This window comes from Macrotis lagotis, chromosome 3, assembly GCF_037893015.1.
Source record: "Macrotis lagotis isolate mMagLag1 chromosome 3, bilby.v1.9.chrom.fasta, whole genome shotgun sequence".
Lineage (NCBI taxonomy): Eukaryota > Metazoa > Chordata > Mammalia > Peramelemorphia > Peramelidae > Macrotis > Macrotis lagotis.
The window spans coordinates 167,920,031-168,064,209 of record NC_133660.1 but is presented as its reverse complement, the minus strand read 5'-3'; the positions used below and the strand labels follow the sequence as shown (position 1 = coordinate 168,064,209).

The following is a 144,179-nucleotide window of genomic DNA, read 5'->3' as shown; positions in this document are numbered from 1 at the left end:
TAAAGTCACTATTACTAAAATAAATACAAATTGAGTCAACTCTGAGGTTTTCCTCCAATCTTCCAATTGACAAAGATAATTTAAAAATAGAACACCAAAACTGGAGAAACTCTAGGGAAACAATCTACTATTGATGCAGTTGTGTGTTGTACTCAACTGTTGTGAGTGTTAAATTGGAATTATTAGGAAAATGGACAAAAAGATCTATTTCTTTTGACATTCCCCTACTGGCAATATGCCCTGAGGAAATCAAGAGACAAAGCTTCAAAATATATACATATATTATTAAATTCATAACATCACCCATTGCAAAGAGCTAAAAAGAATATTGAAGGCTATTTGATTAATGAATGACTGAAAAAAATGTGACACAGGAATGTACAAGAATATCATTAATCAGTAAAAGGAAATTACAGATCTATCTGAAGAATTCTAGAAGCTTGGGAAGATTTTTATGAACTGATACAGACTGAAGTACCATCTCAAAAGAAAACTTAAAAGCATACACAATGAGTATATGCAAATGCAATAATTGTGCAAAAAAAGTTGAAAATTGAATAAATTAAAACCAGTCATGGTTCCAAAGAGCAGATAATGTAATATATTCTCCTTCTTATAGTAGAGAATAAGAGAATATAAGGGCAGAATACTGTACATATTGTCAGTTATAGACTCTGTTTCAGATGGTTTTCCTTTTCTTCTTTGATAAAAGGGAAGGTTCAGTATAGAATAAGTAATAACTGTTTTTTTTTCCTTTCTCCCCAGGAATGATTGGGACGCAAAAGCAAAAACATCAAAAAATAAATTGTAAAAATAAAATGAAACAAAAAACCTATCAAAGTAAAGTTGCAAAAATATCTGTGATAATCTCATATTTATTATTCTATTCAATTCAAATTGGTGGTCATGTAGTATGCATATTTATCCTTCAAAACATGTAAATATTAATATCTGGTTTTGAGTTATCCTAAACAATTTTTTGCCTTCAGGTAAGGTTGATCCAGAATTTTGAAGTTAGATGCATATTTATATATTTGTGCAAATCTATTTACAAAACAAAATTTTAAACAATTAGAATGTAAGGTCCTTGTTAGTAACTGAAACATATTATTGTAAACATAAAACTTTATTATATGTGGAGCAGGCTAGACGAATGCAATATAAATGATTCCAAGTTTGTTGGAAATATCCAAAGCAGTTGGTTTTGGTCACATTACATCAGACAGCTTCTTTACAATCTGTTTGATCTTTTTGTCTTTTTGACTCAACCTTGCTTCCTCAGTCATCATGGAAAACTTGATCATCTGTGAACAATGTTTTTCTTTCTAAGGGTACCTTTCTAAGGGTATTGAGAATATTTTTGAAACTGAAGCATTTTAGTACCTGGAAAAATGGGAGACATTCAGTTTTCTTTTTTGTGGGTATATTCTTTTCTTCTTGTTCTTCAATGCCTTTGACTTGACTTCTGTCTTGGAAGGGAGGGGTATAAGATGGAATTTTATGTCTTCAGTGATATAGTGGAGGAGAGATCATTATTTGCTTTTTCTTTCTGAGTGTGGAGCACAGCATCAAACATAGTAAGAGTTTCCATCACTCCCAATTTAATTGTTGGTTTTACTATGTGCTATATAAATTAATGCCACCATCTTTTTGACAGACTGGAGAACAATTGCTTATGATGCATAAGATAGATCAGAGGAAAAAAAGGATACCAAACCAACAGACAAAAACAAAATGAAAGTCATATAACTCCTGGAATTTGCAACTTCCTACATGACTTGAATTTCATTGACAATCCTGAATGATCTCTCAATTCTATCCAAGTTCAAAGCACACAGATTATCACAAAAAGTATGTTACCATCCAAATGTAAATTGTAAGCTATCCTTATCTTTTTAGGAAGAACATACTGAAGAGAAAAGTAATTTCCCAAACCTGTTAAAACATAATATTACTGCACATCATTTCCTACTTAGTTTAGTATATAAATAGAAAATCAGAATGGAAAGCAGGAAAAACAATCTTAGGTTAGGCTCAGTTCAGTGTGAAGTGTTTTACAAAACATCAAAAACTCATCTGTTGCACTCTCTTGAGAAAAGAGCTTACAGTTTTCAAGAATGGAAGAAGAAAAAAGAGAAAGGGCTGATATCTGAAAGATAAAAGAATTAAATTAAAGATGAATTATAAATATAGAGCGAATATGAGAATTTAAATGTACTATTTGGTGCCAAGATGGTACTAAATATTTCTATTCATATTAAAAGCAGTTTGGTGCTCTGACAGTTTTGTCCTCAAGGTAAAAAATATTATAACTAAGTATAATTTTTATGTGAACAGTGAAGGATAAATAGGGGAAATTATTCATATAAATATAATTTAACATTACCCAAGGAAAATAAATTTAATATTAGGATAGCTTAATCAGCAAAAAGAAACATTCTTGGAGTAGGAAGAAAAATCAGCATCCATTTAATTCTTCCATACCTTAACAAAATTTCCATCTACAACATGCCTAATGTTGGGTCATACAACCTTTACTTCAAGAACTCTAGTAAAAGGGAACTCACTTCCTAAGGTGTCCAATTCCAGTTTGAACAATTCTAATTATTAGAAATATTCTAGATACACCAAGAGATTAAGATACTAATAATACTTTACATGAATTTCTGGTAAATTTCTTCTTACTAGATGTGGTCCAATGTTCTATCTTCTCAAGATGTTTTGTGGATACTAGTTCTTATCGAACATATTAAATACCCTCCCCAGGTATTGTGCTATCTTCAAATTTATAAACATATCATTTATGACATTATTCACACTACCATTAATTTTAAATAGCACAGGACCAAAAACAGCATGGGGAATTTCATTAGAGATCCCCTAACTTGATATTAAACTAAGGATGACTACTTTGAAGGTGTGAAAAGGTACTTACAGGTACAAATCTACTTTGTATGGTTCTCTAGTCCATATATTTTATCTTTACCATAAGGAAAATTTGGGTAATGCCAAATTCTTTAAGAGAAATCTAGACGAATTATATGTAAAGTATGTCACTAATCTAACACTACAAAATATTTTTTTAAAGGAAACAAGGTTAGTCTAGCATGACTAGCTTTAGAAGTCAAGTAGGAAATATATTTCATGTGCAACAGCTCGGAAAATGTCAATGAAGGTGTAAGAAAGAATGGTAAATTTGGGAAAACGCAAGTAGCAAATATTCCTGGAAAGTGTGAGGTCTTTCAGTGGATTAATGACAAATAAGCCTAACAGGTCAGCTTATGAAAAGTTTTAGATGTCAACTTGAAAAATTCTCTCTCTTCTTACTAAATACCTACAGAACAAATTTATTTCTAGAGGATAGCATTTAGACTTAAAAATTTTTTAAAAATCCATCTTTTACTCCCAAAAGTAAGCCAACCTAACAGGTGCCAAAGTAATAGAAATCACTGATGGGCTCAAGAGAATTAAAATAAATGGTGTTGTCAAATCATTTTTAAATTGTTATCATGAAGATGGGACTTTTAAAACAAAAGTAGCTAACTAAAGGGGCAGGATAAAAACACAATGGTAATGCTGAACCTTAGGTAAAACAGAGTACACTAGCCAGGCAATCAGTCAGGAAAGGCTGCTTTCTCACCAAGAGTTAAAGTAGGGCTGTTACTCCAGACAGATGTGGTTTTTCTCCTTCTTTATCACTTATCTTTGGAGAGTGCCTGATAACTCATCTAGTCACTGGAAAGTTGGGATTTTCATCCTTGAAAAGAGCAACACCACCATTCAAAGTGAATACCTTACTAGATGCATGGCTTACTCTACTCTTTTCTTTATAAACACACACACATATATGTATATATATATATATATATATATATATATAGAGAGAGAGAGAGAGAGAGAGAGAGAGAGAGAGATTTTATTTTATGTTTTCTTCCATCCTTCCTACTTCTGTGACTATATACATATATATATATACATATATATGTGTATATATGTATATACATATATATATATGTATATACATATATATATATATATATATATATATATATATATATATATATATATACATAATACATGATAGATTTTAGTGATTCCATTCAGGAAAAATACTTTTATTCATGATAAAAGTATGGGTCTCTGGATTCTATGAAGTTGGATTAGAGATAACTATTTTCTTGGGAAATGAGTATGATTTGATGAATTTAGAAAAAACATATAATAATGATTTTTAAGAATACAGGTTCTGGAGTAAGATATTGCTTCTGACACTACTTATGTGATCTTGGGAAAGTCATTTTATCCTTCCTGGGTCTCTGTTCCCAAATCTATAAAATGGGTGGTTTGAGATTCCTTCCACTTTTAACTCTTGGATACTAAGTGTACAGTATTATGATCACTAAATTGGCTTGAATTAGAATCTGGGCAACTACTGAGGGGTAGAGGGCATTTTCTATTACTTGCATCAAGCCAACTTACTGTTTGCCCGTAAGTAAAGCTGCCATTATCTCAAATTGGGCTGCCACCTTGTGGCCTCTGCACAAATTACATAAATTGTACATAAATGGCAGCTTGAATAGCTATTCCCTTGGCTGGCCCTGTTGAGGTGAGAGGGGCGTCCTCTGGTCCACATACATGCTTTTCTACCTCCACTGTCCATGTAAGTGTAAGGGCTTCCTCAGAAGAAAACAACCAGTATCCTTACTTATAACATGAAGTAGAACATAGACATGAAGATTCAGAACCAAAAACACTGGATTCATTTCTCTCACATCCAATAAATAAAAGTGATTTCCACAGGTAAAGACTTTGTCAAGGTTGGTTATATGATTGGAGAAAATAGAAGGTGAGGCTACCTATTCTCAACCCACGCATCTGCCATTTTATGAAAAACTAAGCTTCTAATTTAAAGAATCTAGAATTTTTCTCTGTATGGAGTATATGATTCCAATCTTGCTGGGGGATTCCATTGTTTGGTTTTGGTCTGATTATTTTTTTATCCCTACCATCACCCCCCTTCCCCAGGAATGTAACCCTGAGTTTATATAATAACTCATAGACAAACTGAAAGGAAATTTCCTAGGCTAATGCAATTAATTTCTAAATACAGCATCCCAAAAGTCTTAATATAATTTTAAGCTTTAATAGTTTTAATTTCTAACAACATAAACTGTATTTATATACTTGTATATAAAACAAGGAAAAGATTTTATTTTATGTTTTCTTCCATCCTTCCTACTTTTGTTACCATTTGTCTCAGTTTCAAGGAGTTAATCTGTGAATCAATATAAAGAGATTATGGAAGAATTACTTTGTAACAAAAATGTAGTATAGCTCCTCATTTTTCTTCTACTAGCAAGCCCTAGGATATTTTCTGATATTCTTTTATTGCCCACCTTCATCCCCACCCTAGGCTCCTCTCTGAGATGGGACTCTTGTCCATTCAGTTTTATCGATGGCAGTGGACAGAGGCTTTGTCTCTGTTTGCTTGTTTCCTTTCTTCCTTGCAGTAATCCCTGAATCAGTTTACCTTCTTTTAAGTATTCATAAGATCATTTTTCCTGTACTAAACAATATCAAAATTTATGAGGGGATTAAAAATAATAAAACAGGAAAAAACATTTAAGGCTTATATAGGTATTAAGTTAATTCTTATCCTAAATACAAAGAACTAAGTCCATAATCTTTCTTTGGACTAAGTCAAGCATTGAGAAAGAATTTTCTCTAATGATTTTCTACAGCAGTTAAACTGCTCTCAGGGCCAATAGATGTAATACTGGGTAGTACCCAGTTCTCTAGGTATAAATAATTGTTGACTTAAATTTCCTAGTTCTTTAGCCTTCTCTTCTACAGAATGAATTCATCTAAATATTTCCTATTCTTATCACACTTAAATGTTCTTCTTTTTCCCTGAAACCTCTTTAAGTTGGAATGACACATGGAAGACACATTATCCTAAAAAGTACTTGTTCTCCCCTCTTTCCTCAAAGGTGAAGATCTGATGAGAAAATTCAGTCTCATTCTGGCTCTTGCCTAGAGTACTTGAGACCGCTTCACTGAGAGCAGATGGTAGGAAGAATAAATAGAAAAGGAAGAGAGAACTATATCCAGAGGATGGGAGCTGGGACAGAGAGACTGTAGACTCTCAGCTAAAAGTAAGAGTTTAGCAGAATTAGCAACTAGTTAACAAAAAACTAGCAAGAAAATGCACATTTTGAAGTTGATTGGTTTTCTCAAGTTTAAAGTGGACAGAAGACACAAATGTTATATTATATATATGTAAATACATATATGTGTATACATACCTATCTACATATAATATATATTTGTATACTTATATAATTTATATAGTTATATACTTTTACAATATATATTTATATACTTATACAATATACATACATGCATACATACAAAATATATTTATATACTTATAAAAATACAAATTTGACATAGAAGAAGAGCATTAAATTTGAATCTGGGAAACCTGATTCTAAATGTGGATACTGTATGAAGCATCAATGCATTTTTCTTCCCTGGACCTCTGTTTTCTCACCTATAAAATGAAGGAACTAGACTAAGTAATCTCTAATTTTCCTTAAAACACAAAAATGAAAAGCAAAGGAAGGGGAGGAAGCATTTCATTATTTGTAGTATTATTATGACAACAAAAATATTTAGTATGTAAGGAAATAGCCCTACCTTTGCTAGGACTTTTGCCTTTTACATACACACACACACACACACACACACACACACACACACACACACACATATACATATATCTATCTATCTATCTATATATATATACATATATATGTACATAAAATGATCATATTTTCTGTACCAATCACAAAAATACATGGTCTGACAATGGGTAATCCTTATGCAAAGTGTCATTAAAGATATACAATATCTTCATTTTTTGAAATCTAAACTCCCATAGAAAATCTAAGATGAATGGTCAGGAAGTATCCAAATCTCTTTTATATATTCTATTCTAATCAATAAATAAGCATTTATTCAGCACTTAAGTATTAGGCACTATGCTCCTATTATTTTCCTTTGACTAAAGATTACATATATATGGAAAACTTCTTCCATATTGCCTGTGCCCTCACATATTTCCAAGGGTCTTCGTTATTATCATTAGAAGTAAAAGGGGCTTTAGAAGTCGTCTAGTCTTATTTGTCCATTTTAATGATGAGGAAACTGAATCTCAAAAAAGTTGTGCATTTCCACCATTTGGGACTTTTTATACTAGGCAATTGAAATGATACTAAACAGAGGGTAGAGCCACTTACTAGCCCAAATTCATTCACTTGGAAAAGTGATTCAGGTGCCACCTGTGGATAAATGCTCAGATTCCACTGATAGCCCCTGCAGTACCTCTCATCTGGAGTCTTTAGTGCATAGTTCAGTTCTCTAGGTTGACTGATTGTTCCTTGTGAGTCTTTCTTTCATAATCTTCCTTTCTTTGATTTGAATTGGAAAAACCTGAAAAACAATTAGCAGCTGAATCTGATAGTCTTCTTTTTCACTGTCCACCCAATAAGTGTTATTTCTAACTTCCCTCCTTTTGGATTTTTTGTAATTGACAATGCCCTAGTATAAACCAAAATGGATCACTTAATTGACTGTACCAATTATCAGTGGTACAAAGGACCCCCATACTGACACTCATTGCAATAATTAATTGCTTTAAAAATAGGTACTTTGAAAATCATTTAAGTGTGTAAAGAACTATTCTGAGGCAAAAACATCCTACCCATAAGGCTGGATAGAGCAAGATCCAGGCTGACATAACACAAAACCTAGATGTAGTGTAGAATATGCTAGGAAAGCAAGTCACTCCTGTGAATTATGTGAAAATGCTTGCAACATGAGCAAGATGGTGTCATTCAAATTGACTAGATAGAGCAAGTGTTAGGTTGGGTTGACCTGAATCAGCCTCCCAGAAATCATCTTACTGAAGGGAGTAGACAATTGATTACTGCAGGCTCAAGGTGGGCTGGCATCCTTCCCAAGTCACAGAGTGGCAAAAAAGCACTTTAAATCAGAAGCCAAAAGTAAACACAATTTGTTGCATACCCTCAAAATGGATATTCCTCATCTGGTGGATACTCTTAGGTACAGAGGACTGCCAAAAAAAAGAATTAGGACATATTTCTAAGGGTCCATGGCCTTCCTTCCTCCCCCTAGCTCCTGATCCTAACATGTCAAAGTCAAAGAGAATTTTCTTTAGGTGGGTCTTCTCTGCTTGGATGAAAGAGGAAGTTCTAAGTGAATGATCATTACATAATTAAGATACATAATTCCCCAGTAAAGTAAAACAATGACTGTGAACAACAAAAATTTTATTACATAAAAGGAACTTCATTCACATTGTACATACATCAACCCTAGAAGAGGCAAAGATTCTCACCAAATGCCAGGCCCTAGAGAGATGGATTCCTTGCTCCCTGAGGTTTAAGCCTCCTCATTTTGCTCCTGCCACATCTCAAAGACAAAAGAGATTGCAGGATGACAGGGATTGATTTCTTTTCCTGAACTCTAGCTCTCTGTGGTCTATATGACACTTTAAACTGTTTCAATTGATATATAAATCTGATAAAATATCTTGAGTCATAAACCATTTTAATGGGTCTATCTGAGCCCAAGCTATAAATTTAACTTTAGACTTTGGTAAACTTTAGAATAAAGGTCTCAAGAGAAATTCTGACATGGATGCTGTCTTTCATTACAGTATAACTTCTTAATTACCATTCTACTTTAAAAAATATTTTAATGCCTCGAGTTGATATATAACTAATGCAAATTAGCTAAGGTCAAAGGGCTAGACATTGGGTAGGGTTATATAAAACTGAAAGGAATGATGGGATAGAAGATGAAGTATAGTTTCAGAGTCAGGAGAATCTGGCTTCATGTCCTGCCTCTGTTACACACTGACTCTGTAACCATAGATCAATCACTTAACCTCTCAGTATCTCAGAAAAGTCTTTAAAAATTATAAATTAGAGGTGAGTTGCCTGATCTGAATCTGGCATTCATTTTCAGAGAGAGTTTCTATAGGCCAACATAGTCAGCTATCTAAAGACTTCCTCTTTCCTCTCACTAATAGAAGTTATCCTTAGAACAACTGATATGATGATGCAAAAAGCAAAATTTCAGAGCTTGAAAGGAAATTGAAGATTATTTGGACTTATTAGAAATTTCAAATGAAGCATTTTATAAAAAGAATAGATAAAAAGTATACCTGTATTGGGAGGGGATGAGGTAAACATTAAGAAAATGTACTCATTGGGCATTTAGGTGGCACAATGGATAGAGCACTGGCCCTGGAGGCAGGAGGACCCGAGTTCAAATCTAGCCTCAAGCTCTTAATAATTACCTAGTTTTGTGACCTGAGGCAAGTCATTTAACCCCACCAATTCCAAAAATAAAAATCATATATATATGTATGTATATATATACATATATATACATATATATATATATATATATATATATATATATATATATATATACTCATATGAGAAAATTCAGGCACTGGATTAGGTAAGCATGATGGAAAACATTTGGATGAAAATTAATAACAGAAACATAGAGATACAGGGATATTGAAATACACTACAGTTTTGTATGAAGTGACAAAAACAGATCAGGTACAGGAGAATAATGTATACATTATTATTGTAAAGACAAACAACTTTGAATGACCCCATAACAGAGATGCGATGGATTCAAAATGTAGAATGAGACATACAATATTGGTTTAGGCCAATGCAGAAATTTGTGTAACTATTTTACTATAGTTTACTATAGAAACTATTTTATAATAGTTCCTTTCCTTTTATTTTAATGTGAGGAGAAAAATCAGTGCTTATTTATTGGGGTCAAGGAGTTCAAAAATCCCAGATAGAAAGAAAGAAGAAATAAATGAGGAGCTTGGGAAACTTCACAAGTCAATGTGATGGCATCCTATAAGAATGATAGAAGATAGATTATCCAGATATTTATTGAAGTTTCCTCTCTAATTAAAACAGAATAGCTTTAAAATGCCAATATTACTTTAATGCTTAATTTTACCCTGTAAAATATGGAAGAACCAAATCAGAGAACCACCAACAAGGAAGAGATAGTTGCTAGTGTAGAAATAAGAGAAATCTTGGAGTGATGTACCCATTTCAACCTACTGAATTTTATAGTAGTAGAAGAGATTTCAAAGGATTCAGAGAAAGGAAAGAGGATTCTATGTCCCAAAATTCTAAAAGTAAAATAAACTTAGGAGGGATGGAAAAATCATAAGAAAAAATTTGCTTGCCAGCAAATTGAGAGGACTTTAGAATAAAGGTCTCAAGAGGAATTCTGACATGGATGCTGTCTTTCATTACAGTATAACTTCTTAATTACCATTCTACTTTAAAAAATATTTTAATGCCTTGGGTTGATATATAACTAATGCAAATTAGCTAAGGTCAAAGGACTAGACATTGGGTAGGCTTATATAAAACTGAATTTAGAAATGTGGGGGGGGGTTGATGAAATACTATTCTAAGATATGCTCAGGAAAAACCTGGAAAAACATACATGAACTGACCAAAGTAAATTTAAGGTACTGTGTATAAAGTAACAACAATACTGTAAGATGATCAGTTTTGAATAACTTAGCTTTTCTCAGCAATGCAATGATCCAAGATAACTCTGTAAGACTTATAATGAAAAATGCTATCCATCCCTGGGAAAGAAGAACTGATTGTATCTGAATATAAGCTGAAGTAAACTTTTTTTACTTTTATTTTTCTTGAGGTTTTTTCCTTTTTCTGCAAGTGGGAGGGGGGTGTCAATGTTTTTTTTCACAACATGATTATTCTGGAAATGCTTTTCATTACTATACATTGCACTATATCAAATAACTTACCTTCTCAATGAGAGGGAAAGGGTGAAGAGGGAAGAAAGGAGAGAATTTAGAACTAAGAATTTTAAAAACAAACATAAAAATTCTTTTTTACATGTAACTGGGGGAAAATAAATACTTGAAAAAAGAAGAAAGAAATTCTGAAGATACAGAGAGGTAATACAAAAAGGAAGAGGAACTATTCTATACAATAACTAATGTCTACATAAGAAATTTTTTGCAATTTATTAAATTTATTGTAAATGTTTTTTAAAAGAAAGTATAAAAGATGGAAAGAAAGGCATTTAGTAGATTATAAATTCTAAAATATATTGCAATCCTATAAGAATAGTATTGTGAACACTAACACTTAATATCAGCTGGGGTGACTGAGGTAAAGTAGGAACAAAAAGAGGTGTGATTATTTTTAATGAGAAAAGAGAATGATTACATAGGAGAATGGGTGACTTCTAGTGGTGAATAGAATAACACTAACAAGGAATAGAGAGTAGACATAGCTGATCAACTCCAATTTTCTTTGATTTCTCTATGAAAGATAGAGACCTTTTGACTGTGGAAAGAGATGCAATGGCCAAAAAAGAGGATAAGATTAGATAATTTTGCTACTCATGAGTTCCAGACACCAGGTCCAGACGAACCACATCACTGAAAACTGAAAGAATTGCCAGTGAACTTTGAAAGACCATGGAGAATATTAGCAATCTCACAGATAAATATTCCAATTCTTAGAAAAGGGAAGAAAATATAGCTACCTTTTATAGACCAAATCAATGAGTTTTTAACTTATATTTTTTGAAAATATTCTAAAATATATTGGACATCTGAAAAAGAAAATGATAATCACAAAGATATCATTACTTAATCAAAATATTTTGGAGTCTCTCTCTGCTTCCCTGAACTTGGCATAACAACAATCTTTTATGATATAAATAATCTCACCTTCTAGCAGAGTGTATTGTTCTGAACAGCACCAGGTGTTCACTAAGGGATTTATGATTTTCATAATAGGGAGCTCCCCTATTTCCCAGTGAACTTAGAGCAATACATCACACAACTTGGCATGCTCATCATCCCTGTTTCTTATAACTGCTAAGTGAACCAAATCAGGTACTATACTTCTTATCCTACCACACTTTCTTTGGATTTGCACCCCACTGTAAGACAATCAACTTGGAGGTTGTAAAGGCGGGATCTAAGTACACCTGCACTGTCCACACATGGGTTTGCAGTGGGAATCATTACTCAAAATCAAATATATATATTATATATATATATATATATATAATATATATATTATATATATATATATAATATGTGTGTATATATACACACATATTATATAGCACTGTCTTTACCCCAACAGGTTAGGCCCTCCTTCTCATTTACCCAAACAGGTTAAGCCCTGCTTCTACTTGAAAGCATCATTTTTCCTTGCTTTGAAATTAGATTTCTGTGTGTGTGTGTGTGTGTGTGTGTGTGTGTGTGTGTGTGTGTGTACTAATTCTCCTGTTTCTAACCTGCTTTGTGTGGCTCCAGTCATTCACAGGTTAGAGAGGCCTGTTCCACTCTGGTTTCCAATAGGTCATGCTAGATCAAGAAAATAATCGTCATAATTATCATGATTTTAGCAAAAATAAATGCATCCTATACCAAACTTTCTTTTTTAAATTAATAATTGAACTGATAGATTAAAAGAATAATTTAGACATTATTTACCTGTTTAATTGTTTTCACTTGTACTTGACCCTCTGTGACCCCATTTGGGTATTTCTTGGCAAAGCTATTAAGTTGGCTTGCCATTTCTTCACCAGCCTTTTTTTATGGATGAGGAAACTGATACAACAGAGTTAAGTAACTTGCTCAGGTTCACACAGCTAATAAGTTAGTAAGTGTCTGAAGTCATATTTGAACTTAGTATAATGAATATTTCTAACTCCAGATCCAACACTATTCACTGTGCTACCACCTCTGCTCTAATATTTATCTAGACTTCAATAAAACATTTGATAAAATTCATTGTGCTTCTCTTGTAGAAAACAAACATAGATGTGAGCAAGGTATATTGAAAACTGCTTGATGTGTCATACTCAAAAGCAAAGTCATTAATGGTTCCTTCTTTTAAAAACTTTGTTTAAGGGCAATGGGGTTAAGCAGCTTGTCCAAGGTCACACAACTAGGCAATTGTTAAGTGTCTGAGTCTGGATTTGATCTCAAGTCCTCTTGACTCCAGGTCTGGTGCTCTATTCACTGCATTACCTGGCTGCTCCCATGAATGGTTCTTTATCCAGTTTTGAAAGGAGACTCCAGTGAAGTTCTCTCAGTATTTGTATTAGTCCAGTGTCCTAATATACTGATGAAAGACCAATGTAAGAATAAAGAAAGCCATGCTAATTAAATTTATATTAACACAAATCTGGAAAGACAACTAACAATGAATGAAAACATGGACAGACTTGAACACGGGATCAGTTGTTGAGATCAAATGCAATATGGATCAATGCAAATTTGTATGCACAGGTTCAAAACATCACTTTTACAATTACAAAATCTGGGAGGAATGTTTGGGGAATAATTTATCTTAGAAAATTATCTGGGGTATTTAAGGATGTTCAAATTCACTATAAGTTGTATGGTGATCTTAGGTTTCATTATTAAACAAGTAAAGTTTTTGCAAATTACTTGCAAAGATAGTTTTCAACATTCATCATTTTTCAAGCTTTTGTGTTTCACATTTTTCTGCCACTCATCCTCCCCAAGGAAGAGAATAATCTGATATAGAGTGTATGTATACTATCATTTTAACATATTTCCTAGTCATGTTATGAAAGAAGAATTTAGGACTAAGGGGAAAAAACATGAGAAAGAAAAAATAAAAGAAATTTTTAAAAGTGAGCATTTAGATGCATAGTTATTTTTCCCCCTCTAGAAGTAGATGGCATTTTCTAAAATAGGTTTCTCAGAACTGTTTTTAATCACTTACCTGCTGAGAGAAGCTATGTCCACCATAGTTGATTATCTTACAATGATACTGTTAATGTGTTCAGTGTTTTACTGGTTCTGCTAACTTCACTCAACATCAGCTCTTGCAAATCTTTCCAGACTTTTCTGAAGTCCAGCTGCTCATGATTTCTTTCAGAACAAGAATATTCATATACCATAACTTGTTCAGTCATTTCCCAATTAATGGTCATTCCCTCAATTTCAAATTCTTTGCCACTACAAAAAAAGAGCTATTTAAATATTTTTTGCAAATGTGGGTGTTTTCCCCTTTTTATAATCTCTTTGGGATATAGACTGGTTATTGCTAGATTAAAGGGTTTGTATAGTTTTATTGTCCTTTGAGCACAGTTGCAAATTGCTCTCCAGAATGGTTGTATTTGTTCACAACCCCACCAATATTAATGTCTCAGTTTTCCCACATCTTGTCCTACATTGACCATTTTACCTTATTTGTCATCTTAGCCAATCTAGTAAGTGTGAGATGGTACCTCAGAGTTGTTTTAATTTGCATTTTTCTAACCAATAATGATTTTGATTATATATATGATTATATTTAGTTTTAATTTCTTCATCTAAAAACTGCCTTCGTATTTTTTGACCATTTATCAATTGAGGAATGACTTGTATTGGGGAATGACTCAGGTCTTTATATATTTTAGAAATAAATTCTTTATCAGAAACACTAACTATGAAAATTATTTCCCATCTTTCTGTAGTCCATCTAATCATGGTTGCATTGGTTTTATTTTTGCAAAAACTTTTTTTGATGCAATCACAATCATCCATTTTGTATTTTAAAATGTTCTCTATCTCTTTTTGGTCACAAACTACTCTCCTCTCCATAGATCTGACAGACTATTCCTTGTTCTCTTAATTGGTTTATTAACTTTTATGTATAAATCCTATACCCCTGCTGACCTAATCTTGATTTGGCATGTGAGATGTTGGTCTATGCCTAGTTTCTACCATACTATTTTCTTTTTTTTTAGATTTATAAATATTTATTGAGCACCAATTTATACCTAGATGAACATGTACCAGGCATGCAAATACAATTAATGAAATAATCCCTACACAAAAGGAATAAGGAGTAAGGGGCAGCAAGGAGGTGCAGTGGATAGAGGACCAGCCCTGAAGTATCGAGGACTTGAGTTCAAATCTGATCTCAGACACTTAATTATCTAGCTGTGTAACTTTGGGCAAGTCACTTAACTCCATTGCCTTGCCAGAAAAAAAAAGGAAGGGGGGGGAGTAAGGAGGATTTTATTTTAGAGATGGTAGAAAACAAGGCTAATTTTCCCTTAAAATAAAAAAGGAGGGGAAAAAATTAAAAAAGGATATGGAATTTTCTAGGCAGAGGAAGAGGTAGAAGACTAGAGTTGGGGCTTGTTTAAAACTGGGGAGAAAGGATGTCATGCCTGATGAAGGTTAACCCCAGAGAAGCAATAGCAATGTCAAAGTCAAGAGGGGGAAACTGGCCCCCCAACTGAAGCTGCCTGGGGCAGAGCCATAAGCATAGAATTTAGCCACAGCTTCATTGGGGTTTCCCTGGGCTGGATCAAACCACAACTGGATACATTTGCCACTGCCCTGGCCAAAAGAGCTTGCACTAAAAGACTGACTCCAAACGTTTTCACATAGGGAGGCTGGTGTTGGGAAGTAAAATGTAAAAGGATGGCAGGCAGCCTTAACTGGGCACTCGTTAATCCCTGAAGTCCAATTCCAGCCTTTGTGCCAATTTTCTTTGCAGGTATAGGAGGTTCGGCAGTCCTCCCAACCACTGGTTACAGTCCTCCTTGCACAGGGGAACATTCAAGATCCGTTCCTTTGGCCAGCTTGAGGACACCAGCTGAATCCAGGGTCCTAGGTTGGGGGAGCATTCATAGAGACACGTGTCCTGGATAAAGTGCCTTCTGCAGGCTGGGGTCATCACCCCACTGTGGTTAAAGTTGAAGTTGTACAGGTAAGAGGTTTCTTCATGGGCAGCAAGGCTTGTGTTTACTGCGCAGCAGGCTCTTTTCTTCCATGGGCTACACTGGTTATGAAGCTGGTCTTCAGCGCTAGGCTCAAACTTGTGGTGCTTAGCATGCATGCATACATTGAGCAGATCATGACCCTTCCTGCAGTCCATATGCCATAGCTATGAGGCCCAGGAATAGCAATCTCCATCCTGGTTGAATCATGATCTCTGTATCAGAGAAGGATGGAACACACACACAAAAAAATCTACCATACTATTTTCTAGTTTTTCCAGTAGTTTTTGTCAAATAAAACATTCTTATCCTAGAAATTAATGTCTTTGGGTTTGTCAAATAAGAGATTGCAGTAAATCATTTACTACTGTTTCTTTTGTACCTTATCTAATCCACTGATCTGCTTTTGTATTTCCTAGTCAGTACTAGACAGTTTTAATGATTGCCACTTTATAATATAGTTTTAGATCTGGTATGGCTGGGCCACCTTCCTTTGCATTTTAATTTCCTTGATATTCCTGAACTTTTGTTCTTCCAGATGATTTTTGTTACTATTTTTTCTAGTTCTGTAAAATATTTTTGGTAGTTTGATTGGAATGGCACTGAATAAGTAATTTAACTTAGGTATAATTATCCTTTTTATTATATTAATTCAGCCTACACAGGAGCACTTGATATTTTTCCAATTGTTTAGATCTGATTTTGTGTGAAAAGTGTTTTATAATTGTGTTCATACAGTTTCTGAGCTTTCCTTAGGAAGTAATTTCCCAAGTATTTTTGTTTTCTAGTTATTTTATTTCATTTTATTTTTTAGTTGTTTTTTTTTTTTTTGCAAGGCAATGGGGTTAAGTGTCTTGCCCAAGGCCACACAGCTAGGTAATTATTAAGTATCTGAGGTCAGATTTGAAATCAGGTCCTCCTGACTCCAGGGCTGGTGCTCTATCCACTGCATCATCTAGTCTCCCCTCTACAATTATTTTAAATGAAGTTTCTCTTTCTGTCTCTTGCTTTGGGCTTTCTTGGTAAGATTCTGATAATTTATGTGGATATATTTTATATTCCTACTTTCCTAGAACTGTTAACTGTTACAAGTAATTTTCTAGTTTTCTTCTATCATATCAACTGCAAAGAATGAGATTTTTGTTTCTTCTCTTAGACTTCATTAAGATATATATAACCCACAAAAAAGGGAAATAGCCTGGGTATATAGTAACCTTGTCATATCACTTTTGGAATATTGTGGTTTTGATGAATACATTTTAAGAATAATATGAATAAAAATAAATGAGAGATTATTCAGATTACTGTAATCAGGATGGTACAGGGTTCCTTAATCAAGCCTCTTAGACCCACACAAGAGTCACAGCAGAGGAAAAAGTCAAGGAACCAGGCAAAAGGCTGAGGATTGAAACTTTGACCTTTCCCTTCACAAGTTCTTCCCAGTAATTCAGATGGTTTTCAGTAGATACATCTAGAGAACTACAGAGGTCCCTGATGGAGGAAGATCTCATTAGATAGGGAAGGAGAGTCATCCTCTGATTGTGTTTTTTGGATAAAATAGAGACTTTTTTTGTATCCAATGCTACCCTATCTTGAATGCTTACTTGAGAACACTTTTGGTGTGGAGATTTAGGTAGCAAATTCTGATGTTTCTGAAGGAGATCTTGCATGGGGCACAAGTCCCAGAAATTTTTATAAGCTACTGAGATTGAACTGAATATTTTGTAAACTCAGAGCTTTGGGGCTAAGTCATTCTCTTTATAAAATCAGTGCTAGTTGGAATCATCCTTTGGGAAAAAGAGATGTTTAATGTTATCTGAATTGGAAAAAATAATCAATTGAACCTTGTAAAATATTGATTCCATTTCCTTGATTGTAAATTGTAGAGTGGAAGTAGACTAAATAAAATAACTTCTAAGAATCCATTGCAACTCTAACATTCTAGGGTACTAGATAGATAATTTATGAGTTTGAAAAGCAGAGTTTTAATTAACCATAGTTCATCTGGGACAAATTCCACTTAGGTTCAGGCGATCCAGGTAGTTTAGGGGACAATCCTATTGCAGACATGATGATATTGGGAGGGCCTGGGTCCTCTCCTGGAAAGCCAATCCTTCACTCTTGCAGGGAGAGGAGCACCTTGGAAAAACAGGTAGAGTCAGCTCTGCTATGCAATGCTGGAAAAAAACAGAGATGAAATATAAAAACAGTAGGTGTTCAAAGGAAGCAGACCCTCATGGCAGTATCAGCTGAGGCAAAGCTCACTTTACCTTGTACTGGTTACAGATCTAATTAAAAGTCAAATCCTTTCATTTGAGGGTTGTTCAGGACAGTCTATGTTTTTTGCTGACCATAAGATACCTCCAAAATGAGGGGGCATGATAAATACTATTGACAATGTTGCTTGTACAGATCAAAATGTGACTAGAATACGAAATAAAATGTTGATGAGGGCCTTTTTATGGAAAAGAAGTTGATTTTTGTGACTATAGTAAGCAGTGAGATCACACCAGGAAATTGCAGGCATGCTATTCAAATGCAGTGAAAAGGAAATAGGCCTTAGAAGGGAGCTTAGGTTTCTTTTGTTTCAGTTCTGTGCTTCAGACATCCTAAGTACTCATTTATTCCCTTGCCCTTTCACCCTATCCAGTTAAAATTATTCTTAGCTACTGCCAGGGCATCCTTCCCCATGAGGCAAGAAGGAACAACTATAATCAAGTGTAGCCATATTTATCCAAAATTGTTAAAGAACCACCCATTTAACACACCAGCATCCATAGAAAAGAAATCACCTTGATGCTTTGTACAAGCCAAGGGCTTCTTTACTTTGTTTCCATCACACAATAGTCCTTGATCTTAAAATTAAAAAGTAGGAGTTTTCTGAATTGAAGATTCCATCTAACTAGAGTGGTAATTATCTGTGCAATTAGTTTCATCAATTGCCTGAAGAGTTGAAGTCATAGAATTTTGGAACTGGAAGAGACATTAGAGGTCATTCGATCCACTCCTACAAGAAAGAAGTCCCTCTACAATATCCCTGACAAGTGGTCTTTCAGTTCAGTATGAGTAACTCCCCTCCCACCTGGTGACACACATGCCATTTCCATAAGAAACAGACCATTCCATGGGTTAGGGAAGTCTCTTGTTTATTGAAACCAAATCTGCCTCCCACTAACTTCTACCTTTATGAAGGGTTGTTTTTCTGGGGCAGGGGGAGAAGAAGAGAAGAAAAAGAAAAAAAAAAGGAAAGGAAAGGAAGAGATGGGAGAGAAAGAAGGAGAAGAGAGAACAGAAGGAAGGAAGGAAGGAAGGAAGGAAGGAAGGAAGGAAGGAAGGAAGGAAGGACAAGAGGAACAAAGGAAAAAAAGGAATGATTCAAGGGAGGAAGAGAGGAAGCAAAGGAGGGAGGAAAGAAAAAGGAAAGGGAAGGGGAGAGAGAGAGGGGGAAGGAAGAAGAAAGAAATGAAAAAAAAGCATCTATTAAGCAACTATTATATGTTGTACTTTAAATATATAGCTGGAGAGACAAAGGATATCTCATTCAATTCAATCATTTTACTAAAGAAAAATGAAGTCCTAAGAAGGTTAAATGACCTGATCAAGACCATACAGGTAGTACACTAACAAGGGTGAGATTTAAAACAGATTTTCTAGTTTCCAAAAACTAAAATTTTCCTAATCTGCTAAAGGGGGGGGGTCCTAGTTTTGCCCTCAGGCAAAATAAACCTAATTCCTCTACTACTTCTTCTAACTAAATAGTTATTTATATACTTAAAGATATATACCTCCTAAATTATTTCTTTTTAACCTGAGAACACTCATTCTTTCAGTCAGTTTTCTTATGACCTGTTTTTATCAACACTCACCTTACTAAATACCCTTCTCTGAATTCACTGTAAGTGTAAGATCAGTTACTTTACTTTAATATCTTGTTGAAGTCATAATTTCATGAGTATTACCATTCCAAACAGTAATGTACAGTCCAGTACTAACCCCCCACTCCACCCTACACACATGTTTTTGTTTGTTTATTTTCATCTTGTACAACTATTGATCATGCTTTTAATGGAATCATGGTTTTAGGCTGGAGAGACCCTTGGACCATTCACTCCAACTTGATCATTATTTCTACTTTATTTTATTTTATTTTTTTATCAAATGAAGGAAACTTGGCAAGCAGTAATTTGCCTAAGATTATATAAGTAGTTAAATGTCAGAGCAAGGATTCAAACTCAGGTTCTCTGACTCTTAAGTACAATAAAACTTTCCATTGTACCATGAAATATTCTATAGAAAATTTATACAAAGTACTGAAAGCTTTCCTCTGGTTCTTTTATTATTAATGATACCAATGGTCAAAAGTTAATTACAAGGGAGAAAAAATTAAAATGTTTTATTAATGTCATTCTTTGTTACTGATATTTTTAATATGAAATGACAGCTCTCAGATCAGCTTGTGGCATGTATGATCATTCTCTCCATCTTCCAATGCATTACCATTATGTTTATTTCCATAACTTACTGTGACTATTATAGATCCAAGGTTTTCTGAGTTGGAGGAAGTTACCATTTCAAAGAACTGATGCCAAAACAGAAGCACAAATGCATACGTTTACAAAAGAAAAGCCTTTTTTGAATAATGGCATTTCTTGGCTCCCTGCCATTTTTCTTACATAGCAAGTGCCTTCCTTTGTCTAAGGAAAGAGGCAGTACACTTAATGGTACCCTTCCATCCCTCTTTAGACTGCCATCTCAATGTGATATAGTGGAAAAAATAGGAGATCTCAAATCAAGAGACCTGAGTTCTCATGCTAGCTTTGCTGCCAACTAGATAGATATATGACCTTGGGCAAGTTTTTCAACTCTGGAAAACACATGTTTCTCATTAAAAAGAGACATTTGAAGGGAGATCATTTCTAGCTGAAATTTTAAAATGTTATCTTCAAGGGTATGTTAGAGCCAGCTCATGCTAACTCACAAGAGTAGATTGTTAAATTTTCAGGATGAGCATTTATACTTCAAAAATCAGCTAATTCTATAAATCAGGGTTGATCTATTGCTTTATTGATTGTTTGGACTTAAGAAGGTTTTAGAGAAAATGTTAATACTGAAAATTAAATTTTAAAATAGGTCTTGTCTTTTTTGGAAAAAAAGTTGTTAAACATTTACAGCACAACTCTGGTATCTCTCTCCTTCAGTACCTATTATCATTCAAGAAGCTTGTCAGAAAGTTAAATTTAAATGTGAATCAGTAATATAAAGAGGAAAGAACAGAATATTTAGTTCTGTTCTGTTTCAAAATCTTGGTTTTATCATTATTAATCATATGATCATGGGTAAGTAACTTTATCTACCTAGAATTTAGTTTTGTTATCTGGAGGAGGACAGCATTGGGCAGATGATATCTGACTCTAAAAGCCACTTTAAATATATGATTCTTTCCTTGCTGGATTCTCTCTTGAGCTTATCATATCCTAAACTGTGGTACCCAGCTAAAGTTATTATTCCAAATGTGGTCTGACTAGAGCAGAGTATAGTCATACCCAATTTTAACCACCCTGGGATCTTTGTCTCTTGCTGCAGATCAAGATCTATTAACTATTTTTATTTTATTTTTTGACTACCACATCACTCTGCTAATTCATATTGAGCTTTCAGTCCACAGAGATCAATAAATAACTTTCAGACCAAGTATCTGCCCATGCTTTCCCTTATCTTGTATTTATGAAATCCTTTTTTAAACTGAAGTCTAAAATCTAAGCTCCAGTTAAAGTTTCTGAAATTGACTTTAAAGGGGAAAGAGGAAAAGAACATGTAGGCACTGTGCATCTGAAGTGCAGGAAGGAAGAAGAGTTGGGAAAGATAAAAATATTAAATAATAAGTATTTTTTGGAAAGAATCTGCATTGTTCGTCTTTTCTCCCTAATCCCTAACACAGATATATAGTAGAATAAGCACTTAATATTTATTGAATTCAACTCAATTTCTGTATATTTAAATACATGTAGATATGTGTGTGTGTGTGTGTATATATATATATATATATGCATAATTAGACCAGAGGCAATTTTAAGAATCATATTTAGTAAATGCAAAATTAATTCAAATTAATTTTAATTATTGTATATGTTTTGACTTATTTCTTAAAACTGCTTTTGTTGTTGTTCAGTCATTTCAGTTGTGCCTGACTCTGTAATTCAATTTGGGGTTTTCTTTGCAAAAACACTAGAATGGTTTTTCACTTCCTTCTCCAGCTCATTTTTTGGGGTTTTTTTTTTTTAGGTTTTTTGCAAGGCAAATGGGATTAAGTGGCTTGCCCAAGGCCACACAGCTAGGTAATTATTAAATGTCTGAGACCTGATTTGAACCCAGGTACTCCTGATTCCGGGGCCTGTGCTTTATCCACTGCACCACCTAGCCGCCCCCAGCTCATTTTTAAAGATAAGGAAACTGAGGAAAATAGGGCTAAATGATTTGTTGAGGGTCACACAGATAGTAAATGTCTGAGGCCAGATTTGAACTGAGGAAACTATTTTCCTCACTCCAGACCTAGCACTCTATTCACTGTACTACTTGGTTGCCTTTTAAAACTTCTAGAAAGTTAATAATAAACCTAGAACTATGCATACTTATATACTTATTTTCTATTTACATATGCATATATCTTCATTTACCTGTGATTTTTTTTACACAATTATAAAGTAATTTTCTTGAGGGTAAGAATTATTCATTTTTCTAATGGTTTCCTTGTTGCCTAGCATACAATAGGCATTTAGAATGCCATTGACTAACTGAAAAGTACAGACAACTTTCTCTGTGACTTTTAAAATATTTCAACCATCAAAGTAAGTAAAAATTTTTCTTCCCTTGAGGGATCATTTCCCGGTTTATTTTGCAATACCAATGCACGAAGAACAATGAAATCTAGCACAAGGTTCTATAATGGGAGTCAACCTCGACAAGCCAAATGCATAGTTTCAGGCAATTGAATATTATACTTTCTGCCAGTGGCAGGCAGTGGGCAACCTTTGCTCACATTAATGCAGTTCAGGCAATGTGAGCAGACAGAATTGAAAGAGAAGGAGAATGTGCTCTATCATCTGTAGGAGGATTTCAATTTTCTCTTTCAAGTACAGTTGAATGCATTTTCTTTGCAACTCAAAGACAGAAGATCTTGATTACTGTTGCAAGAATAATCTCAGCCTTTGTGTGTAGAAGATAGAGAAAATAAATAGTCTTTCAGGATGATGTGTCAGCTTGTGAACATATAAAACAAGATATATTTTTGTAGGAAAGAGATTAAGGTGAAAATACTGGACCTATTAAAATGGCAATGAAGTTATTATAGAGACTGCAGACACATTCTTTCAATAAGACTTTGTCCATCCTGAAACAGGCACACTAGGGAGTGCTGTGGGAGAAAGGTGAGGGAGGGTATTATCTAGACACACTGGTCTCCCTCCCAGTTAGTTGATGACATATTTTGCCATGAACACTATATCTATTATGAGAGTGTGCTCTTTCACATTTTAGAGGGCTGAAGGAAATCTTTACTAATACTATAGTATTAATTCTAAAAAGATGAAATTATCATCAGTTGGGCTGGAGCTTTTCCTGGAGATTCAGGAGATTGGTAGCTGAGTAACTTCTTTATAACAGAACAATGCCAGTCTTCCTTCTCTCTCCCTCTTCTTTCCTACTACTACTATTTCCAATACTCAAACCACATGTCCAGAACAGAAAAGGAACTGGACATGTTATGGTATCAAATTCCAATAGAAAGGGACCATTACATATTACATAAGGATTCCTGCCAGCTGTATATTGACTTAGAAAATCACATATTAACATTATCTATATTCTACTGTATATTATGTATTTGGGTAAATATTTCCCAATTACACTTTTTTTTAGGTTTTTTGTTTGGTTTTTTTGCAAAGCAAATGGGGTTAAGTGGCTTGCCCAAGGCCACTCAGCTAGGTAATTATTAAGTGTCTGAGACTGGATTTGAACCCAGATACTCCTGACTCCAAGGCTGGTGCTAATTACACTTTAATCTGGTTTAGGCTGCTTTCAAGAATGTTGTAGCTGAGTGTATAATATCTCTGTATAGAGAATTTCTGAGTGAGGTTCCTGGGCAGTCATCTGAATGTCATATATGTAGATGATGTTGGACAAAGAGTTAAACTTCTGCCTCAACAACTTAGCCAGCAGTAGCACTCTGGGCAAATGACTAAACCTTTCTCAGCCTCAGTTTCTCCATTTGTAAGATAAAGTTAATAATAACATCCATCTCAAAAGTTTGTTATGAGGGAATCCATGTACAAAACACTTTGCAAACTATAAAGTGCTGTATCAGTGAAAGATATAATTACTACCAATTCAAGTAGGTATTTTCTCTATAACTTATAGCTTTAGAATTGGCTAGAGTAGTTCTGTCAAAATAAAAGAGAAAAAGGACCATTAAAGCTCACGCAAGAATTTCTGCAGGTGGCATTTTCACTGTTTTAAATTTTCATCTTAAGTTTTTATGTAGTTTTATTTTATTAAATATTGACCAATTACATTTTAATATAACACTTTGAGTAAGAAATTCTCATGTTGTCAGTGATATAGAAACCAGGAAAGATTTTCTTTTCAAGTACATAATTGTCATTAAAAATATGGTATAGGGTCAGCATTTCCCAGCTTCTTTTATATGAATTTGCCTATGAATTTTTTTTTAAATCTTACAGTGGAACCCAATAAATGAGACAGCTTAGGAACACATACAATGTAAACAAACATAAATATATAGAAAAGAACTATGCTAGTCAATGCACTATTCTGCCAGAATGAATTCTCACCTAGTTCTGTTGTGGGCTTTTCTTCCAACATGCTCAGTTATGAGGTAACTCTGTAAGGGTCAGTCCTTCCTTGTCAGAGAGATAAACACAATTTCTCTCTACTTTCCTCTCCTCTGCTTCGCTCCTCCTCTCCTCCTCCCCTAGATCTTTCTCTGTCTCTATCTCTGCCTCTCCCTTTCTCTCCTCCTCCTCCTCACAATTTAATATTAAACATTAAATGACGTGACCATGCCAAGGACTTTGATGACAAAACCATTCATTCTAGAATCTGAATAGCTGTGGCCGTAGGACTTACAATGGCCATTTCCTGGCTCCAATGCCATGTAAAGTTTTCTGTCCAGGAAAAGGGCTGAAGGTCTCAATGGTTCTTAGGTCAGGATCCTGGGCTAACTCCTTCAGATCAAAGGAGGGATGGAAGGGGGTAATTTGACTTTCCCTTGACTTGATACCTCTTGCCTTACCTTCAATGGCTACCCTGTATCAGCTAGAGTTAGGCATTTATCCTGTGTGTGGTAGATGGTAGGGAGGTCCCTGCTCCAAAGGAGTTGCTTCTCCAGATGAGGGCTGGGAGGACTGGGCTGGAAGCAGGACTGGTGATCTGTGAGCTACTGCCACTCCAAGGACCCCTAAAACTTTGTGCCAATTGTTGCTGATAGTATATCAGCTATTGTACTAGGTACCAGCAATATATTAGGGGGAGGGGGGAGAAATAAAATATTTCCTGTCATCAAGGAGCTTACATTTAATTTTTTTTTATTTATGGCAATGGGGTTAAATGACTTGCCCAAAGTCATACCATTAGGCAATTACTAAATGTCTGAGGTCAGATTTGAACTCAGGTTCTCCTGACTCCAGGGTGGTGTTCTATCCACTACATCACCTAGCTGCCCCTAGGAGCTTGCATTTTATTGGGAGGAAACAATATGCATCCAGATAAGTAATTGAAAAAAATACAAATAAATGTAAAAAAAATAAAGGTAAGGAGAAAACAAAACTGGGGAAAATTAGAAAAGGCCTCTTGTAGGTAGGGAGCACCTAAAGCTGAACCTAAAAGAAAGATTGGAATTCCAAGAGACAGAATTAAAGACAGAATTTCAGGCGGCTAGGTGGCATAGTGGATAAAGCACCAGCCCTGGAGTCAGGAGTACCTGGGTTCAAATCTGCTCTCAGACACTTAATAATTACCTAGCTGTGTGGCCTTGGGCAAGCCACTTAACCCTGCTTGCCTTGCAAAAACCTAAAAAAAAAACACACACACAGAATTTCAGACACAGGAAATGTTATTATGCACAAAGAAGAAAAAATAGGTCAGTATACACAAAGGGCAGTGATTTCCAATCAACCTGGAAAGAGAGGTTGGAAACAGATTGTAAAGTGCTTTTAAGAACCAGAATCATTTATATTTTATTCAAAGGTCAATAGAGAGCCACAGAAACTTTTGAGGAGAGAAGTGATATGGTCAGACTTATGCTTTTAAGAACATCAATTAGGCATTTGTGTGAATGAATTTACTTTGATGCTCCACATTGAAGATTCTAAGAAAACAGTTTTCTCAGTCTTCCCATTGTCCCTTTAACCCCTGCTCATTTACCTAACCTTTAAACTTTTAACTCACTCTTGCCAGATATTAGAACTTCCATGCTCTACTCCACCTACCCAAATTGACAAGCCTGGTCCCTTTCCCAGGTAAAGAATTCAAGGGACAGATTATAATGTGTGACAATGGATTAATAGTCAATCTCCCCTAGGTAACATATTTGCATTTTATTAGGATTTTTTTTTTCTCCAGGAACAATCCTTTAACTAAAAAAGAAAGATGAGACTATCTCTCTTTTTGCACCACTTTGGCACTGTTGATCACTATCCCACCCTCCAATACTAAAATTGTCACCATTGGCCTACTTCTCCCACCTCCCAGTCTGTGCCTTTTTTCCTCCTTTATTGGTTTATTTTTCATCCACAAAGTATTTATGCAAAAATTCCTGCCAGGAAGAGTTTGAACTCAGATTCTATGAATCCACTCTTTTCCTTTCTACAATCATTTATTAGATTATTATTATATTCTGAAAATCCTGTGCAATATCAATTAATGAAATGGGGACTAAAAAGAAATTAAAATGTGCATCTGCTTGTATCTTCCTGTTAATTTAGTCAAAATAGTCTAATTTTTTACTGGAATTTTCTTTTTTAATAGAACCATACAGTTATTAACAATATAGTTGGCCTGATTGTTCAAGAGGTCTGAATCTGCAAAAATTTTTATCTATAAAGTTAACACCAGCTAGATGACTGGGCTGTAAGGTAAATGTAGAGACTGAATAGGACCTCACCCTCCCAAATCAAACTTTTATCTAATAGCTCAAATTATAGCCTAATGTCATGGCCAGCCTCAAATAATTTTAAAACTTCATTAATGAATAATATATTAGCTTAAAATTCATTGAATACTCAATTCACAAATTCAAAATCAGACCATCCATCTCCTTTTTATATCAGCTCCATTTCGTTATTTTTGGGTAAACTTGATTATGCTCTAAATCAGCCCCTGAATTGGTTTGGAAGCATTTTGTTTTCATTGTACACATTCCCCATGATGGCATTAGTACTTCTTGGAGATAAAAAAAAAATTATACTAATGCATTATTTGGGAAATCAGTCTATTGTAAATTTTATGAGATTTACATCCTTTGGGATTATTGAAGGAAGAACATTTCAAGCTCTCCCTCTTCTTAACCTAAAGATGTGAGCTTGATAAATGTAGTGACACTGTGCCAATGAACAAAGAAACTAGATAGAGAGGCATCATCGTGTCATGGAAGATGTTTTCAACTTGGATTTGAGAGATTTGCATATGAGTCCTAGCTTTACCACATAATGACTTGGCATCTGAAAGAAAATCACTTAAAAGGGCAGTAGAGGAGTAGGATGACACTTTCAATATCATTCCTCATGAAGCAGATGTGAAGAAAACATTTGTAACTATGGTACATCCATGGAAATGTGACCTACATAATCTTCAAAGGGATTGGAATTTTTCTGTTGATCTGTGCTATGTCTCCACTTGAACAGTTTTCTTCCTCAGTGTTTAGTGAGATGGGATTTGTACTTTGCTGGGCCGCCAGGTGAAGCAATGGATAGAGCGCTGGGTCTGCAATCAGAAGGGTTCATCTTCCTGAATTCAAACATGGTCTAAGACTAGTTGATTGGCCCTGGGCAAGTCACTTAACCCTATTGCCCTCAGGTTCATCATCTGTAAAATGAACTGGAGAAAGAAATGTCAAACCATTCCAGTATCTTTACCAAGAAAATCCCAAATGGGGTCAAGAAGAGTCAGACACAACTGAAACAACTAAACAACAACAACAAAGAAAGAAAATACAACTCATTGGCCTTTCCTGTTCCAATTTTAGAATCTCATAATGTCAGAGTGCAAAATTTATCCCTTTGCAACCTCCCTGGAAATGATTAGCCCTCCAGTGCTTTCTGATATCTACAGATGCCTTGTCTCCTTAGTGGGAGTGGGAGGGGTATTATCTCACCATATATTATTTAGGTTTGTAACCAATCCCAATTAATGATATTGTTTGTACCGCTTGTCTTTTATTTAATCCAAAAAGATTAAAATGTCCCTATCTTTAAAGCCCTTATACAATCTGTCTGGTATCATGAAGCACAATGTTATATTCTGTATAAAGTTAGTGTGAATAAAGATAAAATCAACTCTTTTTTTTAAGACTTTTAAGTCTAAGGAAATTTGGAAGTAAAATCCAAATATTTGATGTGAGGACAATGCATGATTCAAATCTATATGCAAACAGAATTTTCAAAGAAAATACAGTCCAACCATGGAGAATGATTTACATGTCTAGTCTCCACATTTATGTATATTAAATATATATATATATATATATATGTATGATTAAAACACAAATCTATACATATTTCCCTAAAAGAAATAGGGGGAATGAGGTAAGTAATGATGGTTAATAAAAATTTTACATAGTATAGTAATGTCCCTTGAATTAATTGAATTGATTGAATATATAATTTTTCATAATTGTGATACAAGATTTTATAGCCCAAGAGAGATGATAATTTTATAAGAATAGGACAAGTTTATTTTTCAAAAGTCTTGAAAATTTTTTGATCCTTTTGTTGATAGTCTATGTTCATTTTGTCATACTACAGGGCAAGTACTTAATACATTTCTAATGAACTGAATTGATCAAGTCTTTGAGAGACAATAGACTGCCTCACTAACACCTCCTTTCTCACTAATCTTCTATTTCTCCCTGTCTGTTAGTTAATTCCATGGTGCATACAAATATGCTCCTACCCTCCTTCACTTGATTGACTTAATTAAAGGTAAAGGGTAATAGATTGTAGTGTGACAATCACAGGGTTATTTTTCTTTTTGCCACTGTTGGCCAAATTCTTGCCAGAGTACTTCTCAATAGGTTAATCCTTCACCTAGAAGATGGTCCACCTTCCTGAGAGTCAATGTGACTTCAGAAAGGATAGAGGTATGTGTCAATATGGTGTTTGCTTCCCAACAACTCAAGGAAAAATGTCAGGAACAGAACAAAAGTCTGTATACAACATTTTTAGATGTGACCAAGGCCTTTGGTGACATCATCCATGAGGGCTTATGGAAAATTATGTTAAAATTTGGTTGCCTGGAAAATTTCATCAGTATTATGCATCAATTTCATGCGGCGTGCTTGCCTGGGTTCTGGATAGTGGACAATCTTCTCGAGATTTCCAGTCACCAATGGAGTGAAACAAGGATGTGTCCTTGCTCCCATACTTTTTATGATGATATTTTAAGCCATGTTTTCAAACTCATTGAAGGCAAATTCTTCAACTTGAAAAGGCTTCAAGCCCAGAGCAAAGTGAAGGGAGGGTTGGAGCATAATCTTCCATTTGCAGATGATTGTGCACTCAATGCAACCTCTGAAGCTAAGATGAAACAAAGTATGGATTGATTCTCTGCTCATTTTGATCTAACAATTAACACCAAGAAAACACAAGTGCTCCATCAACCAGCACCACATCCTCCATAGGTGAAACTATTGATTACAATAAATGAAGAAGTTTTGAGTACTGAGGATAAGTTCACTATCTTGGCAGTGTCCTTTCCGAGGAGGTACACTTGACAATGAGGTTGACATGCACATTGCCAGTATTTGGGAAACTCCAAAAGGAGAGGAGAAGTATTAGACTGACTACTAAACTGAAGGTCTACAGAACTATTGTGCTGACCTCATTGCTATATGCCTGTGAAATCTGCGCAGTCTATCAGTGCCATGTTAGGAAATTGAATCACTTCCATTTAAATTGTCTTAAGAAAATTCTGAAGATCACCTGGCAAGAGAAGATATGAAACACTAAGGTTCCTTCTTGAACTAAACTTCCTAGCATTCCAACATTACTAAAGAAAGAGCAACTAAAATGGGCTGGACACATTGTTGGAACACCAGACATACACTTGCCAAAAACACTATTTTATGGCAAACACATAGGGCAAGCACGCATAAGGGAGTCAGAAGAATTGATACTGAGACACTCTGAAGGTCTCATTGAAGAACTTTAGAACTGATTGTACATCATGGGCAACATTGGCACAGGGCTGTCCAACATGGCATGCCCTCATCAGTGAGAGTGCTGCACTCTATGAGAAGGGCAGAAATTTAAGTAGCTCAAAGGAAACATGACATGAGTAAGTTTAGAATACCCATATGGACTATTTGTGCCCGACATGTGGTAGAGAATTCTGAGTTTATATTGTTCTGATCAGACATCTGTGTCAAACATAGTGATGTCATTTTGGTCTTCTTCCATAAGTAAAGACAAGAATCAACCAGCATACACTTATGCTCATACCTCCTCCTTTATTTGATTGACCATCCCCTCTAGCTATCATCATATCTTGTCTTTCTTACTGAGCTAAATTCCATGAGAAATTCATCTACAGAGACTCTACTTCTCCCATTATTGTAGTATATAACTTTCTTCATTGCTCTTTCACATCTGATTTCATCTTTCAACTAAAACTTCACTCTCTAAAGTTACTAGTGACTCTTTAATCATCAAATCTAATTGCCTTTCTTCAATCATCATTCTTCTAGATCTTGTTGTGCTATTTGATACTGTCACTCCCCTCTTTGATATTATCTCCTTCCTGGTTTTCATTACTCTACATTTTATTCATTATCTTCATACCTGTTACTCAGTCTCCTTTGTTGTAGCTTCAACTGGAATACACCCATTTACTATGGGTATTCTTCAAGGTTCTGCCTTGGACTATTTTCTTCCTCCATGTTATCTCACTTTGAGATTTAATTATTTCTCATGGAAGGTAAGATCCTCTTTATTTAGATAATCCTCCCATTTATTTCTTTATCCTTAATCTTTCCCCTTATCTTCAGTTTCTCATCTCCAATATCTAATGGACATAACAAGCCAGATGTTTTACACACATTATACACTCACTATGTCTAAAAGAAAAAAATTTCCTCTTCTTCCAAACATCCCTTTTACTGTCAAATATACCATCATTCTATAGGGTGACCCTGATACAAAAGACCCACAGTCTATCACCAATCCTTTACTTCCTCCATCTCTCTCTCTCCAAAACACACTTAGGGAGCCTTTAAGGACAGTTGAGCAGTCTGCACAGATTCAAAAGTTGTAAATGACTTGGGGGCTGAGAAATTAGGAAGGGAAAGAGCCCTTTTCCTAGCACTACCATTAGTATATTCGATAGCCTTTAGCTAATAAACTACTCTTAAATCATATTGTTTAGGGAAAAGAACTTAATGATAATTCAGTCTATAATACATGAAGTTCTAATGCTTTTATTTATGGAATTTTATTTAGGAATGGCTCTTAACCATATAAATTTTAAATAGTTCCTCATATATCTTTGAGATTTTTATTTTAAAAAAGTGCTACAAATGCTTTTTTTTAAAGTTAATTATTGCCCCTTCTAATAATTGCTATATTGGTATTGTCTGTACAAAACCCTTTAAATTCTATATAATCTTAACATTTCATTTTATCATTTGTGATCTTGCCCTTACTTCAAAATGAACTCTTTTGCTACCCATACATCTGAAAAGTAGTTACTTCCTTGTTTCTTTAATTTTGTTTTATGATGCAACTTCTATATCTGTCAAGAACTTATCTATGGCATAAATATTTCATCAAGTCTAAATTCTTCCAAACAACTATCCAGTTCTCCTGAGTTTCTTTTTTGTTTGTATTTGTTTATTTGTTTGTTTTTTTGTCAGTAAGTGGGTTTTTTCGGTATCTGAAAAACTAGCTACAAGCTTGGTTGGTTGGTTTCTGTGTTTTTTATAACTAATCCATTTCACTAACAAACTTTTCTATTTTTAACCAGTACCAAATCATTTGATGATTACTCCTTTGTAGAGATCTGCTCTCTGTCTCTTCCCACTTTTTTATTTACATTTTTTTTGAGATCTTTGGTCTTTTTTTGATACAAATGAATTCAGTTATTATTTTACTTTGCTTTGTAACAAGAACTCTTTAGTAGTTTGATTGGCATGGCACTTAATAAATTAATTTATAGGCTATTATTTTTATTATTAAATTGTCTCCAGTTACCAATGAACAACACTATTTTTCCAAATAATGTTATCTGTGTTACTCTAAAAATAGCTTTATAACTCCTGGATGTATCTTGATGGACTATATTATAGCTAGAATGCATACTGTTGATAGAATGTATTCTATTGTTATTCCAAATGAAATTTCTTTTCCTATCTTTTCCTCCTGATCTTTGCTGGTAATATTTAAAATTTATGGAATTTATGTAACATCTTACAACTTTTCTGAAGTTATTGTTTTTATTTCTTGATTTATTAAATTACAAAAAAAATTTCTTTCTACATTGACTATGCTTATATCTTTTCTTATTTCTATAACTAGAATTTCTAACATTGTTAAATACTAATGGTTAAAATTAATACCCATGGTTCTTTTGTGGTATATATATATATGCACACAGATGCATGGCTGTGTATAACAACAGCCCATGTGTGCCCATATTTGCACACAGGCACATAGATGTAACAAACATATATAAGAACCCATGCATATGTGTTTATGTAATCATATCCTCGTGTGTATATGTGCCCATATGTATGCATATTATATATAAATACAAACAAATATGTAACTATATGAGGAATATAGGATATTTTGTTTCCACAAGAATGTGAAGGGAAAATTGTTAGTTTACATTACAAAGACTGGGGTCTGCCTGTATTGTTGCCCATGGTCAGGTACACCAGTTAGCCTCAATCTGATCAAAGCCTGAGATTAGGTCAGGTTTGTCCCAGTTAATTCTGAATTAACTGAGGGTCTGCTTCCTTCTCCTTTGCACATGCTCAAGGAGATAGTTGTTCTTGCTCATTAGTATAATGAGCAGGGAGAGAAAAACATATGGGGAAGAATTATATTATTTAGATTGTGACCCTAGCCAATGATTGGTATGAAGGGGCAGGAACAAAGCCTTCCAAAGTGCGTATAATACCTAGCAGTTCCAGATTTTGGTGCCCCTCTCCCCTTGAGAGTGGTGTGCCATTTATTAAGATGTCTTAATAAAGAAATTTTAATCACTCTGGACTAGATTCACAAGTCATTTATAATGAAGTATGACAAGAGTCGATGTATATTTATGCCTATATACACATACATGTGTGCCCACATATGCATGTACACATATGTAAGTTGTGTAAAATAAGAGATGTGTGTATATTGTGGCTATATTAATATACACATGAGTACATGTGTATGAGGAGAATAACTCAAAATCACTTACAAACAAGATACAGTTTGATCACAGGGTGTATATACAAATACATATATATATATGTATATATATATACATATACATATACATACACATATATACACACACACACCACAAATTGTCCAGGTGTACTTTGCTACATCGTGCATGCTGTGTGTCTATATGCATGCATGAATACATATACATATATACACCATTTGGTCAAGTTATATTTTCCTTGTGGATAATTTTAAGCTATTCTTTTCTGAATTTTTGCCCTAGGCATTCCTGGTACCATGATAAGTGTGTATTTGTTTGTTTACTCATTCTTCTAGTCTTGCCTTCTGGATTAGAACTTGGGTGTTAGAATCAGTCTTCCCACACTTTAGGCAGGATTGTTATAACTTTGTATGATCCCAATCTTCTTTCTCTTGGGCTCTGCCATAAGATAGAGAATATCATGTACTTCAAGTATCACAAGGGCAACCTGGACCAGAAAGCTACAACTTTTCAGGGGACTCTCTGTGGTTTAATCAAAGGCAGAGACAAGTTACTCTTTTGTTAGGCTTTCTATGCTACACATACTGTTTTGGGTTAAGTCAACATAGTGGCACATTTTCCCCTGGATCAAGATTCAGGACAGTATTTCTGACCCTAACCTCAGTTCAGTTAGCTTGCAGAGAGAGAGAGAGAGAGAGAGAGAGAGAGAGAGAGAGAGAGAGAGAGAGAGAGAGAGAGAGAGAACAAGAGACAGAGTGACACAGAGACAGAGAGAGACAGAGACAGAGAGAATGAAAGACAGAGACAGACAGACAGCAGAGAGCTCTATTTGCCTAAACTTCTTGAGGTCTGGGTTTTGAGACTATGATCCCTCTCTGAGGTCAGAGATATAGCTCTGCTGGCCTAGGTCAGTTCTGAATAGGAAAGGCTAATTCTATGAATTTTCCCAGTAGGACCATAGTAATAGTATTACAGTATTATACCATTTCATTCCTGCTCCAAAGGTTCTTCCCAGGTAACTTGCCTGGAAATTGTAGTTATGATATTGGGTGGGGAAGATGACCTATAATGCTTTCTCCTCAGATTTTTTTTTTTTTGCTAGGCAATGGTGTTAAGTGGCTTGCCCAAGGCCACACGGCTAGGTAATTATTAAGTGTCTGAGGTCGGATTTGAACTCAGGTACTCCTGACTCCAGGGCCGGTGCTCTGTCCACTGCGCCACCTAGCTGCCCCTTCTCCTTAGATTTTGCAATTACTATTTGGTCTGGTATTCTATAGCTCTTCATTGGAGTAGTTAGGAGGAAGTAGGACAGCTTCTTCCTTCTCTGCCTTTTTGTTGGCCACTATTAAAAATGATTTTTTCAGCCTCACTGAAATTAAAAACATGTGAGAATTTGGTCCATGAAATAAAAGAGCTGAAAAAAGACTTCATAAATCCCCTAGTGGTAAAGCATCATTTTAAACATAATGAATATGAAGATGCAATATGATTTACCCAAGGTCATACTTCCAGTTATTGGCTAACTCCCAGTATTTCTATTTCTCCCTTTCTTTCAAATAAGCAAACTTTTCCTTTTAAAGAAAAGAATATATAAAGCATATAAAATCTGTTTTCTGGATGCTGACATAGGTTACGTCTGGGACAATGGCTTAAAAATGACTGCTTCTTCAAATAAAGACTTTATTGACATTCTGGAGACTATTGTTATTAATGATATCAGATATTACTAGGAAGTCTATATTAAATTGAAGACATTATTCCTTAGTACTAGATCTCAAATGGGCAAGAAACTATAGATTTCTCAGTCTCTCTGGCCAATGCCAGTATTTAGACTTGATTTTCCAGGCAATGTTTGAATCACTCAGTTAATGTCAGCTCCAAAGGTCATTTTCTATTCTTCGTATGGTTTACTCCAGAAATGGCCAAGGGGTATTCTCTGTCAAATTTATCTATACCAAAATGAAAGGCAAGAATTTGATTTCTGTTTGTTTTTCCTACCCAAGAAGATATTAGACCTTATCTTACTTGAATGTGAAGAATAAATTGTCCTCCTTGTGGAGATGCATTAAATTTCATAAAGTCATGTGGTGTTAAGCAAGTAACAGGCAATTACTTCTTGAGGAACTGCATCAAGCCTCCCATCATAGTCATTTGGGGATAAACAGAAGAGCTAAGGTTCTTGACTTTGGAGAGCTTGCCATTCCACCCCGCCAAGGGCTGCTTATTTTATTTCTAACTCTCCACCTCCTTCCCTGAGCTGCTGGAGGAGTCAGAAGAGGTTTTTCAAGTCATATCCCTACCATTAGCATGCAATCACTTCAAAAGTGTTAAACAAACACATTTTCCTGGATCAGTATAGAATGCAAGCCAAGGCTTATGTTTCAGTCAGGAGAAGTTATACCAGGGAAAGAAAGGTAAGCAAGAAAGACAGGAAAAGACACACAAGGCAGAGCTGGGACTGTCAGAATGTCATAGGAGCTTCTGTCTTCTCTGATTTTTGCTTCTGTTAAAAGTACAAATATACCAATTTGTTTAGTTTTCAACTGATTAACGTATAGAGGGGACATCTTGACAATTATATTATTATATGAGTAGTGTGTGCCTTGTTTAATAAATTGTGACACAGATTAACATTCATCATATAGTTGATGGAGTTCATTCAAGAATCTACCTGTGTGGAGTGCAGTGCCAGATGGCTAAGGAATGCTACCTGTATATATGTATATAGGTGGATGTATAGATGCACACGAATGCAAATATTAATATTGTGCAAATCAAGAAATAAGAAATAAGTGACATCTGTTTCCATGTTCCAGATGGAAATGAGTGAGCTAGCATTTATGAGAGATGGTGTGAAAATAATAGCTAGTATTAATTCCAGGAAGACTGCCATTCAAGCCCTGCCTTTGGCCATAGCCTCTTTGTGTAACCCTGGGGAAGACCCTTATCTTTCCAAGTTGCCAAACACCACTTTAAGAGTCTAAATTACAAAGAAGATGCTAATCTTCTTTTAATAGAGCAATCTCCTCCCTCAAAGTTCCCTCTATTGCTGAAATCACAAGCCTGATCCAAAATAAATCCATAAGGTGCTTAAGAACCATTAATAGAGAAATTTATTGACATCAGTAAAATACAAGGGAATGTTATAATCACAATTTCACATGTACTTTTTTATTAGACAGGTTTCTTTTCAGTATATGCAAATGCTCATGATATAGTAGAGTTAAAAGGTAAGTTTAGTAATGGCCATACAAGATTACAGCTATTTAGCCACTTCAGAATTGGTTAATAAAATCATTCCAAGCAGTGGAAAAATTAATTGAATGTCATTTGTCTCATAAAGATGTTTATGCAACATAGGAAATGTGGTGTAGTGATTAGAGTTCTGAATTTGAAGTCAGAGGAGCTGAATTCAAATCCTTCCTCTCCTTTTATGTGACTGGATAAGTGTGTTTACCTCTTTGAGTTTAAAATTTAAAATGAGGGTTTGAAGTAGATATTCCTTCTAGCTCTGAATCCCATAAAACTAAACAGGCCTGAGTTTCTAAATTATCCAGATTTTGGTCTCTTTTTACTTCTCTTTTTCTTCAATGCTTGTGTTTATCTATTCATGTGTGTATGTGAATAAATTTATGTACAGGATGACAACTGAAATAATTTTATTCATTGTCATGTTAATTCAGGACCTACAGTGAAAAGTCTGAAGAGAAAGGAAGTTTCTAGTAGGTATTCTTTTCAACGGAGAATAGACACCTGTAATGGTTAGACTCATAGAATCTTAGAATTGAAAGAGATATCAGAGATCATTTAATCTACCCCTCACCCCAAAACTTGAGTCCAGATAAAATGGCCTTCAAAAATGTCATTCAATCCCCTTTATTTTTACTAATTAGAAATATACTACCCTTCAAAGTAAGCAATTTTCCTTTTATCTAACTAATTTGGGAAAAAATTTTGATAAGTTAAAAACTATTACTTTGCAATAATTGGTCCTTGGTCCAAGCCTTGCTCTCTAAAGACAGTGAAACATCAATGAGGTTATTGAGGGTTTGAAAAATTAAGGTTCAATATTTTGTTCACCACACGGCAGAACAGCTTTACATTTTTACAGGCTGACAGAGCTGAACAGAAGGTTTGATCTTCAGATACAGGACTCAGGTGAAGCATGGAGATTGGAGGAGACGGGGGAAATATGAGGGACTTAATGAAGATGAACTGCATGTATAGAAAAATGATACTGATAGTATTCATATGAACCATCTCAGTTAATAGAGCAGGTAGAGGGAGCTTCGATAGTTGAAGCACAGGAGAAAGCTGAATTCGAAGATAAAATATGGTGTAAAAATGGAGTCAATAGGAAAAAAGGGAAATGGAATGGGAGAAAGAAAAAGGAGAGGGGGAATAGTCCAAGATATTTCACATAATAAGATTTTTTTTATTACAATGAGCTATTGCAATGATATGGAAGTGGGGAGGCAAGGGGGAATGAGGGAACCTTTGCTCTCATCAGAGATGGCTAGGAGAGGAAACAGCAAATATACTCAATGGGGTATAGGCATCTGGAGTAAGGAGGGGGGGAGCAGGGGGAAGGGGGTACGTGAATAAAGGAGGAGAGGATGGACCATGGGGGGACAGTGGTCAGATATAACACATTTTCTTTTTTACTTCTTGCAAGGGGCTGGGATTGGATGACCTGTCTGGGACCATAGGGCCAGGTGGATTCTGGGCCTAAGGGGTGGTATGGGGGCTCAGGGCCTCTTGGCCCCAGGGCTAGGGATCTGTCTGCTGCACTACTCAGTGACCCTACAGCAGAGTCAGAGTGAAAGGAGAGAGAAAATATAGTACATGGTAGTGGAGAAATAAGAAAGGAGGGAGTTGCGATCAACAATGGCAACGTTGGAAAAATATGGAAGTAACTTTTGTGATGAACTTATCATAAAGAATGTGATCCACCCATGAAAAAAATAAACATTTTTACAGGCTGAAAAGAAAGTCTTATGAATTTCCAAAATCAAAGCATAAAGCCATTCTTCATAAAGCAACTTCATTTAGGGTGAAATAGATTTAACCAAATAATTTTCCATATACAATATGTGAAGAATATGCATGTCCCTAAATTATTAAAATGTATGTCTTTCTTCAAAAAAAGGAGAAAATTACCATCAATTTTCTGTAGTCATTTTCAACTAAGATTGAGTTCTTAAGAGAAAAAGCTGTCTTTTAATCATCATAAATGATCACAGAAAAGTTAAGATGTTTATAGGCATCAGAGATAAACATACTTTTAAGATATCTTATTTCATGTTTCTAAATGTAATAAAAACCTTTCCTACTATCACAGGTCACAGTGTGCCTTATCCTTTTAAAGGAATAATGATTGAATTTCTAGATTAGCTGTTAAATGTGCCCCTCTTGTCTCTTTTCAACCTCTTCTTGACATCAGATTTTTCAAAAGGACTCTTTCATCTTCAGTTATAGCAATTCAGTTTTACCCTGAATCTTTACACTTATCCCTGAATTTTTCCCTGGGGTACTGCTTGCCAAATCAGAAAAGATAAGACAATCTTGATCGATGCTACCTGATTCTGCTATTAACTGACCTGAATTCCATTCTCTAAAATCTCAGATCAAGTAGACCTAGGACATTAATTGGGCATGTCCTCTTAACTTGCAATTTGTAGCACACACATCTACCAATGCCCATTCATTCTTTTAACAGGCCAACCTGGGCAGGCAGGAACACAAGATTTGAGGCTGCAGAGAACTTGGAGAAAGTCAGATATAAATAAAAACCAAGATTAATGATGACAGGAATGGAGTTTCAAAGGTGAACTAAATGTCTGGTGGAAGAAGCATTAAATCTGTTTTCCTTGAGCCCAAAGGGCAGAAATGGGAACAATGGGTAGAAATTATTGAAGCACATTTTAATTGAACATAAAGAAATATTTCCTAATAATTAGAGATGTCTAAAAATGAATGAACTCCTTTAGAGTACTAATTGCTCTGTAAATGACTACTTGTTTTGGATATTACTTTTCAAAGAAATTTCATTAATTAAAATCCCTTTACTAAGCACCTTCCTCCATGCAACATATATGAGTACAGAAATGCTTATTTATTTTGTGGCAAGACATCAGTACCTATAGAGTTCCAGATATGAGTGTATTTAGCTTTGAAATGTTTTAAACATCACACCAAAAGGATACGCCTCTCATCTAACTGAACAAAAACAATAAAGCACAGGCTGTACCAAAAGCATCTTTGTCTAAAAATACATTATTCATCTTGACTTTGATGATGAGAAGATTCCTAACAAAACAAAAGCATATCAAACTTGCAACTTAAAAAAAAGAATTAAAGATTTGGATTTCATGCAGGTAAAAGCAAGCATTCAGAATTCTTGGCATGTTCAAACTGAATGCCATGTCAAGAATTATCCTTATTAAAGGACAAATCAATGAGACCTTTAATTTCTACTTTCAAACTACTGAACTACAATGGAATATTTATCACTCATGTTCTATTCTGATGCTTCCTCAATGGGGATTTGAGTATCCTATGTTCTGACAGTCTCAATAAAAATCAAGTGCTGGTATATGTCTATCTTCTCAGCCCTGGTGTATCTAACTTCACAGAAGTGAAACTTTTCATCCGGTCAATCCCAAAACAACTAGAAGTGGCTATTACATAATGGAAGTGTAGCACTCTGCATCAGTGAAAGAAGTACTCTTTCTGAAGATGAAAACAAATAATGAAATGATATGGCTTCTAAGTATTAACTCAAATTCTAGGGTATGGTGAAGCCTACCTGAAGTAGGTTTCCAAGATCATCAATATTCTCATAAAAATAGGAATAGAGTTTTACTCCCACATAAAGAAGTTTGTAATAAAGTAGGACAAACAATGTTACTCACAGATATTCATTTAGATGAGCCCTGGTTGCCTACAGATAATGATATTATATATATATATATATATATATATATATATATACATATATATGTACATAGATATTTGCATGTCTGTGCTTTTATAATGTGTGTATGTGTATGTATTTGATGTGGTATATATATATATATATATATATATATATATATATATATATATATATATATATGAATATATGAATATAGCCATGTTATTTACCACCATTTAACCTAAGTACTCCTGGAAACCCTACACTTCATCCCATGGCAACAGAAATCTTACATAAATTCTAAAGGTAGTGTGAAAACTAAAAGTCATAGAATCATAGAGTCAAAAGGAACACAAGAAGTTATGAAATCTAAGCTTCAACATGATATAGAAATGCCCTCTACAATATTTCCAATGATATCTGTAGTAATCTGCTTCACACTGGAATCCCTCTTGTCTTAGGAAACTCAAACCATCTAGAATGACTTCTTCCATTTGACGGTTCTAATCGTTTAAATTTCTAATGCTTTGGAGATTTGAACCGTACCAAATTCTGTTTTCTTATTATTTAAACTCACTAAACCTGGTAAAATCAAGCAAATCAAGTCAGACTTCCCTATGACTATTTTCCAAAAGTTAAATGAAAACTATCATGCATTCCCAAGTCTTTGCTTCTCTAGACCAAACATCTGTAAATGCTTTCAAGTGTTTCTTATTTAACATGTTGTGCAGTACCTACCCTCATCCCCTTATGTTGAACTTTTTAACATTTTTCATCTTTATCATTATAATCATTTTCATCCTTTTCCATCTCAACATTATACATTTTGAGCTAAGGAGAATCTGGAACAATATTTAATACAATTCTCACAATAGATGAATGAAAAAACTGAGGTCACAAGAAGTTAAGTCAGTTTCCTAAGGTAATACAGGTACTATTAAATATGTTAACTAAAACTGAACAGAATGCATCAGATATGGTCTCAGAGAAAAGGAGAGTGATTTGTTCGCTAGACCTTCTATCACTGCTACCTAAGGCTATATTAGGATTTTGTGGCTTCTGGATCACATTAAATCAAGGTCAACCAAAATCCCCAGGACAACCAAGTTGGATTATTTTGGTTAATATATTATACAAATAATAATAAGGGGAAAATGTTTTGTGAGGAATAACTAAAATCCAAAAGGAAAAGTTTTAAAAAAAAAACAATTTAAGAGAAAAATAATGTTAAAATAGCCTTTTCATCTTTTTTATTTCTTTGGATCATTAGGTTAAAAGTGTAAAGGAGGTACCATAGAAGGCAACTAGTCCACTCCCCCCCCCCCATTTTACAGATGAGGAAACAGACACAGAGATATCAAATGACTTGGCAAGAGTCACACATCCATAAACAGGACAAGTCTAGTCCTCTAGCTCTGACATCAACTGCCTCATGACCTAATTTGTTGGCACCATTCATTTATGTACATTTCCCATAAATATATGCTATGTTTCTATTTTCTACAAGCAAAAGATTCTCTTCTATATTTTGGGGCTTCATTCCAAGTGCTTTTTAGCTTATGGAAACCATATTCACATAAATGGCAAAGTAAGAACAATTGTGCTTTACTTAAAATTAGAAAATATTGCATTAAGTATAATCTGGAGAGTTCCAAGCTATTTATGAATGTGCAATTGACTGTACAATATAATTTATTAGTCCTGACACTTTCCTTTTTTAATTAAGAATGACCAAGTCAGTAGTAGAGCCAGCAATTGTAAAAATTTGAAAAAAAAAAACATGATGGATTCCTTCCAGTCAAGGGATGTATTAAAGGGGAGGAAACTTAAACTTATTCATATTATATTTTAAATGGATTCCCTTTGCATAATTTTATTTTGAAATACAGATGTTCTGATGTTGAAGCTTCCTTTCACTTGCCACTTCTACAAAAAAGGTACATATTTTGCTCCCAATTTGCCTTTATCTCAAGACTTCAAGTCATTACATTCAGCTCTTAATAAAATTAGTGATAAATAAAAATCAAGAAAAGGATATGCATTTGCACTCATCACTGTTGTCATTATTATTATTATTATAATACCTTAATATATTCTAGTTTTCTACAAGGCTGATTATTATTATTGAAACAGCTTTAAATTATTTTCCCTTATCATTAAAGATATTTAGCCTTATTTAGTCTGCTGGTAAATTGAAGGACATGAGAATATAAACATGAAGACAAAAGAAATCTGTGCACGAGAGAAAAGGAAGGAAAAGTACTTTAAAGGAAATAAAGAAAAAGAACTGGATGGGGGGGAAGAATGTGGAAATGGGAAATATCAAGAGAATAAGGTTAAAAAAACAATGAGTTCCCATCCTGATATTACGGATCATGCTCACACTCTCTTCTGGCTTTTGATAATTTGTTGCATGACCTGGAGCAAGTCACTTAACTTTCCTAAGCCTTAGTTTCCTCATCAATAAAATTGTTCTTACATTCTCTGTTTAATTGGTTTGTTGTGAGGAAAGTGCTTTGTAAGTCTTAAAATGCTAATGAAATGTCAGTTATTATCAGCCCCCAAAGGACTGTTGTAATAATCAAAATGAAAAAAACTAAATGAAGGGTTTTTTTTTTCAATTATAAAGGCCTGTTGAATGTTCCACTACCATCAAGAAGATGACTAGAAAATGAAATGGGCCACTTACCAAGTGAGAATAGAGTTTAGACAAATCAAGTTTTATAGCAACATTCTCAAAAAATTAAATGATTAAGAGAAGATCTCTAGAACACTTGGTAGATATGTGGAGAAGTTACAGTAAAAGACAGATAAGACTGAACAATAACCAAAAGAGTCAAATTGGACCAAAAAAAAGTTTTTGTCCACAATGATGAAATTACAAAGTAGTCCAAAATATCAAAGTGGTATCCTAATCCCTAGGATGCCATATTCATTAACGATAATGATTTATATAATATGTTAAGGCTAATAAAAAGAACTTTTCATATATTATCTCATTGGGTACCCAACGAATACTGTAAGATAGTTATTTTCTTTTTCTCAGGAAGGGACACTGAGGTCTAAATAGAATAAGTGCTGGCCTTTGATTATACAGCTAAGTGGAACATTATGGCACAATGGAAAGTCAGATTGCCAGTCAATTAGCATGTATTAAGCCATACTATATGCAGGCACTGTTGCTAGGTTTTGAGTCAAAGACAAATTCAAATTCCATCTCTACTATTTAACCTTTGAGCAAATCACTTAACACTCCTTGGTCTCTGTTTCCTTTACTAATTCATTTCTAAGATGCCTCTCAGCTCTAAATTTATTATCTTATGATCCTTAAATCACAAGCAGAGCATGATCTCGAAGTTTGTCTGACTAACACTAGGCTAACAGATCTTATTACAAGCATGAGCCTGCATCAGAAGACCTCAGAGCTTGACCCACAGATTTTCAGAAAAGCGTTGATTAGAGAGTCCCAGTGAAGAATTTTCATTATATCCATGAGTATTCAATTTAAGCTCACCCTGATTTTAAATGGCTCCTTAGTTCATTCCAGCCTACTAGTAATAAGTTCTTTCTAATTATGCCTACATTGTCTTGGTAGTTCTCTCATTCTTCTCTTCTATCATTTTTTACCTTTACAACTTTTCTACTTCTAGAAGTTAGTCAGAAAAGGACCCCATGAAGATAGTTTTTACCTCTAGCTTTAAGAGGGAAAAAGTATTTGACACTATATAATTGGAAAAGCAACATAGAAAATTCTCATTTTGGGGAAGAAAAAAACTAATAGCCAAAGAAACTAAGTGATAACTCAAAATCACAAAGCTAATAAAATGACAAAATGGAACTAAGTAACTGCTTCATGACTCCCAGTCCAATTGGCTTTTGCTATTGTCATTGGAGGAGGAATTCCTGTGCCAAGAAGAACATGCAGTGGGCAATAAGAGACAAAACACATGATGATATGGACATGTCAATCAGAGCTAATAGCTGTTCTTGATAACTTTGAAAAACTACTGAATGGAACAAACTCTTAAAGGACTTGGTAATGCCTTTCAGTTCTATTTACCAAATAAGATAAACATTTCAACTTCTGAAAACACTTTAGCTTTTGCTATATAACCTTTTATTCATTTCTAAAATGGAAACCTATTTTGCCTACTTTACAGAGTAAGTAGAAGGATCAAAGTGAAATAAGATATGGTAAATATTTTGAAAACTTTAAATACTATAAGATACAAAGGATTATTATTTTAATTATTATTTTGCAAATTTATCATTGTGCCAAATTCCCATATAGCATAAAGCATGAAGATATCCTTTTAGATGTTTTTCCTCCACTATCTTCACCTTAAAGATCAGGAAATTAAGCCTAAGAATGGTTAAGGGATTTGGACAAAGTCACACAGCTAATTAGAAAAGTCAGGATTTAAACTCCAGTCTTATGACTTAAAAACACAGCATTTTCCACAACACCAAACTGATTAAAGATAGGTGACACAGTAGATAGAATACTGAATAAGGAGACCTGAAGACCCAAATTCAAATTCAACCTCAACTAGCTATAAAAAGTTATTTGCCTCAGATTTCTATAAAATAGGAATAATAATAGCCAGAGCTTCCTTAGGGTTGCTCTGAGGACCGAATATATGTAAAGTGCTTAGCACAATGCCTCACATATAGTAGGTATATAATACTTTTTTTCCTTCTCGACTTGAATAGCAGCCCTCATTACATATTATCACACTAACTAGTTGTGGGGTCTTGAACAATTGAGATGTGTATGGCTTGAACTCCTACTTCTCTACCTACAAGCTGCTTCTCAAAAATCAAGTTTATACATTCACTTGGATCATAACTGTATTTGGTATATATACCTTCATTCACTTCTGATTGCTTTATTCCCTTATTAATGAAATAGGCAGAATATTATATGCAGTTTCTCTTAATAAGGTTACAAGGAGGATCAAGTGAAGTAGAATTAGGCAAATCATCTTCTGATATATTTATAAAAGCAACAGAGTTGGAACCACATCTGTTGATTCTGACTATAGGCCAAAATTAAAGAAAAATACTCCTAATTGTATACAAATTTATTGTTTTTGAGGGAGTAGCCAGATGAGATATCTGTACCCACAATTTCTTTGGAAAGTGTAGGACATTCCCAGTGTGGAAAAGTCTATCACCAATGCAAAAAATCAATGTATCTGGAATTTATATTCTCAGAGTTTCCTGGGACAATGTAGTCCCATTCCACATTGTCATGTAGTTAATATGTGTCAAAGCCAGGATACATATTGGTCTTTCTGTGTTTCAGGTCAGCCCACCTCTTCTGAATCTATTCTTTACTAAAAATTTGATAATAATAATTCATCTTTTTATATCATTCCAAGGTTTGCAAAACAGTGTTTTCAGAAAAAACCCCAGAAAGGGTGGCAGTTATCTAATGAGTTATTATTCCCATTTTTACTCCATTGATTTTTCCATTGTACCACATAGGGTCTCTCCTTATATTTTCCCCCATAATTATGCCCCAACACATTACCCCCTTGCTACTATGAAGTAAGCATCTTTTCATTACCAGGAATATATCTCTATATTCATACATTTGTTTGTTGGAAATTTGATGAGACAAACAGAAGTTAAGTCAGGATCACATAGCTAATAAGTATCTGAGGTTAGATTTGAACTCAGGCCTTCAAGTCTCTAAATCTAGCAGTTTTGTCCCTTTTTTAAAAAAATAAATGAATAACATGATAAATCAAGAAGATATTATTTAAGTATTTATTGTGTGGTACTATGAATAATATTGGAGGAAAAATATGCAGATGATTCACATCTCTCTAATTATCCCAGCTACACATAACCTAAAAAATGCCCCAGGATAAAGAAATACTCAGTCATTTTGACCCTTTTTCTGACATCTTCTGTAATTTGTCCTTTAGTGATGACCATTATCAAGATCTCCTTAAAGTATAAATTCAAAGCAAGACTTTGAAAAGTCTTAATGGTGGCCTTTAAATAAAAAAATTTTCAATCTAATTTTTGTGGAGGCTCCTACCAGCAGAACATTCCTAAATACTATGCTCCTGTGCCTCTAAGTGATCTTAAAGGAAAAAAAAAAAACAGAAGAGCAATGAAGAGAGGCACAAAGCCAAATGTGGACTGATTCCCATGATCCATAAAGGAAACATTCAATTAAATTGTCAAGTTTACCTTCTGAAAAGGAAAAAGTTCTGTCTGCCAAAAATTCTTTCAAACTTCCTAAATGAGTAAATTAAACCCTACCCAGTACCTTTGAATTGTTATTTTCCCCACATTCTTTTGGAATTTTTGTAAATTCAAAGACTTCATCAAAATGATCAAATCTCTCTTAAAGTCAGGATGCTTGCAAGCTTTTGTCAACCCATGTAGGGAAATGGACCGAAGAGAAGACCCTGAAAGATGTGACTTGTCTCATATTTTAGCCCTTTCTTTCTATTAATGCACTCCTCACAAAATGCATCCACCTTGTATAAGGACTTGGTTGCAAAGTAAAATTTGACTGAGTCCATGTTGAAGGGCTTGTGATTTGTCAAATGTCTTAGGGTACAGGTCTGACATTCAGCATCACTTAAGTATGTGGTACAATTATTCCAACAGTGTAACCCAAGGCATGTTTTGCTATTTTTAGGTATCAGCTGTAAAAGTTATTCACATATTTATATCATCATAACAATTGTGCAGGTACACACTCTAAAATCAGTATATCTCCTAGAAAAAAATCAGTGTGACATAGCAAATGGAACTTGGAATCAGGAAACTCAGAATATAAGTTCTGTTTCTGATACATCTTCATTATTTCACCCTAGGAAAATCATATAAATTATCTGGGTCCCCAGGTAGCTTTCTATGAAAGTATATTAGATCTATTTGAAGACCCAATTGGTGGAAAAAATTTCTATACTAGCAGTTATCCACACTGATTAAAAAGAGATATTCTTGATCACTACCTGAGAATTCAACTTTGGAGGAACCAGATGCTAAAATCTAACTATAGTTAGCACATTCACTTCATTTGGGAAATTCAAGTATCTCTCTGCTTAGAAAGCAATTCTTCATGCTAACTGTAATAAGATGGGCAATACATTCATTGACTATATGAGTTTAAAGGTGTGCTCTTTTCAGAAGAAATGCTTTTCCTTACAAATGTGCTACATTTTTACACATGGGTAAGAATTTCTGAGCTGGTGCAATCAGGACATGATTGCTCCAAATGAGGATCAAATTTAATTTCCCCCCATATGCAGTGCTTCATCAATGCATTAGGAATTTAATTCATCTATTCAGTATATTTTCCGCTTATTGGTCAAACAGGAGAAATCTTTATCTCACAGGCACTAAGAAGATTCTGAAAGGTCACTGCATGTGCTATCACAAATACACTTCTGGTTAAGGAGAATGCCACTAGAAACTCATGAAATTATTGATATTTACTATGGATATTTCTGAAATGGCAATGCCCATTTTCAAATTTCAATGACCAACAACAACAGCCCAAGACCACTTGTCCAAACTTCCCTGTGGGCGCTTCTGGACAATTAAGTTCTGATTTTCTTCTAAATTTAATGTAAGTTTCTTCTATTTATATTGCCACTTGGAGGAGGGAAAGAAATTATTTTCTTTTCACTGATGAATTATTTCAGCAATTAGCATATACATATAGATGACATATCATAAATATATATATATAGCATTAAGAACATATACAAAGATTTCATTTCAGAAGAAAAAATGGTTTTGCTTTTAAAAAAAAGTTTAAAAGATATGCTGCACTAAGTGCATTTTAGTTAAGGAAACTACTACATAGCAGCAAAACAAAACAAAAAACAAACGAAAAACACCACTACATTAGACTTTCTGATTTTTTCATAGGGTCCTTAGATAAGTAAACTACCCAATAGACCATGTTAAATGCTCCAAAAGTAACAGGGAAAAGAATACGGGCATATTTGTCTATTTTACTTGTGCCAGAGCCTAAAGGTGGTGGCACAGGGGGAGGCGTGGCAGCCAATGATTTTCCAGAAGATCCAAAAGTATTGACCTTGGTTTGGATCTGTTTCAGTCTTGATCCAAGTGCATGATGCCTAGCTGGGGAGACCGTGTTGACCAGCTGGGACACATATCCAGTTAAAATAGGAGTGGATGGAGGAGCTGGAGGAGGTGCTCGAGCAGCAGAGATTGTCTCAGCTGCATTCACCTTACTGAATGGGTTGGGACTGGAAGCTAGATAGGATTGTGGTGTGGTGCCAGAAGGCCCCTGAGCTTCTGCAGAAGTTCCCGTTGACACATTTCCAGTCTCAGCTCTTTTGCCAACATCAGTCTCAGATTGAACTGGTACATTGGTTCTTTTTCTCACATTTGAATTGGCATCTGTAATCTGAAAGAAAGGGTTGGGGAAGGGTAAGAGAATCAGTATTAGACATATGATAATTTTAAGCATTTGGATTGATATCTAGTAAGGTTAAAACTCCTTCAAGTAGGCCAGATCTTGGAAAAATGTTTAAATTTTAAGCATTCCATGGTACTTTAGCTCCAGAAGCTTAAAATAATACTCTAAATTCAACTGAATTTCTATATTTCAAATTTTCAATAAAGAACTTTATTCTCAATCCATTAATTAATTCTATAAATAAATGGACAATGAATCTCCAAGGAACTGGATGCAGCAAGGAATGTGTTTGTTTCTATTATGAGTGTTTGTACCTTTAGTGCTATATATTATGCATTCTTTGTTCTCTTCTATTGTAAAGCACCTCATGTCTGGAATTCTCCAATTAGGCATTGTAAACATTTCAATATATTTTGTTAAGCAAAATGAACATCTGTTTTTATGTACTCCATGGCAAAACACTCTTTTGTACTTGTATAACTCCTTCCTTTTGAGAATTAAAAAAATATTTAATTTCCAAGACCTAAATATTCCCTTTCATAAGAAGAACCTTAAGGTAAATGTTATACATGATACTGGTGCACTTGGGTATTTATATGAGGGCAATGACCTGGGAGTTAGGAATACCTGGGCTATTATAATATAAGCATTTATCCCCGAGAAATCCACAAGACTTAAGAAAGTGATGAGAAAATGCCAATAATGCCAGTTAAACTTAAAAGTATGCATCTCCCTCCCAATGGTTGTTTAACATTTGTCAGCATTCTGCTGATTTCAAAGTTTTCCCCTTACATATGCTATCTGGAAGACCACTGGTGAAACACATAGTCTCTCAGTGCCACAGACTACTCTGTATGATCAAACTTCATTCGCATTTGGTGTAGGAAGTTTGCATAAATGGAATCCCACATCCTGATAATAACTCAGGTAAAGCGGTAACTAACACAAATATCCAATGAACATTTATATTTTGCATGTAAATATTTACCTTTAAATTAATATTTATGATATCCTTTTATTGAGCATCAAACAAAACAAAACATTCATGAATATTTTAAGGCATTCTCCCTTCTTAGCACTGAAACAAATAAAAATTAATTTTCAACTATGATGTCAAATATTTTGACAGTATTCCTTTATGATAGTTCTTATTTGTATCATCACCCATGGAGAAAATAAAAGGTTAATTTTAACAACTTGTTATCAAGAAATATTTTTCAAATAAACTTTTGATTTGGAGGATTTTTCAGATTTTTTCTTTTTTTGACAATTCTTATATCTTATAAGATTAATTATATATGTATATATATATATATATATATAAAACCCATTACCATAAAATTGAAGATGTGGGTTGTAAAGCTGAATAAATCACTTCTCTATCAGTTATGTTAATATCACATAGTACATGACATCATGCTATGGGGTCAGACATACAAAGACAAAAAAGAAATATCCCTTGCCCCCAGAATTTATATATTGTCAGGGTCACTATATGTGTCTGTATATGTGTGTGTGTGTATGTGTGTCTCTGTGTGTGTATTGTAACTATACATAAAAATATATGGAAAATAAGTACAAAGTAACTTGGTGTGGTGGGATTAGCTAGTTAGGAATAAGAAAAGTTCTTAATTTGGAGGTCTCTCAAGCTGAACTTTGGAGGAAAGCAGTGATTATATACTATTGTGGGATGAATTGTTATTTTTGTCATCATCATTATTATGCTTAAATAATATTTCCTAAAAATAATCCCCCATGATGTAATGGAGAAAAAAAAGGACACTTCGCAACCAAGATATATTACAGAAGGAAGCCAATAATGTATAAAAATACTGATTGCAAGTAATTCACAAAGTAAATCATCTACACTCAGATATTAAAAGTTAGCTGCATAAAGGTTTCTTTTGCTTATGAAAACATGTTTGTTATGGTGCTTCTCTACAGTCCTAAAGTCCATCCCCAAATATCTATCTAAGTTCAATTCTTTTTTCACAGACACAATGAATCATGATTCCAAGGTCACTGGGTTTAGAGAGGGAAAGTTCTAAATTTGGAACCAAATGAGACTCTGTGAGGGAGAAGAAACATTCTTCATGTCAGCCTACAGTAATTTTCCAAGCAGGTTGCGGTGGAACTAATGAGAAGACATAGTCTAACATATGGCAGGCACCCCAATTTGAATGGAGACAATTGAAGTAACAATTCACATCCACCTAAAAGCTGAAGAGTCCATTACTTACCCAAAACTATTTTTCTGCAAAGCACTGACAAACATTGTCTAATTAATCCTCACATCTTTAATCCTTCTGTGCTGAAGGTTATTTCTTCCAGTTTATCGAATGAGAAAATGAACCAGAGAGCAACTTGCCCAAGGTTATAGGGAGATGAAGAGAATGGGGAAGTCAAGAGAAATATGTTCTTTCTCCCCATTTAGAACTCCAATTTTTATAAAATATGTTGATTCCAATACAGTTCAATGTAGTACAAGTCAATTCAACAAGTATTATTCAGAACCTGCTACAGGCTCATTCTTACTATGGATCTTGAGAGGAAAACAAGTAAAAAGAAATAGAAACTATAGTCTTTAACCTTAAGGTATTTATTTACTATCTTATGGACTTAGGAACACATGGCAGTGAATACTCATTATGAGGCATTATATGATCAAGTACCAAAATATTTAGTAACCCAGAGTCAGGAAAAGGAGAGGGGACTAAATGACTGATTAAATTTATGCTCCAAAATAGGCATGAAGTAATTACCTAATTACCTAATAGCCTAATCTTTAGGTGGCTACTTCAAATGGAAAAAAATTCAATAGGCTGGTTCATTAGTAAAATTTTAAATTTGATAGGGATAAATATAAGTTCCTTTCTTATGTTATTGTTACAGTATTAACTTCACAAAAGATAGATTAATATAGCTAGTTAGTTTTTTTGTGAAACAGATATGGAAGGTCTACTCAATCTCAGGTGAAATTAAGAGAAGCATAATGGGCAGGGGAAGGGAGGTGACCACTCTTCCTTCATCAAGTCCTTTCAGGAATATTTTGTTAATTTGTGATATTGCATTTTGCAGCTGTTGCTTTCTTGTTATATCAGTCATGTCCAACTCTTCACGACACCATTTGGGGTTTTCTTGGCAAAGATAATGGAGTGGTTTACCATCTCCTCCTGAAGCTCACTTTACAGATGAGGAAAATGAGGTAAAAGGGTTAAGTGACTTGCCCAGGGTCACACAGCTAGTAAGTATCTGAGGCCTGATTTGAATTCAAAAAGATGATTCCTCCTGATTCCAAACATGCATTCGATTTACTGCACTACCAACATGCCTCTCACTACATTTTATAAATGAATTATGTCCAGAGGAAGGCAATTGAGGATAGCAGAGGAACTCAAGGTTTATACCATAGGAGAGTCAGTTAAAGGCACTGGAAATGTTCATCCAAGAGATGTGAAAATTTAGGAATTTTGTGCCAGCTGTCTTCAAGTATGTAAAGGTCTAGTATGTGTTTGTCCCAGAAAGCCAAATTAGAAGTAATGAGTAAAAGATGAAAAGATAAAGATTTAGATTTTCTACAAAGAAAAAGTCCCTAACATTTGCTACTAGTAAAGAAATGAGATTGACTACCTTAGACCATAGTGTTTTTTCTTTTACCAGAGGGAAAAGTAAAAATTTGATAACCCTTTGTTAGGTATGATACAGAGATGGCTTTTTTTAGATGACAGGTTGGACCATCTGATCTCTAAGATGAGAATCCTCTGTCCTGACTATTTCCTTTATATATCTGTACATCATCCTTTATGCTATTGTTATACTTTATGCTATTGTTACTTAGATAAATCATTGATAGTTTCTTATCTTGGAATCAAAATATCTAGAAATTAATGAAAAGAACTTTGGATAGTGTATATATGCTGAGCCCCTTCCACCCACAGAGCAGACTACACTTCCTTCAATTCTTTTAAAATCCAATGAACTAATATACAATTGAACCATAGAGCAATTGTATTTGATTCTCACTATGTGACTGGTCCACTTTTTCTATTTGTAAATATCTCTTAAAATGTTTTTAGACTGTTTATCACACATAGATCTATGTTATGTGGTATTTATGACATTAAAATAATATAATATCAAATATATAAATTGTATTATGGAAATAGTATATAGAAATATAATAATTAAACTACCAATAGGTCCCATCTACTACATCTATAAAAGGTGTAATATCTTATTTTATTACCTATTCATACCCACCATTCATCTTTCCTTTGGTCTTTGAACCTGCACCATTCAGAAGTGTGACATGACTCCCAAGAATATCATAGCACCAGGTGCTAAAGAAATGAACTTATTTAGAAGGGGACTCTGTAGATACTGAACACACTTTGTAATGTCATTATCTGCCTTAAATTTTAAGCCCCTCTAGCCCCTCTTAGCATAAGAAACAGTCTATTTTAGCTCTCTTAAAATAATTTTGTTCATTAATTTTACTAATGTCAATGATCATAGATGATAAACCCTTAATGACAATTTCTACGAATATGTGCTTTGATGTTGGCTGGGTCTGTCTGTGATTGCCTATCAAAAGTCTGCGGCACTGTGTCAGATAGTGAAGAAACCTTACAGTCTTTTCACTAATAAGTAATACAGTATAGCCATCAAGTGCTTAAATAGGATGATAGTTTCCTTAACATTTTCAAACTACAGATTTCAGTAACCAGATCATTACGTCTAGTGGTCTGCTATTGCAATCCAAATTTCCAACTCACCATTTATACAAATCGGTATAATTATAATATAGTTGAGAGAAATGATTATTCCTCCCTTATTAATAATTATTGAATTAGGACAGAAGCATGGAATGACTTTTTAAAGGATCTGAGGCTGAGCGAAATGAGCAGAACCAAAAAAAAAAAGTACACATTACAACAACATTGTGAGAAGAACAACCTTGATAGAAGCAGCTCCTCTCTGCAGTTCAGAAAGTTAGGACAAACATATTAGACTCACTATGGACAATATTATCCCTATCCAGAGAAAGAAAAACCAAACCAAACAAAACACACACACACACACACACACACACACACACACACACACACGCAAAAAAACCCCAACCCTTCCAAATCTGATGAACACTTTATAAAAAATATCTCTTATGTATCTCTGTCCCTTAATCCTAATTCCATATACTGAAAATAACTAATGCGTAAAAACTGGTTGGGGTCTTAATAAGATTGAGGGAGAAAATTTAGTCTTATCAGCAATGTTCTTCAGACACTGAACAACTAGAGGTTTTAGAAAAAATCTTGTCCTAATTCAGCCAGTTTAGCATTAAACATACATATTTTTGATAAACATTTTTACGCATTAGTTATTTTCAGTATATGGAATTAGGATTAAGGGACAGAGATACATAAGAGATATTTTTTATAAAGTGTTCATCAGATTTGGAAGGGTTGGGGTTTTTTTGCGTGTGTGTGTGTGTGTGTGTGTGTGTGTGTGTGTGTTTTGTTTGGTTTGGTTTTTCTTTCTCTGGATAGGGATAATATTGTCCATAGTGAGTCTAATACGTTTGTCCTAACTTTCTGAACTGCAGAGAGGAGCTGCTTCTATCAAGGTTGTTCTTCTCACAATGTTGTTGTAATGTGTACTTTTTTTTTTTGGTTCTGCTCATTTCGCTCAGCCTCAGATCCTTTAAAAAGTCATTCCATGCTTCTCTAGAGTCCGACTATTTACAGTTTCTTAGAAAACAATAATATTCCATAATATTCATATACCATAACTTGTTTAGCCATTTCCCAATTGATGGGCATCCCCTCAATTTCCAATTCTTTGCCACTACAAAAAGAGCTGCTATGAAGATTTTGGAACATGTAGGACTTTTCCCTTTTTCTATAATTTTTTCTGGATATAGACCTAAGCCATTTACTTCTAAATTACTCAGCCTTGGGCAATAAAATCAAAGCATTTGTCCCTACCCAAACCTGTGAAGAACTGGCTGTTCACTGCAGAGGGGCATATGGATGAAAATAAATTAATTAATTAAAAATAAGGAAAAAAAAGAAGTAAATGGCTTAATCAAAGTCACCTCCCCGGTCCCTAATTAGAATAGACCAACCTCTCATTGTAATATTCATTCTTATTAATTGTTAACCAGAATTGATTGCCACCCTCAAGAGCACCCACTCATCCAAGACTGAGACTTCCAAACTGTGTACCTACCATCATGATTTATCTTTGGCATTTGAGTTTCACTGAGCCATTTTATTGGTGATATGCTAGCATTATTAATAAAATGATTAATTACTCAGAAATCATGTCTTTCAAATTTCTAAACATCAAAAGCATCTGATGTCAGACAGCATCCTAGCTCATTGGTATCTTTGTTCTCCCCTTCTTATATAGACATTTTATTACTAAAGGGCACATTTGTGCAATGAATAGAGTAAAATAGCATGAGGTAGAAAGGCATAATTCTGAGAAGACCTGCCTGAGTAAAATCAATTTTATTCAGATGCAAAAATCTTGACTGATATTAAAGATGGCTTTAGTGTATTGTTCCTTACAGCTAATTTTCATATGACTGTTTTAGGGCTATTATAGTAGGAAAATGAATTATATATTGACAATTTGTTACATTGATGATAAAAATATAAAGTTTGGGTTTCTCAATCAAAGTTGAAAGTGAGTCACTAAACCCTAATTTGAAGTAAGAGGGACTTCAAAATCCAAAGTAAAAGGTAGAAGATGAAAGTAGAAGCTGCATACAAAAACCAGAAGATAAAAGCCAACACAGCTGAGAAATTGACAGAAGGGAAAAATGAAGCCAAAAAACAAACAAACAAAAAAAAAAAAGCAATGGCAGATGTTTTGAGTTGAAGCCCCTTGACTAAAGTCAGACAGATTCTGTTAGAACAGTTCTAATGCTAATTGATGACTAAAGAAAACAGAATATTCCACTATTTGAAGACCTGATTGGGAAAAGGCTATGTTGTTCTCTAGCACCATCTATAGCTTGAGAAAGGGGGAAATCCCTTGGACAGCTGTCTACAGCTGCTCTTTCTTTCCTTGAGGGAGGAGACATAAACAGCTTTGCTATTAACCCCAAGGTTAAGGGAATTTTACATTGTAAATGTTTCATATTCCTTCAGCACCTAACCAAGGGAGCAGACCCAGGAAGTTCTGCAAATCCATATCTGACAATTGCTAAAAGAGCTGAAAATTATTCCACTGGTCTGAGAAAAACAAAAAAAAAGGGGATTCATCTGGCAAAATAGTGAAGAGCCCCAGAAGGGAGCAGCCCCACCCAGTAGGTAATTCATGATGCACACTGCTACCTAAAAGGTGAAGAATATTAAAGTTTCCAATACACAGTTGGGAATATCTGTAGGTACATTGTTTTCCCTATTCATGTGCTTCATTTACAGGTATCTCCATAGACCCTGTGTATATTGATGGGAAAGTGTGATCTACACTGTTATGCTATGGAAGACTGTTGTGTTATGATGATTATCACTTCACCTTCTGTTACTAAATGTTATGTTTTAAAAGTTGATTGTGTTATCCAGGTTGATTTGTTTACATGGAAAACATAAAGCTGGAAGTCTCAAGAGCTACTAGAATTATCACTAGGATTGAGAGTGAACTGGAACAAAACGATCACTCTTCTGGGAATCCACCACAACCAGCCAATGTAGTGTAGGTGAGGTGAGTAAACCATCTCTCAACCCTGGAAGAGAGAGATTTGGAGATCAGTGTATACTCCTATATGTTATGCATGCATTCTTTGGGATAATATCATTTCATTTATATGAAAGTTATTAATTCATAATTAAGCAGAATGATTCTACTAGCCCAGGAACCTAGGAAGGAGGAAATTATTCTATTCATTTTACTACTTATAGGATAGATTTAAAAAAGAAGTATAATTCTTTGAAGTTGGCTCTGCATAAATCTCCTTCTAAATTAGTAAACACTGACTGGTACAGATGAAACTTAAAAGAAGCTAAGCAAATATAGTAAACTAATTGAATTCATCAACAAATGTGGATCACCTACTATTTGCCACATATTATACTAGACACTGTGGGAATCAAACTCTACCATCTATAAATTAGGGAAAAGTCAAATAATCTTTCAGCTCCAATCCAAGAATCTTAATTGCAGAGCAGGAATTAATATGCATTGGTAATAAGAGTTTCTTCACCATATTGGCAGTTAGGGGTGGCTAGGTAGCACAATGGATAGAGCACCGGCCCTGGAGTCAGGAGTACATGAGTTCAAATCCAGCCTCAGACACTTAATAATTACCTAGCTGTATGGCTTTGGGCAAGCCACTTAAGCCCATTGCCTTTCAAAAAAACCTAAGCAATAACATATTGGCAGTTATACCAATGAAATCATAGTTCTATTTTATGGCTGTGTTATATACTATAATTAATATGTGAATTTGGATAAGGAAGACATCAGTGTAGACTGAGGTTCTCAAGGAGGGTATTGAGAAGGATGAGGGACTTGAGTAGAATCTTGAAAGATGAATAGGATTTATAAAGATGACAAAAGAGTTCAGTGATTTAAGCAAAAGCATAGACTCTGAAATAAATATTGAATATGTGGGAAGAGGAGTTAGGGAAATCAATTACATTAAAGGGAAAAAAGTCAGAATGGAACATATTGTGAAAAAAGGTTTGATTCTATAGGGTAGAAGCAGACCATGAATGGTTTTGAAAAGTAGGGGGAAGAGTTTCAACTTAACAGAGCAAGACAGTAAGCTCTTATTGTAAATCCTTACTAGGAGAGTACCATGATATATATGTTTGAAAGGAGCCTTAAAGGGAGGTTCTGACTATCAGAGGGAAGAGTGGCAAGGTACTTCTGAAGTGTAAATTTCAAGACTGAAATGATCTTCCAGGATGAAAAGTTCAAAGAATGTTGATTGAAAGGACACAGAAGCCTTCATCCATTAGTATAGCAACTCATGAGGAACTTTCTATGATTATATTCTCCAGTAATCTTCTTACACTGGAAGATGAGATATCTTTGTCTCTGTGGATTTTTCAAAATAGAAGATTCCTATACCCCTGAGATCATCTGATAGATGAGTTCCTCTGAGAACCTCCATTTTGAGAAAATTCTCAGGCCAGCCTCATATTTACTCCTTCCTGACTCCAGTCTTAACTCTAGGACTTCTCAAAACTCCCACCTTGGCGACTTCTTTTCCAACTCTCCAACCAAATATTCAGTGAATTTCTTTTTTATGTATCATCTTCCCTGATTAGAATAAAAATTCCTTGAGATCAGGAACTTTCTTTTCCTTGTATTAGTACCTAGCATATGATAAGTGTTAATAAATACTTAATATTTTCTTGCTAGGATTACCAACTCCTACAGGTTTTACTAGTCCCCATCAGTTATAATGAGCATGCCTCCCTGCCTTCATATATCATGGAGTCTCTGACTGCCACTCTACATTCCTGAGATCCTCCATACTTTGCCTCTTCCTTTCTCCAGAATTCTCATTTTCAGCTTGGATAGTAGTATTAAGTGGGCTAGATTGATTCATTAAGTCTAGTGACTAGATTCATTTCACCTTGTGACTTACAATTCTTTTTTCATTTTCTTGAGTGCTCAAGACCTGAAGCGCTTGGTGATGACCTGACCCAGAAAATCTATCATCAAGAACAGTGATCTTGTTCCAGGATAGTATTCTCTATGATAAACTATCTGGTGGTTTGAAGGTTTTTTAAAAAATGTTCGAGTTGGTAAGGCATTAAAGATTCTTTTGTCAAAATATTATTGGGAACAAGAAGCCACTCCTCGAAATGGTGAATTGTTTCCTATATTAGGTTGATTGCTGTGATAGAGAAAATTAATACTTTGCTTTCTCAATCTATGCAATTCTGTCTCATATCTTTTCATAGATTCTCCATTAAATATCTACTTTCTCTCATAGAGAAAATTTCGTAACCTAAGGTATAGGTATATGTGGAAAGATTTCGGTGGTTTTAGGAACATGAATGGGGGAAAATTACATCTTTATTTTTACTAATATCTAACTGAAATTTAGTTTTTCTTTCAATTATGAATTAAGAAAAAAAAACATGATTCTAAAAAGGGATCACAGACCTTACCAAGCTGCTAAAGGAATCCATGACACCAAAAACTGACTAATAATTCTTTCTGTAAGGTCTCTCATTCTTTTATTGTTCTATAATAAGTACCAATACCATACCCAGGCTTCCCTTTCACCAGACATTCTCTCAGGATATCAGCAGCTTATAACCTTTTCTGGTCATACATGCCTTTGCTGATTATTTTGTGCTTCCTTGGCAGAAGTCATCATGGATGATACACTGTAACCTAATTATACCCATCATGAAATTACATTTAAGTTGTGAGGTGCTTATAATATTTCTTCATCATCTTTAGTCACATAGCATCATACATGAAATATATTAGAACCCTAAATCTTCAGTTTCAGTCTAAGTTCTAATTCAATTCATTAAGCATTTAAGTGCCTATCTGTGTGCAGGACCCTGCCAGGGATACAAAAGCAAAACTGAAATAGTCTCTGATCTCAAAATGTTTACAGTATATTCAGGAGACACAACATTTAGACAGCTAAAGAATTAAATAAATTAAGAAGCAAGGAAAGAGCATTAGAATTTCATTGGGTTTATTATTTTGTGATTGTGGAGGAGAGCAAAGGTAACTTACCAAAATAGTCACTAAAACCATGAGAATGATTTAAGAAAATGAAATGGAAAGAAAATATAGATGAACTGAGGAAATGTGAAAGAACCTAAAAGAAATCTTGACCATTTACTTCAGTGCCTTAAAAACCTATAACAGAATTTTAGCAAGGATAAGATTTAGACTACATATCCAATTTCTTTACCCCAAAGACAAAAAAAAGGATACATTAAGGAATCTCATAAATACCCATTTCTATGATCTGTGCCCTATGACCCCAAAGAATAAGGTCTACACTCTTAACAAACCGAAGAAAGACATTATTGTGTCAAGAAAAGGTATTCTTAAGGAAACAGCTCACTATGTATGTCCTCAGTAGTAAGTACTCTTCATTAGTGAATATTTTATATTCACATTTGTTTAATTACCACTTAATAAAAGAACAAAAAGCATTTATCAAATCAGAAGGAGAACTACTTCAACATTTCCTTGGTTTTCATAGAATGCCATTTCTTTGTTAAATCCTGAAAGAATATGGTAAGCTTCTAGAAGTCAGGATGTCAATAGCTAAAGGCCCAACACTGTCTTGACCCAATTTAAAGTCTGATTGAGATTGAATGATGGAAGCCCCAGTATTCTGCTGTGAATATTATAAAATGATCAGAATCTGATTCTTGGCCTACTTTTCCATTTCCTGTAAAAAAAATTAGGCAAATCATATGAAGTTACATTTTAAATGATGCCTCAAATCCCAAGCTCTGCTCCTGAACTGGGAGAGATCTCATTTCCAATGCTGCCAAATATCAAATAATCAGAAGCCTATTGACCTACATGGTTCATCATTCCCCAGAAATGAAAAACTTTGAGTCTTGCAAAGTAAGAAAGCATTTGGAGGAATTAAGAAGCCAGTAAGATTTATCCCATGTTTAAAATCTTTTAGGTTTCAGTGGGTCTACTATGTCCAGTTTTCAGTCATTCAATTAATATCTGACACCACTCAGAAGTCTGCAATAATAAATCCACCTAAATTTCATGTTGTGTTTTTTTAACATTTTTTTTACTCAATTTTGAAACTATTTTGTCATCAGTCAAAATAGCCTGAAGCAAGGAAACTAGTAGGATGTGGATGTGTGGTGGCAGATTCAAACATTACCAACAAATTCAAACAACAACAGCCAAACAGAGCCTTTCCAAGTGGTATATCAGTCATAACAGTTAAATGACACGGTTTTAGCGGCAGCATCGCAAGTAGAATAATTGTTGTTTGAAGCTTTCACTCTAGCAGCATGGAGGCACAAGAACTGGACTGGGATTAGAAAATGCAAAGCAGCTGAATCCATCTTGCTTGCCTGCTTGGGAAGCTAACAAAGTTTAATGGAAGGTAATTTGCCCCATTCTAAATGAAAAACAAACAAAGCTAATAAGGAACATGTTTATCTTCTAGACTACCAATGAGTCAATGTCTTGCCACAAAAAAAGGAAAATAATAACACAAATACATTTATCCAAAGCATTCATTTCTCAACACTGCTCCAGGGGTTGCCCACAAAATATATTTAGACAGAAGAGAACTGAATTCAAAACTGGATACCCCAAGGCCATTTTTAAACTGAAGAGCTAGCAGTGGCTAGAGACAGAGAAATGGTGAAAAATGAGAAGCATTTTGGCTGTTGCACAAAGCATTAGCAAGGAACTTAATAATTTATTGACCCCAAAATTTTAGAAAAGGAAAATGAATTTGCTGTGTGTTTGACCTCATGCATCCTAACATTAACATTTAGTTCACTAATTCATAGTACTATAACCTATAAAGGTATTGTCATCAATTTCTTTTTAACTAAATAAGAAATGTATATGATATAAATCTGTCATTACCAGAAAACATCCAGGACCTGAAGAATGAATTTTCTTGATCACCACATCTTTGAAAGTTGAGCATAGTGATGTTAGGATTTCCTTAGCTATATTCCTTAGAAAGTACACTCTCTACCACCATGCTGCTTCAATGTTTTGGTAACAACCTTCTAATTGTATTTTCCTTGTATCACAAATCTCATGCTTTATAATAACTTAATATTGCTAGAACCCTAAATCTCAATAGAATCAAGCAAGGGCCTTGCTAAGAACCAAAGTCCTGTTGTTAACACCAACAAAAGAACCACAAAAAAAGGAAAGTGACATTTCTTCATAAGAACGCATTTGCTTGTCTCACTTTTATTTTTGACATTTTGCCAACTTAAACTAGCAACACTGACCTGCCCATCCACACTCCATTCAGATATACTGCCATACTTACACTAAATCACTCAGTACTAATTATCCTTGTATCAAGACTCAGGACAATAGGATTGACTCAAGTAGGTTACAATTTTGATATATTGGGAGTCAGCATAAGAAATTAAATGGGACTATGGGGAGGGTTGCTGAAGACCCAGACAACACATGAAGGGAAGCAGAGGACATAGAGTCTATGATCAAATATTTAACCAAAATTTTAAAATAAGAAACTCTAAGCATCCCATAGAAGAAAAATTTCAGACTTCTTCTCTGGCACAAAGAGAGGGCCAAAAAATTTTTGGCAGCTCTGAACCCCTAATACCTGTGATATAGAACTGATAACTGCATTCCCTTTGTCACTGCAGCTACATCTAGGGATTTGAGATTATACAAATCATATATCCACCTCTGGTCAGAGATTGATCACTCCAACTTCCAAAATATTGATATTATTGCATAAAAAACCAGCATAAAAAATCAGGGTCATACTTTCTAGCCAACTCTAAAGATAGAAAGAGGTCACTTGTCTGTCTTTTCATGAAACTCATTTTTTTCAAACCCCAAAATTCTCATTCACTACAATCTCAAACTTAGTTCTGAGAATCTTGGTGCCTGTACACTCAGAGGGTTGACACCCTCCTCACTCTCAATAACATTTCTCTTGCTTACAAAATCTAATGTACTGAGAGATCCTGATGCTCTTTCATTCCTACAAAATAGTGTTTGGAAGTGGTAAAAACTAAAGTTATAAAGGTTTGAATTTTCAAACTGGAATTATTTTTTTTAAAAAGGTCAAATCTCAATAATTATAATACTAAAAGATTTGGAAATTGAATGGCATGAGGAGTTTTATGAGGAAAAAATTCATCTCTCTATGTAATTATCTTGAGTTTCACCTGTTCTCTTTATCTCAAGCCTCTACCCTTCTCTATAATATAATAATACCTAACAGTTATATAACACTTTAAGATTTTCAAAAGCATTTTACATATATTATCTCATTTGATTCTCACGGTAACCATGGGAAGAAGGCACGAAAGCTATTATTTTGCCTATTTAATAGATTAAGAAACTGTTGTTCAGAGGCATTGAATAACTTGCCCAAGTCCATCATTAACTATTCAGGCAGGGGTGTGCTCAAACTAGCTCCTTCTGGTTTATGAGAGTTTAAAGTTAAATTAAATTTTCACTATAGGCATTTACACTTTGGAAATTGAGAAATCAAGGATGAATTTATTATTTTTTTATTCCTAGGTTTAAGAAAATGTTAATAATATAGATTATACTTAAAAGTATTCCATTTTTACAAATATTTGTGATTTTTTTCTGGAGAGTTAATTATTAAACCAGCAAATCTTGGAGCATGGATCTTACTGTCTCCAAATTCAGAATATTCTCCATTATTCCTCACTCTAAAATTTAATTACTATATATGTATGGGTTTTCAGAACCAGAATTTGATTCAATATTAGGAAAAAATATACCTAATTTTTAAATTGTAGGTATTTGTTTTTCACTTCAACATAATAATGAACTCTTAGAAAAATGCCTTACAGAAATGAAATAAGTGTATGTAGTTTCATGTTAAAACATTGATGAAGAAATTTTATTAGCATTTAAATACTAAATTAGAAGCCCACATAATTCTTTTACTTTTAAGGTATTCATCTCACCCTCTGGGGATGACCTACATAAACTAAAAATATTCAAAAAATTATACTGGACTCAGAAATTACTTTGTCCTTAAATTAACTTAATAAGATTTGACCAAAATGATAGTGGTTTTCAGTAAATAACCAATTAGAGATACACAGATCCATAAAAATCCATTATCAATCTAGATTACTAGTTCCCAAGAAGTATGGTTATCAGCATAAACAATGTCAATAAGAGAACTGTCCAAAAGACAATCATTTATTGAGAATAGATTCTCTTTATAGTATAGTCCAACTAAAAAATATGTGTATTAGCTCATTCAGGTTTACAAAAGGACTTTACATATATGAGTCATGAAAATTGTGTTTTCATATTTATGAAAACTGAAAATATATATGCAATTGTGTATATTATATATATTTATTTGTGCATTTCTTTATAGAGATATATTCGTAAATAGGCAGAAATGCTTATATGTGTAACATATATTGTATAAATATGTATATATATTATATACATATATACACACATCACACAAAATATGGAACATTTTAATTTGGAATATTATTAACCCAAAATATTTCAGAATTAGTTAAAATAACTTCTCAAATTTATGTTACAAATAGATTATATTCAATAAGCCGACTGTTTGATCTGAAAAATAGATGACAGACAAGTTATATATATATTATATGAAATAAGATAGTGTTATCTTATTATTTATAATAACAAAATAAGTATATATAACATAATATCTATGCCAACAGGACTGTATGGAACTAAACTGAAGAAGTCTCATGTAAAGCTCACTTGGTAGTATTTTTCAGTTACCAAAGAGGTCCTGAGGCAAGCAAATGACCATAGTGGTTGGCTCAGGTTCTTTGCCCATTAGAACTCAAGTTCCTAGACTGTTCTATCTAGCCTGTTTTGCAGCTAGGTGGTGCATTGACCTTGGGGTAAGGAACACCTGATTTTCACATGTGGCCTTACTCACTTCCCTAGATTGTGACCTGGGGCAAATCACTTATTTGCTTCAGATTCCTCAACTATAAAAAATAGTAATAGCAATAGCACCTACTCTACAGGATTATTGTGAGGATCAAATGAGATATTTGTAAGTCACTTGGCACACTAACTGGCATTGTATAATGTGGGAATTATGTATATGTTCATATTTCCCCTCCCTCCCTTTCCTTGCTTAAACTTACCTTCTAAAAATGAAAATTGCCTTGATTTGAAATAGACAACACTATGGATAAGGCTATTCAAAGACCAATGCCTTCACTCACTCTCCTAACTACGGCTCTTCCACACAAGAGACACTTCAACTTTCAGATTCCACTCTCCTAATTGTTGACTTCCTCATCAGCAAGGGCTTTAGCCTTTATTCAGCTGGCTCCAATTTCACTCACTGTCTAGACTTCTCTTCCAGTTTCCCTGTACTCTTTCCCACTTTCTAACTCCCTTATATGTGCAACTTCACTGAATATCATGTAAGTTCCTTGAATATATGGACTATCTCATTTTACTTATATTAGTTTCATAAGAATTTAGCACAGTCTAGCATATGGCAGTCAGGAAGACCTGAGTTCAAATCTAGCCTTAATCACTTAAAAGCTATTTGAACCTGGGGAAATCACTGAGCAAATCACTTAATCCTATTTGCCTCAATTTCCTCATCTATAAAATGAGCTGCAGAAGGAACTGGCAAACCACTGTAGTATCTTTGCTAAGAAAAACCCAAATAGGGTCACAAAAGAGTCAGACTTGTCAGAAATAACTCAAAAATCTTTAAAAGATAAATTAGATAGATAGATAGATAGACATAAAAGCAATGCTGATGATAATGAAAATCCATTTAGGAGTAAGCCAGTGCAACAGAAAAAGAGGGATCATTCAAGCAAGAAACTTTAGGATTTGACTTTTTAAAAGGCCATATAGAGTTGGAGAATATGTTAGACAAGTATCAACAAGACCACTGAAATGTGCAGTGACATTTATTTTTAGTTGCTTGATATTTAAAAAGACAACCAGGAAGAATGGAGCTTATGTTTTAATCGTAAAAAAACAATGTTCGAGAATTGTACAGCTATTTTTTTGTTCAAGAGTTTATTCCTATTTCTTTAGTGCTAGATTTATAGAAAGTGATAAAGAGTGTTATAAAGGTCCTTGGCATATGGGTCTACATGGATGACCCTACTTCTCAAAGTAATATTATTTACAGAATACATACTACTGGAAAGTCTATATTTTTCAAATAGAGCTTTCTAGTCAAAAAGAAAATTGCACTTTGCCCAGTAAAGCTTCTATCCTAGGTATATTAAAAATGATCCATAGTATAATCAACAATGATTCTTCTGATAACTAATTGAGAATTACATAATTAAAACTGGGATATTATTCTGGATATTCATTTTAAATATAATCCTTTGGGACAATCTCTATGACTTTGAACCACAAATTATTCCTTAATCTTCAATAAAATAAAAAACAAAACACACTCATTCTTGCAAATTTGATTATGCAGAGGTCCAGGAATTTTCCTGTATACATGGTGATATCTGATTTATTTGTTCTCAAAACATGAAAATGCTAAGAATTTAGGTGTGATTTCTCTCTCTCTCTCTCTCTCTCTCCATATATATATATATGGAGAGAGATCTCTAAATCACTATAAAGATCTCTATCTATTTATAAATAGATAGATATAAATACATATAAAGATCTATATATATATAGCTATAGCTATAGCTATATATAAAGATCATCTATTGATAGATATAACTATAAAATAATATATATTCATATATATATGTGTGTGTGTGTGTGTGTGTGTGTGTGTGTGTACCATGGTGAATTGGAGGAATCATTCACTTATCACTATAGCTTTGTAATTCAAAACAAAAAGATGTTAAAAAACATTAGTTGGCACTTTTTGTCACCTCTCACTGTTATAGGTTAAAAAATGGGACATAATGGGCAAAGCCAAGATGGCAAAGAAAAGGCAGGAATTCCCCTGAGCTCTTCTCCAAACCTCTCCAAATACTTTAAATAATGATTCTAAACAAATTCTAGAGGGGCAGGATCCTACAAACAATTTTCTAGTTCAAGACAACTTGGAAGATCTACTGCACAGGTCTGTTGCACCAGGATTAGAAAGGGCAAGTAGCACAGCCTGGACCAAAAAGGAGCCAACCTACTCCAGTCATACAGGAACTTGGTCCCTGGAGGTGATGGTATAGCAGCTTCCAGACCTCTCAGCCCAGGGATTGCCAAGGACATTCTGCAAGGTCAACAGGAAAACAGTGCCACACTGGGGTGAGAGCAGAGCCCAGTCCAGAGCAGGCATCAATGCAGACTTGAGTCCTACCCTCTCCACCCCTCACAGCGGGACCAGAAGCAGGCCTGGGGAGCCACCCAGCAACTGTTTCCAAAGAACTCAGCTCACTGACTGTAAGAAGTTTTGTGAAAAATGCAGAGGTCTCTTTGCTATCCTTGAGACAGAACTCTGTTGCATTCCCCATACTCAAACAGGTCACAGTTTGAGGCCCCAATCTTAGGAAAAGGAGCAGAACCACAACAGATCTTATGGCCTGAAGTGGAGCAGGGACTCTCCTCCTAGTCCCAGGGCAAAGGGGAGTGCTTGTTGTCATCCACAGATAGAGCAGTCAGAGCCTCTCATAAGACCTTAGAGGAATTAAGAACAGGGTATCCCTGAAAAGAGTTGCAAAACCCCTCAAAACCTTGGGAATAGGGCCCTACCCTGGAAGCAGAGCCCCACCTTAACAAAGAATGAAAATAAATCACAAGCTGGGCAAATGAGTAAAGAAGAGAACCAAAAAAAAAATCCCACCACAGACAATTGCTTTGGTCCTATGGAGGATCAAATTCACACTCAGAAGAAGATAACAAAGTCAAAGCTTCTGTATTCAAAACCTCCAAGAAAAATGACTGGTCTCAGACTATGGAAGAGCTCCAAAAAAAAAAAAAAGATTTTGAAAATGAACTAAGAATGGTAGAGGAAAATTTGAGAAGAGAAATGGGAGCAATGTGGAAAAATCATTAAAACTGAGTTAGCAGCTTGGTGAAGGAGATACACAAAAATATTGAAGAAAATAACATCTTAAAAACCAGTTTGGGTCAAATGGAAAAAGCAGTCCAAAAGACAAAAAAGAGAAGAATGCAGAACTGGCTGGATGGAAAAGGAGATATAAAAGCTCTCTGGTGGGAGTAGAAATCTTTTTTATCTTAGAGGAAAATAAGAAAGAAAAGGGATGTGAGGAAGGGGAGGGGAGATGTCAGGGTATAGGTGACAGAAGGGAGACCCAGATCATTGGAGAGGGTAGTCATATATAACACACTTTTGAGGAGGAAAAGGATGAAAGGATAGAGAATAGAATAAATTGGTGTAGGGAAAAATAGGATGGAGGGAAATACAGTTAGCAATAGCAGCTGTGAGGAAAAATATTGGATATTGATAAAGACCTCATTTCTCAAATATAGAAAACTGAGTCAAATTTATATAAAAAAGTCAATTTATGCATGATCAAGAAATATGAACAGTTTTCTGATGAGGTTATCAAGGCTACACACACACACACACACACACACACACACACACACATATTTAAAACATCCTACCTCACTAATGATGGGAGAAATGCAGCTTGGTACAATTCTGAGGTACTACCTTATACCTATTGGATTGGTTAATTGGACAGAAGGAGAAAATGACATGTTGGAATGGATGTAGTAAAATTGAGACACTGATGCACTGTTGGAGGAGCTGTGAAATGATTCAATTCTGTAGAGCAATTAGGAACTATGCCCAAAGGGCTATAAAACCATGCCTCTCTTTTGACCCAGAAGTGCTACTGCGAGGTCTGTATTCCAGAAGAGATGAAATACAGGGGGGAAAAAAGAACATATATGTATAGGAATATTTATAGCAGCTCTTTTCTGGTGGCGAGGAGATAGAGATCTGAGGGAATATCCATTGGTTAGAAAATGGCTGTATAAATTGTGGTATGTGATTGAAATGAAATGCTTTATGAGATGATTAACAGGATACTCAGTAAAAAATTATATAAGCAGATGCAATGAGAACAGTACTTTATACAAAGTAACAGCAATATTGCAGGATGATCAGCTGTGAATAACTTTTTCTTAGTAATGCTGTGACCCAAAAGTACTCTGAAGAACTTGTTTTTTTATTTATCAAGTCTGAATAGACTAAAGCATACTTTTATTTTCATTTTATTTTCTTGAGGTTTCTTTTTTTAGGGGGAGGGGGGTTATGTTTGCTTTTTTCAACATGATTGTTGTAATGTTTTTCATGGCAATACATTTGCTTAGTTGGGTGGGAGGATGGGAGAGAATTTGAACTCAAAGTTTTGGAAGAAAATTTTAAAACTTGTTTTGCATGAAGCTGGAGGGAAAAAATTTTAAATAAATTAAAATAAATTAAAATGTGACATATCTGTCAGCCCTAGGTTATATTCTAAGCAGACCTGCATGCATACATACTTACACAGGAGTGTATAAATGCTTGTGTGTATATATGTTTGTGTGTGTGTGTATATATATATATATATATATATATATATATATATATATATACACAAACAGTAATTCTGAACATTCAGATAATATAAATTATATTTAATGTTATGATTAATATGTATATATATATATATATATATATATATATATATATATATATATATCACCATATACAATTCAAAGTTTAAGACTGAACTAAGGGGGCAGAGCCAAGATGGCAGCATTTCCCAGAAATTCCTTTCCCAAAAAATTCCAAAAGCTATAACATTATGACACTAGCCAATATTTAAAGGGGGAGAACCCACAGAGAGACTGAGTGATACATTTTTCCAGTCCAAGATAATTTAGCATTTCCATGGGAAAGGTGTGTTTTACCAGGACAAGCACTTGTAAAAAAGCCCCAGCCAACACAGTCCAGACCAGACCAGACCAGCCCAGCCCAGGGATCACTGGGAACAGCTTGAAGGGCTGGTGAGAGGACTCTGCTGTACCAGAATGACTGTGGAGTGTGGAGAGTGGAGTGTGGAGTGTGGAGTGAGGAGCACCCTGCCCCAGAACAGCCCTGTGGCCAGAACCTGAAGTGGGAATCCGGGCTTGCATCTCCAGAGCATAGCCCACAAATGGTAAGGGGGTCAGGGGAGACTGCAGAAATCTCTCTGCTCTCCCTGGGGCAGGACTCTGCTGTTTGCCCACACTCAGTTCCAGGTTGCAATTTGGCTTTCCATACTGAGATAGCAGGGATCCTCCTCAGAGCTCCAGGGCAGAGGGGAACACCTGTGACCATCTACTTATCAAAGCACAGGCAAGAAAGCAGAAGACCTTGGAGAATAATGGTCCCAGTAGGGTGTCCCCCCAAAACTCCCCAAAGCCTTAGAAATGCTACAAATTAGTTTTGGGCTGAGGAAATGAGTAAACAACAGAAAAAGAAAAGTCTGACCATAGAAAATTACTTTGGCCCCATGGAAGATTAATACACATATTCAGATGATGACAAATCAAAGCTTCCATATCCAAAACATCCAAGAGAAATAGAAAATGAGCTCAAACTATGGATGAGCTTAAAAAAGACTTTGAAAAGCAATTAAGGGAGGTGGAGGAAAAATTGGGAGGAGAAATGAGAGCAAGGCAGAAAAATCATGAAAACCAAATCAGAAGCTTGGTGAAAGAAATACAAAAAATACTGAAGAAAATAATATGTTAAAAACAGGTTTAGGCCAGTTGGAAAAAGCAAAACAAAAGGCAAATGAGAAGAATGACTTAAAAAGCAGAATCGGACATCTGGAAAAGAAGATAAAAAAAGCTCTCTGAAGAAAATAACTACTTCAAATACAGAATGGAATTAAAGGAAGCTGATGACTTTACAAGAAATCAGGAAGAGGGACAGCTAGGTGGCGCAGCAGAGAGAGCACTGGCCCTGGAGTCAGGAGTACCTGAGTTCAAATCCGGCCTCAGACATTTAGTAAATGCCTAGCTGTGTGGCCTTGGGCAAGCCACTTAACCCCATGTGCTTTGCAAAATTTGCCTTAAAAAAAAAGAAATCAGGAAGAAATACAACTCTTCCAAAAAAAGTCAAAAATTAGAAGAAAATGTGCAATATCTCATTGGAAAAAGAACCAACCTCAAAAGTAGATACGGAGGAAATAATTTTAAAAAATTATTGGGCTACTACCTGAAAGTCATGACCAGGAAAAGAGTCTAGAATTTATTTTTCAAGAAATAATAATACAGCAAAATTCCCCTAAGATCCTAGAAGTGGAGGGTAAAATAGAAATTGAAGGAATTCACTGGTCACCTCCTGAAAGAGAACCCAAAAGAAAAATTTCCAGGAATATTATAGCCAAATTCCAAAACTCCCAAGTCAAAGAGAAAATACTAAAAGCTGCAAAAAACAAACAATTCAACTACTGTGGCTCCATAGTCAAGATTACACAGGATCTGGCAGCATCTACATTAAGGGTTCTTAGGGCTTGGAATGTGATAATCCAGAAGGCAAAAGATCTTGGTTTACAACCAAGAATCAACTACCCAGCAAAACTGAACACGCTTTTGGACAGGGACAGGATGAAAGGAGAGACAGAATAGAATAAATGAGAGTTAGTAATAGCGACTGTGGGAAAAATACTCAAGCAACTTCCCTGGTAGACATATGATAAAGAAGGCAACTCACCCCAGAGACAGAGCCATTGGAATCTGAACATAGATTGAAGTACATTTTTTTCTCCCTCTCTCACTATTCTTGAAGTTTCTCATTTTCTTGGGGGGGGGGGGCATTTTTGGTCTATGCTGTCTCCATACATAAATCCATTCTTCCATACATGTATATATATGTTCGATACATACATCAAAGGAATTTGTAAAATGTAGAATCAGAATCATGCCTTCCTTCTCTTACCAAGTGGAATTACATGCATTTGACTGTAAATAATGAAGTGAATTACTCTGTTATTTTAATTCAACATAGTCTACCATATTTGCTATGACACAGTGGGTCAATTTAATGAAATAAAGTCTTTTTTATGTTATTAATAGATTATATAACTAACAACAAATTGATGGCATTCATATCTGCTTCAAAACCAACACTCCACTATCATAGATATTTTCATTTTTTTTCATTCCTTAGTAAATAATTTTATAGTTTTGAAGAACATGAACCCTGTTCTCAGTCAGTGCTTTCCAAAGGGGGAAAATTCAAATTTTTATAAAACATTTAATAAGGATTATATATTGTAACAGCTGTTCATCTAAAGTGTAAATCTACAAACTTCCTCTAAGCCTAGATAATCTGACTTGAGCCAGGAAATAAGATATTGGCCTATTTTGCATGTTCTTCCAGTTTATGATAAGCTAACCAATTTTGCACTTTAGTGAAGTCATATTGCAAAATTAGCAAGAACCAAGCTAAGCAGTTGAGTAAAGATTTTTAGTAAATGGCTCATGAAAACCATAATATATATTGCAAAGCAACAAACCTTTGCCAGATAGGCAGAGAACATGAAGGAACACATTTAAATGCAATAAGATAATGTTGTTTGATTAAATGAGCTTATTAAGTAATTCTGAAATCAAATACAACTTGGGAGGAAAATATAGATGATATCAATGAATATTCTAAAGTCCATTACTTAGATAATAAATTCACTTTATCTTACATGTGACATAAAGCAATTTAATTCCTCATTGAGTATAACAGAACCTAGATTTGAATTCAAGACTTAGCTTGAACTCATTCTTCTGACAAGTTCTTGCTGTGTAAGAACTGATTTCTTCTGACAAATCAATCTTTTTGACAACTCACAGTTTCTTCATTTCTAGAATAGTTACATGCTTTTAGTAGCTGTATCAGAGAATTCTTATGAAATTCATATCTGATAAAGCAGATAAAATGATATATAAACTCTAATGTGTTAACAGAATGCTATTTCTTATTATTATAAAATGAAATATTTTCATTTGACCTAGTCAATCTAAAAAGTACCTTTTAGATTTAGAGTATATGTTTCTCTCTCCCTCTCTCTCTCTCTTTCTCTCTCTCTCTCTCTCTCTATATATATATATATATATATATATATATATATATATATATACATATATATTATATACACATATGTCTTCAAAATATATATATATGCATTCAAAATACATATCTATATATACACAGAGACAGAGAAAGATAGATATTTAAAGATATATAGAAATATATAGAATATATAGATATGAATTTCTATACAAGAAGAATAAATAAAATATTTTATACAAGTTAAAATTCACCGTATGCTAAGAATTCACTTTATGCTCATTTAATTGGCAGAATTAGGGGAAGCTAGGTGGCGCAGTAGATAAAGCACCGGCCCTGGAGTCAGGAGTACCTGGGTTCCAATCAGGTCTCAGACACTTAATAATTATCTAGCTGTGTGGCCTTGGGCAAGCCACTTAACCCCATTTGCCTTGCAAAAACCTAAAAAAAAAAAAATATTTAAAAATATTTTAATTGGCAGAATTAAAACTGAAATGGAAGAATTTAATGTTTAGGGGACAAAGAAAAGTAGATATATGAATATTCTTCTGGTGAATCGAGGATTATGTCCCAACTTAATTTTGACAGAAATTTGGAATTATACAGTAGAGATATCACAAATTGCTTGTGCTCTTTGCCTCCAATGAATCTATTTCAGTTTTTATATATAAAGGAAACTATAGTCAAGAAAATATATATTACTATGAATAGATTGATAATAATAGTATTTGCAATATCAAAATTATTTAAAGAAAAGTTATCTACCCAACAATTATGGAATGAATGCATAATTTGTGGTGAATAAATGTAATGGAAATTTATTGCTCCATAGCAGAGCCTCTTAGCCTGGAGTTCATGAGCTTATGTTTTAAAAGTATATATATAATATATATTATATATGTAATATATATATAAAATATATACTTCATTTGACATATATCAAAGTGATTGGTTTCCCTTGCGCTTCTTTTTTTTTATAGGTTTTTGCAAGGCAAATGGGGTTAAGTGGCTTGCCCAAGGCCACACAGCTAGATAATTATTAAGTGTCTGAGACCGGATTTGAAACCAGGTACTCCTGACTCCAGGGCCGATGCTTTATCCACTACGCCACCTAGCCGCCCCTTCCTTTGTGCTTCTATATATTAAAATTATACACTTAAAATAAAGACTACCAAAAGGGTCCAGTGCATATGCACAAACACACACACACACACACACACACACACACAATCATCTCTACTTTATAAGAAACAATGAAAACAAAAATTGAAAGAAATATCACAAAGAGAAATAGAGTAGATTGAAAAAAGAATAAAATATAGACAACTATGTTACTGTACATATGATAGAACAAAACTAAAGTTAAATAAAATTGATGAACTTCCCACTACCTTTTCAAAAATAAAGCACAGTTTTTTTAAATGATGTATTTTTAAAATATATGATCATATATACAATCTATTATATACTTTTCTGTTTTGTAATGAACAGTTTTCAGGAAATAAACATTATTTTTGGTTTGTTAAAGAGTTGTTTTAGTTTATCAGCTGTATTAGAAAATATTTATCAATTTTTTTAAGAAGACAGAAAAATCTAATATTTTAGTGTGCATTTAAATACTTTGATACTCAAAAATTGTCAGTGATCTAATTGATGTTAATGACCCTTCCAAATAATACAGACCAAAATCCATCCAAATCTTATCCTCTACATTATAGCTGACCATTTCCATCAGTGTCTCCTCCATAGAATAGCTACATATTAAAGGTAAGAAGAAAGATTCCTCCTTGTGTTTCAATATTCTATGAACACCAGCACACAATCTAGTAGGGCTCTTTATCTATTATACCTTACTCATTGTACAGGAATGTATCACCTCTTTTTTCTCCTCACAATTATCCTTGATGAGGTTTTTGACAAAGCTTTTATTCAATTTAGGTGAATGAAGCATTATTTCCTCTCTACACAATCACTTGTCATTTAGATTTTTTTTCTGAGATCATGGTGTTTCATATTTTTTAGTCATATAACATTATTTGTAAACTGCTTATACTAAAATCCTGTGTGCTCTTGTCAAGAGCACAGCTTGCAATTATTGAAAATATCCTATCATTTCTGAAATGCAGTTTTCTTCAGTTCTTGGTTCCTTCATTATCCAACATTATCCATTATTGAACATTTTTCCATGTTCGAAATATATATACCAATAAAAGAATTCAATGCACTGCCTGCCCAACTTCATATCATATTCTGGTCAATATTTATTCATTCAATGTTTATTCCTAACACCACCACCATCACTACCATTCCATTTCAGATCAAAATAATCACTTTAAATCTCATACAGGAGTTTCAATAATGTTCCAGGATTCAATGTTTTCTATAAAATGGAACACCTGAGGAATGCAATTTTTTAAAGGTATTTTCTTTCATTTGGAATTTACATAGGGGATAAGGAGAGGCTTCTGTCACATGTTTTGTCACATCTTCTTTGATGTTAGTAAAGAATTATTGAAAATAGGCTATTGACTGTATCAAGAAATTTTGAATTATCTTTGATTTACCTGGTAGAGTTTGCTCTACTAAATAAGATGATTTTTTTTGGTTGGAGAAAATCAACAAAAAATAAATGTAGGAGAAATTTAGATTATTTACACTTCCTATTGACATATGTGGCTATGAAATCATTCAATAAAATATTTTATTAAAATAAAAAATATTTTGAGTGGATAGAGTTGTGAACTTGGGGGCAGGAAGGCTTGAGTCTGAATTCTTTGTCAATATTTAATAATTCTATAACTATGAGAAAGTCACTTAAATTCTACTAACTATTCAATTTCTTATCTATAAAATGGAGACAATAATATCTAATTCTAAGAGTGGCTGTGAGATAATATATATGAATAAAAGGTTCTTTGCAAACTTTAATATACATATAGCTGTTAGCTGTTATTAATGAAAATGAGTAATAAATTTAACACAAAAGTATAAAATCTATTTGGAAGTATTTTAGTGCTTATATTTGAATGAGTCTGATAATTGAGTTCATTTCCAATAAAGAAATAAAAATACAAAATTATGCCATTTTTCCCCATGACTTTATTTTTTATTATTAAAAATATTATTTATATTGGTTACTTTTGAGGGAAGGAGAAAATGACATATTACTGGGGGGGGGAACGCATTAAAAACAAAAGTCATCAATAAAAACTTATTTTAAAAATACATAAGTACAGAAAGATATAATTCAGTGGGTACTATCAAGTTTTCCAACTCCTCCATCTTGTGTCCTTGTTCATAATTTTTCAGTACCCTGACTTGGATAAAATTAGCTTAATTCCCAAGAGGCACCTCAGTGATTGAGGCAAAATTTAGCCCAGTCTTATCTGCCCTATAATTTATGTGATAACTTTTTTGGTTTAAAGAAGTAATTACATATTTCCATCTTAAAGGACTTTTGTTAGTCTTCAAAAAAAAAGAATTAAGAATGATGGTACATGGGAGTATGTAAGATATCATGAATTCTGTGAACATTAGAATTTATCACTGATTTTGTTTAACTTTATTACTACATTTTAAAACTATATTTCTCTAGATAATTAGATGAATGTATTGAATTAGTTTGAATATGAAATCATTAACAAAATAATTCCAAAACTATATAAGAAGTATTCACTGCATGAATGTCTCCTGAGACAAATAAGTTCACTAAGCTATTTGGCCAATAGCAATGCATTTAAATCTACATAAAACCAGATGACAGTTATTTATTCTATTCACATCATACTTCCTGGGCCACTACAGTAGTTAATGGTCTGTTTAATGAGTCAATCATGAAATATTAGCTGATAACCAGAATGAAATACTTTTTCTCTCACTATCCAAACTTCTCATTTTATGGTATGCATGTATGATTGTTTATAAGGAGAGGAAGGTATCCTTTATTTTGCTTCCATTTGTTCTCTATGATAGAATTGGACAGGACAGGAATGTGGCTCATGAGGGTTAGGCCTGTCCACCAAGCAGCTATGGATTATGAAAATTACTCCTCTTTCTCATAATGATTAAAATACATAGCCAGTGGCTAAACATTTTATTTAACAAGGCCTGAATTCTTTATCTCTCTCACTGTCCTAAAACTAAAAGTTATTGGAAAAACTTGTTTCCAAAGCACATATTAGAGGAACAGCTTTCCAGTACAGCTGCAATGCTATTTAAATCCTTCATGAATATCGCACTCAAACCTCAAGAAAATACTAATGTGAAATTGTCCTTTAAGGGGGACCTCGCCAAATCAACCCCAATGAAAACAATCTGAAAAATGGGGAATGATTACTAATTGTATTATTAACATCATTTTAAAACAACCCCCTGGGTTTGCCAAAGCCCTTATGTTGAAAGAACACCTGGAACAGCTACTTTGGAAGCATGACCAGGGATCCTTATTTTGTACTTTTCTTGGCTGGGCATCAATAGCCTGTACTGCAGTGCTTGACATGCCAGCAGAATATAAAAAGTTCCCCCACTTCTGCTCCTGCTGAGATTTGGAGATGAGTGGATGAGCTCCCACTACTTGGCTGGAATTAAAAAAAACAGACTGGTAGCATTAGTACTATTGTAGAGCTAACTACTGCACATTAGGAGGCAATAATTGTTCTCTTGTACATGATCAAGCCAAAGACGAAGGGCCAAGTGCCCAAGAAATCCCAAAGTCTTGCCTGTATCATTCCTCTGAAAATAGCAAGTCCCAGCAGCCTTTTGGAATTCCTGACTACACTTAGTCTGTGTCATCATCACATGCCAGTTAGAATCAGAGTGGTCCCACAAAAATTTCTAGTTCTATTTTTACAGCTTTTGTACAATCAGTAACATAGTGTATTTTCCTAAGCAAGGAGATGTAACGAGCATTGAGTTTCAAGTCAGAAAGTTCCCATTCCAGCTACTTCTATGCCAAGTCATGTTGCTTTACTACACCTCAGTTTCCTCATCTGTAAAATGGATTTGTTTAACTTGATCTTCTCTGTAGTACTTTCCAACTCAAAAACCTATGAGAAAATATTCAAGGCTTTAATTGCTGTGATAAAAAGTAGATTTCCTTTTCTATGCTTTTGATTCTCTTTTTTCCCTTTTTTATATTATTTTATTTCATTTTTTGGTTATTCAGTTCAGACCTGTTTATTTCAGCAGGGATTTTCATAAGTAAATGAGCTGCTGAACTATGATAGATAGAAATGGAGAGAGAGAAAGACAGACAGATACAGACACAGAGGAAAGACAAAGTAAAACACAAAGAATTCATAAGCTGGTACTCTGTATTAGAGATGCTGCTAAATGTTCAACACTTCTATAATTTGCAGTGTTAGAGATGTACCTGAACACTGAGAGGTTAAATGACTTGCTCCAAATCTTGCAATTTTGTTGTATGAGAAGCAAGAATTGATCCTAAATCCTGAATCCAATGTCTGCCTTCTAACTACTTTACCATGATGCTTCCCATTGAGTTAGATATTTTTATTTTTATAAAGTCATTGAATATAAAAATTATATCTCTTGAGTTAGTAATTTGTTGCTATTATGAAAATTCCACTGAACAAGGTAGACATTTTTTGAAAATAATATCAAGCCACAAATAAAAAAAAAGTGGTTTGTTTTGTTCTGATTTGATTTGATGACTTTTGGTTTGGTTGGTTTGGTTTGATCTGATCTTATCTAGTCTGATTAGATTTAGTCTAGTCTGATCTGGTATGGGTTAGTTTGGTCTGATTTGGTTTGGTTTGATCTGGATTACTTTGTTTTCCTCTGGTTTGTTTCACAAACTTTGACTGAGGAAAAGATGTCAGAAGAATAGAATGGTGTACCTTCAATTTTTGGGACCAGACCAAGTAGATCTTCTACTGTAAGGGAAATTAAATTTGACTCCAAATAAATAAATACAATATCACAAGAACTAGACAAGAGGTTTGCAAGAAAATTAACCTAAATAGCATACTGCGACCCTTGATGGTTATTTAGACACAGGTCAAGATCTATTAGCAATGGGAGTTCCATAATTACATCTTGGCCTCCCATTTGGCCTTATTCTAATTCAAAAGTATCTAGAAGCTCAATATGCCAAAGAAAACAAGTTAACAGAAGACTCATAAAAAAATGAGCTTTGTAGGGTTGTTAAAAGAGCAATTAACCTGCTATTTTGTGGATTTTAACATTGCCTAAAGAAGTCTACTATTCTTTTGGTTTTTCAGTGCTTTCCCAGAATGCTAAAAAAAGACAACTTTTTTTATGCTGATGTTCTCTCCTTTGTTTCCAAAGGTTCCAGTGACTTCCAGTCATGCACGATGACACAACATAGATTGCCAAATTGCACGCCATGCGACAGTTGCCAAGGAGATAATGTATGTCATTCCTACAAATAACATGGGTCTTGTTTCTTCTCTTCCTTTATCTACCTTTTTAAGATATTGTTTGCCTCACTGCCAAATACAGACATGGTTAAATGTCAACCTGCAGTGATTTTTTTTGTCCTTTACCACTATACCCACAGTCCCCATGAAACTCTCTTATATGTCATCTCTGGTGAACACAGATTATAGGTAGATTTTGAAACCAGTGAATTTGCCTCTTTTATTGATAAAATGCAACTCAAATTGCTGCCTACTCACAACCTAAGTGCAGGCCACTCAAGCCCACATGCAATACTCATAGATTCTAGCTGAAAAGCTACTGCTATAAACAAAGCTGACATTGATACCATGCAGGAAACAGGGCAAAGAAGATGATCCAAAAGCCTTCCCTCTATTCTGATTCCATTATTTTGCTTTCAAGTATAATTAGATTATAGATTTACAATTGAAGGGACTTTAGGGAAACTGGGGCTCAGAGATTAAGTGACTTGTCCAAAATCAGAGTTGTATGAAGGAGAGCAAGCATTTTAATTCAGATTCTCTGATCAAGTTTAGCATTCCCTTCATTTTACTGTATATATCTGTAGATCTGATCTGCTTGTAATAGATGACAGCAGGCCAAAAGTCATCAAAAAATCTTTTTCTCCCACCAAACCAAGGTAAATAAGACCTCAAATTATGAGATATGCATTAATGGTTATAATACATATTTTGCTGCTTCTTAACCCAAACAACTCCCAGTAGATAGAGCAGTAGTCTTGAAGTGAGAGAACAGGAATTTGAATCCAGCCTCAGACACTTCTTTACTATGTGACCTTAGGCAAATCACTTAACCTTGATTGTCTCATATCCAGAGCCACCTCTAGTCCTGATTCATACCTGGGCCACTGGCCTTAGATGGCTCTGGAGGAGAAAATAAGACTGGTGACTTAGCACACCCCCCTCCCCCATTTAAATCCAATTCACGTGTTTGTCTTGACATCACCTTCCTGATGTCAGGGTCTTCTTAGAGAATGAAGGTCAGCTATCATCAAAACAAAACCCAAAGGGGAGACAAGAAGAGAGAAAATTCTCTTGGATACTTTGTGTCTTCTTTCTAAACATGTTTCTGATTCCACTTTTCTGATTTTTACCCCAAATTCAAATTCCTTTCTCTGCACTTCATTCTTAATACACACACACACACACACACACACACACACACACACACACACACACACAAACATATACACAAACAGGTTGACATTAGTGCTAAAATTAAGAAGGGTTATTTGAATATATTTTTCATTATGAAACCAATGAAACCAGTTCTAGAGGTTCAATTAAATGTTCTCCCATGTTTAAGTTTATTTTACTTTGCAGTTTAGAGGGTTTTTTGAAAACATAATTATTGATAATACTCATTTTTAAATTATTTTCATTTCCAGATATATCCATTTCCTTTCCATTTACCCAAAGACATCCATTGGAAAAGAAAACAAAAGAGAAGGAAAAAATAGCTCATTGAAATTAATATAATCATTAGCCTATGATAGTATATGCTGTATTAAACACTCATAGGTGCCCACCCCCTCCCCACAACTGCAAAAAATGGAAGCAGATCCTTTCATCATCTCTTCATAAAGGTCAAGATTGACCATTATAAATTCACAACATTCAATTATTTGGAGCTTCTTAATGCTAAGATTATTAGAATTGTAAATAGTAAACACTATCCAACAGCAAAAATAAGTAAGAAACACATACAATAATGAGTGGAAAAAATCGGAGTGCTAAATTCATGCATTAATCAGCTGAAATCATCTCCAGAGATCTGGAAATACCCCTATAAAAGATAACTTTAACTGCAAGCATCATTTTTGGAACACATTTTGGAAAATAACAGAAGCCAACTATTTCAATTGCATTTTAGAAATATGTAGTTGAAACAATGAAGCCAATTTTCATTGTGTAAAACATTATTCCATCACACATTAATCTGAAATTTTGAAATTCAGAAGGATTTAAAATGTTCTGTAATTAAGATTTATCTATCCAAATGGAAAATTGTTTCAGGTGACATCTGATATTTTCACTGAATTTTTCTAGGACTACTAGTCTCCTCATGCTTTTTAAATTCTAATATTTATGAAATGGACAAAGGAAAATTTGATAAATTCATGTAAAAAAAGGTAGAAAATTAGTAATTCTTCCATCACTTTGATAAGATTTAGTCAGAATAATAATGAAAAATAATTATAGGGTGGCTAGATGGCACAGTAGATAGAGCACTGGCCCTGGAGCCAGGATGACCTTAGTTCAAATTTGACCTCATACACTTAATAATTGCCTAGCTATGTGACCACGGGCAAGTCACTTAAACCCCATTGCCTTATATAAATTTTAAAAAAAGGAAAAGGAAAGAAAAGTAATTATAATAGATGACATTTATATCTTGTTTTAAGCATTTCACATATTTTATCTCATCTGAAGTAACTGCTTTAAACACTCTTATTCTGATTTTTAAAATGAGGAAACCGAGACTGAGGAGATTAAGTTACTACCCAGGAATACACATTTAGCTAACTACCTACCACAGGAACCCTGGTGTTAAGCAGAAAAAATAATGCAAGAACTTCTTGAAAGTTGCCAAAGAGGCTGAAGAGCTAAATTGTTGTGGGGTTGTTTTTTTTTTAAAGGGTATACAACAATAAAATGAATGGAAAAATCTGAATATCTTTCTTTAAAACTGCTAAAGTACTAAAATATCTTTCCGTTGGCACATAAGTCCCCATTGACTCATTCTATTTTGGTACCTAAATGTATTCTTGTTCTGTGGATAATGGATCACCTCTTTGATACCATTTTTAGATTAGCCCATTGGCAAACTTCAGGTATAAAGCAAATTACCATTTTTTTCAGGATCAATTCAGGTCTTAAAGTATGGACTTTGGGTGCTTTCTCCCCCCCTCCCAGCAGAAGCCATCCTGACCTATTCACAAAGGAGTGTTTCTTTTGAATATATTCTCTGTTTGTACAAGTCTTAGCTGCTTTAAGCTGAAAATAAAAATAAATAAGCTAAAAGGGAAAAAAATCCTCCTGAGATCACTAAAATGCCTGCAGGGCCTTTTCTCCTCCTTCCACCTCCCAGGTACACAAAGCAAGTTCTAAGGAAGGCTGGGAGATTCACCCCTGAAGTCTCTACTTGTGACTTAAAATGCATAGAAACAAAGCTAGTCACTGGGGAGTGAGTAGGGGGAACTTCCAAACAAATCAGTTCACAGGAACTAAACTGAGAACTGAGGCAATTATCTTCTCTAACCCCAGCTAACTTTTATCTTAAATACACAGATAATTATTTGAATTATTACCTGGACAGTTATCTCAATATTCACAGAACCTTGCCAATGACCTGTCCATTGTAAAGTATGAGATAATTGCCATTCCCAATTGCCATCTGAATCAAATATCAAGCTTTTGCCAGCATTAAAGTACTACATATGACAATGGTTATATCAATTTTCTCATCTTGTCTGATGGAGTTCAGATAAAAATAGCCTGAAAAAGGAGTAGCTATCCTACTATTATTCTCTGATACAGTCTGCAGATTATTGAACTAGTGGATAAAAATGGCTGCTAATTGGAATTTTAGAAGTATTAAAAATAACAAAGCTTTTTTTCTATGCTTTATGACAAATATTCTTTGGGAGTGACTTTGTTGGCAACCCTCAAACTATATGAAAAAAGGCAAGTGTAACTGATTTGCTCCTAGGGGTGAAAGCTGAATTTAGCCCTTCTCACACCAGAGCATTCCATCCTGCTTCCAAACTCTCAGGGGAAAATAGACTAGATATGATCCTTGACCTCCAGATGTCATATCTTCCATTTTTTAAAAAACTATGAACCTAAAAAATGAGGCACAACATCTTCTACCTTCAGTTTAATTACAGTTATTGAAAATTATAGACTTTTTTGTTATTGAGTTGTTTTGGTTGTATCCTACTTTTCATGACTCCATTTGGAGGTTTCTTGGCTAAGATAGTGTAGTGGTTGGCATTTCCTTCTCCAACTCATTTTATAGATGAGGCAAATGAGACAAACAGGTTTAAGTGAGTGGCCAGGATAATACTACTACTAAGTGTCTGAAACCAGATTTGAATTCAGGTCTTCCTGATTCTAGACTTGACACTATTCATTGTGCCATCTAATTGTTCTATTACTTAACTATTTTCAGCAGTTATTTGAAAGAAACGATATAGTAGACACTGGATCACTCTCCCAACCAAAAAGAACCACGTTTAAGTCTCATAATTGGTATATTCTGGCTGTGTGACCCCATCTGGGAATGACGAATAATCTGTCAGTACCCCAGGTCAAATTGTAGAGAAGGGTACACATCAAAACCACTTTTCCCCTCCAGCACCAAATGTTTACCAATTGTCACCAAGAAGGCAGGCAAAAGCCATCCTGTCTAGAGTAGCATGATATACTAAGGGAGAGAGAGAAAGTAAGTAGAATATTTCTGGTGGGGAGATACCATTTTCACCATATGTCCCACATGTCTACTACTGCACCCAAGAGCTACAGAAATAATTATGCCCTTAAGATCCTTAACCTTATCCAGAGAAAGAATTGTGGAGTTTGAACAAAGACCAAAGACTATTACCTTTAATTTTTTAAAAAATTATCTTATTATGTAATTTTGCTAGCTCTCATATTTTATTTTTTTTTTCCTTAAGGATATGATTTCTCTCCCAACACATTCAACTTAGGTCATTGTATAGCATGGAAACAATGTAAAGACTAACAGACTATGGTGGGGTGTGGGGAAGGAAGCTGAGGGGAAAAATTATAAAATTCAATAATAAATAAAATTTTAAAAAATTCATTAACCTTGCATCATCATTACCTTTGGTCATTATGATCAAAGAAGGCATCACAAAGAGAAACAACCTTTCTAGATAAAGGGTTTGCTATTCCCAAGTGGCTGACCAATAGCCAATAATGGGGAGATGAGACCAAGAGTCCCAGGAATAGCAGTGCAGCCCCATTTTTTTTTTGCAAGGCAAGGCAATAGGGTTAAGTGACTTGCCCAATTGATATGAGTCAATGAATGATGAGTTACCCTAGATGATGATGTTTGTCCTTAGTTTTTTTATTTGTTTTAGGTTTTTGTTGTGAGGCAAATGCGGTTAAGTGGCTTGCCCAAGGCCACACAGCTAGGTAATTATTAAGTATCTGAGGCTGGATTTGAACTCAGATCCTCCTAATACCAGGGCCAGTGCTCTGGTAAGTGTATCTGCGGATGCTTCAGTTCTCTCCTCCTCACCCCTTTCCCTTCTCATCAAGCAAAATAACTGAATTAGAAAGTTAAATCAGATAAGAAAATTCTTACCACCAGAGAATCCTTATTATCTTTACTAATTGGATAAACATGAGAAACAGATACTGGGGTTTTTTTTCGATGCAATTCACTAAAGAAAACACCTTTCCATCTGCTTTACTACTTCATCCTAGGGACCCTTGGGTCAAGTCCCTCTGACTTGCCGCTGAAATGATACTTCCTCTATATGTTGCTTTCATTAAGAAAAAGAACTGTTTTGCTTTTCTGTTTGTGCCTTCAGCACTTATCACAATGTTTAGCATTTATCAAGAGCTTTACAAAACTTTTTTTTTGCCTTTATCTCTTCATTCATAAGATACAAGAAGGCATATTGGTAGAAGTTTCTCAACAGTAGGCCCCTATCCTGATGAAATAAAAAAATGACAGAAAGATTTAAAGGGCATTGCTTAGGATTAGTTCAAATGTATAATTTTATTCAATTTTTTATAAACATAAACAGTGTTAACTAATATAAATTATTTTCCCCATATAAGTGTTTGTGTAGATAATTTGTAGTCTCTAGGTGCTCTGAAGAATGTATCTTCTTAAATCAATATGTGTAGAAGCTCAGAGGTTTGGAGTTCAAAAAATTAAGAATTTTATGTAAGAATGTCTAAGATAAAAATCTGTATCACAGTCTATACTACTGTAAGCAGATCACAACTGTTCTGAAAGTCAGTATTTTGTTTGTTTTTAAATCAGTAAAATGAGCTTGATGATACTTACGTTGTTCTGTGAAAATTATAAAGTGCTAGGTACATATAAGAATCCATCATAGCCTTTTTCATTATAGCTATTATCCCATGCAGGTAAGAATTGTTGAGGAGGCAATCACCCAAGCCAGGAGGAAAAGAAGAAGAGAGGAGCTATCCACTTTTTAAAACATTTTGGATACTGTGCTACAAGTTATAAGAGTCAGAATAGGTGTGGCCAAAATCATTGTTTTTTCGACACTCATGACTTACCTTTAGGTCCCTAACTAAAGGACCATGTGTTTTACTTAGATATGGGGGAGAGGGAAGGATATGAGAGAAATCTGTCTGCCTAGAGGAACAGATCAATCTCTAAGAATTCAAGTTGAGGGTCACTCAAAAGACAATTGAGAGGGACATGGAAAGTGTGCCAAGTCTGTGAAAGCTTACAACCAAGAATTGTACTAGAGAAGTGATATGAAGAATGTCATCAGACAGTTATACACTATTCATGTGGTGAGAGCCAATAGACAGTCCATCTGCTCCATTGGTAATTCATACAATGTCAAGGAATTTAAAGAAAGACTCCCTGTGAAGAGTTTATGGAAGATCAAGGAAACGATTCATTCAAGATGAGAAAGCATGAATGGGCTGAATTCTATAATATTGGAGGAAATAACCATGTTGATAAAATTATAGATACATCATAGCAACAGGAAAATAATGTCATTATTTTCTCTTTCAAGACTGCCCTTGAAATTCGCTGCAATGTAATTTCACCTGTTTAAAAACTTGGTGACAGGAAAAGAAAAGCACAGTGTTATTTATCTCAAGTCCCTCAATCACTAGGGGTTATCCAGCTATTGTCTATAAAACCTGCAATACTATCCTCTAAATATAATCAACTCAGCATTTTTTAGAAAGGTATTTAAGCTACCTTAAGATAAGTAAATAATGAAGAAAGCAACTAATTAGTGAGACTTCAGGAGAGTATTTTGGATTGAGCAAATTTAAGGCATAGACATGCTGAACTATTAGACTGAATAGAAAACGGAGTTTGCTAGTTATGTATATGAAGATGTTAAACAATTGAGGCCAACTTGATATAATACATATAAAGGAGAAAGGCATAGATAAACATCAGCAAAGTTGGGAAACGTAGATTAAGCATCACTAGAATGGACACCAAATTTTAAAATAAAAAGGTTTGAAGAACATATGCAAAGAAAATAAGATTAAAAAAATCCCTCTATATAGTAATGATTATATATGTGGAATTATGTATATCTTTAAATTCAGTTTCATTCCATTAAAAGAAACTATTCCTTGAAAAAATGAGAAAAGTGGCTGAAATAAAATATGTTGATAACTAAAATATTTCTTTCAAAATGAATGCAATCCATTTTAGATTGAAGGAAAGTCACTGTTTATGTTAAGTTAATGTGATTCTATGTTAGAAAGTTGGGAGTTCAGTGGTATATATCATAAAGTCCTGGTGGAAAACTTAGTCCTGCAAAATAGCAACAGAGAAACACTGGCAGCTGGGCCAGAAGAGCCAGGAGGAAGAGTAAATAATTCCACTCCATGCAAAAAAGGGGAAAGACTTGTTGGCACACCCAGACAATCACTAAGAAAGTCTGTTCAAAGGCTCTGCAGCTGCTCTTGCCATCTATATCCTAAAAGACTGCTTTTCCATCACCATAAACAGCAGTTCCAGCAGTTCCAGCCTGCCTGTATTATAAAGATCCTCAAATATGTATATTTAGAAAATTATATATGCTTAATGCCTCATTTTCAACTCTGATAGTTTGTCCTACACAGTTCTATTACTATACCTGAAATAATTCTATTTTTTAAAATATTAGAGATGTAATGTTAATTACCCAATCAATAAGAATTTATTAAACTTTCAATTTTCAGCATTGTGCCAGGAAGTGGAAGGGTTATTAAACTAGCAATACAGATTTCTGAATACTCTAAGTATGATATTCATAAAATTCCTTAAAGTTGCATATTTTCAATTCATTCACATAAAGCAAAGTGAGAATATAATTCTTGTCAGACATAACTCACTTATTTGTTACTATCATGATTTAGGATCATAGATTATAAGCTTATGGAATTATGGAGACCTGATCTTTAGAGACTATCCAATCCAACCCTATTCCCACATCTCAGGTTTTTTTAGAAGAAATGTAAGCCTAGGGAAGTTACTTACCCAAGTTCATATAAGTAATAAGCATCAGAGAAAAAAATCTAAATGCCAGTCTTTTGATTCCAGAGTCAGTACTCTTTCCCCATTACCACATTACCTCAGGAGCTAGATTCAAGTCCCAGTTTTGCCATTTATTGTTTGCATCACCCATTCTCTAAAATAAGGGTGTTGGAATTGATGGTCTCTAATATTCCTTCAAATTCTAAACCTAGGATCCTAAATTTCTATGAGATGAGGCATGACCTTAAAGAAAGCTATAAACCTTAATCTATAAATATAGTTATTCTTATTTTATTTTTATAGAGATTTTTAACACACAAATGAAAATTAACAGATGTAAGATTTATGGAAGGACAAGACCAACAATCACATGACATATAATCTTAAGAATTACATAAAATTATTAGGAGCAGCTAAGTGATGAAGTAGATAGAAGATTAGGTCGGGAATCAAAAGGACTTATCTTTCTAAGTTCAAATTTGGCCTCTAACACCTATTAGCTGTGTGACCCTGGGCAAATCACTTATCCCTGTTTGTCTCTGTTTTCCTCATTTATAAAATGAGAGGGAGAAGGAAATGACAAACCACTCTAATATCTTTGCCAGGAATACCCCAAATAGGCTCATGAAGACTTGCACATGACAGAAATAACTGAACAACAGCAACAAACTGCTTATTAAGAAAAATTGTATCTTACCTAAATTCCAAAAAGCAGTTAGAATAGTTTTATAAAATTTTGGACAACAATTGCACTAGATATAAGTAATGGGATAGGCTGTGATTTGAGGCCAAATACCCACTTGGGTTAATGATCAGTTGAGATACTAAATAAGACCATGTTTAAATAATGCCAAACAATCAATTTAACAATGTTATCTCACTAAGTCAACTAATTTTATAATTATACTATTGGGATGTGTTCGTGTCAGGTAGACATACCCCACAATGATAGATGAACTCCAAAAATGTGTATACCTTTTATTGGCCTTGAATTCTACCCCCAATATATTTAATTTTCATTATACCCTCATTCAATGTAGCATTGAAGATAATGGAATGCTCCTAAATATATCTTTCAGCTGAGCTTCAGTCCATCATTTTTGAGCCACCTAAATTCTGAACTACTGTGATATTTTTATCATATTTTTGCAGCTACTGCATTGCCAAGGAATGCTTACCAAAATGAGCCACAAATAATTGACTGTTTCCTCTGCATTTGGGATGGCATCCCTTGCCCTTGGGTCATTTCTATGTTTGTTGAAATTAATATGACAGATTTGACCCAACTTCAGGAGATATAAAGATATATTTAAGAGCAATTTATTCAAGACTCCCCCCCAAAAAAACATGCCCCACCCCCACATAACACCACTAGTCTGCCTATCACACCATTAGAATTGTGCACTGGAATAACAGCTCAATTAAACATTCACTCAGTAATGAAAGGGTACAGCTAATGACAGAATACTGTAGCATGAAGCAACACTGGTTCTGCATATTCCTTATTCCTATAAGATTTAAAGAATGTCACTAAATTTTTACAAATTCACTGAAATGTCAGGCCAACAAACAAGCATGAAAAATGGCATCCTTTTTTCAAGCTGCTTGAAGGGTGGGCCCTATTCAAAGTCATTAAATTCCACAGAAGATATCCACTGGAGACCATGAATTGGATCTGTATATCTGTTTAGTATCAAGAACTATTAGAATAACATTTTAAAGGCAAGTTTTATTAATTATTAACTATTTTAATTCAATTTTACATGATGATTTACTTGTATATGGACTTCAAGATGATGTTGCTGATGGTCATGATAGATTTTTTGTGAATGAAATCACTAATAATTATTAGTGATTTATTAGAAAGATTGTACAAGAAAACATTGGTCTTTGGATCAGGATTGTATCTACTAACTGCAGAGTCAGTCACACACTTGTTTGGACAATTATCCACACTATCTTTATCTTTCAGTTTTTATAGTCTTAGAGCAGACTATATCAAAGAATTCATAGACAATTTGGTTCAATTAAATGAGTATGCATCAAATATGTTGTTACATACAAAATATTTGGGACAGAGAAGGGGAAAGGTAAAATTAACAAGCCATGAGTTGTGGTATTCAAGGAACTCACATTATTATATGGAAAATGAAACATGTATTGATAAAAAAAAATAGCCTTTGTTATTTTTTGCTTCATCCTCATTCATTTACATCTTTGCCAAAATTTTCTCATTATCTTATACCACTACCCAGATAGCTATCCCATACAACAAAAAATATTTTAAAGGAAACAAAAGATAATTTTTTATCGCAAGAAATTGGAAAAAAACTTCTGCTCAAACAAAATTAATAAATCTAGGTTAAAAAATAGAAAGTTAAAAAATTATATCAAATTTCTCAAATAAAGCTTTGTTATCTAAGATATATCCACAACTAAGAAATAGATAGGTGTCCCAAAAGTCTTAATGCAAATTTAGCTAATCATAAAGATTTCTACTATCTATATATAGCATATATACTTATATACACATATATGTGTATGTGCATTTATATCCATGTGTGTACATGTGTACAAATAGAGATAGTTGAGATATATATATATAAATATAAAATCATATATATTTGTAGCAATACAGTTAGACAGATGGATAGATGATAGACAGATAAATAGATAGATAGATAATCAAAAGCCATTCCCCAGTGACTATGTGGCTAAAGGATGTGAACTGTGAACAAATATTTCTCAAAATAAAAATTATAAACTATTAACAACCACATTAAATAATGACCTAAATCACTAATAAGAAAAATACCAGCAAAATCATCATAATGTTTCACCTCATACTCTTCAGACTTTCACAAATGACAAAAGGGAAGAATAGTCAATGTTGAAGGGAATTATGAAAAGATAGGCACACAATCAAATTGGAGTTAGTGCTTTATTTGGTACAACCATTTGATAAAGAGATTTGGAATTATGCAAATAACATGAATAAAAAGGTCCATACCCTTTGATCCAAAGATTGCATTCCCAGGCATATACTCCAAGGAAGTCACTGATAAGACATCCCCTAGAGAAACTAACATTAATTTCATTTTTTTTTTTTTGTGGCAAAGAACTGGAAACAAAGACAATGCCCATCAGTTGAAGGATGGCTTAGAAAAAAATTGTGGCACGTGAATGTAATGGAAGCATCAAATGTAGACAAATTTTTCTAGAAATATAGCTGATAAAGTTAAGAGTTGTTGCCTGAGGGAATCTGCAGCCTTGTTCTTGTTTCAAAGGATTACAGAAGGACTTAGTGTTTAGGAAGAGTTTGGAGATTTTTAAAGGGAGGGGATGATTTAAGATTGCAATAAGATTAACTCTCTAGGATGAGATAGGATCATTTGCACATATAAAGGATTTGACTTTACCAAGGAGAAGGTCCCCAACTTTGTCAGAAACTGAGGGAAAGTCATATAGAATGGGAAATTATATAAAAGATTTTTAAAAGGAAGAGAATGGGAGAAGGAAAAGGTTATATAGAATAGCCTCAGTTTTCTCAATAAAGAGACAAGGTTTTACTCTATGGAAAAAGGGAAACAGGTGTGGGAAGCTTCAGGGAGGAGAAGATGCCTTGAAATAGCTTCTATGGGAGAATAAGAAGGGAATCAATTACAGAGAAGTAAGAGTCCTTTGCTGTAATAAGGACCCAACTGGGATTATTTTTTGTTGTTGAAACCATTAGGTAGAGTTATAAGACTTCCTCTCATTGTATTCAGTGGCTATAAATGGAAATAAATAAATAAGGAAGTAATCCAGGGCTGATGTTTGGCAAGATAAGAGTAACAACTGGATTGAAACTGAACTATAAAGCTGAAATGTTTGGACTCAGTGTTTGGAGAAGGAAGAAAGTAAAGTCAGTGATGAAATAATTCTTTGTCAAAGAATTGAGATGGAAGGATTGATGGTCTTAATAAAAAACAAACAGATTTAGGAGGAGTTATGGACGGAAGGTGGTAGAAGGATATGAGACTGGAATCAGATAATGGAATAATAAGAGTTTCTAATTAGGGGAGCTGATCATTTGTGGGTAGGGCTGACATCTAGTATGTGCCCATCCCTATATATTGCAAATTGAAGTGCAGGTATAAGTGATGTAGTTTAGAAACTTAACATTTGGGAGGTCAAGGAGTTTGAGGCAAAATGTATATGAATATTAAAGTCCCCTATTGGTAATAGGGTGTTAGGGGAAGGAAGAAAATAAAACAGAAAAAGGAGAATGCAATTGATGTAAGCAAAATTCAAACTAAACTTCTGATCTTGATGGAAAAAACTAGATATTTTCTCTCCTTATTGTGATACACACACACACACACACACACACACACACACATATATAATGTGTGTGTGTGTGTGTATAGTGTATATATATATATATATATATATATATATATATATATATATATATACATACATACATACATATCTGAAAAGCAAAAGAATACTAGTTTGGAGGAGCCAGAAATATCAATATTGTAAAAATAAAGACAAAAGAGCCTGATACGCAGTCAACCTATACAAGATCATGGTCTCTATTTGTTCTTCTAAGGGAACTATGAGTCTAAAACCCTTTCATGAAATCAAAGTGTTCTGTTCTACATGTCATTGGGTTAGGGTTGCAAGTTTTGAGAGTATGGGTATGTGTAATGTCCTCCCAAAGCAGAATTTCCCATTCCCATGCCTGAAATTTAGGATCTTAGAAAATAAAATAAAAATAAAAACTGTCTAGGTATCTGGCATTTCACTGTAAACTAGGGGTTTAAATATAATATTTGTCCTTCATTCTCAAAGAAGACAATGACATAAGGGTGGTGATGCCATGACAAGCACATGAATTGGATTTGAGTAAGGAGGTACTGTCCGGAAGTCATCAGTCTCACCTTCTTCTCCAGAGCCATCTAGATCCAGTGGCTTGGATGCGAGGCAATCAGGGTTAAGTGACTTGCCCAAGGTCACTCAGCTAGTTAATGTCAAGTCTCTGAGGTTGGTTTTGAATTCCTGTCCTCCTGACTCCAAAGCCAGTTTCTATCCACTGTGCCATCTAGCTGCCTTGGGCGTGTGTGTGTGTGTGTGTGTGTGTGTGTGTGTGTGTGTGTATATATATATATATATATATATATATATATATATATATATATATATATATATATAAAGACTCATGACATCAAATCTCCATTATATATCAAAGACAGGACTTTAACCCATGACTCCACAGTCAGTAATTCTCAAAGTGGGGGGTCTATTAACTCCTTGGGAGTCCTCATTTACTTTCTAGTGATCTGATAGGTCAAAATTATTTTCATAATAATACTAATTTATTATTTTTCTATTGAAATATCCCCTCCCTTTTCAACTATATAGCTATATGAGGCTAGATTTTCATCAACAACAGATTGCAACTGATTTAACAATGAAACAAGTATGAAAATCCAGCTGTTTTCTATTAAACTATTGAAGAGATTTTCAAAACACAAAACAGTCATTCTGTCTGACTTACTGAAAAACATATATTTTTTCATAAATGCTAAGATGTAATCACGTTATTGGTATTTTAAAAACTGATAAATATTTAACTATCAGTTTTAGTTTTTATGAAACAGTAAATATTGATAGATAAAACCCATGTAAACAAAACTCTTGAGGTTCCTCAATAATGTTAAAGATTGAAAAGAGGTCTAGAAGTCTTGAAATCAAAAAGTTTGAGAACAGCTGCTGTAGGTACTATTTCATTCTGCCTCTCTAATGCCCAATAGAAATAATTAGAACTCTGAATTCTATATTCCTCAGTTATTAAAGACATTCACCCAGATGATCAAAACTGAAAAGAAATCAAGGAACACCCAAAGGAAATCCAATAGCAGGCCTTAAGGGATTTTTATATATTCAGTTTCTCTTGCATATTCAATCTAATTTGATTTTCATGAGATTTATTTTTTATTTGCAAGGAAAGGTCAGAGTATATTTACTATGGGCTTTTCTTTAATTAGCCAAAATGATATGGACAGTAGTAGAAAATAATGGGAGTTGCTAAGAGGAAGAGAAGGTGCTAATGTTGACTATGGTTGGAATTAATGCATACTTGTTAAGATTAATGGAATTATGATAAGCTTCATGGAATTCATTCCTTATATCAGTCAGAGACACATATTTCTTACCCCTTTTCTACCTGGTAAAACAAAAAAGGTATTGCTACATTATAGGATCCTATGAAATTTCAATTTATCACTTAATCCAACTCTAAAAGGGATGGAAACTTGTTAAACAAAATATTTCAGGTACCATAGTGTTTTCAGAATTAACAGTCCTTTCCAGCCTTTTGTCTTTTTTTTGTTTTAAGTGCTCCTTTGGATTAACAATACCTCAAAACTGAGATTCTGTTGTTTCCTTTGCAAAGTCCTGAACTCTTGGTCTCTATTTGCAAAACCCCCAATATAGATAGCCTGGAAAAGCAACCTGCAGTCATTGAAATATGACTGTTTCCTATTCTATGCCACATTTAGGTGCTGGAAAATACAAGAATCTGGAAATAAATCAATAATTTTTCTTTAAATAAATCAAGATAAAAAAGTAGAGACAACAGAATAAAGAAGCAATTCCAGAACACTCATATTCCAAAAGATGTGACCTTATTTATCAAATTGGGAGTTGGTGGTCAAACTTATCACCTTGAGAGAGACAAGTTGATACAGTTAAGTTGCCTTCAGAGTCATTTATATGGCAAAGAAACAAAAACAAGTTACATTACTTTGCAATCGTAGCTCATTTTTAAAACCAAATAAAATATTGCACATTTTAATAACACACCTTATTTACTTCATTCTTGTCTCTGAATGACTTTGGTTTCTTTCCAAAAATCGAATCAATGTCTAAAAGATTTGCCACAATTGAGGACGTTCAAAAGAGGCTCTGCAATTCCAAATTCAGAAATCTAGTTCTAAAATTCTTATGAGCAAGAGGAGCACCATTGGAATAAATGCATATCAAAACAAATGTGTGTATGTATGTATGTATGTATGTATATGTTTATGTATATAAATAAATCATCTTTTAAAAATTACATAAAAATGTTAGTTCAGAGCCAAACAGGATAACTTTGTAAATAATTTACTGAAATTTATTATATAATTTGCTTTTTAAAAATTTCCAACTATATGAAAAGAGGTTACTGGTTTAATATTATCTTTTTTATTCATTCTGCATAGTGATATTCATTATAGATTATTTATTTCTATGTCCAAATGATTAAAAATAATTTTTAAAGTAATATCTACATAGTCTCTCAAAGTAATTACTGGAAAGGCAATGACACACATTGAATGTGTCTCTTCTGGTATGTTTGTAAAAAAATCATTATTTTATGGTCACTCTTCATTTTCCTTCCAACAATTCTTTCTATTATTCTCTTTTCTGTGTGTTTTTCTCTTTTGTGGGCTTTTCTTTTTTTCCTGTTGTTCTTCCCAGCCTGCCTCACAGCTGAACTCAAAACCTTCCTCACACAATGAAAGCTGCCATGTCATTGCCAGCTGTAGCCTGGCAGGGAATCTGGAGGAAGTGGAGATAGGTAGGTTTCATCGACTCATCCTATCTTCAGATCAACAATGATAGACATCAAGCAATATGTTTTAAAGTAGTTCACTTTCTATTATGACACAAATTACCTTTCCCCTCCACCAACTCATTCCTCAGTTCCCCAAAAACACACAAAAGATTTCCTGATGTTAATAACCACTAAGAGAAATCACTCCCCAAGAAATGGATTTCATCTACTGGGCTAACAAACTGATCAGTGATTTAGGGGAGTATTTATATTGGAACTCAGTGCTACATTTAAAAAAAACAGAAAGCAAACTACCAGCTTTGTCCCAAGGTGGTTTGGAGAATTCTGATATTGTTTTAAAAAAGAAAGTTGAAAACCAATACCATTACTCTTCTGTACCTAAGAAAAGTTGAAAAATGCCGATCTCCATTTCCAGAAGGAATATCTCTGGGGATGAATAAAAGTTGAACAAAGAACTTCAGATTACCACTTTTCTGTCTCAGTCTCAAAGATATCTAGTTATGCTTGACTTTTTCCTCTTAGCCAGTCATGACCAGGAAAATGATTAGAGAAAAAGTTGGTTTGGCCAAAATACAATAGACATATCCATTGCTGACAATGAGCTAAATTACTGTTTTTGTCACTTACTTGTATAAAACAAAACAAAAAAAACAAAAATAGGAGATCTGATAAAGGTCCTAGAAAATGACCACATGGTCTTTCCTCCTTCAAACCAAAACTACTATTAGAACTCCAGTAAATCTGCCTTTACTCCCACAGGCAAAGTCTACTTAATTGTAGCATATCCAGGGCTTGTGTAATTCTCCAACTGAAATCTCTCCACACTGAATTTGAAAACTATTTAGCGTCGATATTTTGGAACAGTATTCATTCCCTCTTTCTGTCATGGCAGAGTCCATTTAGTTGCAGAATTACTGGCCCATTTCCTTGATTCATGTTTCTTGTTTTCTGCATCCCTTCTCATGACAACAAAAAGAGAAAGCAAAGTTATTTTTTTACCATTCCATTCCCTTTGTGATATTTGCATAATAATGTTAAAAGAAAGGTTTCATTACTTTCCTATTTGCTGACATCATACCACCCTGATGCCAATAACATGACAAGTTTAACTTGTAGGTGATAGAATAGACTAATGCTTTTCAGAAACTATAATTTGCATTCTCCCCCTGCCAATTCCTTCCACCTAACTCTGCTACTTGGCTGCTGGTACAAAATAAAAACAATCAGACATGGATGGGGTAGAAATTGGAGGCATGCTACTGACCTCCTTTATTTCTTCCCATTTAAATAGTAGTCAGAAAAATAATGAGATTCAGTCAAGCTATACATGGGGGATCCTGACAGGAAATAAACCCAAAAGAACAGAGTTGGTGGTAAAGAAATCACATGTTAATTTTGATCTAAATAATTTGTTTTTCTAAAAGTAAAAAATAGCTTCACATTTCAGATAGAAATCACAAATAATATGTCATTGATCTCAATAAAATCAGAGAAATAGATCATATAAACCTATCCTGCAGTAAAGATACAAGTTCTACTAAACATGAATCAATAGTCATTTTTATATAAATAAAACATGTTACTTACATATAAATCTACTTTAACAATAATAAAATAATAGGAATAAGATTAATGGCTAATATTTATATTAGCTGTCCTAAGCACTTTTTAATTGCTATCTCATTTGATCTTCCAACAATCAAGCAAGGTAGGTACTATCATTATTCTAATTTTACAGAGAAGGAAACTGAAGTAAGCAGTAGTTAAGTGACTTCCCTAGGGTCAAATAACTAATAAGTTTTTTTAAGGCAAGATATTATGTCTAGTCTTCCTTACATTAGTGCTGAAGTCTCTATCCACTGTCACTCTCCAGCTGTCTCTAATTCTATCATGGTATATATATTGAGGAATCTACCTACTTACAGATTCAATGAATGATAAATAAGAAATGCTAATATATATCTTATGCCATATATCAAGCAAGCTAATTATTTGATTTTATCAGTGAAGTGCTGGTCTAATTGTTTTTATTTTAACAGTATAAGTACTATTTTATCAGTGTAGGTACTATTGATGGGTACTACCAATGAAAATTATATCAACCAACTGTTAGAATCATGTGCCTTTTCATTCTATTTAAATCATGCCCAAGTTTCCCCAAAGATCCTCCAAGGGTTAGAATCACAAGTAGATCTGGTAGGGTACTTAGATGATAAATAATCCAATACTGAACTCTAAAGATGAGGAAAGCATGACAGAGTAATTAAGTCACTTGCCCAAGGTCATACAGGTTTCATCAAAAATGGAAACTCAAACTCAAGTCTTCTGATTTCAGAGCCATTGATCTTTCCCCAGCAGGACATTATTCAGTTGGCTAGAGTCCTTCATCTCATTCTTTTATATCATTATGATGCCACTTGGATTGCAAATTTCAACCCTTAGTGATATTTCAGTCCTCTTTCAGAATTTCTTATCTTTATCCTTTATTATCCCTCATATACAATTTTTCACATGCATGTCCTTATGGACTTATCAAAAGATGTAATGCATGCTTATTTTTGTAATCTGCTCATGGATCCCCCTACTTTAGTCAATGAAAGTAGGTCTAAGGTCACAGGAAAAAAAAAGATTCAAACAATCTCAGTATTGGAAGGAATAACAATTACCTTAGCTCAACATGGTCCTGATGGAGAATCCTTATTACATTACCAACAAGAGGTTATCTAGCCTTTGCTTGAAGGTATGAAATGAAGAGTAGCTAGGTGGTACAGTTGATAGAGAACTGAACCTGGAGTCAGAAAGACTCATCTTCTTAGTTCAAATCTGACCTCAGACATTTACTAACTGTGTGACCCTGGACATGTCACTTAATTCTGTTTGCCTCAGTTTCTTCATCTATAAAATGAATCAGAGAAGGAAGTAGCAAAACCACTCTAGGATTTTTGCCATTAAAATCCCAAATGTGGTCATGAAGAGTCAAAAAGAACTGAAATGACTCAATATCATACTCCAGGGCAATCAATTGTACTTCTGGATAGTGCTAATTGCTTGCAGGATTTTTTTTTCTTCTTCAAGCTTTGTACAAAATGCATGTTTAATAAATGTTTTGGTGAATTAAATTGAATGTAATTGGTCTATGTCTAATATTCAACTATTATTTCTAGTTCTGGCCCCAAGGAAAAACAAAAAGAACTCTAATCTTTTAATTACATTTCAGTCCATCAAAAAATTAAAGACTGTCATCAAAATAATAAGATAAGATATGATGTATTTACCTATCTGCATACCTATGTTTGCATATTTATCTATGTGCATACATATTTATTTATAGATCTTATATGTACATTCTTTCTTGATAAAGCAGTATAGTATCCTATAAGAAATTGTAAAATAAATGGAAGAAACAAGTCTATAAATAATATAAAACAAATATCTGTATATGTACATGATTATATATAAATATATATTGCTATAATTAACTCCTGTAGTTCCACTCCATCTCATACAGAGTAATATAATTATAAATTGTTTGTCAGTATTTATAGTGCAACAATCTCTACCAAAGAAAAGTTAATCACAATCAGAAATAGATTACATGATTTGAAAAATAAAGAAATTATAACATGAAAATGTTGTGGCAAGAATTGAACAGATTAAACATTGTACTTACAAAAATAAAAATATAGTTGGTACTTTTTAAAAATTAGCATAGCACAAATAAAGTTCTTTCCCCAAGTATATTCCTCATGACACAAAATTCTAAAGTACATCTAAATAATTTAGCTATATTAATTTATCAGTATCTGTCTCTGACTTACTATGTTCTAAAGATGAAGAAAAACATATGAGTGACCCTCAAGTCACTGGAAAATTTATTTCAAACCTACTTTCTCATGAAGTTAACATGCTTCAATAACTCTCAGTAGCCTCTTTACTTTGTTTGTCTGTCTGTATGTCTGTCTGTCTGTCTGTCTGTCTCTCTCTCTTCCCTATCAGGGCAAACTAACTTAGTCAAAATTAGAGAGGTGTGTAAAATTATAACATGAGTATGGATCTAAGGCATAGAGGTCCTCAGTCCAAAACTATGCTCAGATATGTGCTAATGGGAAATCTCTAGGTGAGTCATTTATTTCTTTGATCCTCCTTTTCAACTATAAAAAGAGAAATAATTCATACTAAAATGTAATGTCTTAGTGAGAGAAAAAGGACCAGCCTTAGAGTCAGGAAGACCTTAGCTAATACCCAACTTTTGGCAACATTCTAATTGTTATGACCATAAGCAGATTTTTACCTCTCAGGGTTCTGAGCAACACTCAATGATCAAGGGAGTTTCCATAGCAATTGTTCATTATATTGATGACACCACAGCACTCACCCAAAAACAAATATTTATACTTCCTAAATCACAAAATCACCATGAATAAAGAAGCTTGTGAACTCCAAAGCACTAGATAATTGTCAACTTTTTTATTTTTGAGTAATAAAGTATTTTATTTCATTTATCAGTTTATCTTTACCTGTTAATCATGTTCTATGTGCCCTTAGATATCATCTTTTGATTACATTCAACTCTTGTCTCCAAAATTTATTCTATTTTCCATCATATTGAATGGGAAAACTAGAACTCTCCATTATTTAATCAGTCAAATCAACTTAATCCTACCATTCAAAAAAAAAGAAAGTTTTGCAGACTAATTTGACTAGATAAGAACTTTCACCACACCCAGACCTCTATTTATTAATTACTCTGGAACTGAGTACACATTCCCCAAACACATAAAGCAAGCAAGAGGAAAATAAAAATCAGAGACCAAAAGGAAAAAACAAAATGCTTAATAATAACAAAAGTGACTGATCTCCATTCCAAAGGGATGTCCAATCTGTACAATGTTTCCTCATAAAAAAATGAAAAGTTTAGAAAATATATCATTTTGTATATGTTACAAAGAAAACATAAAATATTGTAGTAGTTCCATCAATACTGACACCACATTTAAATCTATATCCATGTGTACAAGTCCACAAAAACATATTTGAATTACATAAGAGAAAGTCTTATAATTTCCATAAAGATGAAATAAAAATCTATTGGGTAAGACAATAACAAAAATCCAACATTTTCAATATTAAGCATTGTGCAATATATCTAATTTTCAAGAAGGCACCTAGATGGTGCAGTGAATAAAGCACTGGGCTTGAAGTCAAGAGGACCTAAATTAAAATCTGGACTCAGACGCTTAATAACTGTGTGACCCTGAGCAAGTCACTTTACCCTGTTTGCCTCAGTTACTCATCTGTAAAATGAGCTGAAGAATGAAATGACAAAGTACGTCACTATCTTTGCAAAGAAATCCCCAAATAAGGTCACTAAGAGTTGGATACAAGTGAAATTATTCAATAATAACAACAAACCTTTTAAGACTTTTCAAATCTTCAGTGTACTACATATATCATATCTATTCCTGTATAGGCATCACAATTTTCTAAGGGCATTTGTTTCCTAACATCATTTTTCACTGTTCCTTTTATTCCCTTGTAAGGAAATTCAATTTTGTGCCATTTCATTTCATCATGTAATTGTGCAGTATTAGAAACAGGTTGAGCTTATCTTTTTTTAATGAGACTATTACACAGTAACCCACTAAACTGTAAACTGCTTAGGGCAGCACTACTTTTTTTTTTCATAGTTGTATCTCCCATGCCTAGCATAGCACATCACACTTGGCAGGTTCTTAATACATATTTCTTAAATTGAATTAACCCTGAATTGACTTATAAAAACAGATATTCTTCCTACTAGAGCATAGGACAGAACTAATTTCTCTCCTAAGCATACAAAGAGTAGTCATTACTTCCTATTTGCATCCCTAGCAATTCTCTACTCCATCAAGGTTTCTGCTTGGCTGGCAAAAGAAATTGCCCACAGGTGCCCTACAGTGAGAAGTGATGACTGGAAACATACTAGGCACTGTGATCATGCCAGCCACTTTTAGCAAAAGTCCCTTGACAGCCAAACAGCAATAGGCCTCACATATTGACTCTTCCTCTTATCACCAGCTCCCACCAGCAAATAAAAAGGATAATCTATCTCCTAGAATCTTATCCTTAGGACAATTTCCCCCTTTCTTTGTATTGCTCTGAAGTTACTTTTAATTTACTGCATATCTAATTTGTATCTATTTATCTCTGAACACTTTTGTTTCACACAGAATATGAGCTCCTTCAGGGGAGGGACTATTTATTTTTTGACTTTGTATCCCAGAAGCTAGCCTTGTATTTGACACATAATTGGCGATTAATAAATATGATTGAGTAGAATTAATAATTCCACTGCACAGCTGTTAAGTTCCTTTGGTGTTCCATCATGGACCACAAATTGTCAAGCTTCCCAAATTGGACAGATTTGTTGGGGTTTTTTTTTGTTTGCTAGAATCAGAAATGTCACCCCAGTAGACATTGGGCAGACCCTTAACAATTGTATCTGTAACACTGAAGACCAGACCACTGAGAAAATATATCAAATACCTGAAGAGGTTCGTCGGAACACTTTTCTGTCTGAACTGAAGGGGCAGAAAGGTCCTGTTGGGCTTTGGATGACTTCCTTTTAGCTTTTTCCATTTGGACATTAGTAAAATAGTTGACTGCAGCAAACTCAATGAGGGCAGAGAACACAAAAGCAAAACACACAGCTATGAACCAATCCATGGCAGTAGCATAGGATACTTTGGGCAAGGAATGTCGGGCACTGATACTCAGAGTTGTCATCGTCAGAACAGTAGTTATTCCTTTAAAAAAAGAAAAGAAAAAGAAAACAACAATATTTAGTTTTATTTTAAAACACCTGGAGAAGAGGATACATGAGAAAATATTAATATAAATATTCAAGGGGTAGCTAGGTGACACAATGGATAGAGTACTGGCCCTGGAGTCAGAAGGCCCTGAGTTCAAAGCCAGCCTCAGACACTTAATAATTACTTAGCTGTGTGACCTCCAGCAAGTCACTTAACCCCATTGCCTTGAAAAAACTAAATATATATATATGCATATATATGTATATGTGTGTGTATGTGTATATACATATATGTGCATACACACACACACACACACACACACACACATATATATATATTCAAGTAACTAAATTGCAGGAATGTACTGCGTCTGAGGTGGGGTGGAGGACAAAATTTTATATTTAATTGAATGAATTCTAAAACATATCAATGAATAATGAAGAAAAGGCAATTGAGGGGCATAAGAAGTATATTTAGACAACTCTATTTCTAAAATGATAAAAAAAATGTTCATTAGTAGTTACAAATTCTCTCAGGTTATGACTGCCAAATCTTCAGGTCAGTCATAACCTTTCCTAAGAAATACCAACTAAGATTCTTTCAGTTAGCTCCTGAAATGCTACTACTTCTACCATACTATACCTCAGAAACTCAAAAACATGGTATTCCCTAGGAAAAGTCCCACAATTCAATCCAGTCTCAATTTCACACAATAACACACTTCCCAGGGATCATATACACAAGAACCCTGAATTTTCATAGCCATTGATTTTTGTATAGTTATATGTCTATGTATCATTTTTATGGTTACTGTGTCAGTGATACTTCAGATTATAAACTCCCAAGGGAATTGACCCATTTAAACTTCTTTTATATATGAACCAGCAGAAAACCAATCAAGTGATTACAAGCTAAATGCCTTTCAATGACAATGAAGAAGTCTAAAGCCTAAAATATCCAGTCTAAGGAAAAATAGGCATTTTAAAGAAAAAGATGGATTCAATTTATCTCTGAAGGAACACTATATATTGACTTTCCTGCTGATAGCAATCTTGGGAGGAAGTTACCACTCCATACTAAATTCTGGGATAGAGTTCAATCTAACAAAAATTTATTAAGCTCCTCTTACATGAATATACTATGGTAAGTACTGGAGACAAAAGCATAAAATGAAAGACAAACATTGCTCCCTAAAGAGCTTATGTTATACTGGGCAGTTATGACAAGTAAATAATTTTATTTAAGATTATTTGAAGATGCAGGGAGAACTAAGATCTATGGAAATGAATCTGTGCAAAGGCTTGGAGACAGAAGATATAGTTTAGATTCATGGAGTGACAAGTATGTCTTTTGTGCTTTCACACACATATAGTAGTATGTGAAGCAGAAGAATATGAAGTAACTCTGGAATGGTGAGCTAGAATCATAGATGAAGTATTTTGAATGATAAACTGAGGGAAAGCAGTAATGAGACAATAAATAGAAAAGAATTGTAAGATTCATAGTTTGAGAAGGAAAGAGAATATAGAAATAGGATAATATTCACCCTAGTTTAGACAAGGGATGATTTAATATAACTCAGGAAAAAAAGAAAGAAAAGACTCCATGGATGAAAATTCTTCAGTGGAAGTCATTTGTAATGGGATGAACAGTTCTCTAGAATTAAATTCCAAAAGAAAAACAAGACCAGGAAAAGAAAGTAAATATATATTGTCTATAGGAACTCATGTGGATGCACAGAAAATTCATCAACAAACTCATTTTTCAAAGACTGATATAGATTATGAAAGCAAGAGCAATGATAGATGAATAGAAAATATGGCATATTCCTCTAAGAATAGAGGGTAAAATGCTGAAAGACAAAATAAGCTGACACTGGTAAAGATGACTAAGGATAGCATTTTTCTTTTGTTTTTCCTATACTGAAGAGTATCAAAGAAGATATAAAAATGCTACTTGGAGAAGAAGGGATGAGAATAAAATGGCACACAAACACACACATATGCAAAACCAGATAAAACTGTTCAACTCTAATTTTTTTCCTCTACTAAGGAGAGTGTACTATGTACCGGAAAGGACAAGACAAAGATGATTAACAGGAAATGAATACTGAAAAATAAAGACATTAAAGAGTTAGTTAGCCTTTATGAAATCAACTGACTCATTTAAAATTAATTTTATCCTAAGGTATGGCTAATAATGGTAAATTGGCTTCCAGAGCCACTTCTTCACTGTTAAATGGACAGAAGTAGGAGGCATGTCCGAAACTTAAAAAGGGGCAAAATTATGTTCAACATAAGGAAAAACTTCAAAAAATAGCAAATGGAAAAGTGTAATGGGCTAGCTAATGAGTTGATGAGTTCTACCCCCTTAGAGATCTTGCAGAGAATATTGTCTGATGACTTATATGACATGGTAAAGAGAAAATATTTATTCAAAAATTAGTTTTACAAAATATGTTCTAAAGTTTTAAGAGAAAAAGAAATTAGGTTATATCATTATATTGATTATTAAGACAATTTATTCCTTCAGGATAAAACAAACATCTTCTAGACATCATAATCACTTTAACTTACTGATTTTCTCATTATATATAGTAAAAGAAATTAGAACATTAGTATTTTCTTTATTTAAGCACAAACTGACAAAAATCATAAAACTTTCCATTTGAAAGGAAATTAAGATGTATTTCACTGTTCAGAAAAGAACTGTTGTCAAGTTGATGACTTTGTTAATTAACAATGTCCTGCCAAAGCTTTTAAATCTTCTAGCTACATAATGTGGAGATGAAGTCTAATTAGTCTTTTAATCTTGTGAAAGACCATCACTTTAATTAAAATTTAGGAACATTAAGGTTTTCTGTGACCTCCACAACTATGTCCCACTAACTAGCTACAATCAAGTGTGCTACCTAGGTTAGATATCTGCATCTTCTGCGAAGAACATAGCCCAAAAAGTTCTTTAAATTATAAAATTCTTATTACCTTTGTTATAATTCTTCTGTTACTAAATCATCAGGAAAAAAATCACTTACTTCATGTGTTTTACTTACTAATGTGTTTTACTTTACTTTACTAATGTGTTTTAATAAAACTCAAAGACTAAAAAAACAAACAAATAAAATAACAAATAAACTAGTGTTTATGTGAGCATCATTGCTTTCAAGACCTATTAGAGTGTGTCACCCTCAGGACTTCTTCTCCAGAACCAAGATGGCTCTGAATTTCTTTTACTGTATTTTGCAAAGTTTTGCCTTTTGACTTTTTTTTCCTTCTCCAAAGACAAGATAAAATAAAAGTTGTGGGTGTAATTCCAGTAATAATTAGGAAGATGTTCAAGGTGACATGACTGAATTAGATTGGTAATGTACACTAAACTAACTCAAAATCTTTGGAAACTCCGTATCTAATTGGTGAATATAAATCTGACCTTAAAACATGAGCAAGGGGCAGCTAGGTGGTGCAGTGGATAGAACACCGGCCCTGGAGTCAGGAGTACCTGAGTTCAAATCCAGTCTCAGACACTTAATAATTACCTAGCTGTGTAGCCTTGGACAAGTCACTTAACCTCACTGCCTTGCAAAAACTTTAAAAAATTTTTTTTAAAAACATGAGCATAAAAGGGAGAAGAAGTGAAATTGGGGGAGAAGAAGAAGGTAACCCTCCAACAAATACGGCCTTAGTCTTCTAGGTATCTGAAAGATTAACAAAGAGCATGGAATTTTTAGTAAAGGCTGAGATGTTTAAATCACTACCCTTTCACCCAGGAAAAAACACTACTCTTTATAATACTGTTATCTCAAGGGTAACAAAAAGCATGCCCTTGGGCATATGAATTACACATTGATTTAGTATAGCACACAGTCAAGTCAATATTTCACAGGATCACAGGTCCAGATTAGAAACAAACCATAGCAGCCATGCCTCTTTGGGCACTAGAAAGATTTATATCAATGTGCATCTGTCTGAGGACATTTCATGGTCTATGTCTACCCTACATACAATTCAATACAATGGTGTGCTTTGGTGGGGGGGGAGGGGTTGTCCCTTTTTAGCGCATTTAAATGCCAATGCCAATCCCTGAATTAGAACATAGAACATAAACATTTTTTGCCCATAATGAGGATATAAGCTGTTTGTACATAAAGGTGAATATGGGCTGACCAATCACAAGGGAAATAAATAGCATTAGCTTAACAGTGTGATAACACATTTCTGCCCACCAACTGACATTTACTCACATGTTTAAAGTTCCTGTCTCCAGACCTATTTTTAAACCTTAGAATCATAGAATGTTAGAGCTTAGAGGTCATTTACACTAAACCCTCTTCATACTGAAGACAAAATAAAACCAGAAAAGTGACAGCCAAGGTCAAGTACTTGGATTTTTCACTTTTTGACACACTCTTTCACTGTATGTGGTAACAAATATCCTGTAAAATGAAGTGGTTGGACGAGAGGGCATCCCAATAAATTCTCTTCCATTTCTAAATCTATATTTCATAGAGGGAGAAATTGGTATGAATAGAAGAATGTGATTTAGACACTGAAGGAAAGAAATTGCTAGACCCAGAAATAATAATCTCACATACACAGTTTTTTTTTTTAAAAAGTTTTAGGGGTAGCTAGGTGGCACAGTGGATAGAGCACCAGCCCTAGAATCAGGAGTACCTGAGTTCAAATCCAGCCTCAGACACTTAATAATTACCTAGCTGTGTAGCCTTGGGCAAGTCACTTAACCCCATTTGCCTTGCCAAAAAATTTTTAAAAAACTAAAAAATTCTTTTAAGTTTCTACAAAAAAAGCAAATTCCACTCATAGAATGTCTGACTTGTCTTTCTAGTTACATAAAAAATAGCTTTCGAATAAGTTAGTTCTTTAGAATTCCAAAGCTATGAGCACTATGGAAATTGATGGCTCCCTTCTCCAATTGGGTATTCTATGAATAAACTTCTCTCAAACAAATGGGACAAGATACCTAAGAGAAAACCTCAGATTGTATTCAGACATGCTGAGATGCTCCAGAACAAAGAATAAGTCTATAAAGCTCAAATATTTTTCCCTAGATATCTAATTATATTTGACTTCCCAAAGTTAAAATTTTATTATTGCTGCCAAGAGATGGCCAAAGGTTGCAGAGTGACAGTTATCTGAGTCATCACCCAATACACCCAATATGGTCACCAATGATTCCTTCTCTGTATGTTCTTTAGGCCCCCTACTAAAAAAAAAAAAATCATGCTATTGTAATCGGAAGCACTTTTTCATAAAGACATTATGAGATGTTATTTCTACATGGAGCTTTTAATGGGAAAAGGCCTGAGGTACTTATTTTGACCTTGCTATCATAGCTTGTGATATTAAAAGAAGCTACAAAAACATTCCAAGAAGCATTTGGTGATATAAGGTGAAGCAGATTTCCAAGGTTCCCTCCAGGCAGAATAAATAAATCTCCAAAAGATTTCATGAAACAGGAATCTGGTCCAGAACCAGATTAGCACCTGTAGGAGTTCTCCATGGACCATCTATGCTAGAGATTCACATGGAGAGTTCTGCATATCTCATATTTTTTCAGACATTGACAGCATACTGAAGAAATATACCACAAAACAATTTCATTGTTCTGACCCTACAATGATAATAACCTAATCCCTCTTTTGGAGAAGGAAAAGAGTGGCTGGGAGCCCCAGGAGTCATTCAAACATTATCCCCTTCCATTCTAGCAGTTTTCCTCATACTGATCTGCCATAGTAATAATGCACAATTATCAAAGTGAAAAATCAGAAGCTTTATCATTTTAAACCCCTTTAAAATATAACTTTCTTAATTTGATTATTAACATTAAATATTTGGAGGTAAAGGGGGCCTTGGAGGTCATTTAGTCCAAAGTCTATCTCAGGAATGAGAAATAGAGGCTAAAATCAGGAGAAATGACTTGTCCACAGTCACAGAGGTAGTAGGCAGCAGGACTTTAATCTAAGTCCTGTCCTTGGACTAGAAAGCCAGAACTCTTTCAATTACACAATGCTCCATCATATGTGAAAAGTAATTATTAAAATTTGTTAAATTTTTGTGAAATTTCTCAGTCTCAAGGATTTCAGGGCATTACATGTGGCAGAAACCAAAACAGAAGCCAATATAAAAATATAGCACATAAGTGGTATTTAATAATGAACTAATAAACTAGAAATATACAAAATCTTCTGTTTCATTGCATTTAAACCATTTAAGGGATTTTTTTTCTTTCATTTAAAGCCAAATTACTCCAGACCTTCACATAGCCAGTCAACCATGAATTTTATTTGTTTTATTTTAAGCTATTCTTTGGAAATTGCACCCTAGTGTATTTCATTTTAACATCTAGATAAAATCTCAAATTATAAAAGCATTAGATTACAAATCCAAGACTATCACTGAACAGGAAATTATATTCAGAGGTATATTTGGCCTTTACACTCATGGCTCCTGTTGAGATTGATTCAATATGACTCCAACAGGAGGATTGCCAATAGTATTTTTATGCAAAATCCTAGAGGTAACATGAGACCCAAGGACTGCACCTACATATAACCTTACTGCTTCTTTTTTGACTAGACAGTTGTAAATACAAATAAGATTCTATACACACTACTCAACCTGATGCAAAAATGCTAATATAATGCTCTTAAGGGAAGGTTGCATTCTAAAAGCATTATTCTAAAATAGGACAGGTAATAAAAGGACCAATAAATAAATTGTCATTACCAAACACAGTTCTAGCTGGAACAGATTCTTTATTTATCCAGAAGGAAACTTGAGAAAGAATCACTGTCATGATGCATGGGATATATGTCTGAATCATGAAATAACCCATTTTCCTTCTGAGATGGAAGTAAACTGTCATAACAATGTATTCACCTATAAAATAAAACAGGAGTAAAATGTGTTACTAGCTCTGCATGCCACTTGCTCCATACACATATTTTAGTTTACCAACTTGTATCTGAAATAATAATATCATCTATGTTTTGCATAGCAAATAAGAGTCTATGTGATGGGGGGGGCTATGGGTGTGTGAGTGTGGGTGTCTGTGTATCTGTGTGTGGATGTATTAGAGAGTTTTAGAAAGGTGCTTAAGTGACTTGTCCATGGTTAAAGAGATAGGATAAATTAGAACCAGGGGTTGAAGAGGACTGGTTCTCTCTCCAATGGTCCAAATCATTTCTGCTAAGAATATAGACCAAGAATTTCGGCCAAGGACTTCATTTTTGTATGCTATAACATTTGAAATTAAATAGATGTAGCTGCATATGTGATCACACCTAAATATTCACATATTCCAGATATAATTTTATCTTGCCTTTTTAATTTGCTTAAAAAATAGACCTAATAAAGAAGAGCAAACATTTGGATTCCTACTATTTGTCAAAAATTATTAATAAAATACCAACTATATAACTCCCATAAATGAAGTTTTTTTTTTGGGGGGGGGAACATGTATTTTCCATTAACTGACTACAGAAACTAAGACTTAGAAAGTGGTTTCATTTTTAGAAATGCATATGAAGTAATTGAAGTTAGGCCTAAAATTTAAGGAAGAAGAATCATTTTTTAATTAACCAGTTGTCATTTCCCTTACAATAACTAAAATCATTTATTCTTTTACACATAAATTCTAAAAGCAAAGATAATATAAATGCATTTTATACTTGTCAACCAATCTTCTCTACAGATAACTTTAAAAGACTAAAGTTTTTTGTACATGATTATCATCTGCTCTTCTGCATCAGAGGTAGAATTATAAATTGATACAAATTGATACAAAGATTGCTCCGTGAAAACTTCAGCAACTTCAAGAATATGCAGAATAGCCTTTATCCTAAATAAAAATGGCCCCCACACCTTGGATGTGTGATTCAATAATCGTGATGCATCCTTTTCTAAACTTTCTAACTGTTAACATCAGTTAATGGACTTATAACTCAAAAAACAGACAGCTATTTTGATGAATTCCAGAATACAAATCTAAAGAAATAAAACCTAAGCTGTACTTTCTATACCATTCTGCTTCTGGAGGCATTATCAGATTCCCCTGTAAACAAAGTTAAGACGAAGTTGTACCACAGATGCCATATTCCAAATTCATTCTAATTGGTAGTTATCTTACCTGTAATAGATTTGATGGTTTCACTGGAAACTGTTTGTCCAACCAGGTCATACTGAACTAAACTGGAAGACTCTTTTGGAACTTCCACAGACTTCTCAGGACCTTTTGTCCAGGTATAGATCATCTCACTCTTTGGGTAAGCATCTAGACAGGCAACACAGGGTAAGGGATTAGGTTAAGGGTTCCAGTTCCTAACAGTTTCGTATGTGGACATGCTGGGTTAACTCAGAATAGCAAAAGCAAAAACTGTTGGAAAACAACAACCCTTTAACTTATTTGGGGTCAGTTCAAGCCTCTGCAAAGTCTAATATCTAAATAAGCCTTGCAATTCAGCAGGATTTCTTTTGTTAAGGTCAAAGTAAAATAAGCTAAAATGCTGTGTCTGCATCACTGCAACCTGGAAATGTGCAGGGAAAAATACTAGGCAGTCCATCTAACATCTTTTCTATTAAAACTTAAACCCATTCCTCGCTCTCTCATCTCTAACTCCTTTCTGATTCTGGACCGTAACTTACTTCTTCCATCTTAATGCAAAATTGGCAATAAGAAAAATTGTAGATGCTATTTATAACAAGGATACTATTGTTGAAAGAGATCTCCAGGGGTCACCTAGTCCAACCCACTGCCTCTGAGCAAAGCATACTGCATCTAAATCACTTTACACAGATGACTGCCTGCCTATGTCTTTTTTAAAGCTCTTCAGGGAATAAGATTATATAAACAGTTGTACTACCTTTGAACCTTTACAATCAGGATATTTTCTTTTACAACTATCATAAATTCTAATAGTTACAATTGAAATCCATTTCTTCTTGTATTGTTATTAGTGTATATAAACTACAACTGATTATTATTCTCCAAAGAGAATATCATTGCTCAGACACAAGCCAATCCAATAGTATGGACAAGCTGGAGCATTGACTTCATGGCTGAACTAGACAGCAACTGCTACTTGACCCAACCATGCAGAAGACTGTCTGTTCTAAAAAAAAATAACCAAAAATAAAATTTAAAATTACATGGAAGGGGCAGCTAGGTGGCACAGCGAATAGAGCACCGGTCCTGAAGTCAAGAGGACCTGAGTTCAAATTTGACCTCAGACATTTAACAATTACCTAACTGTGTGACCTTGGGCAAGTCACTTAACACTATTACCTTGCAACAGACAAAAAAGGAAAAAAGAAAAGAAAAGAAATTACATGGAGGAACAAAATATAAAAGTTACTTGACTTTAATTTACTTTTATTCATTTATTTATTTGTTTATTTATTTTTAGTTTTTGCAAGGCAATGGGGTTAAGTGACTTGCCCAAGGCCACACAGCTAGGTAATTATTAAATGTCTGAAGCCAGATTTGAACTCAGGTACTCCTGACTCCAGGACTGGTGCTCTTATCCACTGTGCCACCTAGCTGCCCCTTGACTTCAATTTACCATGTACAAATCGCCGAAGGTAATTTCACAATATTTTAATTAATATTATCAAGGCCCCACTATACTCTGTACCTCAGACAGTCCACTTCTACTTCTCTTTCTCCTTCTCTAAACACTATTTCTCTGCCTTCATGTCTTTTCCCTGAACTTTTCATTTGGTAGTTCCACAAAAGTGTGTCCTTGACCCTCTTCCCTCATCTCCTGGAATTTTTATTTGCTTCTATGGTTCAATTATCTATGAAGAATGAATTAATGAAAAAAATTAAATGTCCTAGAATGTTACTCCTAGATCTAAATTTTCTAGGCCTTCTTTAAAACTCCAAACTGGAATTTCCAGCTGCCCACCTCGATGTACCACCAGGATCTCATAATAAATATGTCAAAAATACAGTTTATCATCTTTTCCCTTAAACTTGCTTCTTCTTCTTCTTCTTCTGAATCTCATTCTTCCTATCTGTGGTAGCAATTAGTCCTCAATTTTCATTACCTTAAGAACCTCTGAATTTTGACACTTCCATTTTCTTCACCTTTTACAGCCTATCAGTAAAAAAGGACTTCTAGATTCTAACTCTATAGCACGTCTCAAATTCATATTTTTCTCTTGATTCTCATTATAGTTAATTGGTGTTTTTAATATTTTAAGAGCTGTATTTGAAAACAATGGATTTCCCTTGTAATTTCACATATTTTACTTTGTACATTTAAAAAACATATTCTGAGGAGTCCTTAGATTTTGTCAGAATGCTGAAGGGATTCGTAATATATTCAAAAAATGGCTTAAGAATCCCTGCTCTAGAGAAAGTCCTCTTTGGTACTCAGGTTTGCACTCTTTCCTCCTTAAAATTGTCCTTCATACTAATGTTAGGATCAATTTTCTTGAAATAGATCTGTGTATATCATTGCCCTTGCTCAAAAACCATTAAAGGCCAATCACATAACCTGGTCCTCCTTCCCATATCTGATTATTGCCCTTTCGCAATATTCAAAACCAACTGCAACTTGGTCTACAATTTCATCATTATCTGCTATAATTCCTCTACATGCACTTTATGTTCTAATTAAACTATATAGCTCTATAGGCTATTAATGCCAGGGCTTTTGCCTCTATCTTGAAGGTGCTTCTTCCCTCTCTTTTCCTACTGAATTCCTAGCCATCCTTTAAAAATAAACCCATTTGCTATTCTCCATGGTAGTCTTCCCTACTGTCCAGTAAGTTGCAATTTTTTCCCCTTAGAGTTGTCCTAATCCTTTATTAGCATTCTAATAGGATTACTATAACTATATGTATCTGTCTTATCTCTCTTAAAAGAGTCTAAGCTCCATCCTTTTTAATTATCCTTCCCTCTTAGTCAAATGATGGAAACAACCAGGCAAATGTGTGATATAGTTTTAACAAATTTCTATTAATAATTTAAAAATAATAAAAACAATAACAGCTTCTGTTAAAAAACAATTAACCAACAAATAATTATTAAGTAGTTTTTACATACCAGGTACAACACTACATATTAGAGTTGCAAAGAAAAAAATCCATGCTATCAGTAGTTATGTGTGTGTGTATACATATGTATGTATAAATATATATATGATTTGTTTCAAGATTGCTAGTTTATGTATGTGTATAAATACATATATACATAAACATATACTTACATATGCAAATATATATATATATATATATATATATATTCCTTAAGTATAAAAATAGAGAGGTACTTTAAAAAAGGCATAGTAGTTACTATATAAATGCTTACTGAATAAATGGAAGAGCACAATAAGCACTGCTTATTAAAATGCAACAAACATTTTAGATTTACAATAGAGGCCAATGAGTTGTTTTCCCAATGTTATCTAAGAGAAATGGCATAGGGAAAAAGAAATCTATGTAGATTTGGTATCTGGATGTTTTAAGGTTATGTTTCCATAATCAAGTCGGCTAAGTTCTGTCTCCATTGGCTCCTTTCAAATTCTGGGAAACTAAGTTTATGCAGCCACTGACATGAATTAAAAGGAAGCATGAGGCAGAACAACACTCACTTCATTTCATAACTAAAACTATCCAGTTGCCATTTATCAGACATAACAAATCACTCCATTTGCTGCATTACTCCATTGAACATGATAGATATCTCACTCAAACTTCTATTTTTCTCCTAAAGCACTTACCTGAATATTAACTGAATGACCAAAGAATAGTCCTAACCCAATACTACAAATCCCTTGCATTTATACAGAAAAACTAAACAGCCAATGTGAGAGCTGATATGGAAGGATTTTATCATTCCTCCTACCCAAATTGTCATCAGAGACAAAACTACAAAGGTTCTTCAAAAATATTTTTGCTCCTTTGTTTTGAAGATTATTAGCTTATGGATGATATACTGAAAACTCAATATCTCGCATCTTGTGTTGAAATTTGAAACCTTTTCTGTGATGTCACATGAATCTATAAATATGACATTCTATCTAAACTGCCAAAGAACAAGACTTGCAACTTTGGAGTGCTTCTTGAAAGTCCCGTCTCATTCAGTCTGTGCAGTGGAATGTAAGCATTTATTACAGACTTAAATTGTGTTACAACCTTTGAGAAGATAAAACGAAAGACTTTTTCTGTTCTCAAAATGTCACATTCTAATTAGAAGAGGCTACAGATTTAGAGAAGACAACTATATCCCATCATTTAACAGGTTTTGTTGATTCTTCTTTCACAATATCTCTCAATCTGCCTCCTTCTTTCCATTCCTTTACTCTCTGCCCTACTTTATATCTTCCACAATTCTTGACTTAACTATTGCAAATAGCCTTTCAATTAGTCTCCCTATTTCATATCTCTTCCTCTCTCCAATCCAACCTTCTCACAGTTGTGAAATTAATATTCCTAAACAAAGATTTGGCTAAATCACTTGTCCTACTCAATATCTTCAATGGTGCTGTAACCTATAGTATAAATGTGTTGTTTCTTTTAATCATCAGCCTAACTTTTAAGGGTATCTATAATCTACCTGGCACCTACCTTTCTAGTCTTTCTTCATTCCAGTCAAATTGACCTATCTGTTCCACATGCTCCATCCTTTAACAAGGAGGTTCCCACTGCCTGGAAAGCCATTCTTATTCATATTTTCCTCTTAAAATCTCTAGGTTCCCTCAAACTTTAATACCACCATATATTCTATGGTGACCTCTAGTAGTTAATTCTCTCTCTCTCTCTCCCTTGAAATTACTTTGAATTATTTTGTATTTACATACTTGTGCAAATATTATACCCTGATCCATGACCTAGAATGTATATCTAAAGAGAAAAACTCTTTGGTTTTCTACCTTTCTACCTCCAGTGCCTAAATTACCTTATAAATAACAGGGAATTTAAAATATTATTGCTGAATTGAATAGTCAATGAGAAGAAGCTTTATAATTTTAACTTACAACTCCCAAATTTCAAGGGACATGCATGACCATCCATGGGGAAATCCACTAATCTCATGGGGCACTCTGCACTTATGGTAAGCCTACAGTGAAACAAATAGAATCAAAAAAGATTTAATCATTTTCATAATCATCTTCAATTATTAATATGTATAAAAATAAAAGAATGATTTGATCACCTCATTGTATATAAAATGGTGCCATTTCTCATAATTCTAAAGAGTTTGTTTGGGGCTGTCATATTATGAGAGACAGATTTTTTCCCATTCCTGAAGAAAGTATCAGGTGTCCACACTTTAGTTACCATCATATTGTTCAGCCTTAAAATTTCAATGGGACCATCATATTTAAGTCTTTTGTCAATCCATGTTTGCCGGAAGAAGACATCCATTGTGTATTCCTAGGTGTGCAAACCACAACAATCCCAAACACAGGTTATTATATATCAATCAGTGATAGAATGCATAGTCACAAATGACACAATTAAAACCCATCAACAGGAATAGCTATTTACAAAAGGCAATGGGACAGACTTCCAGCAATTAAAGCATGTTGTATATGTTTTGTTACTTCAATTCTCCACATTAATCAGATGAATAAATCACCATACATATTTAATCATTCAAGAATAATTACTATAATTCAATAAGATCACAGGAAAGTGGCAATTATACTTTCATTCTAATATATATCAAGAAACAAAATGAGATAATGCAGTAACAAATGTCACTGGGGCTTTTTATAAGAGTAAAATAAAAGAATAAAATAAATCAACAACTAAAAGGTTTTTATACCCAACAAATTAAAATTAAAAAGTAGATATTCAAGTATTTAAATTATATACATCTGATTTAACTGTCCACTGTACAAACCAAACATCTTTATGTACCCTTAAGAATGCACACTTAAATGGATGAATTCATTCTGATATGTAGCAGAGTTTGGGGTACTGAGGTCTTCAAGCATTAAGGGGAAAAAATACAACTGAGACAAAATGAAATGCTAAAATATGGCCCCTTGGGACTATAAGATAATTTTGTGCCAGAAATAATTTCAGCTGTTATAATCTCTAATTTTCTCCATCTCAGTGGTTTTCACAGGAAAAAAAAAGATTGTCGTATGGGGACTAGGAACAGTATAGTTCTTCCCTTTTATAGAAAATGAATACAAGCAAAAATGTACTCAAATGTTAGGGTTGAGATGCAAATGCTGTGACCTCCTCTTGACAAATGTATGGGTCTAATTACTCACACTAGAAACAGTACCACTCTTACTGTCCTTACTGACAGGGAAATAAACATCCACTTCCTTCTATTGTACATGGTTTCTCCTTACTATAGAAAGCTATTTTAAATTTCTCCAACACCTACCATTTCCACATCAGAAACAGGCCCAAAGCTGGTGACATATATGTCAGTTTTCACTTCTGTAACAGGACCTAGTAGATATGAAATAAATAAGTGTGAAAAAAATAATCATTAATTTTACAAGATAACTTGGTGAGAGAAAATAATAAAAAACACACAAAGCTCCTTTTAATTATTGCTTTAACATTTCTAGGAAATAAACCACTAAAAAGTAGGCATGATTTTTATAAATATACACATATGCAGACAATAATGCTCAAAGTCAGAAGCAAAATTTCAGTTACTTACCAGCAAACCTATTGGTATCCTAAATAAAAGAATCTAGAGCTAAAAAAACCCTCAAAGATCATTCAAGCCAATCCCTTCATTTTGCAGATGGGAAATTCTTGAGAGACAGTGTGCAGTAGTGAGAAGAGGATTAGATTTTGAAGAGGAAAATTGGGGTTCATAGCTTGTGTGACCTTGGGTATTTCATTTGAGTAACTTTTTCTGAGTCTCAGTTTTCCCAGCCTCAGAAATAATTATATCAATATAAAATATATATGACTCAGATAACGTGATGCCATTCTGAATATCTTTCAAAGAAAGAAACATCCACAAATACCTTAGTATTAACATGATCTTAGTAAGTTTATTTCATCAAATATATGTTGTCTGTGACAACTATTATGAGCAGTTATCCCATGATTTCAAAAGAGCCTCTGAACATAGTTGGGTCATGAGGATATGGCCAGTAAATTTAAAAAAAAAGATAATCTTCATTCTGGTAGGGTAATATTATGATGATAATTTTCAAAGGAGAATAATTTGAGAGAATCAATGAATGTTCTACCTAGAAGGGACTTCATATATTATCTCTAGTACAAAGAAAACATAAAGTTTCATTTGTCTGCTTTTTGTTGTCATTCAGCCTTCACATGAAAAGTTCAAATGAGAAGGCACTGTCATGAAGCAGCTCTTTCCATTCTTGGCTATCCAAAGTGGTAATATTTCATGAAAGTAAAGGAAGGGGTCCTACAGATTTCAAAGAAGGATATTTGGGAAATCATAGTCATCTCATTCTTTATTAATTTCTTACTTTGGAGAGCATAAATGGTACAGGATCCTCAGAGCATAAAAGATAGTTCATTATGAAATCGCCCAAGAATATTCTCTCTAAGACTATAAGCCACTTGAGGTTAAGGATCATGTTTTCTTTATTTTAACTATATTTGTCTCTAGGATAGAGTATCTACTTAATAAAAGGATTTTTTATATTTAGTTAAAAAACAAGCTGCCCAGTAAACTTATAACAAAGAAGTCTTAGAGTGTAATGTATTGTTCAATGACCTTAAGTTTTACTCTATAACATATATGTGTATGTATTTAGATTTTAATATCTCTCAAATGTAGACAATAATACCCCTAGATAAAAAATGTTTAAGGGAGATGTTTTTCTAAATTTTTATGCTACTTTTGGAAAGAACTAAGAGTGGGTCCTCAAAATAGTTTGTTAATTAAAAGTTTTAGAGGGATTATAAATAAATATATGGTTTCCCATTGGAAACTTTAATTTGAGAAGACCTTTAGAAAATACAGAAATTTAAGGCAAAGAATCAGTGGATTCCCTTTCCAACAGAGAAGCATTTATTTCAAAGCTCAAAACATTATAAAAATGTGAGTTATTATATAATTGGACTCAATGGCATAAAAAATAATCACAAGGGGGTAGAGTCAAGTTTGTGGAGTAAAGGCAGGGACTCTTCCTGAATTTCCCCCAAACTACTCCAAATACCTTTAAATAATGTTTCTAATCAAATTTCTGGATGAAAGAACCTACAGAAAGACTGAATTAAACAATTTTCCAGCCCAAGAGAACTTGGAATATCCATGGGCAAGGTCTGTTGAATTGGGCTTGGAAAGAAATTACAATGCAGCACCAGATCAAACTAACCCCAGCCATCCAGGAATAGGCAGCAGGATAACAGAGTCAGGGGTAGTGGTGGCCAGTTTCCAGACCTTTCAGCCCAGAGATTGTCAAGTACAACTTGGAAGGTCAGCAGAAAAACTCTGCCACACCAGCGTGAGAGAGTAGGGCACAGTCCAGCTTGGGTCTCAGTAGCTCAAGACTGAACCACAGCAGAACAGGAACAGGCCTCAGAAGCCACTGAATCAGCAGTTGCTTCCAGAGCTCTCAACCCATAGAAGTACATGGGGGTGGGGAGAGATTGCAGGGGTCTCTTTGCTGTCATTAAGGCAGGACTCTGTTGCTTTCCCCATACTCAGATCTGAATAGAAGTCTAGGGGCCCCAGTCCTAGGAAGAAGAGCAGAAGTACAACAGTTTTTGGTTGCAGTGGAATAGGGACCCTCTTCATAGTTCCAAGGCAGAGGGGAGTGCTTGTGGTCACTCACAGAGCACAGGCCAGGAGATTAGGCATACTCATAAGATCTTGGAGGAATTGAAAACTTGCAGGTCCCTGGGGCTATCTCTGAAAACAGCTGCAAAAACTCTCCAAAGCTTAGGACAGTTATCCTCTACCTGGAAGCAGAGCCTCACTTTAAAAAAAAAGAATTAAAATAAATTCAAAGGCTGCAGAAATGAGCAAACAACAGAAGAAAAAAATTAAATGATACAGTTAGTTTGGTCATATGAAAGATCAAAATACATCCAGAAGAAGAAATATGAATTGGCCTCATGGAAGAACTCAAAAAAATATTCTGAAAATCAAGGAAAGTAGAGGAAAAATTGGGAAAAGAAATGAGAATGATGCAAGAAAATCATGAAAACTGGAGGAGATATACTAAAGAGAAAATAACAAAATTACCAAATCTTAAAGTTGGAGAGTACCACTTAAGTCATGTTGTCCAACACATACCTAAATGACAAACTCCTCTACAAATAATCATCCAACCCTAGCTAGAAGACAAAAGACAATGAAAAACACACTAGGCCCTAAGGCAGTTCATTCTACTTTCAGTTACCTGCAATTATTAGGGTGTTCTTTATATCAAATCCAAATTTGACTTGTAATTTCACCACTGGTTTCTCCCTCTACCAAATGAAAGACTATCAAAAGTACTAGAAAACAACTATCATTTCTTATTTGAGTCTTTTCTTCTCCAGATTAAACATTCTGAATTCTTTCAACTGATCCTCAAATGGCATGATTTTAAGGTCTTTTATCAGCCTGAACTACTTTCTCTGGAGATTTTCCAGTTTATCAATATCTTTCTTCAAAAATAACATCCAGACTGGAACACAATATTCCAAACATGGTCTCAACAGATCACGGTTGAGCAGAATTATTCTCTTCTGTTGTTACAACACTATTACTCTCTTTTTTAAAACTTTTTGTATTTGTTATTTAAGGCAAAAGGATTAAGTGACTTGCCCAAGGTCACACAGCTGGACAATTATTAAATGTCTGAGTTCACATTTGAACTCAGGTCCTCCTGACTCTAGGACTGGTGCTCTATTCACTGTGCCACCTAGTTGCCCCAACATTATTACTCTCTTAAGAAAGTCTGAGTTCTCATGAAGGTTTTAATCCATTAAGATCCCTAGATGTTTTTCTAATGAACTGTTATCTGGACATATTTCCAGCAATTTATCTTGCTGAATAAATTACATTTATCTTACTGTTTTTGCCCAGTAGCATAGGTTGTCAAAAACATTCTGGATGCTGATTCTCTTGTTTGGTGATCCTATCAGCTCAAATGGGTTCAATTATAATCTCTACACAGATAATTCTCAAATCTATATATCCAAGGTCAGTCTCTCTCCTAACTTACAATCATTCGTCTCTAACTGGTTCTCTAACTTGAATTCCCATAGACATCTTAAAAACAACATGTCCACAAAAGAACTCATTATTTCTCTCCTAACCCCATTCCATTATGAACTTCACTATTATTATCAAGAGTTCCACCATCTTTTAAGATACCTAGGTTTTTCAATCTTCATATCATCCTCAGTTCTTTATTCTCATCCATTTCACTGCACTCACACCATATACAATGCAATTCCAAGTCTCATCATTTCTATCTTTGTATCTACCTTTCCTTTTCTTCCCTCATACCTTAGTTCAGACCTTCATCACTTTGCACCTTGACTACTGCAATAGCCACCTAGTTGGCTTGCCTCAAGTTACATTGATTCATCCTCCACTCTTAACTAAGGTGATTTTTTCAAATGTTATAGGTCTAAACAAGTCATCCCCTCGCTCAATGAGCTCTAGAGGCTTCCTATTATCTCTTAAATCAATATAAACTCCATTTGCCATCTGAAGCTCTTTATTCCCTGTTGCCTTCTTCTTAGGAGATAATTCTTTTCACATGCTCTATGAAATAATGATTTTGGTCTACTGAAAGATCCTTGAACATGTCTCTCTATTACCTATCTCTATGCTTTTCCAATGGTTGTCCCTTACTGGAAATATTCGGTCTTCTCACCTCTGCCTCTCAGTTTCCCTGGCTTCTTTATCTAAAAGACAGTTCAAGATCCATCTCCTGAAAAGCACAATTGTTGAACCCCAGATACCAATGTCTCCCTTTCAGATTACCTTTCATGTACCCTAAATCTTTTATGTAGCTAGGTATTATATGTTATCTCTTTGATTATAATATAAAACTCTTTGAAGGTGGGAACTATGTTGATCTTAGCACAGCAGCTAATGCATTTTAAATGAATAATAAATGCTTGTTGACTAAATGACTAACTTTCATACAACAGATTAGCTATGCTACAAAGTCTTAAATAATCTACAGATTTGGTAAGCATGCCATCTGTGCTACCCAGAAACAAAAAAAGATTTGAATAGTAGGGCCAAGAAAAATGCCTAGGGGACTTAACTAGAGACATTCCTCGAAGTTGCAACTGAAAAATTCCAAATCCAACAAAGCTTTCTGTCCAGTAAGCTATATTTTCTCTATCTTGTTCATAAGTATTGCATAAAAGGCTTTATCACAACCTTTGCTGAAATATAAGAAGAGACAACAGAACCAAGATGTTCACTAATCAATCTTTTACTAGTATATAAACAATTATTTTGTTGTTGATGAATTCTGTTTGATGTTGCTTGAAGGAACTAATTATTTTAAGATAAACCTCTTTATAGGGTAGTGGTTACATATGATGGAAAAGATCAAATAAAGAAGCATTTTTAGGCACCTAAAATGTGTCATTTAGTTTGAGATTACTGCCTATTTAACTGATAGCAGGGAGGGAGGAAGGGAGGAAGGGAGGAAGGGAGGGAGGGAGAGGGAGAGGGGGAGGAGAGAGAGAGAGAGAGAGAGAGAGAGAGAGAGAGAGAGAGAGAGCGCTATAGATAAACATGGACAAAAGGGTGTTTTTCCTAACAATGGAGAAAAGTTCATATTGATCCCATTTGAAAATAAAACTATGTAAAGAAGAAAACATTCATGAAAAAAATAAAATAATGTGTATGCTCTGGTCATTTCTCTCAGAACCAAATTGGCTAATCTTCCCCTAAGATTCCTGAAGGCTTGTGTTGTTTGTTTTTTTTTGAAGGATGAAATGGGGAGAAGGAAGGAAAAAGTTATCTCTTCTCTAGTGATATCAGCTTCAACCTCTATAAATTCTGCTTCTCTCATCTTTGGAGGACATTGAAGTACTTAACAAAAGTATAGATGAAACAAAGTACAAATATTTGCCCCAAAATATCAGGGACATGTCCTCCCTGTATCACCTCTTCTCTGGAGGAGTGCAGGGGATGTAGTTAACTTAGCTCATTTCCTACATAGCACTGTTCCCATCAAATTCAAATTGGGTTGAGTCTAGGTCACTCCCTGCTCCTTGAAGCATCAGTGCTGGGTTAGTTGCAAAACAAAGACACTGAAGACCCTTTGTGCTCTAGAACATTGGTATGCTGAGCGATCCTCTGAATTTTTTAAACTAAAAAGTTAATGAAGGGTCTTCTCTTTTCAGTGAGAATGTAAAAGAAAAAAAACTATGCAGAGGCTAAGGACCAGAGATCAGTTCTTGAACTGTATGACCTCAAACAAGAAGAAAGTCTTTAGACCTTTTTTTTCTTGGAGCATCAATTCTCAAAAGATTGTATGAATTAAGGAGTTTCTAAATGAAAAAGATAAACAAAGAGGAGATGACTGAAGACAACAGTCTTTGAGTATTTCTGTAGCCAACAAAGAATCTCCTCTGCATCAAGTGATTAGGAACTAGTAATGAAATGTCTACTGACTCCACAGTTTTCTCAAGGCACTTCCCTCCCACATTAAGTCTCCCACAAGGATTCTTTTCACTTTTTCCAAACGGGGAAGTTGTATGAGTTGAGAAAGCTTCTGGGGTCTGCATACACATCAGATTTTGGTTAATAAGGAAAAAAACTATAAGACTTCTTATTTTTGTCAAAATAGCTACAAAGTACAGAAAAAATATCAAGGAGTCAAACTAGCAAGATACAGTGAAGATTTGTACAGAAGACTTTTACAGAAATTATTCAAAGTATTTTAAGAATAACTTAAAGAACAGCACATGGAACAATCTTTATTTGGATACTAAGTGAGTAATAAATGTTTCACTGACTGAAGGATAGGTTAGCCATTGCTCATGATTTAGACCATGTTAATGTAAAAAAAATCTGATTCTCTTTAATTAATTTGTAGTTTAAATGTCATACCAATTAAAACACCAAGAGAATAATTTATAAAAATAAAAGCAAAATTCATTTGTAAGGACAAAAGATATAGATTCATAGCAGAAATAATCAGAAATATAACAATGGAGGGACCATAGAACTTCCAGAACCCAAATGATGCCAAAAAGCAGTTATCAAAACTATTTGGTACTGAGCAGAATGGTATAAAAGTAAATCAACAGAACACAGAATATAAGGAAGAATCAGAAAGAATTTAACTCAGTAACAACCTAGGGTTTGCTAAATCAGTGAAATAATTATTAAGGAAACAACTCCCTATTTGATAGAGAACCAATGGAATTAACTATTAAGTAATTTGGCACAAAATTTTGTTTAGACAATACATGATACTACATATAATTATACCATAATAAATTCAAAATGAATACACAATCTGAATGTTAAATGCCACATCATTAAAAAAAATTTAAAAGAGAACCACAATTAGATAAGAGAATTCTTAATCAAATAAAAGATCAAATTAACCTCAAGAGGGAAAAAAAGGAAATTTTAATTATGTGATATTGAAAAGATTTTTCACAAAGAAATACTATAAAAATTATGATAAGACAATAGGCTGTTCATTTTGGAAAAATCATTATATCCAATATTTCTGATAAGGGATTAATATCTAAGATTTGTAGGAAATTAATACAAATACATGATAAAAAGCCATTTTTATGAAAATAAAAACTGATGAAAGAAAAAAGCCAATAGGTTAAAAAGTAGAATCACAAGCTTTATACAATCATATGAAAGATTGTTCCAAATGACTGATTTTTTTGTTTCTTGGGGTTGTTTTGTAGCTTTTCTTTTAATCTGAGTTTTCATCTCCCACTCAGCAAATTGTCAAAGATAACAACGGCTAGGAATAAATGGTGAGGGGGTTGTGAAAAAAAAACAGGAACACAGTATACTGCTGGTATAATTGTAAATTGATGGAGCCACTCTAGAAAATAATTTACAATAAGATTAGGAAAATAACTAGAATGCCTATGCCTTTTGACTTAAATATTCCATTACTAGACACAGTCCAAAGAAATCAATGATAGTATTAAAAACTCCAATATATACCAAAATATTTATTACAGATCTTGAGGTATCAGCAAAGATTTATGAACAGTGTAAATGCTCATTAATTGAAAGGGTTAATTAAACTTCTCATGTATTAATATGAAGTTTTACTATACTATTTAAAAAGATAGATACACACACACACACACACACACATATATATGTGTATATATATATATGCATATATATATATATATATATATATATATATATATATATATATATATATATATATGTATGTGGCTAGATAGTGCTATGGATAGAGCACTGGCCCTTGAGTCAGGAGTACCTAGCTGTGTGGTCTTGGACAAGCCACTTAACCCCACTGCCTTGCAAAAAAAAAAAACCTTAAAAAACTTAAAAAAATACATATATAAAGAATATAGGATCAAAGTCCCCAGAGAGTGAAACAGGACATAGCATAGGCCAGGCAAGTGAGGCTACTCCTGCCACCTTGAAAAATATCTCCTCTCAGAAACTAATGAAGACAGTTCAGGACCCTGGACCCAAAAGCTTTTAGAATAGAAATGTCTCCATCCTCTCTCCTAAAACCATCAACCTGTGGAGATGCAGCCTGACAACTGTTCCTTCAGCTGCTAAGGACACAGGAAATCATATTCTTGCCACCAAGATCCTTGGCACTGACAAATAAATTAATATCAGCAACTGTTAGGATCTTTATCAGAGAAAATCATCTTTAAAAAGAGGCCTAAACATTTGTACTGCTGTTACAAGGGACCTTTTCATCTGACTTGCTGATGAAATCTTCCAAGTATGTCAACTCCCTCCTTGGAATGTGAAAACTTTTGCTTTGGTATGAAAATCTGAATGTAGTAAGAACTTAATAAATGTTTTACTCTAAGAAGCATAGGAAGATTTGTAAAAAAGGAGTACAAAGTGAAATAAGAAGAACCAGGAAAATAAAACATGCAATGACTACTGTATTTACACTGTATATGTATAAAGTACAACCAAAAAAAGAGGTGGGAAATAATGGTAATTAACATGATCATGTAAAGTACTGAAGAAGAAAGAAGAAAAATGTAATTTTCTACGTTTTTTGGAGAGGTGAGAAATTATGAGTGTAAATATTCTATATGATATCATGTAATATTATATAGAATATATTCTATTGTGTTAAATTACATTAATTATAAAATATATATCATATATAATAAGATCCAATTGATAGGATATTTAGTGGTAAAGTGAATATAGTGTTGTTCTTGTAGTCAGAAAGACCCAATTTCAAATACTGTCTCAGGTACTTATTCACTATGTGACTGTAAATCATTTAACATCTGCCTAATTCATTTTCTTCATCTATAAAATAGAAGTAAGATTATCTCCTGGGACTATCATATCTGTAAAGTACTGTTTAAAAGCTAGTTTTATTATTCTAAGGAATTTTTTTCTTTTCTCTTTTCTTAATTCTTTGTTTTAAGAAATGGCTTCAGGGACTTTGGGCCAAGATGGCGGAGAAAAGACAGGCACAGTTCTAAAGTCTCCTGATCATTCCCCATCTATCATATGAAACAAACCTCTTAACAGAAATCCCACCCACAAAACCCAGAAAGAAAACCCAGGAGAAAAAACATCACCTCAGGATTTGTCTTGGAAAAGTCAGGGCTGGTGAGTCTGGGTCCAGAGGGCAGATCACCCTGGAATAGCAGCTGAATTGAAACCAGGGAGTCTGAGGGCCCAAGAGAGACCTGCTGGATCAGTGGTGGGGCTAGAGTCAACTAGGGAGCAGAGGCACTGGTGTTGGCACTCACCCTCTGGAGCTTGCTAACAGGGCTGGGGGGAGAGTTCTGGTGCAGGACAGCTGTGGACACCATCCCTGGGCTCCTCTGATCTGAGGAACTCTGAGTCCATGCCTCCATTGCTGATGAGGCCTCTTCCCAGAACAAACAATTGCAAACTACTTCTGCCTCAGGCACAGGTGTGTGAGCAGAAGAACCAGCCTAGCTGACAATAGGAAAAGGGATGACCTCACCCCATAGTAAAGCCCACCACTGACTGAAGGCAAAAGGATTCAATAGCTTCAACTCTTCCATTCAAGCTAAGGGAGAAGGCCTCAATCAAGATCACAGACACTCCAGATAAAGCAACCAGCACCTCCTATTGGCCAACCAGAGAAATTGCACTCAGTGAGTAAAGTGTCTAGTGATCCCAAACCCCTGTGAACCAGCCCCACCCCAAGTCAAGGTCTTAGCAAAATGAAGAAGGGTCAGCAGAAAGGTGGCTCCATAGAAAAATTCTTGGAAGGAAAAGACCCTAACTCAGAGCGAGACCTAGAACCTCTGAGGAGAATAGGATCTGGTCTCCAGCATAGAAAGACTTCCTTAAAGAAATAAGAAAGGAGTTTAAAAATCAACTGGAAAATCTGGGAGAAAGACAATTAATACCGTGCAAAAAGAAAACAAATCCTTAGAAAATACAATTGGACAAATACAAAATGAGACTAAATCTCTCATTCTCAATTGGGCAAATGGAAAAAGAAAATAATTCTCTCAAAACCTCAATTGGTCAAATAGAAAGCTCTTTCAAAAGTAGAATTGACCAATTGGAAAAGGAATTGCAAAAGGTTAATGAAGAAAACTCCCTAAAAAAAAATGGAGTCTACAGAAACTAATGACTTCATCAGATAGCAAGACCCTGCCAATCAAGAAATAGAAAAAATAGAAGAAAATGTAAAATACCTCATCAGCAAAACCACTGACCTCCAGAATAGGTCGAGAAGGGGCAACCTGAGTATTATTGGACTTCCTGAAAACACTGAAGAGAAAAAAAGCCTGGACTTAATATTACAAGATCTAGTGATGGAAAACTGCCCTGATATCATGGAACCAGAGGGCAAAGTAGTTACTAAAAGAATATTTTGATCCCCTCCATAAAAAGATACTAAAATGAAAACACCAAGGAATGTTGTGGCCAAATTCCAGAGCTATCAGATAAAAGAGAAAATCCTGCAAGCATTGAATGGGGTAAATCTCATTACACTAAGAGGTACAAAATACCTATGGTAATAGAGGGGAAGAAGGAAGCAGATGAGAAGCACCTGAATCTTCTTCTCATCAGATTTGGCTTAAAGTCAACTTATACACATACTCAGTTTCAAATATTAAAAAGGGGGAGAATGGGAGGAGGGATGGAGAAGGGGGGGGAAGGGGGCAAAGGGAACTAACAAAAGGGATGGGAAAAGGGAAAAAAGGAAAGGAGAAAGAAAGGGGAGGGGTGATATAGGAGGGCAAACACACTGCATGGGGTGGTATTCAGAACCAAAATACTGGGGAATATGGATAAGGCGGGGGGGGGGGGGGGGGGGGGAAATACAAACAGAGGGAAGATAGCATGGAGGGCAATAAAGAATTAGTAATCAACTTTGAATATGAATGGAATGAACTCTCCAATAAAACATAAGCAAATGGCAGAGTGGATTAAAAAACACAATCCTACAATATGCTGCTTACAAGAAACTCATTTGAAGCAGAGAGATACATATAGAGTAAAGGTTGGAGCAAAATATATTCTGCTTCAGCTGAAGTTAAAAAAGCAGGGGTAGCAATCCTTATCTCAGACAGAGCAGCTGCAAAAATAGATAGCATTAAAAGAGATAAGAAAGGAAACTTTATCCTCCTAAAAGGTGCCATAGACAATAAAGTTATTTCAATACTGAATATATATGTACCTAATGGCATAGCATCCAAATTCTTAAAGGAGCTGAAAAAAATACAGGAAGACACAGACAGCAAAACTCTACTAGTGGGAGACCTCAGGCTCCCACTCTCAGATCTAGATAAATTGAATCATAAAATAAAAAAGAAAGAAGTTAAGGAGGTAAATTGATTGTTAGAAAAACAAGATATAGTAGACTTATGGAGGAAATTGAATGGGGATAGAAAGGAATATACCTTTTTCTCTGCAGTACATGGAACTTATACAAAAATTGACCATGTACTAGGACATAAAAACCTAATGATCAACTGCAGAAAGGCAGAAATAGTGAATTCATCTTTCTCAGATCACAATGCAATAAAAGTCAGATGCAATATTGGGCCAAGGAGATATAGACCCAGAACCAATTGGAAACTGAATAACCTCATTTTTAAAGAATGAGTGGACCACAAAACAAATTATAGAAAGAATTAATCATTTTATCCTAGATAATGACAATAATGAAACAACATACCAAAACCTATGGGATTCACTCAAAGTGGCTCTCAGGGGACGTATTATATCTCTAAATGCTTGCATGAATAAATTAAAGAAAGAGGAAATCAATGAACTAAACATGCAACTAAAAAAATTAGAGAAAGAACAAATTAAAAATCCCCAATTAGATAAGAATTAGAAATTCTAAAAATTAAAGGAGAAATTAATAAAATTAAAAGCAAAAAACACTATTGAATTAATAAATAAAACTAAAAGTTGGTTTCAAAAAAAACCCAATATAATTGATAAACCTCTGGTCAATTTGATTAGAAAAAATAAAAGAAAGAAGAAAACCAAATTGCTAGTATCATAAATGAAAAAGGTGAACTCACCACCAATGAGGAGAAAATTAATGATTTGAAATTATTTTTGCCCAACTCTATGCCAATAAATCTGATCATCTAAGTGAAATGGATGAATATTTACCAAAATATAAGTTGCCCAGATTAAAAGAAGAGGAGATTAAATACCTAAATAAGCTTATCTCAGAAAAAGAAATTCAACAAGGCATCATTGAACTCCATAAGAAAAAATCTCCAGGGTCTGATGGATTCACAAGTGAATTCTATCAACCATTTAAGGAAAAATTGATTCAAATTTTATTTAAACTCTTTGAAAAAATAGGGAAAGATGGAACTCTGCCTAACTCTCTCTATGAAACCAATATGGTGCTGATACCCAAACCAGGAAGAGTTAAAAGAGAGAAAGAAAATTATAGACCTATCTCCCTGATGAATATAGAAGCAAAAATCTTTAATAAAATCTTAGCAAAACAATTACAACAAGTTATCACTGGGATAATACATTATGATCGAGTAGGATTTATCCCAGGAATGCAGGGTTGGCTCAATATTAGGAAAAACATTTGTATACTCAATTATATCATCAACAAGCCTATCAGAAATTATATTACCATATCAATAGATGCTGAAAAAGCTTTTGACAAAATACAGCAACCATTCCTACTAAAAACACTAGAGACTGTAGGAATAAATGGACTGTTCCTTAGAATAATAAGCAACATCTATCTGAAATCGTCAACAAGCATTATATTCAATGGGGAGAGGCTAGAGGCATTTCCAAAAAGATCAGGGGTGAAACAAGGGTGCCCATTATCACCACTACTATTCAATATTGTATTAGAAATGTTAGCTTCAGGAATTAGAGAAGAAAAAGAAATTGAAGGAATTAGAATTGGGAAGGAAGAGACAAAACTCTCACTCTTTGCAGATGACATGATGATCTACCTAGAGAATCCCAAGAAGGTATCCAAAAACATACTGGAAACAATTAGTAATTTTAGCAAAGTTGCAGGTTATAAAATAAACCCTCATAAATCCTCAACTTTTCTATGTATGTCTAGCAAGATACAGCAGGAAGAGCTAGAAAGAGAAATCCCATTCAAAGTAACCTCAGACAATATAAAATACCTGGGAGTCTATTTGCCAAGTCAGACTCAAAACTTTTTGAAAACAATTATAAAACACTTCTCACATAAATTAAATCAGATTTAAATAACTGGGCTAATATCAACTGCTCATGGATAGGTACAGCTAATATAATAAAAATAATAATTCTACCAAATCTAAACTACCTGTTTAGTGCCCTACCAATAAAAATTCCAAAAAATTACTTTAAGGAGTTAGAAAAGGTTGTAAGTAAATTCATATGGAGAAATAAAGAGTCAAGAATTTCCAGGAATTTAATGAAAAAAAGTGCAAAAGAAGGGGGCTTAGCCCTACCTGATTTAAAATTATATTCTAAAGCATCAGTTATCAAAACTGTTTGGTATTGGCTAAGAAATAGAGTGGTGGACCAGTGGAATAGACTAGGTGTAAAAGCAGGAGATGATTTTAGTAATCCACTGTTTGGTAAACCCAAAGAGTCCAGTTATTGGGATAAAAACTCTCTCTTTGAAAAAAAAAACTGCTGGGAAAATTGGAAGTTAGTATGGAAGAAACTTAGATTGGACCAACATCTCACACCCTTTACCAAGATAAGGTCCAAGGTTACAGGATTTAGACATAAAAAACAATACTATAAGCAAATTAGAAGATCAAGGTTTAGTTTACCTGTCAGATCTATGGAAAGGGAAGCAGTTTATGACTAAAAAAGGGATGGAGAACATCACCAAAAACAAACTAGATGATTTTGATTATGTTAAATTAAAAGGCTTTTGCACAGATAAAACCACTATAACCAAGATCAAAAGAAATGCAGTAAATTTGGAAACAATCTTTACAATTAACGATTCTGACAAAGGACTCATTTCTAAAATATACTGAGAACTGAGTCATATTTAAAACAAAAAGCCATTCCCCAACTGACAAATAGTCAAAGGATATACAAAAGCAACTTACAGATGAGGAGATCAAAGCAATCCATAGCCATATGAAAAATTGCTCTAAATCATTAATTATTAAAGAAATGAAAATTAAAGCTTCTCTGAGGTACCACTTCACACCTCTCAGACTGGCCAATATGACCAGGAAGGATAATGATCATTGTTGGAAGGGTTGTGGGAAATCTGGGACACTATTACACTGTTGGTGGAGCTGTGAACTCATCCAACCTTTCTACAGAGAAATTTGGAACTATGCCCAAAGGGCAACAAAACTGAGCATACCCTTTGAACCAGCAATACCACTACTGGGTCTATACCCTGAAGAGATGATGAAAAAGGGTAAAAACATCACTTGTACAAAAATATTCATAGTAGCCCTGTTTGTGGTGGCAAAGAATTGTAAATCAAGTAAGTGTCCTTCAATTGGGGAATGGCTTAGCAAACTATGATATATGTATGTCATTGAATACTATTGTTCTATTAGAAACAAGGAGGGAAGGGAATTCAGGGAAGCCTGTAGGGATTTGCATGAACTGATGCTGAATGAGATGAGCAGAACCAGAAAAACACAGTACACCCTAACATGGGGATGATGTTCAACCTTGATGGACTTGCTTGTTCCATCACTGCAACAACCAGAGACAATTTTGGGCTATCTGCAATGGAGAATACCATCTGTATCCAGATAAAGAGCCATGGAGTTTGAACAAAGTTTAAGGACTATTCCCTTTAATTTAGAAAAAAAAATAGATATCTTCTTGTCTGATCTTGTTATCTCTTAGACTGTTTCTTCCTTAAGGATGTGATTTCTCTCTCATCACACTCAATTTGGATCAATGTACAAAATGGAAACAAAATAAAGACTGACAGATTGCTCTCTGTGGGGTGGAGGGGAGGGAAGTAAGATTGGGATAATAATAATAATAATAATAATAATAATAAATGGCTTCAGGAGAATCAATGCAGGAGGTATATTTGCAAGTAAATTGACATAAAACAAAAAAACTGAAAAATAGAATATTTAAGTTATAAAGTACATGAATGTCCTAATTTGCTTCATAATTTGTCAAGGTCCCCATATATTTATTATCCAAAAGAACTATCAGTAATAAACATGTAAATCTGAAAATATGACAAATTAGCAACTTTAAAAAATTATTTCCTTAAGAAAAATCAGGTTTCCAACTATCAGAAGTCAGTTAAAAGACCTTTGGTATCACTCATCTTTCCACCTTTAGCTTCTCCTCTTTCCATACTTTCTGTGTGTTATCACTTAGACCTTTACCTTCACAGCCATCTTTAAGTTGAAAGGAGTTTTTTTTTCCTCTACAAAATGACTAAATTTCAAAAGGGAATCAAATGTGACCTAAAGATCACTTCAAATATAGTCTAACAGCTTGAAGGAAGACTGAGACCAAAATATCATAACCTACTCCTTTCAAAAAAACCAGGCTAGTGACAAGAGAATATGCTTATATGATGACATAACCACGCATTTTTATTTGTATTTAACTTTACAGTTTTCAAAACATTCCAACTACATCATCTCACCCAACCCTGCTGAAGTTGGGTCATAGGATCATAGATTTAAATAGGTAAGTGAAGTGTTATTATCCTGCTTTAGGAAACTAAATCTTAGGGATCTCAAACAATTTGCAAAAGGTCACAGGTGTAGTATATGGAAGAACAACGAACAGAAGATCAGGGTTATGATTCCTTAGCCCATATTCCTCTTAAGGCAAGAGAAAAAGGGAAGAAATGCTAGATGCTAGGTGGCTAGACTTATACTAAGCACATAACAAATATTATCTCATTTTATCTAAATGAGACATATAATAAGCACAGTATAAAATCAAGTTTGTTGCCTCATGTTGCTAGCTGAGTCACAGTAAGTGACAACTCAAAAAGCTATGTTTAGCTACATATAATTCATTCCAAAGGCTTTATGTAGCTATCTGAGCATTCCTGAATCAGTTTGAGGATTTTGATGTGTATCAATACTGAGATACAAGGTCAGTTTTGTACACAAAATGAAATAGATGGTAGCAATTATCAAGTGACTAGGAACTTTATGTTCTGAATCAGTTCATTAACTGATATTTAAAGATGTTTACTAAATGATTATATCATTTTTACTAATTCAGCCTAGACTCAAAGAGTTATTCATGGTTCAGTGTCAATATGACAGGAATTCTTCAACAGTCTCACAGGGATCTGTTTGACCCTCAGTTATTTAACATTTTACTTATAATTTGGATAAAAATATAAATGACTTGCTCATCAAATTTTCAGGTGTCATAAAGCTAGGAGAGATAACTAAAATCATTTATAACAAGGTTAGGATCCTAAAAGATCTTGGTAAGAGTTTTGGAATTAAGATTCAATCAATCATTCTATCAAAAAGTATTTATTAAATAAATGCTTATTATATAACAGATACTATGCTAATTTCTTTTTTTATTTCTTTTTAGATTTTTTCAAGGTAAACGGGGTTAAGTGGCTTGCCCAAGGCCACACAGCTAGGTAATTAAGTGCCTGAGACAAGATTTGAACCCAGGTACTCCTCTCCTGACTCCAGGGCCTGTGCTTTATCTGCTACGCCACCTAGCTGCCCCTTACTATGCTAATTTCTAAAGATAAATACACAAAGAATGAAATTCCATAGTAACTCTGACATTTGGATTCAATCAGTCAATTTCACAGGTACACATATCTGAAAACCACCCCCACTTTTTATGATTATGATCTGCATGGCCTTGGACAAGTTGATTTCCCTGTGCCTCAATCTTCTCATCTGTAAAATGAAGGGATTGGACTAAATAGTATTTCTTCCTGCTCTAGATCTATGATTTTATGATCTAGAGTTCAATGATCAAGTTCAATATGATTCAGCAGTATGTTGTGGTGACAACTGCCACAAATACTGACATGATGGACACCACATGTTACCATATCATATCATATTCTGTAAAGAACATTTTTCCTTTCCTTCCACCTATGCTGGGAGTACTTTCATTGGGTCATTTATACAAATCTTGACCAAGAGATTTATAATAATTGATCTAAGGGGTTATCAAAAACTATCATAGCAAGCCCATCTTTTAAACTACTTACTTAAAGTTCATATAATCTAAAAAGGAGAGTGTTGGTTTTCATAAGAACAGAATTAGTCTTTTTATAAATTTTAGCTGTCCACGGGTATCATGTAAATTGAAATACTTCTGAAGTCATACATATCAACTACATTGTCTTTTGATATATGTTTATTGTGTTCTACTAAGTTTGGCAAACATTTTTGAATACACTGTAAATGTGTTATTAAAATAAAACAAAACAAAAAACATGATCAAGTACAACTCCCAAATTTTGGATGCCAAGAGGGAAAGTGTTATGATTGAGTCTCCTTGTATAAAACTCTCCCTACATAAGAGCTTAATTTAGTTAAGGGTAAAAATGAAGATAAAATAATTGAGTCATTGAGCTACACCAGTAGCTCCACCTACAGAATTTTGAGTCTAGTCTAAATATTTTTTAGCAGTAATTGCTGCAGTATAAACCAGGATAAAGCTCAGAAAGATTTAATTATGTCCACTTCTGCTTCAAATTATCCTCCAGAAAGCAGAGTTCTTCATTTTTAATGAAGTTCTCTTTTTTCTTTTTTTTCTTTTTTTTTAAGGTTTTTGCAAGGCAAAAGGAGTTAAGTGGTTTGCCCAAGGCCACACAGCTAGGTAATTATTAAGTGTCTGAGACCGGATTTGAACCCAGATACTCCTGACTCCAGGGCCGGTGCTTTATCCACTGTGCCACCTAGCCTCCCCTTAATGAAGTTCTCTTAATAAAAGTTTGCACTATTCTATTATACATGCTGGTGTGTAGTAAGTGGCTTTCTTTTGAGGCTGAGAATTTGGTTGCTTCTGGGCCTAAGGAGAAAAATATATGTGTATGTGTGTTAAGTATAAATGGATAAACACACACACACACACACACACACACACACACATATATATATATATATATATATATACACATATAAAAATGTGTTGTCTCATGGAATTTTCTACTTTCATATAATTCTAAGCAAACATAAAGAGGGTAGGAGGGCAAGTCAAGTATATGTGTGTTTATAGGGGAAAGGGACTATACTCCCTATACTCTTCTCTTCCTTCTCATCCCTAATAAATGATAGCTTGGACCTATGAACTTTCTAAAGTCTCTTCCAGCTCAAATAATCCATGACTCTATTACCCATCAAACATTTCAAGGAAGATTGGAAATTTCTAAATCTATCTAATGATGCATGCCAAATTCTTAAACTTTATCATGTTATTCCTGCTAGAAATATAAAATAATTTTATAAATATAAGATCATTTTATTCATAACCAAATATTAAGTATGAATTAAACAAAAGTAATAACATTTCAAATTTTAAATTTTGTAATATATGCAAGATATGTGATTCCATTATTGGTGAAAATTCTTCTGCCAGTAAAATATTTTTAACTACCTATAACTTATGTCAATCCTAAAGAGTCATTTGAGTCATAAAAAGGTTTAGGGTCTTGTCATGGGTCATGCAGTATTTGTCAGAGGCAGATTTTTATTTCATGTCTTTCTGACTTCAGCCCCAGAAAAAAATTCACTTATGCTACACTACCTCCAATAGACACAAATTATGAATTAATCCATTTTCCCAAGAGAGCTAAGAATAATGTTCTCCTACTAGGTTATAAATTCTTTGATACAGTGCTTTAAAAGTCAATGAGCACATAACTGTGTTGAATGAATGAATGCAGAGAAAGAATATTCATCAGGCAATGGTCCCTACACAGTGGTATTCTTGGTTTTCTACTTAAGATCTTCTAGAACTCTCATTTTTGAGATGGAGAAAGTAGAACATTAAATCAAACAATTAATATTAAATATGCAATATCAATGTGTAATTTCCACAATTTCCTATACTTCAGCATAAAAGTCTCCTTTATAGCACATACTTCTGGAAAGCACATCCCCCTACAATGAAACCATGTTCTCACCCTGAAACTGGGTGAAAATTTAGTGAAATATATAGTAATCCAGAAAGGACTCTGGTTTTTCCACTCCTGGTCTTTCTTAAATAATCTTTTTTCTCACTTAATTATACCCTCTTCCCCTACCTAGAACCATTTCCCAGTTCTGGAATCTTTCAGGTTAGAAACCTCTGTCTGCCATGCAACTTGGAGACTGGAATCTCCCTTTCCATAACATCAGCACCAAAAGGACAAGTATTCCTGACTTAGAGGGACTTTGCACTGCCATATACAACAACTGTTCCTCTTCCATATTCCTCAACTTCACAACTGTATTCAGTGAAGAAATGAAGACTGATTATAGTCTGACACATCAATGAATACCAAGTCCTAGGTATGGCCTCTCTTATAGTTACAGAGAGATTCAGCAACTTATAACAAGCAATTAGTAGAATTCAGAACAAACCTATAATATCTGACATCACAAGTTCTTGCTTTTTACATTTTCCATATTAGTCATTAAAAAGAGGGGCAGGGGTAGGGAGGATAACTCCCAAGAACAATCATAAATAACAATAGGAATTGGAAACCTATAAACATAGGTGAATATGAACAACATAAATCATAGGTGTCATACTCAAGATGCCACCTCCCTGGTTGGGCTAGATTAAAATGTAATGGGGAGGGGCGGCTAGGTGGCATAGCGGATAAGGCACTGGCCCTGGAGTCAGGAGTACCTGTATTCAAATCCGGTCTCAGACACTTAATAATTACCTAGCTGTGTAGCCTTGGGCAAGCCACTTAACCCCGTTTGCCTTGCAAAAAAAAAAAACTTAAAAAAATGTAATGGGGAGGGGAGGCTGGGTGGCACAGTGGAAGATAGAGCACCGGCCCTGGAGTCAGGAGTAGCTGAGTTCAAATCCAACCTCAGACACTTAATAATTACCTAGCTGTGTGGTCTTGGGCAAGTCACTTAACCCCATTGCCTTGCAAAAAAAATGTAATGGGGCAACATTTAACAAAATAAATAAAATACAGTGCAGATAGAATAGTGTTAATTTGTGGTTTTCTAAATCAATATGCTGCCCATCCATTTCTATTTGAGTTTTATACCACTTGTATAAACAGTAATGTTGTATTCATTTTTCAGCTGACAACTTGCTATTTTACTCTGACCCTTACAACTGGAAAAGTCATCTTTTTGAGGGTCTTTCCCAAGCTCAATGTCTGATGTCCATATGACTGAAAAGCTGATGAACAGAATACACTTAATTGATGTTATAAACCATAATGAATGCTGGTCCAAAATTTGTTCCTAATTTAAAAAAAAAATGAAGACATTCAGAAAACACATGTTCTCTTTCTGACCCCCTAGAAATTTCTTTTCCCACCCAGGGCACCTGGACATTTAACTTTGTTTCAAAATTATTTTGCCTATATCTCTAACATATAAATCTCTAGAGCTATTTAAGCTTAAGTAGTCTCATAATCCAGAGGTTCACTTATTAGTATTAGTTCAAGAAGTGAACCCTTAGCTAGACCAACAAATATTAAAAAAATAAAGTGGTTCCTTACCCTTTGTTAGTTGCAAATGAGTTCATGATTTATAATCGTGAAGTAAAAGGTTTATTTGGGTAGAATTATACCAAAGCTAACAAATATTTATGGAGTTCTTATATGTAAATGTAATATTTTCAGGGGATTTTATTTAGGTGTCAGCACTATGTAGAATTCAAGATTAGATACCTCAGTAATAAATTCACTCTTTTTATTTCCTAGGAACACAAATTCTCTTTAAATTATCAAACCCTCTAAAACAAATAAAAGAACCATTAAGTTTAATGATACATGAATTCAGATTGAAGAGTCTAATGAGCCCGGTAAGAAAGTATCTCATTTAGTAAAAGTATCTAATAATGATACTATCAAACTATCTAACCACATTTTCTAGGCAATTCCATGATGGCTAAAATATACATATCCTTAATCTATAGGTAATTTACAAAATATTGAAAATTTTAATGTATCTAAATATAACAATATTAGGTATGATTTTACCAGGTCCAAGTTTAAAAAATAAACAAGATAACAAAAGTCTACAATATTCAGAAGAAAATGTAGAAAGAAGCTTAAAATATTTTAAAATACACAAACACATACACACAGACATGCAAAGCTAAAAAAGTGTAGTGGATAGACAATTCAACCAAGAATCAGTAAAGTCTGAGTTCAAATCCACCCTCAGATATTAAATACCTATGTCATCCAACAAAGATCTCTTTTTACCTCAGTTTTCTCATCTGTCAAATGGAGATAATCACACCTATCTCCTAAGGTTGTTCTAAGTATAAAAAAGAGCTAATATTTGAACAGTATTCTGTAACCTTTAATGCACTATATAAATTATTGCTATTATTATTAAAAATAATGTACTAAATATTGAAATAATTATTTAAGATTTGGGGGGCAGGTGTTAGAGAATATATGGAAGCAAAGATTTTGTTGCTCTTGAAAAATAATAGCAACAAATTTTACTTTTTTGAAATCTGGTGATTTTGTAACTGAATCTTTTAATCTTACAGAACTGAAGCAATATTTCTGCAAATCATGGTTCATTTTGCCAAAACTTATGAATTTTAGAAGGCTTTAATTTTATTCAACTATGGAGCAGATGAAAACCTATTAGTTGCTATTTTAAATGAGCAACTTCAATCAGTAACAATAAGGCTTGTTGAAAGGGACTTGGCAATACATATAAACAGTCTTGAAAATTAATGTGAAGTTAAATTTTCTTAACCTAACTCCAGGAGTTTATCTATAATCTAAACTACTTTCCAATGCCTACTTGAAAATGTGACCCTTGATAGCCCCTTCCATAATTCAAAGGAATTGTAATAAATTGTCCAGGTTAATGAAATAATGGGATCTTGGAATCAAAGAACTGAAAGAGAACTTAAGGGTCATCTACTTCAACCCCTTCATTTTAGAGATGAAGTTAAGGCCCAAAGAAGCAAAATAATTTGTCTAGGATCACAAAGTAAGAAACACAGGTGAGATTTGAATCTAGAGCCTCTGCCAACAGATCCAACATTTTTTTCCACATTCTAAATGATTTCCTATATCCCAGTCACATCTGGTCCCAAAGGATCCAGATATTTTAGTTTGAATTTCATTTAGTGTATCTTTCAATAAGTGATTAGATAATTTTAAGTCAAGTTTCCTTCAGAAACATAAATAGTTTCCAAATCAGGACATATGGTATAGTTGGAATAAGGTTCAAGGTTGCTCTTGATTTCATCGTAGAAGGCTTTAATTTTATTCAACTATGGAACAAATGAAAACCTATCAGGAATATTCACCAATATTTTCTTCTGAGATTTTTTTATTTTCCCATAATTTTCTCTTCCCCTCAAAAAATACTTTTGTTCCAAAAATGATGAGGGAAAGGATAGAAAGGTAGAAATGTAGAAGACTAGGTGGTAAAGGTAAGAGGGAGAAATGGAACAAAAAAAATCCCATTTCTTTTCACCCCCACAAAAAAAAGTCTATTTAGAATCCAAATCTATTCAAAACCTACCTAGTCTAATGAGAAAGATGTCAACTAAAGAGATAATTAAGTGCTTTCGAATTGATTAAACTTCCATTTTAACTTTTAATTTTGAAAAACATAATAAAATGTTTAAACAAGGATATAAAAATGATTTATTTAGAGTTAGAAAAACCAAGTAAATCTTTCCTTATGAATTTTGTAAATTAGCAAAAGTCAAGTATTTTAGATTTCATCTTTAAAAGTAAAAGTTTGGGGTGGCTAGGTGGCCTAGTGGATAAAGCACCGGCCTTGGAGTCAGGAGTACCTGGGTTCAAATCCTGTCTCAGACACTTAATAATTACCTAGCTGTGTGGCCTTGGGCAAGCCACTTAACCCCATTTGCCTTGCAAAAAAAAAAAAAAAAGTAAGAGTTTTCTTTAAAGTAGTACATTTAAAGAGGAGGAAACAAAGTCAAAGACAACTTTAATACTGAATTTTTTCTTGATTTTCAAGGACACACATTAACATCATGATGACCCATTTTTTTTTTTTGGTATGAATTATCCTCCATGACACCTGGAGTACTCTACATATACCAGTGGGCGGCTCACTTTTAAGTTATGAATCACTTTATGCAACAAATATTTATTAGCATAGACCAAAAGACAAAGAGGAAAATTTGATTTGTATAGTAAATATTTTAATGATTAATCAACTGTAAATACTCTAAGTAATGAGAAGGAAATTCAATCCTGTAAAGTTTTCAAAGTATGAATGTTAGATTATACTATATCAAAGTCAACAATGACAAAGTCAACAAATGACAAGTATACTCTAGAATTATAACACTATTGCAGTTAGCCACATTTTCCATCCCCAGAACGAGTTAAAGAGGGTCTTAAATCTCAATGTTTATTTGAATTACTGACTAGAGAGGAAGGAGTCTGAAGTAAAATGACTGAACTCAGTTCTGGGTTACTACTCTATCCACATGCACACACACACACACACACACACACACACACACACACTTGTACATAGCACCCAAACTGGTGATAATATAGCCAAGTGTATTAGTAGTCAACTGAAGAGATATTAATAGTTTACTTGTGATCATTTAATAATAAAAATTCAATACTTTCAGTTCTTTTTCCTCAATCCAATAATCTCACTAATGATGCAAGTTAGGCCCTAATCAACAATGAAACCACCTATGTACTTTATTATTATAATTGATTTGTTTTCTTTAAATTTAATATTTAAAATATTGTCAAATAAAATGGTCCGTTATTGACATAATCACCTAAACTGACGAAATAGATCCTGATTCTCCTTGCATGCAATTTTTGCACCAAAATTAGAATTCCTCAGGAACTTAGGAAAACTCTTAATAGATCAAATGATAAAAAAATGTTCCTAGTTAATTACCAACTTTTCATTATAATTGTCAGAAAAAGCACAGAACTTGAGTTTGAGTGGCTGCCCTCAAATCCCACCTATGCTACTTTCTACCTACATGACATTTGACAAGTCATTTCACCTCTAAGGATTTCAGTTTCTTCATTTATAAAATGAGTGGGTTGTAAGAGATTATTTCAAAGGCTCCTTCCCACTCCAACATTCTATGATTGTACATAAAATCAAGGTACTCACTGTTCAGAGAAATATATCTCTGTCAAAAAAGTCATAGCACTCAAATACGCTTGCTTTTGTTTCTTTGTTTCCCTAGAAGAATTAACTGATATAAATTATCTAGGTTAAGAAAATATCCAGGCTCTGGAGTAAAGTTCCTGGGTTCAGATCTCTCTCGCTTTTGATGCTTTCAAACTATGTGATCTTGGACAAGTGATTTAAATTCCTTTGACCTTGGTTTTCTCATATATAAAATGAAATTAGACTGTATGATTTCTTGGGTCTTTTCCAGCACTTAAAGTCATGACTCTGTGATAAACTTTTTCATAAGGACTTTAATGAGGTTAACAGGTTTTAGGCTTGCTGGGGTGGGATTTTTTTTTATATAAAAAATGTTCACAGATTCTCTGTTGCCTGTGAGAGGAAAGTTCAAATTCTTAATCCTAGTCAGCCTTCCAAAGTTATCTCCTAAATAATTATGCATTAAATAAGCTAAAGTTCTAACCAACAGAGGTCACTTTCGGATCCTTGCTATTGTTATTTTCATAGTGTAGGACTACCTTTAGTCTCATTGCTCTCCTATTTCTAGGCTTCAACTCTCAAAAGTCTACCTTTAAAGTCCAGCTCAAAACTATCTTCAATTTACTTTTCTGGAATTACTTCATACTATTCTTCATCATGAGCTCATTCACAAAAGTCTAACCCTCTACCCATCCAACCTATCACTGGATCTCAAAAGAACTGAAAGTAGGGTGAGACTGAATTTTAATTTAAAAGGGGAGTAAATGTAAAATGTAACCTTAGGTTCAAAAACTCAATGTCACAAATACAAACTGGCTATATTCCAATTCTTATTTTTGGTTTTTAGTAAACTACAAACTTAATAAGAGTCAGCAGTGTGACATGACAAACTACAAAGTTATTGTGCTTTAAGATGACTGTAGAACTGCTGAAATCTGACCTTATCAATCCCTATCTGGAGATCACATTTAGGAAAGATAAGCTTTGGAGCATGCAAAGTGGGGTAAGTAGGACTGTTAAGGTCCTTAACATAAAACTGTGAGGATCAGTTGAAAGAATTGAGGGAATTTAGCTCAGAGAAAAGAAGACCTAGTGGGAAATGATAGCTATCCCTAATATCATATACAAATGAAATTAGATATGCTGTTGGACTCTGCAGAACAAAATTAGGAGCAATGGGTAGAAGTTAACAAAAGATGCAAATTTAACTATGATATAAGAATTTCTTTAAAGTTAGAGTTAAGTAGAAGTTAAATGGGACATCTCAATATTCCTTCCTCATTCTATAAAGGTCAAGGTGACCATATGAATCTATATTAGTGGTGATTCTTTCTCAGTTGTGGGTTGAATAATATGGTTTCTGAAGTGCCTCTCAACACTGAGATTCTTTAATTCTTCCATATTCTCTCCCTACTCTAAATTCTTAAGATACTTAATTTGCAATGCTCTTTTTTTTCTATTAATAGATTATTAAGTCCTTGAAAGCAGGGAAACTGTCTTAACCAACATCTTGAATCTTGCATAGAATCCAGCAGAGTGCAATTCACATCTTAAGTGCTCAATAAATATTTGCTGAATGATGGAGTCTAGAAGACTATGAAAACTGTAGAAGAGAATTAAAAACACTAAGAAGAAATAATCCACTAAATTAACTGAACTGAAAAGAGCAAGGGTTTGTATTTCCCCTTAATATCTGACTAGTGTGAAACACACCTACTTACTACATTCTATTGGTAGAACAACAGGTGAAACTTTTCATGAAACACTCAAAATGTTCAGGTAAGGGAATATGTGTCCACATTCAGTTTCAGACAGAGTAGCTCCAAACTCTTTACCTCTGTGTCTTAGAACTGAGATTCTGTGGCACTCTTCTTTTTTTTAATCCTCTAGTCTCTCACCCACATAGACTAAGAGATCCTGGGTGCTATGAAAGAAAGAAAGGGCAACTAGGGAGAAGTGAGGTGGGAGAGGGAAGGAAAGGGTGGGGGTGGTATTTATGTCAAAATTATCATAGAGAGATAATAACTGAAGAGACAGAGACAGGGAAAGGGGCAGAGACAGACTTATATTTGCATAGGAAGCATACCTACTGAAATCCCCAAAGACAGACAGACAGGCAGACGAAGGAGAGTGACAGACAGGAGGGACAGGACACACTTGCGTGTTTGAAATCATTCATACCCCCAAATCCAGGACGCAGTCTGTTGTCATAACCATCGAGTAAACTGTCCAGGATGCGGGTGAAATTCTCTGGACGCAATTTCTCCTCCTTTTTGATATCTCCTGGGGGTTCGTTTAAACTGCACCACAAAATCAACAACAACAAAAAAAAACACACAACAAAAATGAATGAAAGACAGAAGATAATAAATGAACGATAACAGGGAAGAATGAATTGATTTTCAAGGGTCAAAGCCCTTCACCTGAAGCATCACTGGAAGAGTCTGGGGGGGGGGCCGGGGGAGGGAGGGAAAGGGGAGGAGGTAAACTGATTGAAGGAGGGATGAAAAGAAAAAGGAATGGTCAAACAAGGCGCACTCCCTCTTCCTTCCTCTCCCCCTACCCACTATCATTACACACACCCACTATCATTATACACACAAACAGACTCTTTCTCCCCGTCCCCTTCTCGCTCTCCCCTTGCCCAGGTCCCAAGAAAACCTCGGTTCACCCAGAGTCCAAATCCCAGAAGTGGGTGCCCCTTGAAAGCGGCTGGGGCGCGAGGGGGTACTGGCTAGCAGGCACTTTGGGCCACCGTGCCACCCCACGCCCCCCGAGGCCTCTGGGGAGTACTCACCAAGCCGCCAGGCATAGGAAGTGCAAGAGGGTAAAACTGACCCCGGAGGACATCGTGGTTCCCGGCTCCTTCTTGGTAGAAACCATCTTTGCAACATGCCATACTTTAAGCCTATACACGTTTTTCGTCTCGCAGATGCCTAGTCCAGGGAGCGGAGAGATCACACAGCGGTTGGCAACCGCGCGGGCACACACGCACACTCGCGCTCACACTCACACTCTGACACACTCACCCAGCACGCTCATCACAGGATGAGCATGTGTGTGCGTGCGTGTGTGTGTGTGTGTGTGTGTGTGTGTGTGTGTGGTGGGGGGTTGGGGTGCGGGTAGGAGGGAAGGCAGGACCTGATTTTAATCGCTAGTCTTTTCTAGGAAAAGCTGAAATGTAAAGAGGTAGATGCCCACCTCTGCACCCCTCCCACTCCTTCCCCCTACAGTCCAGGCTGTGCAAGTTTGTCTGAACCTTCAACTCTGGGGAGCAAAAAGAGGAACATTCTCCACGGCCACCCCCTATTTCAAGCTCCTTCTTTAATCCCACCCCCACCTCCATTCATCCTCTTACCCCCAAGTGATGGATTTTGATTTTTGCCAATGAAATGGAGGGTTTGGACGATCCCTCTTTCTTTATCAGGGAAAGGAAAGGGGTCCGGGATGGGGGTATAGGGCCTTTCTAGTTCCCCCTCAGCCGCTTCATCCTCCAAGAACTAAATCAGCTGAGAGGCTTTCGGGCCAGAAACTACGGATCTACCACCTTCAAGAATCTGGGGAGAGGGGCGAGCCAGCTCGTGGTAAAAAGCTCCAATTCCACGGAAGCGCCCCCAACCTATGACTGATAGGGAGCCTCCAAAATAAGCTCGAGCTTCAGGATCC

The 144,179-nt window shown here is 34.3% G+C and overlaps 1 protein-coding gene and 1 pseudogene across 1 annotated transcript; both read right to left on the bottom strand.

Annotated features, from left to right (window-relative positions):
* Positions 1-15,319: 15,319 nt before the first annotated feature.
* On the bottom strand, positions 15,320-16,098 carry LOC141516318 (folate receptor alpha-like; annotated as a pseudogene).
* A 32,246-nt stretch (positions 16,099-48,344) lies between these two features.
* GABRA4 (gamma-aminobutyric acid type A receptor subunit alpha4) lies at positions 48,345-143,513 on the bottom strand. The gene is made up of 9 exons (XM_074227469.1): positions 143,311-143,513; positions 142,695-142,813; positions 116,041-116,108; positions 114,850-115,070; positions 114,671-114,753; positions 109,816-109,959; positions 108,414-108,566; positions 101,405-101,664; positions 48,345-48,878 (listed from the first exon to the last, which is right to left on the bottom strand). The coding sequence occupies exons 1-9, from the start codon at positions 143,394-143,396 to the stop codon at positions 48,345-48,347; spliced, it is 1,668 nt and encodes a 555-aa protein (XP_074083570.1). The 5' UTR covers positions 143,397-143,513.
* Positions 143,514-144,179: the final 666 nt, after the last annotated feature.

What these genes read in the sequence shown, in the direction of transcription:
- GABRA4 (XM_074227469.1), bottom strand. Translation starts at nt 143,396, where the DNA reads ATGGTTTCTACCAAGAAGGAGCCGGGAACCACGATGTCCTCCGGGGTC. An exon ending in TTCCTATGCCTGGCGGCTTG is followed by an intron (nt 142,814 to 143,310) that starts GTGAGTACTCCC and finishes TTTGTGGTGCAG; the next exon opens with TTTAAACGAACCCCCAGGAG. An exon ending in ACTGCGTCCTGGATTTGGGG is followed by an intron (nt 116,109 to 142,694) that starts GTATGAATGATT and finishes CATATCTACTAG; the next exon opens with GTCCTGTTACAGAAGTGAAA.